The 144,179-nt window shown below is 36.0% G+C and overlaps 3 protein-coding genes across 11 annotated transcripts in view; 2 read left to right on the forward strand and 1 right to left on the reverse strand.

Annotated features, from left to right (window-relative positions):
* Positions 1 to 3,198: 3,198 nt before the first annotated feature.
* kcnip4a (potassium voltage-gated channel interacting protein 4a) lies at positions 3,199 to 118,311 on the forward strand. Of its 6 annotated transcripts, XM_047815544.1 has the most exons (9): positions 15,580 to 16,055; positions 16,640 to 16,779; positions 106,364 to 106,488; positions 114,619 to 114,688; positions 115,150 to 115,220; positions 116,420 to 116,527; positions 116,619 to 116,723; positions 116,888 to 116,950; positions 117,249 to 118,311. In XM_047815544.1, exons 2-9 carry the CDS (start codon positions 16,647 to 16,649, stop codon positions 117,294 to 117,296), a joined length of 723 nt encoding a protein of 240 aa, XP_047671500.1. In that variant the 5' UTR covers positions 15,580 to 16,055; positions 16,640 to 16,646; the 3' UTR covers positions 117,297 to 118,311. The 6 variants fall into 6 exon arrangements, with proteins under 6 accessions (XP_027025078.2, XP_047671500.1, XP_027025077.1 ...); XM_027169277.2 differs by lacking the exons at positions 15,580 to 16,055; positions 16,640 to 16,779 and adding an exon at positions 3,199 to 3,343; XM_027169276.2 differs by lacking the exons at positions 15,580 to 16,055; positions 16,640 to 16,779 and adding an exon at positions 37,826 to 38,295.
* A 1,305-nt stretch (positions 118,312 to 119,616) lies between these two features.
* Positions 119,617 to 135,790, reverse strand: sec24d (SEC24 homolog D, COPII coat complex component). Of its 2 annotated transcripts, XM_047815543.1 has the most exons (24): positions 135,641 to 135,790; positions 134,429 to 134,580; positions 133,763 to 133,865; positions 133,516 to 133,661; positions 133,142 to 133,414; positions 132,880 to 133,019; positions 132,124 to 132,235; positions 131,754 to 131,881; positions 130,792 to 130,930; positions 130,563 to 130,678; positions 128,676 to 128,800; positions 126,216 to 126,407; positions 125,785 to 125,878; positions 125,354 to 125,470; positions 125,092 to 125,262; positions 124,719 to 124,815; positions 124,433 to 124,578; positions 123,435 to 123,573; positions 123,091 to 123,209; positions 122,717 to 122,896; positions 121,689 to 121,880; positions 121,431 to 121,520; positions 121,075 to 121,199; positions 119,617 to 120,326 (listed from the first exon to the last, which is right to left on the reverse strand). In XM_047815543.1, the coding sequence occupies exons 2-24, from the start codon at positions 134,577 to 134,579 to the stop codon at positions 120,323 to 120,325; spliced, it is 3,099 nt and encodes a 1,032-aa protein (XP_047671499.1). In that variant the 5' UTR covers position 134,580; positions 135,641 to 135,790; the 3' UTR covers positions 119,617 to 120,322. The 2 variants fall into 2 exon arrangements, with proteins under 2 accessions (XP_047671499.1, XP_027025074.1); XM_027169273.2 differs by having other exon boundaries at positions 119,617 to 121,199.
* A 2,788-nt stretch (positions 135,791 to 138,578) lies between these two features.
* LOC113657414 (synaptopodin-2) overlaps positions 138,579 to 144,179 on the forward strand; it is a 20,168-nt gene continuing 14,567 nt past the window's right edge. For 2 of the 3 annotated variants that reach the window (XM_027169159.2, XM_027169160.2), the window contains exon 1: positions 138,580 to 138,734. In XM_027169159.2, coding sequence (XP_027024960.1) covers positions 138,636 to 138,734 — 99 coding nt within the window. In that variant the 5' untranslated portion in view covers positions 138,580 to 138,635. Of the gene's footprint in view, positions 138,735 to 144,179 lie in introns of all 3 variants that reach the window. The other variant, XM_027169158.2, reaches the window with a different exon arrangement.

Consider the following 144,179-nt stretch of genomic DNA (forward strand, 5'->3'; position numbering starts at 1 on the left):
AAGAGCAGTGTGTGACAGACAGCCCAGAAATCTCACAACTGGAAGACTTTTGTAAGGAAGAATGGGCGAAGATACCTCAAACAAGAATTGTCTCTTGGCTGGCTACAAAATGTGTTTACAAGCTGTAATACTTGCCAAAAAGGGCAGTACAAGGTATTAACTGTGCAGGGTGCCCAAACTTTTGCATATGCCATTTTTTTGTTTTCTGTTATTTTGAAAGTGTAAATGATGGAAATAAAATCTAACTTTTTTTGACAAATTATAAGAATGTTTAATCTGAAATTTGATGCCTTTTGGATATTTTTCCATCTTTTCTTGGCTTCTATGCACATTAATACAAATTTTTACCTGGGGTGCACAAAATTTCAAGCCCCACTGTATCTAGAATCTAGTCTAATTTACTAAATTTGAAAGAAAAGAAAAAAAGAAACACTTCAGTCAATTATTGTTCAAGAACATCTGTTCACATGAAACTTGGATGGGTTCAAAGAAAGGTGCCATGATCTAAGTTGTTTAACTATGGAGCTAAATGCATTAAGCATTGCTATTAAGAAAATATTTAAATCTATTGCCTTTAAACTTAAATAAATTCTATTGAGAAGGAACATTTTACAAATAAGAATTAGATATTATTAGCAAATTTTATCAGTATTTGATAAAATGACTATTTTTTAGTCTTTCAGTTCAGTTATGGGCCATTAGACCATTTTGTAGACTGGATTTTAACCCTTACTGTGCTGGTCCCAGGCTGTAGGCCATATGATTGACATCCCTGGACTATGAAGCACCTGTAAGTTTAAAACTCACCTTAAACTTTTTGACCAATTGATTTAAACTATTGCATGACTGCTAAAAATTTTATACTGAAAGTATTAATAAGCAGCTCATGTTCTTGTCATCTGCTGGAAGCAACTCTAGGAAGAAGTTGTTCATTTTCACTCTGCTATCGATTACAGGGACATTTCAGTCAGACAAAGATGTATTGCCAGGCTATCTATGAGATAAAAAAAAAACACTGAATAAGGGTTTGAATTGTGCATGGAAGATTTATGAATTGACTAGTGATGGGTGTGATCTTGTAATCATGCTGATATTCAAGTCGAAAGAATCAATCTGTTGCTTTACCTCATATGTCCTTTATATGCTTAGAATGGTCTAGATGCCCATTATATTTATCTGGGAATGAAGAAATGGCAGTAGTTTTTGATTGCAGCAAATGTTAACAAAATCTTGTTTAGATCTTGAGTACGTGTTTATGGTTTAAATATGGCCAGTGTTTCACTTCCTTACTCCATCAATTTTTTATTACTTTTCCCTTCATGTGTACTTAACACATTATGGGTGCTGGCAGAGAAGCGATGATTTTGCATATTTCAGCACTCAGCAAATGTGGATGTAAGAGGCAGTGGTGCAAAGACGTGTCTCAGAAAGAAAGTGTGATATTTTCCATAAAGTCCTCCATCTGTGCCTGGAAGAAATAGTTTTGTTCAAGTTTAGAAAAGAACAAAGAGTTTCTGTGCAGCAGCCTAATTGGGCATAAAACAATGACTGCAATTTTATAAACATAAAGGATCTATAAGAAAAGAATTATTAAAATAAATAAATAAATAAAAAATCATGTTTATTTAAAAACTTCCCAATAAGTCCTACAGGGATTGTTTTACTCATTATGTTCATTTTACTCATTTTACACAGCTGTGATTTAGGACTAGCTCTTCAGACGACCAGTGAAAAAGACAAGGTTAAGTTCACATCCTTTTTTTTTTTAACTTGCCTCTAATGAAACTTAAATTTGGTTTACTACACATTGTTTTTAAAATGTAAGTGTATTTTAAATAGGAAAAAAAAACATTTTTCATGATTACATTTGTCTCCTCACAGAACTTGATAAGCATCTTTTTTCAGTCTCTTTTTGTTCTGCATAACTTGGCAATAACTGGCAACTGGAACTATATACTGTATGTAGTGTGACTGGACATTACATGAATATGTTGCATGAATCAGATTTTGGCTACATAGGCTTCTCACTGTTAATAGCTCAGACACTAAGGTAATATCCTGATTTTCTATTTAAGGGTCTCCGAATTAAATCATTTTATTTAAATTTTTATTTGTTTTACGTCACTTCTCGTTAGATGTTCTATTTAATTTTAGTTGTTGCTGCAATGTGCTTTATCTCAGCTTACCACAAAACTTTCAGCCTTCAAACAATTTCCTGAAGGAGAACACAACTGCACCATCTGGCAGATTTCGAGTGTTGGGTCATTCTCTCATTCTCTGTCTCTTTCATTTCCCTGTGCAGCTTCTCTATGTGCCAGAACAATGCTGTATATTGTAGAACAAAGTTAAAAGGCAGTATCTCTCGAGAAAGAAGAATCAATATTGGCATCATTTGCTAATTATAACTACAGTCTGAATAGGAGATCTTTCAATGGTGCTACTGAGCCATTACACTCAGAGCTGATTATTTATATTTGTTTGAATGTGCCAAGAAGGCATGCTGGGCCCCAGGAATAACAATGTTTTTTAATGTTAATAGCTTAGACAAGCAGTTATAAATATGCCATTTGCTTTAAGGAATAGGCATACCATAGACTAACAGTGTTTATTAAGTACTCGCTGATCACTTTATTAGGAACAATTATACACACACTCATTTATACATCTAATATCCTATATAATTAGTTGGATATTATATTGTGGCAGGATTGTTGATGACTGATAGGCTGGTTTAAACATTTTTATATAACTGATCTGATGCCTTGTTGTGTGTATTTTGACCAAATCTCTTCAGTATTACTTGAACTATAGAGCAGTTGAGAAAATTGTTCCTTAGGGGTTCTTCGGCTAGTTGATGGCTCCAGGGTTCTAAGGATGTTCTCCACACAACTAGAACTTATTTATAGTAAGTATTCTCATAAAGCAGACATTAACTACCAACATAATGGGCAGCTGCATAAGGGACCATGATTATGTAAACAGTTTTTTGGTATGGAGACCAAGAATTCGACAAAAAGTTGGACTTTGTCGAAAACCTGGACACACCAAATGTGTGTATTTTTCACCAATAAATACGAAGCGAGAAAATTGGTTTAGCATTTGCTAAGTAGTGACGCGCGCGCGCGACGCTGGATTACTGTGATTACTGTAGTGGCGACGCGCGCGCGCGTTCAGCATCATTCAGCAGAAGTTGGAGCGGTTTTCAGAGCAACAGTGCGCGCGCATCTTTAATGTAGCTTCAATACAACGACAACGTCGCTGCACATCATGGATGCAAATATATCCGAGAGCAGCAATCGTGCTCGGCGAGACACAGCGAGTTCAACCAGTGGTAGGAACAAAGGTGCATGAAAACCTTTACCAGTGCACGGGTGTATATGGTGTAAAGTTAAATGTGGACCTGCATGTGGTGTAGTCATGCTTGTACTTTTGCCTTCTGACTCATGTTTAAGTATGGACGTATAGCATGGAGTAAGACAGATGCTGTGCACTTTTAAGACAAACAGTCTAGAACTGTATCTTTCATTTTCTCTGGTGATGGTAATCTTTATTATACACCTGGCAACCTTTATTAAATACATGGCAACCTTTAGTATATACCTTGTAACTTTTATTATATACCTGGCAACCTTTATTATATATCTGGAAACCTTTATTATATACATGGCAACCTTTATTATATATGTTACACCATGAAATGCATGTTAAATATACATTTACACACAATTTTATGTAAAAGATACCCACTATATGTAGAGAACCCCAGTGACAAGGAACAGTACAATGTAGTACCTGTATCTCATAGTGCAGCTTTTCTGTTTAGTTTTGTTTAAAGCTTTAATTGACCTGTATAGACACTTTATATTCCTGGCAGAATTACCACAGCAATGTCACAACAGTTCAGCTTCTCACTTCCACTCTAGTGTCAAATGAACTCCTATCCATATTGTGCTGAACGTTGTATCTACTTAGTCTTGACATCAAAAACATCATGCCTGGAAAATTACAGAAACTGAATATTTTTTAAAAGAAATAGAACATTTTCCTCCGACATGAATTTGAAATTTGATCAAGATTGCTATCTGCTTTGACATTCCTGAATGAATCCTTGATTTTCTCACGCTGCATGAGCAAACATTCACATTTAGATGTTACAACAGCATTTGAAAATGTGGAAGTATCAGCCGTATTAATAAGAGTGTGTCATGCAGTGCATACGTCCTAGTTTACTTCAAGAAGTACTGTGGACAGTTAAGAGCTACTGAGTGGCTCAGCTTATCTGATATATTACGCCAGTGTTTTGTTTTTTCTGTTTGTACCATTTGGCATTCCGCAAAATGATGTTATTAGAGTCAAACACATTGCATAATGCTCAAAAAGCAGTTCAATTCTCATACCTCTGCTATAGTTAACCTTCTGCTGTGCAGTAATGTTTGCACTGTAATAAAAGTCATAATTGGATATACATATAAAACTCAATTCTCATGTAATTAATTAATATAAACATTGTTTTTTTTTTTACTAGAAGTGGTTGTTTCTAGTTCTTTCTCTCCAGCAGAGAGAAATACTGGAAAATCCTGGACAATTTGCTGCATTTAATGCTATATGGGTGGTAAAAAATAACTGTACTAATGCCACCACTGCTTATTTTCCTCCTTCTTTAATGTGAGCATTTGTATTGGACTCCCATACAATCCACCATAAAAGCCCTAGGAATGAATGTCTTCCATTACATGCTTCATGTGGACTCCAGTAATGTATTAGAAGAGTGTAATATAGTAGTAGTGTGAAGGAAAAGACTGTTAGGACTTAATATGTAATATAATAATTTTGTCTGTGATTATGGATATATTAAAGAACCTAAGCTTTACATATGAAAAAATATAAAGCTGGAAGTTTGTATATGGCTTGACTTTAATGAAAGTCAGCACTGAATTTTCAGATTTTTAAAATCTAAAAGTCAGAAAAAAGCAGATAAATCACAACATTTCAAGGCTTCACACGGAATATCAATGTTTACTGTAAAAAAGCTGTAATTAGAGACTAACTTACTGTGTTTTTTCCCAAATTGAATCAAACTGTTTTTTGACCTTTGTTCTGTAAATGTGAATAAATTCTCTGATAAATAAAAGCTTAGACTAAGTAGTGAGGTTTTACATCAAGTGCTTTCTCAGTCCCTAAAGACGTTAGATTGACGTCCATTAAGAGAACTGGATTGTGCTTCTACCTGTAGATTTTATACAATGATTCAGTACAATTTATACCCTAGAAGTGGGTGCAGAGCTCAAAATATGTTGATCCTGTTGATTGTGAGCTTCTCTTGCAGCGAGCTGAGTCCCCATGTTGTCATTTTATCCTCATGAGTCTTAATATGCAACGAAAGGTTGTATTCTAATGAGTTGCTCTTACAGTATCACAGCATTTACTGAAGCTGTGCTGTGTTTTCTTCCAAAACAGTGGTGAATACCTTGCCCTGAATCTGTCATAAAATGAAGCTTTATGTCAGTTTGGGAAGATGAATCTTACACTTCTGAATTTTGCATCAGTGTTGTGAAATCTACAAAGTCTACACAAAGGAATACAATCATACAAATCAATTTGAAACTTCATTCGTGTTGAATCATACTGCCATGCTTGAAATGGAAACGAGGCTAAAGCTTGGGACCCAGAGAATGCAGCGGTAAACCATTATGGAATACGAGCCTGTTAGTTAGTATAGTGTTTGGGAACTGAGAACTATAGTACACATAGATGATCAAACAAACCCAATGATTATGGGATAAAAGTATGCTGACAGCTAATTAATCACTCCCAGAAGTGCTTACTGACCCTCCTATTCCAGATTTAGTAACCTTTACTGTTAACCTCCACTCTTCTGAGAAGGCTTCTGGGGACTTGTGTTCATTCAGCCACAAGACCATTTGTCAGGTCAGGCATCAATGAGCCTGGGGCTCAGTCAGTGCTCCAGATTTGCTCAAAGGTGTTCAGTGGGATTGAGGTCATAGTTTTGAACAGGACACTTCAATTATAACCTTGCTACACCATGTTTTTGTACAAAAACTTTGCTTTATTTAGCTCTGCTAAATAAATAAAGGGATAATCCAATGAAGGGAAATCTTAGGGACATTTTAGACAATGATGTACTTTAAACATACTCTTGTCCTTAGTGATAGTAATTTAGTAGCTCTGTAATCACAAACACAATATTAATTATCATAGAAAATTACCCTTGGTTTAAGCTTTGGATTTCTGACATTAATTGCCTTAATCAGTAACTTTTCCTTCTCAGGCTTTCTCTGATAAGGTTTGTTTGGTTTGTGGCCAATTGTTGTGTCTTTGCTTGTCATGTGCTGGCCTAGTAAGCATCTGCTAATATGGCTGCTTGGTGTCGGATCTATGCCAGGCGAGATGGGTGGTGGGACAGGAGAGATTCAGAAATAAACTTCCATGCAGTAACCAACAGAAGGCGTTTGTTTATGTTTCCCTTGCGCCAAAATGAGAGTGGACATGCTTTCGTGTTTAGAATCTCCTGCCAGGCTTGTTTATACCGTGTACTCACTCCCTCATTGATGATTCAGTTTTCATGCCAGCTAGTACAGATTTACTGCCAGAAAATATCCTCCATTATTTATTCTGAGCATCACTTTAAACTGCATCTCTTTGACTTTCTGGGGAATTGTAAACTTGTTTACATTTGTGTGTAAGATTGATATCATGTAATTGAATAGCTTATTTTCTGTGGTTTGTCCTTAAAGGATTTCTAGTTTAAAACTGGTTTTGGTTTTGAGTGTACCTGGCTTACTATGATATAATAAATGTTTGTTATTTAACTGAAGCTGTATAGTACACAACTCATTATATCAGAATGTGTGTACAGACTACAGTTAAATAAAAGATGTGATAAAATCAAAGACCAAACAACTGCAGAAGATAAAAGCCACTGATGCAATCGTCTGTCATCTGAGCATAGTTCTTATTCAGTAGTTATCCTGTTCAGCACTGAATCATGTCACAGTCCAAAGAATCTAAAAGCACTCATACATATGCAGTGGAATAATAGAAATGCATTGACTACATAGCAAACTGATGTGGTTTGAAAGTAAGGGTTCAAACTTGCAGTACTAGGACTGCAATTACTGTCTACTGGATATTGGGTACTGAGGTTACTGTGTATTTAATGGACAGAAAATTCTGCGTAATAAGATGTTCATGAGCGTCTGTGAGTTGCCCTGACAGTCTTGTAATAATAATTGACAGTAAGTGCTCTGTTGAGGGTGTCAGGATGAATTTTGTGGGAATTATTTATGCATGTTTCATCAACTGTCTCAAATACATTAACATGAGGTTCAGAAGAGATCTGACTGCATGGTGATTGATGGGCAATCTGATGAAAGAAAGAGATAGTGTGATAGTGTAAGCAATGCAAAGAGGAGTGTGAGAGATTGTTATATAGTACAGTGGGTTTGGAAAGTATTCAGAGCTCAACAGTTTTGCAAAGGTGTACACACACTTTTATTTTAATTTCATTTGAAATATGTCCATCAATCTAGACATAATATTCCATAACAACAAAGTGGGCAGGGATTTACTGAAAATCTACTTCAGTAAGATTAGTACCATTAACAGTAGTACCTTCTGTGTTAATTACAACTTTGGGTCTTCTAGGGCAAGTCTCTGCAAGTTGAGAATACCTGAATTTGGGCAATTTTTCCCATTCATTCTTTATATGCTCAGTCATTAGCCAGTGACATAGGTGCTGGTGAGTTTCTGTGTATTTTTGTAGGCCTATTTCAAACCTGGTTATATTGGGTGAGTGTGAGTCATCAGGGGCAACTGCTTGTTTTTCTGTGCGTATATATTTATTGCTCTGTGTTTTGGCTAGTGTCACACAATCTAGCGCTTGCCTTATGTGTTTGCCAGGATATACAGTAGAGGTAAATGCACAGATATTCAAATAGAAGCACACACATCAGAAGTGACCAGACATTATTTTGTATGTTACACTGCAGTTTAGCTAGCTAGTTCTGATTATTTCAAACGAACATCAGATTTTTAAGTGCATGGAAGCATCTCTGATGTGGAAAGATAAGAGCCAACACAAGAGTGTTCTCAGTACTCGGTAAGTGGCAATCACACTTATGTGCACTGTTAGTTTTAACATTTTATTTGAAAGCTTTTGTAATTTTAAGGAAAAGTAGCATGTTATTATGTTCTCCGAGCTGTAGCCACTTGGAAGGTCATCACTTGTGTCATTACTATCAGCATACTTCTTGGTGCACATTAAAAAAGCATGGAGTAGCACGATTTTTTTCCAGACTTTTACATCCAGGAGCTTAAATCTTCAATAAATCGATCATGCAAATTGCCTGGAAAACCGGTGTAGTTTAGCCCAATCTGTGCTGTACCTGCTGTAATTGCGTGTTAGACTGACATCCAGTGGCTGAACTTTTTACACGCTAGCTCAAAGAATTGCAGACATGCTTCCACTGCAACTCCTACAGACAGAACTGTCATTGTTTAGTTCTAAGTCTTACAGTAGTATCTATATAGTCTTGATATCTATATAGAGTATAAAAAATAGCCTCCTGTAATGCACAGTGTTGTGAGATTGTCGTAACACAAAAAAAAAATCAGATGAAGGAGATTAAGAGGAACAGTTCATGAACATAATAAGCTATAAAGAACACATTTGTTCATAACTCTCCTTTGCTCACATCACATAACATCGCAAAAAACATTAAAGGTTACACTGTACAATGTACCATCTCATGCTCATCATTTACTGGTATATTTATACGGATAATATGACAGTGAACAAAAAGAGTGTATAGGACTTTGTGTTCCAAATCTTTAGAATGCTGTAAGATTTTTTTATTAAGCATTTAATTTGCATTAAGGTTTTTTCTTCCCTGTAACTAAAAGTCCCAAACATGATATACGATTGCAGTGTCTCTGTGCACAAGATGAGGTTTTTGTGGAAGAATGTGAGTAGCCTGAACAGAACCCTGATCTCACCCCTACTAACTGAACTGGAACACTGCACCCCATGTTAAGGCTATTAAAAAAGGTTATATTTGATAGCTGAAGCTTAATGTAACAGCAAATGAGGACAAAATCTTAAATATGTTAAAAAATGAAAAAATATGCTATCTTTTTAAATATGGATATTAATATTCTCTTAACCTGGGACTTGTTGCTTTTATAGCCACATCCATTTGTGTAAAGCATTCATTCATTCATTCATTCATTCATTCATTCATCTATCTCAGGCGTCATCGGGCATCAAGGCAGGATACACCCTGGACGGAGTGCCAACCCATTGCAGGCCAGGTCACACACACACACACACACACACACACACACACACACACACACACACACACACACACACACACACACACACACACACACACACTCTCTCTCTCTCTCTCTCATTCACACACACACACACACTACGGACAATTTTCCAGAGATGCCAATCGACCTACCATGCATGTCTTTGGGCCGGGGGAGGAAACCGGAGTACCTGGAGGAAACCCCCGAGGCATGCAAACTCCACACACACAAGGCGGGAATAACCAGATACATGATAATTATATTATTTACAGAAAGTAGTGTTTGTTGCCTCACAGCTTCAGAGTTCAGGGTTTGATCATGAGCTCAAGTTACTGTATGTGTGGAGTTTATGTGGGTTTTCTCTAAGTTCTCTAAGTGGATTTTCCCAACTTGTGCTGAATGTTTCTGGGACTTTATCACTAAAAAAAGTTGAATGAATGAATAAACTCCCAGGAGTTCATTTTTATGATATATTACAGTAGATGACTTTTGTAATTAAATTATAATAATAATTATTATTGAATTATAATAATAAAAACAACAACAACAACAATAATAATAATAGTTTATTATTTATTTATTTCAATTTTTTTATTATTTAATTATAATTACTTTTCTATTTTTGCACTTTTTTATATTTTAATAATTGTATACTTACTATATATTATTCAATATTTCTTTTCAATTCCAATGTGTTGCTGTTGAACAGAAAAATAATTGTAATATTGGTAACTGTGATTGTTCTATTTGAACAGCACCTTACTTGTGTGTAAAAGTTATCCGTTGCACGTCCTCCCAAACTGCTCAACTCGGGTGTGTTTTTACAATAATAAATGTTTAATTATGTGGATTATGCATCTGTCACTATGTGTTCTCTCTTCAACACCATCTGGTATCGTAGACCATAGTCATATACAATCAAGACTACATCCTGTAGGTATTTAGAATGATCATGACATTCATTGCCTTTTTAAGAGTGAAAGTTTTAAGCAACTGATAAGTTTAAACAACTGATTTATTAAACATGTACTGGTGCTGTAAATCTGTAATATTTAGCCTACAAACTAAGTTTCCCAGAGAGTTGAGTTCAGCCCTGTACATGACTGACCCCAGGTCCACCAAGCTGCCACTGCTGGGCCCCTGAGCAAGGCCCTTATCCCTCAGTTGCTCAGTTGTGTCACTCTGGATAAGGGTGTCTGCTAAATGCCGTAAATGTAAATGACACCAGACATAAGTCATAGTGTAATAATGGTTGTAATTTCATTATTTTTTTTTGTAACCAGGTAATGTTGGTATTACAAGAAAAGTAATGTGCCATGATGAAACTTCCTGTGTGGAGACCAAACCCCTCCTGTGAAATGACTGATAAAATCTGATGTTGTGATATAGTCACATTCACTATATAGAGTTAAGTTTTTTTAATTTGATGAAAATAAAGAAGCACTCAGATTACAAAATGAAATGATTTACATAGACATTAATTGAACACTTCAGAATTTCAGTCAGTGGCAATACAACAAACACCTATATTTAGATAGATACTATTTAATAATAAAGGGATCAATCAACATCTGGACCGTTCTGTATCTCGGGCTGATGTATGTTTATATTCTCATTTTCTATAGAAGCGAAATCTGAATTAAAATTAGGTCGCTTATTTGGGACAAGAAACCGATTCATTTTTAAAATAAAATGTAATGATATTATGCCTATGCCAGCGTAGCTGCAACTCATGTCACATGGCGTTATGTAATAAGTAAGCGTTTTTACTTTATTTTATTTGTTAACTTTATTTTATTTCACTTTATTACCTTTATTATGAATTAGAACACAGTCTTTATATTAATGCTTTAAGAAAAAAAAATGTTTGGGGTTGCTATGGGGAGCTTTGTTCTTTCTTGGGGATGCTGAAGCACCTGCTAGCCCTTCTCTGGTGCCACCTATTGTCACGATCAGCGCACCACACGCACCGCCGGAGCACCAGCACAGTGAAGCGTCTCCTGAGTTCTAACTCTGTTCCAGACTACACTCCCCAGCATCCTTCACTTACACTGCACCGCCACCTGTTCCTCATTTCATCTCTCTACTTAAACTGCTCATGAACTTGACTCCAGTGCGAAGTCTCGATTTGTCTGACGATCATTCTGAGCGTTTCCATGGTTTCTGTATTTCTGATCTCGACCCTGTTTCCTCTCTGCGACTTTCTCCTTGCTTGCTGCCTGTCTCGACCTTCTGCCCGTCCCTCGTTTCCGATCTCTGCTTATCCTCTGACACCTGTGTTTGCCGGCTTTGACTTGATCTGTCTGACGTTGTGTATTTGCTGTAATAAACGCTGCAAATGGATCCTCAGCCTTACGCCTCCTCATCACACCTATAAGATAAGATAAGATAAGATATACCTTTATGTATGTAAATATAAAATGTGAATAAATAAAACAGAATGAATTACCTCTGTTTTGATATTCACATCTTTTAAATATATGAAGCTTAATGATTCGATGTCTTAGGGTTAAGATTTTACTTTAATAATTTCTTTGCTATGAAAAAGTGTTTGTTTATTTGTTTGTTTGTTAGGTTGTTTTTAGTAAAAAAGCACTGATATGCAGCAATACGTAGATCTTCATGCCATATTTAGCATTTTAGCGATTTGAATGATTTACAAATAAAATGAATTAAGCATGCATTTATTCCAACAGAAACTAATTAACAGTTTCTTACCGGGTTGAAATTAAAGCACCTGGAGTGGTTTTGGTGTGAAAGCATTAGTTTAGACTCATTTTAATGCTATTAGCTGGTGGGTTAATGGAAGCCAAGTGTCACTGGAAGTCACAGTGTTAATAGCTGACCTGTGTTTGGCCTGCAATCAAAGCACTCCAGCTCACTCCATCACAGCAGAACCTATCGAATAACTGTCTTGGAACTAACTGTCGTGACTTCATAAGACCAGATGGGTAGAGCTCTTTGCCAGTGACCCACATTAACTTTCACTTCTGAGACATTGAACATTGGGACAAAGCCTCAAAAATGGACTATAAATCTAATCGTCAGCTAATGTATGTAGATCATCTAAATTTATAGACAAAAAAGGTACTGTCTTATGTCTGGCTTCCCATTTTGTGGGATTTTTAACAGGCTCTAAGTATGATAAACTAACCTAACCCTGTCACACCATGTTACACTTATTGGCCTCCCTCAAATTCTGTTATGAACAAAATGTGTCTTGAATTTTTCTATTTTTTCATCAACAAGTTCACCAGAGTGTTTAGAAACTTGTATGCAATCATCCTTGTATGCAAATTTGTATGCAATCAACTTGATGTCTTATAGGGCTATAAATAAGAGGCATTTATACTTTATCATAAACTTCACATAAGACTAAAGCATATTTATAAATCAGGCAATAGCTATATATATATATATATATATATATATATATATATATATATATATATATATATATATATATATATATATATATATATTAGTCTTATGGTTGAAACTGACCATGACAATAACCTGGAAAGTTTAAAACAAACAGTGTTATGATTATGAATGGTGTTATGAATATTTGTCCATGATAACGCACAGTGAGGCAAGCTAGTGCCTGTGTTTGCTTACATTATAGCAGCTATATTCAGTTACACAATCGCCAGCCTCTCCTGTTCTCTTCTCTTGCTCTTTGAATCTCGAAAGTCCTGAAGACTCTTGTGTTGCGTAACTTACTGACTGTTAGAAACTTAATAAATTCACATTCTAATTTTTTTTAATTGGAACTTTTTGTGGTATAAGTCTCAATGACCTATGTTGTACAAAATAATACTATCACACCTCTATATGAAGGCTAAGATAAATATACTTCACTTTACAAATATTGTGAAAACGTGTGTGTATAATTCGGTTGGTTTCAGGCCCTAATTGATGTTCTGTCTTTTGTAGTCTGGCATTTACTTAATTCATTTTTGGTTTCATTTGAAAGACACGTGCCACTTTTATGTTTGGGGCAGAAACTTTCTACAGTGGGGGGGGGGGGGAGGGACATTTATTTTGACAGTAGGGCATCTGCATGTTTTGTTGGATCTCATTTGCAGTTGTTTTTGAGTTTTCTGCCTATCTAGATCCAGCAGAAGACTTGATATTGGTGTTTCTGCTTGGACTTTTCAGCACGGATAGCACCGTGGATTATTTCTTTGTATTTTTGGTAATTTTAGGGACTTCAGGAGTAAAGCATTCATTTTTCTGATTTAATTGCAGTATTAAAACATTTTGTATGTTTATCTGCTTATATCTGTCTTCTATTTCTTTCAGAACTTTAGGCAGCTTCTTTTATATTCAATCCTGCATCGATGGTCTGGTTTAATAAAGTTGCCAGTTTGTGTTACAATAATATTTTTTTCTTGTTTATTGTTTATAGGAGTTTTACTGATTACTCTGCATGCTATGTAGGGCTCTTAAGAGTTACATCTTTTCTCAAAGCACTCATCAGGAACATACAGTATTAATGAGGATGGACCCATAGTGCACAGTGGGAAATAATTTGGGGATCAGTATTCGTTTATATATTATGGTAATATTATTGTGTTGAGGCCATACTATGATGTCTATTACCACAGATTATACTATAAAGCAGCCCTAAGTCATATCTGAGCAAACTATTTCTTATCAAATATTCATGGAGGCCGAATCAGATTTATTTTAGATTATGTTTGTTGATCTAGTTTAATTAGAATTTATGCATTTGATATTGTAGATGCAGTGTGTGGAATAGCACAAGTTTTCAAATGTCTCTGAATCTGAATCTTGGTCTATAGCTTGGTTGAGTGTATTTTAGCTGTTTTATGATGGACTCCAGTATATCATATCAGATCAACTTGGGTTTATTTTTATCTTTTGAGTTACAGCTGAATCTTCTGAAGTCTTCCTAGATTGGCTCACTAGTTGGTAGATTTAAGCCTGCTTGTATACAGTAAGTACGATGTAAAGGGGGCGAACATCTTCGTCTTACCCTGTACACCGTGCCTGTGCGGAAATTTATCAAAACTTTAAGTGAGCGTGAATAAGGCAGTTGGTCTATTGTGTCATCAGAGCTCAGGCAACATATGAAATGAATATGTATGTGTATAGACAAGACCAGATTTATACATATGTGTATGAGTACTGGTGTCCATTATGCAAAATCTAATCTTCAGAACTCTTTTGTGTGTGTATTGACTGTTTGTGTGTATTGATTAATATAAATGAGAGCAGTGTTCAGCTAGAGATCAATACCTTTCTGTAATTAAAGTGGTGTGCGTGTGTGTGTAATGTAGCCACAGTTTCAAACAGAAGGATTTGTTTTTTTGTCACCTTTTGAACAGAGGCATTTGGTAAAGCTGTGAGGCTGTAGAGAAACAGGAGTAGAGTGGATATATAAATCTACACGCAGCGGTTTGTATATCCTTAAGGCAAAATGAACACATTTAATTTCCTCAACAGGAAATGATATTACAAACTAGTCAAACAGTGTAGTTTTTGCTCTTCTCAGCAATTTTTTTTTATTAATATAATTAAATGTTATTAAACTATTTTGTGTTTTCTGTGTATTGATAGATGTTATTTTAAGTGTCTTTCTCTAGATTTGTTTGTCTGTTAGGTGGCTATCACTGAGGACTGAAGAGTTGTTTATTTTGCTAGGCTTTGTCAGTGTTGTCATTTGAAAACCATTATTCATTCATTTTCCTAAGACTTCACTTATCAACAAGTTGCTTCTACCCACAGAACCGTTGCTCAATTTGTTTCTGTATTGTAGCATTTTGAGTAAATTTACAAGAAATTGTTGGTTGTGAGAATTTCAGGAGATCAGCAGTTATAGAAATACTTAAAGAAGCCCATCTGGCAGTAATAACCATGCCACTGTCAGAAATGACTCGGATCACATTTTATCCTCATGCTGATTGATGATATAAACATTACCCAAAGCTGCTGGCAGATAGCTGCATGATGACATCCAATGCACTGCTGACAAACGATTAGCTGATTAGAAAATGACAATGAGGTGTACAGGTGTTCCTAATAAACTGGCCGGTATGTGTATGTTCTATTTCTAACTAAATAATCACTTTTTTTTATTTACTTTTTTTTTCTATTTACATTCTGTTTTCATTCAGCATTTCAGGCTCAGATTGCAATGTAGCTGTGTGATTTTAATTGGGGTAGAAGGGTAGGTGGGGGCTTAGTGTTGCTAATTATGGCAGCAGAGCAGTAGGGGAGTGTGAGCCTCTGTGTGTGTTGGGGGAGATGCAGAGTGAAAATGTGGGTAGTTGGAGTTTATTAAGTCCCTTTTATGTGCAAGTACATGTATGTGCACATGTCAGAGGCAGAGAGATAAATATGTATGTGTGATCATGCAGTCTATATATGTTCATGCAGTTCTTCACTAGGTAACAGTGGTGACAGGCACGGATGTTAATAGATCCCACTGCTCTCTCTGGGACCTTAATGATGATGATGATGATGATGATGCACTGCTTGCAGTTCTCTCCAGTGAGAGAGGGAAAGGAGTTGAGTCCATTGGCTGCAGATCTGGTCACAAGGAACCACTCTCATTCTCCTGCGCTCTTACTGACACTCATATTTCACTCGCTTTGACGAAAGGGAAAGGAGTTTGCAGTGAGTTGAGTGAAACCTGAGTATTGTGTTGTTAGCAGTGGAAGATAAAGCCACACATTTCATCCAACAGTAAGGTAAGGGCATGGTCTAGCTACATTGAAACACATATTTATTGTTTTTCACATGTATGTATAACCATCTAATGTTCACATTGAAATATCACAAACATTTCACTGATATTTTAGTGCAGTATTCAGAGTTTGCAATAACAAATGTCATTTCCTATCAAATACGCCATACATGCTGTGTTTATCAGTCGTATAACAGTTCCTAAAATATAGCCATAATGTTTAATTGTATGATTTTATATATTTATTAATTCAATTAAGATTTATTTTACACTTTAAGTTTAGAATCAGGATTTTTTTTCTAAACAAAGCATTCTAGGTCTGTTTGAATTGTTCAGAGCTAGGGCAAGCTCTTGGAGTGTTGAATGATTTAACTGAGCTACTAAGCAGAGAGACACTTTTAGGTTAGGGCAAACAATCCCCAAGAGAACAACAGACTTGTAGCCCAGAAAAGAATATGCCCTTTACAATAAGTTTTTTTTTTTTTTTTTTAAATAAATATGAATATATTCCTTAGTGTTAACATTAAAAAAGGTCAAACTTTAATATAACACTTTTTCTTTATATTAACACTGAGTGTATTTAAACAGTCTGATCATGTCTACACCAGCCAAGAGAAGCCAGTGGAAAGAGGAGCTATTTCCCAGGAACCATAGACTTCCTAAGAAAGTACTGCTGAACTGCTGTCTGGTGAGACGTATCATCTCCTGGGTCCAGCCTGTAAAAAAAGGTAAATATTTGTGGTGAAGTATAGTGACGGTTGTCCTCGTGTACTTCTGAAAGAATGAGTGAACTTCCAGCGATGACCAGCTTTGCTACACACTACACTGAATCTACACTAAACTAAAATTTGGTTTGACTCCCAAACCGAGACGTTAAACCCTTTAAAACATCAGCTTTCATTCAATTTCCTTGACAAAGAAATATATCTTTACATTATGACAACTGATCAGTATGATATTAGTAGCTCTGTAATAAGACTTCTGTATATAATTGCCTATATGAATTTATTTCCTTTAATATTACATCAGAATTGTCTACACTATGTAATTACTTATCCTGTAAAGTTGCCTTTAGAAAACTGAGCTTAGTGTTTAATTGCCCAAAACTATTCTTTGTTATTTAAGAAATCATCAATAATTGTTGATATAATGAAGTGTATTGTGAGGTATTTTTGTAAACAGTTTTTTAAGGAGTCTCCGGTGTCGGCATTATGTAACCTTCGGCAGAGTACTGTTTTATTTTCTTTCTTGAATTCTTGGTAACATTACATGCTGTGTGGTTTTCGCTTGTTTGTTTTTGTCTTATTAACTTCAAGAGAGAGGGGAAAAGCGAGCCTGGTGAAATAGCACATATAAAATATAACACATTTAACAAACTGGCTGAAGGGATTAAAAGCCTGTACACATACACACAATGATGCTGATATAATATTGAGCTTTATGTGTTCATGTATGATTCTGTGAGTGAAGTAAATCAGTATGGTCTGTATGTGCAGTGACAGCTGTAATAAACCATGGCAGTGGGTGGGATCTTGCAGGACACTGGTTGTAAATTTATCATTTCCCATTTGTTAAATGAGTTAGAACGAGGCACAATCCATTAGCCAGATAGCAGAATGTGGAAAGCTGTGAATATATTGTATTTATGGCAGATTCCTTAAGGAGGATTAGAGAAATGAACAGTTGCGTATTAGAATAAAATTCCATAACCCAACAATGTACATTTGACCCTAGGTTTGTTTCAAACTAGGTTTGACCCTAGAAAGTACAACAATTGATGAGAACAATTAGCTGTATTATGGTTTTTTTTTTTGGGTACTACAAAGTTTTGGGAGGAGACATGACAAAAATATCATATGATGCATAATACAAAAAACATTTCTACTATACATGACTTGTATCACCATATATTATTTTAGCTAAATAACTGTTGGCTTAAAAAATGTTACACTTGAATTTGATTTGACTTTATTTAATGTCTACAAAACCTCCTTAAAAAAAAGTTTCCCCATATGTGAAGTAAGATATGAGGGTTGTGTTTGTGCTGCATATATATAGGTGTGAAAAAACAGCTGGTCCTTGTGTCAGGTGCTGTTAAAGCAGATAACAATGAGTTTGTTTTTGCTTTTCCTGACAGAACTAGCATTCCAAAAGGGAAAGTTTGTAATATGTATGTGTATAAAGATTGATGTTGCTACTGTAATACTAGGCATCTGAGAATGTTAGCATATCTCTATAGACCATAACATTCTGTAGTTTTAAACCAGAGTATTTCTAACAAACCTGCATTAATGCTGACACGGTATCGATCTGTTCATTGTGCCGTGTGTTTCTGAATTTATGCTGCCTTCAGTAAAGCAAATGACTTTGTGCATTCACTGGTGTGACCATTGTAGTAAAACAAATGATGATGAGCTTGAGTTTGCTTGACCCTGGTTGCTAATGAACGTTTCTCATTTGTTCGATTTGATAACTGAACCTTTAAATCAAACAGCTTTTGTTTTTGTTGAATATTACACTTGGGTATTAATCTAGAAGTATTTCAAATCCACAGACTTGCTATTTCTTCATCAAGGGAAACACGGCTGTACACCTTACTATTGCACCAACTTGGGAAGAGCCTGAGGGCATTCTGTCACGTTTCTCTTCTCTGCTCACCATTGATGGATGTTTTTCTTTCATTTGCTTGGTGTCAATGATGGCGAATCTATAACAATCCTGAAATTTTGTCTTTTTAGTACTGAGAGAGAGGCTAAGAGGTGAGAACTATCATAATGAAAGTGTTTTTTAATAAATAGATAAATATTTGGGAATTTTCTCTGGTATAAGAAAAATTCAATTCTTTGGCATGTGCTGTCAATAGAAGAACCTATTCTTTATTTAATTATTATTATTAAATAATAATACCTTGATACATGGATTTATCTTATTTGAGCATTACATGTTTTATATGTACAGTGCACATATAAAACTGTACATATAAACTGCACATAAACTGCACATATAAGAACAGCAGATGCAAATGCATGTCAGTTTATAATAAGTAAATGTCAGTATATAAGGTACAACTTCAGCAGACTAACCAAAAATACATCAAGTTAAAATCGTAGTCAGGACAAGCAAAGGTTGGTTGATTGTCTAAATGTATAAAAAGGGCAAGACAGAAAGCATTGTAAGAAAAATAGGAACAAAGTCTAGATCAAACAGCCAGGCTCGCTAACGTCACAGACACGAAGACCTGAACGATTACTTTGCAAAGTACAAACTGAAACAGAGGCTTTAAACACTTCTAAACTGAACCGAGTAATTAAAAGACGGGTGAAAACAATCAGAAGTGAGGTGTGGGGAAAGTGAGTCTGTGGCCTCCATGGATATGAGAATATAGACAAATGTACACTGGACACAAGACTTTAGCATTTGTGTTTGAATGACTGAAACATATGACCTAAACTCTGAACTATTACTAGTATAAGTGAATCAGGAACTAATTTTCTGAAATGTTTACTTTATTGAGAAATTTTAGAAATGCATTTATTATACGGAATGAATATAGATCTCATCGAACTGGGAAAGGCCAAAGTTTAGCTGGCAATTTTAATAAACAACAGATTTACATTTTCCAGTTAACACTAACCTTTGTGAGGTTTTTTTTTACTTGTAGGCTTAATTGGGTTTACTTGCCAGGTGCTAGAAGGAGAGCAAGCAGTTTTAATTCCACAAGATTTATGTTTCATTTATTTGCCATTCAGTATCATTGCCTTTTCTCGTGGTAATTTAATAAAACACAAGAATCGTCAAATGTTCATGAACCTTTGTCTGGCATCGTTTTGGTTTATAGTATTTGTAGTTTTACTTGAATACTATCTCATACCATATTATATTTTCTTTATAAAATTTCATCAAAGGAAAATTGAAGTGCTATCTAATGATAGGTCAGTAAGACATAAAGGCCTTGCTCAAGGGTCCAATCACAAACACATCATACCTAGCAAACTACTAAGCAAGCAGGATTGCTTAATCATGCCTCATTTAGATTTAACATTTAGTTCTTTATGTCCGAGTACTACACAGAACAACAACCAAACCTGTTCACTGATCATGATGCCCTGAACTCACCAGACGAGGGTGCTGTTTCTCTATGCATTAAAGACTCACTGACTTTAAACTTAAGACTTGCTAGGTAAAATTTGACATATACTATTATACATAAATATTATACTGTCTTTTTTTCACCTGAACCTGCTGCATTTATGGAATTTTACTGTGAAGCCAGAGGTTTGTTGATTGGGATAAAAACTAGTTTACAAAGTCCATAAGTAAGTAACCATTCAGTAAATTTTGTATATTGTGTATACCTAAGTGATTTATATAGTGGTCTGTAGTGGAAAGGAATACATGTTACATTTAAAATGTAGAAACATTATTTTAACCTTATGGATTCTCCACAGATTCATACAGATTTAAACATCAACATTCTGCTGAGAATTAGAAGCACCTTGCTATTAGTCTTTAGCCCCCGGCCCCATCTCCAAGGCCTGTACTGTTGATTAATGGCCTCTGTGTACAGATTACACTCACCAGGCCAGAATGAATAAATGATGATGGCATGAATATGGAGATATCAGTGACAGCCTTGATGTCATTTGGCCCCACCGACTAGAATGGAATAAATATTGCTGTATTTAAAAGGCAAGACTGTACATTAGTATCGTGTGCAGTAAATACCAAATCAATGTATTATTCATCCGAAAGTTTTCTCATGTTGAAAAAATGGCAAATTAATATTAGATCTAAAGAAGTCTACAAAGGATAAATACAAATATTTTATTTTAGAAGTCATTGCCACTGGTAGGCCAGCTTTTCTAAAGACCATTTTCCATCTTTGTTCCTCCCAGTATAACCCACGACAAGCCCATAGTTTCCTCCACAAACACCTTTTCTCAGCTCCCTCATGGATGTCATAGAGGTGTCTGTCCAGCCCATTAAGATCTTGTGTAGCGCAGGGAACATACTGCCCTTGTGTCCCTTAGTGTCTTTTATCAAGTATACTCTCTGACGTTTATCTTAATAATTGCTCTGTTTTATAAAATTCTTACTCTATTTTTGTATCTAGCTTCTGTATCATTTTGTTTAAGTAATCATCTTCCTTCTCTGCTTAATCTAGTGACTCCAAAACTTTACTGTGACTCTGTCACTCATCTATACACATGTATGTCTCTATCACATGTTAACAGTCCGGTTGGGAGTCAGCTGATCTCTTCCTTCTCCCACTCACTTTTTCACCTCTATCTTTCCCACACATCTATCTTTTACCCTTTCAGTTTCCTCAAATTCCAAATCTCCTTTTATTTCATTTCTCCTTTCATTTCCACAACTCTATTTACTACTGGAAACTGACCACTTGGGGGTGCTTATGGAGGACATATATCCTATATTTTTTCATGCTCTTATAATAATTTCCTTACCTTTTTTCTCCATGAATTTTCGTTTCCTTTTAAGCAGCTTACACTCTGCTTCTATTTCCTCACACAATGCCACCTCTCATTTTTCTCTTTCTGGCCATTTTTTGCTCATGTTTTTGGTACATTTTTTTCTTGGGCCCTTATTGTTGGCTTACAGGATAGGTGACACTCACCAATATTAGGGATGTTCTCACCAGCCTTCTTAGTGTAGTGTTCATCCACTGGGTCTAATTCTTCCTCAGCTGTCCCTCTTTTTATATCAATAGGTATTCTAAAAAGATCTGTAGACGATGTTCTAACACTTGTCCTCTGTTTTTTTCTTACTTTCCAGTTACTGTCCTTACTGGCCACTCCTTTTCAACTCGTCTTAAGTTTGGTATCTTTATGTACAAACAGCTTGTTTCTCTTTTTCTCAGATAGTGGATAGTGGCTAACACGGCTTTGCAAATTTCATACTGGATTTTGTGAATATATTTATTTTGCATACTTAGCTATTTTTGAGTCTGCATAGTCATTTAAATTTGTACTTAAATTCTAGTATACATTCTTTTTTTTTCCAAGTATGCATATAGGCATGCTTATTTTATATACAGTCATGGCCAAAGGTATTGCAAGCATGTGATGCTTTTTTAAACTTACCTGGGGCACGTAACAGGTGTGGGCAATATAAAAGTCACACCTGAAAGCAGATAAAAAAAGAAATTGACACAGTCTTTGCATTGTGTGTCTGTGTGTGAAACACTAAGCATGGAGAACAGAAAGAGTAGGAGAAGAGAACTATCTGAGGACTTGAGAGCCAAAATTGTGGAAAAATCATCAATCTCAAGGTTACAAGTCTATCTCCAAAGATTTAGATGTTCCTTTGTCCACAATGCGCAACATGATCAAGAAGTTTGCAACCCATGGCATTGTACTAATCCCCTGGACATGGACGGATGAGAAAAATTAATGAAAGGTTGCAATGCAGGATAGTCCGAATGGTGAATAAGCAGCCCCAAACAAGTTCTAAAGAAATGTACGATTTGCCAAAATGTACGGGAGTAAGCCAAAATCCAAATGAGACCAAGATAGAACTTTTTGGTAAAGCACATCATTCTACTGTTTACCGAAAACAGAATGAAAAGAACACAATACCTACAGTCAAATACTGTATGGAGGAGGTTCAAAGATGTTCTGGGGTTGTTTTGGTGCTTCTGGCACTGGGTGCCTAGATTGTTTGCAAGGTATAATGAAATCGGAGGATTGCCAAAGGATTTTGGGTCACAATGTAGGGCCCAGTGTCAGAAAGCATGGGTCTTCCAGCAGGACAATGACCCCAAACATACTTCAAAACGCACCCAGAAATGGATGGCAACAAAGCACTGGAGAGTTCTGAAGTGGCCAGCAATGAGTCCAGATCTAAATCTCATTGAACACCTGTGGAGAGATCTTAAAATTGCATTTGGGAAAAGGTGCCCTTCCAGCATAAGAGACCTGGAACAGCTTGCAAAGAAAGATTGGTCCAAAATTCCGGGTGAGAGGTTTAAGAAGCTTATTGATGGTTATAGGAAGCGATTGATTTCAGTTATCTTTTCCTATGGGTGAGCCACTAAATATTAAGTTAAGGGTGCCAATAATTTTGTCCGGCCCATTTTTGGAGTTTTATGAAATTGTCAAATTTTGCGGTTTCCTCTTTTTTTTGTATTTTGTTTCAATACACACAAAGGAAATAAACAAGTGTATAGCAAAATGTGTAATTGCAATACTTTTCTGTGAGAAATACCAAATTTTCTGGAAAAAATCTCAGGGGTGCCAACACTTTTGGCCATGACTATATGTGTGTATATTATATTTGTAGGTCGATTCAACAACTTGAACATTTTTTTCATGTTCCTCAAATCATTCCTGAACAATTTGTGCAGTGTGGCAAGGTGCATTATCATGTGGTAAGAGACCACTAGCATTAGGGAATACGGTTGCCATGAAGGGGTGTACTTGGTCTGCAACATTGTTTAAGTAAGTGTCAAAGTAAAACCAACGGAGAACGGGAAACCATGGTTTCCCAGCTCATCACTGTGCCTCCATGTGCTTGTGTTCTTTCCATAGACCATCCTGGTGCCATCTTGTACCCAGGTAACTAACGTACATGCCCTTTGTAGACACTTAAACTCAGATGAACTGTGTGTTCTGACACTTTTCTATCAAAGCAAGCATTATTTTTTTCAGCAATTTGTGCTACATTAGCTCTTCTTTGGGATCATCCAACTGCCGCCTAATATATTCTCTTTGACAGGTGCCATTGTAACTAGATAATCAATACGCTTTACAAGTGGTCTTAATGTCATGGTGTCATGAATGAAGCCCCTGCAGCATCCTCCGATCACCACCAGAGGGAACAGTCTCCTGAGTATTAGTAGCTTCTGGACTACACTTCCCATAAACCCTCACTGGGTCTGATTGCACCACCACCTGTTCTCAATCAGCCACTGACTATATAAACAGACTTGAACCTGGCTTCTGCGCGAAGTCTCGATTTGCCTTGGCTATCATTCTGAGCGTTTCCTGTTTTGTATTTCCCGGTTATTACTTTGTTTGTATTTCTGCCTTACGATTCTCTGCCGCCTGCCCTGTCCCTTTGCTTGTTGTATTGACCATGATTTCTGTCTACTCTGTATTGTTGTGTTTGCCTACGTCGACCTTTGCCTGTTGTACTATGAGCAAATGGATCCTCAGCCTTATGACGCCTCATTACACATGACTTATGGGTGCATTTTTTATTATTTTTATTTTTATTTTTTTTTGTGTGTAATATTTAAGATTGGTCTCAAATTGTCAGCCCAAATGAAACACACTTTTCATCCATCTTTACCATTAATTCTCTTAGGTCAAATTTACTACACACACACACAGTGCGAAATGTCAGAACGCAAGTCACTTTCCTCTTTCAGGTAACCTACTTTACCCATATTTTCGTATTCCGCTGGTGGCCTAGCAATCTATAAATAGTGGCAGATTAATACAGGGTACAGTGAAAACCTGGCCATTTTCAGTGAGTGCAGGCAGACATGATTCTACATACACACCAGTGCCTGACCAGATTTTTTATTGCAGTATTGTCACTCATTTATTGAAGCCACAGTGATGATAAACATTACATGAACCTCATAACATGGAAAGAGCTTCAAAAACCTGGACATTCATTCATAAGAAAGTTTCCTGCGTCTTCCGTGCCGCATCCAGCATGCTTTTATAGCGTGGACCTAATCAGCTTTCTGACATAAAAAAAACCTAATATAGATGCATATAGACTTTTTTTTTTTTAATCTTAAAATTGAGTGTAAAAATTTGTGAGCCAAAAACTAAACATTTTCCACCTGATCCACCTAAAAGTTTTTAAAACTTTGTTGTAAACAACATTTGCATGTAGTGACACTCATAAAAGTAGGTAAAAGTTACAGCTGGGAGCACAAAATGAACAACCAGGGTAAAAGCTGAAAGACAGAAGGGCAAGTTATTTTAATTTGCTTCTATGCCCATAAAAATATTTAATAAGACCCAACAGCTGAGGCATTTGTTTATGCTTTACGGCTACGCATAGACAGACGGGCAAATCCTCCATTTATACGTCAGCAGTTCTTTAGGCATAATTGAATGTATCAATTTATTTATCATAATTTCTGGGTTTCGTGATGCCTCATATTCTTTTTAGTTATGTTATTTAATTCATTCAAATAATATAAAACACTAGTTTTTATTAATAGTACTTTTATAAGCCACAATGGAGAAGATACATCCGCAAAATGCTCTATATTTAATTCGAAATAAATAATTAATAATAATTAATTATAAATTAAATAAATAATAAATAATTAATAATAACCTTGAAAGTATATATTGCATGTATAAAAGTACAGTAATCCATGTACATTATATGATTTGATGTGAAGTGAAGGTTTATTTTGTGTAAATTAACATGCAGGAGCACAGGATTTTCAGAATAAACAGGATTTTCATCATTTCTTGTCTAAGAACTTACATGAATAAATTACAAATAAAATTTTGAGCTTGATAAATGAGATTTAGTGTGTTGAAATTATTGTCTGGTTACTCAGGAGGTATTACTGTATGACTCACCCATAGAGTGTCTAAAATGTCATCTGATTTGATGTTACAACATCAGGAAGTTTTTTTCCTGCTGTGAGAGCTTTAATTTGTTACACTTTAATATCACACTATGAACTGACAGTTTAAATAACAGCCCGTTAAACCCAGGAGGCCCCGTAGTTAAGATCTTTTAATTAAGAGAAGTTAAATGGAGGTGACTTTATCGCGTTTGGCAGAGGTTATTTGTGCCAGGCCATTTTACATAAAAGTAGTGAAAAGGGATTTTATGTAATGAATAAACAAAATATGAAATACGTGACATTTTGTATGTGGTGTATTAAACTGGCAGAATTTTCAAATATCACGATATGTCGTATTGTCACTTATGACACATGTGGCTTCAGGTACCTGAAGTGAAGTGTTCTGTGAAATGAAGTGAAGTCGAGCATCTCGCCGATTACCTGTCAGCTTCTGCTTGTTTTATAATGAATGTTGATTTTGATGTTGATGTTGATGTTTTATAATGAAATATGATTTGAGTCTTTTACATCGTTTCTGTAATCTATGTAGTAAACCTCAGGGCACTATGTAAGGCCTCAAAAATTCATGAAAACCTTCTTGTCTTTAAATTGTTACAGTTTAAGGTGTAAGATATTCACTGATGTTTCCATGCATGAATGCAGTAATACAGAAGCATATGCTATTATGCACTGAACATCCTGGCAAGCATGCTAGAGTTAGGACAGACTGTTAATGAATAATTAATAAGACAGCTTGTTTACCTTTGATTACTCTGCACCATCAACACTTAAGACGTAGAACGAAAGTGTTTAGAAGATTAATGACGATTGTTCACTGTAGTAGTCTGCATAGTTTTCTGACCGATTGTTAGAGATGTTTTCCATGTGTTGTTTCTGCCTTCTTAATGTATGTAATAAAATATGACACAACGTGCTGTTGTGAAAAAAATAATAGATTTTTTTGTTGATGTTGTCCAGTAGCCAGTGGTGTAGTCTAGTTTTTTGTAGTGAGTATACTGTGTTTTTTTTTTTTTTTTCCCTTAAGTTATGCTTTCCAAAAAAAAGTACTTTTTCTTGGTCATTTGTCAACTACCCATATAACATTTAAGGATTAATGTAATCAGACAGTTGGCAGCACCCATTGACTTTCACAGTAGGAAAAAATATAGACTATGAAAGTCACTGGGTGCTGCCAACTGTCTGATTACCAACATTTTTCAAAATATCATATTTTGTGTTAAACAGAAGAAAGAAATTCATACAGTTTTGGAACAAATTGAGGGTGAGGAAATAACACAATTTTCATTTTTGGGTGCACTATACCTTTAAGAGCTACATTTAGCCTTAAATATTATATGAATATGGGACCTGGAGCACAGGTTTTATCAGCTGTCAATTTCCAATGTACATTTAAGAGTGAACAATAAACACTTGTTCAGTTCTATCACCAACACTCTTTCATTGCAGAATATTATGAACTGAATGAGCTGCTAGTTTACAAAGCTTTCCAAATACATTTGTACTCGTAGTGTGAGTCTGCTTTCGTTTCATATCTTCTTTTACATTAGTTAGTTAATTTCAAATTTGCACCAAAAAAGACCGCCAAGCAACTGATTTTCCTCCTTGGTAGGTGACGTCAGATCAGGTCACAGGCCACGGAAGCCCTAATAATCCAAAAACGTTAGTGATTCGCAATCGCAACCACAGTCTGTGTTCGCAACACAGAGCAGGGTGAATTTATGAATGAAAGTTCTGTCACAAAACGATATTGTTACGTATCCTCACACTTTTTAAGTGGGTATACAGAAATCCTTGGCCTTTCCTAGTGGGTATACGGCGTATACCTGCGTATCACGTAGACTACACCAGTGGCAATAACAGAGTTTTATTCCTGTTACACTAGCACACTTTGTGAAACATGCACAAAACAAATGAGTTTGTACATAAGCTATAACAATCTCTTCCTCATCAGAATCTTTTTTCATACAAATACATGTCAAAAATTCCCAAGCAATGTAGCAGGATGAATTTTTTTGTGGCAACAAACTGGAACAGCTTTAGCTCTGATTGTTAGAAAGCACCAACAGACTTGTCCCCTTCCATAAACATGAAACTTTTCCTTATAGTGAATAATATTCTCCTGTTAATGTTTCTATAAAAGGAGAATATTATTCACTATAAGAAAAAGTTTCATGTTTAATTTTTTCAGCTGCCAAATGCCGTATAACTGAGAGTCTGTTTTGAGGATCCGCTCAGTGAGCTGGAGACATGGACAGGTACTGTGTGTACACAGGGAATATTGTGGATGGATCCAAAGGGAGTTGTCTCTTACCAAGCTTGACACAATCTCTAATAGTATTTTCAAGCCAGTGTCTGTACAGTTTTCCTCCAGAATACTGGATGTGTACTATGGTATATTTCCTTGACAGCAGAATGTGATGTGTCTTCTTTGAGGTGTTAAAGGGATTTGTGGGATTAGATTTTGATGGTGTTTGTAGAGGTCATCTCCTTTCTACAGGAATGACAAAGCCGTAGCAAGCAAGCTGTCAAGTATTCGATAAGTCATGATGAATGTCATACCGAAGATAGCATTAAGGTGTCATCTCATGACTAAAATCTAATGCCGTTTTCATACAATCATGAATAAAGTCTGGTATAGTGTATAGAGAATTGGACTGAATTCAAAATGAATCACAGTCTGGCTTTAATCCAGATGCTTTCTTGATTTAAAAATTTTCCAAAGCTTTTATATACTGTGAATGACTGTCTTTAATTAAAATCAGTCATAATGCATGGACCTGATAACTGGAGTTACAGCTGATTCCGTGTCTTGCTATCTGTAAGTGCGGGTGATTGTTTAGATTTCTAAGACAGAATGGCTCTGGTGTTTAGGTTGAGGTTAGAGTCTGGTTTGAGAGAATGTAGGTCGAGACACAACTCCAATCCTTCTGCAAAGCTTCAGCTAAACAAATCAGGCCATGGAAAAACTATGTCTACACCACATGGTCCTTTTATAAGCACTGTTTTTGCAGATATTTCCATTTATACTGTTTTAGCATCAGAGAGAAAACCAGCTTCACGAGGTGTGTCTTTACTAAACCTCAGATAAGAACACATGAGCAGACACCGATGAATCTTAGCATATTTATCATCCTTGGAAACAATGGGTGACCTTAAAAAGTGTTTTCATGCTCCATGATATATCATCTCCCACTGTAGAAAATGTTGTTCTTTCCCCTTTTTATCAGACTGTAATAAAACAGTCTGGAACAGACTCATTTACGTCACTGCTGAGCAGACCAGCATTGAAGAGGAATATCTGCAGACTGCCTCCAGTCCATTTTGAAAGAGTCGCTTAGATATGAATGAGCCGAGTAGCAGCCAATCCATAATATGTTTTACTACATTTATAATCCATTTATAATATCTGTAAGTATTGGTCAAATAAAAGGTAGTTTGTGAAAAAAAACCTAGCCAAAGTGTTTTGGCAGAATGCACAATTTGGGAAAATTAAGCTATATGATCCAAACATATGTGCACTCTTGACCATCACATACATGTGAGGTCATTCATATTTAAGATAATTAGTGAGGTCAGGCATTGATGTCAGGTGGGGAAGCCTAGGGTACAGCTACATTCCAGATCATCCTAAATGTTTGGGACGAGGTCAGGGTTCTGTGCAGGCCACTCCAACCTGGGCAAACCATGTCTTGACCTTGATTTGTCAACTTGACCATTGTCAAACACAATTGGGCCTCTTAATTCCAGTGAATCTTAATACTACAGCATGCAAACACATTCAATGCAGTTGTGTGCTTCCAACAGTATGGTAACTGTATGTGGAAGACCCTCATTTTGGGTGTGTTGGTCAGGCATCACCAAACTGTTGGTTATGTAGTGTAGTTGTCAAAATATGAATGGGGAAAAAATAATGCATCGTTAATGCTTTGTAAGTAAGAACATAATGTTCTCCCTCAAATTTCTTCAAAGGCAAACTTGCTTGTCTCTTTCACATCCTTGCAGTCTGCTGCTCATGTAAAACCCTAGGGCAGATGAAGACATTTGGTAGAAAACAAGAACTGTCTGTCTGTCTGTCTGTCTGTCTGTCTATCTATGGCAAACATTAAGACGATGCATTAATTGATATCCCACATTCAATTTTGTCTATACAATTTGCATGTTAGTACATTTGTACATTTCTTTTCTGTCAAGCTATCTGAGATAAAGGTGATGGTATAATTTGATGTTCACACATATTACCCTTTCTCTGTACAGATTATTACAATCCCTAAGGCAAACATCATGCAAAGGTAATTAAATGTGCTTTATCACCAGCCACTTGAACTGTGTTATTAAAAGTGCTATGTTCTGGGTCCTGTCGTATATCCAGTTTTAATCATAACCAGATCCCTGACCAAGACAAACACTGCAGGCTGCCAAGAGCAGTGGCATTTTATTCAATGTTAACAAATCCATCACAGCTCATTTTCAATAGATTTGCCATCCTTGCATCAGTCATAAACATTTCACATTCACAACACGAACAGACAGTCGTACATTTATAATGATATTTTATGAGTCTTTTGGAAGCAGTCTATGGAATATTTGCATAATTAATTCAATTCAAGAAGCTTTTTGTTTTGTCATTTCAAGTGAAAATGATACAGATTATTGTTTGTTTAATATTTAAGAAAAATAAGCCTTTGTGTTTTTTATATTTTTAATAACGATGGACAATGTTCTGTGTGTGTGTGTGTGTGTATATATATATATATATATATATATATATATATATATATATATATATAGTAACTAAAGCACTACTTATAATGTGTTTTATGAATATTATTTTCTGTAAAATAAAATTAAAAAAAATACTTTCACTGTCTATATCTTTTTAAAATAGATTTTTTTACTCTTTATTTATTTTACTCTTTATTTATTTTACTGTAGGCCTTCTTTTCCATTGGTTTGTAATTTCCCCAGAAGTATCTGCATACCAATACATTACATTAGAATGGCTTTCCGAGTGTGCGGCTAAGCTGCACCGGTACCTAGAAGGTCATTCTTTTAGCAATGTCATTGTATTTACAGCTTTAATTCCCATCGCTGTCAACATGCGGTAACATCTTCATTGCTGTGACGACAGACTCATTTTGAGAACTGAGACATGATCTGTGCCAGAGTGCTAAGGATAGCTCCTAAACACTGGGGCCATCCCTTGGGCTTCTATTCCCAGTCAGATGATAAAACGGTAACCTGTAATGCTGATGCTTGCACATGTACGGCCAGAAGTATGAGCAGGCAGTGAGAGAGGTGTTATATTTTCTGGCACTACTGCATGTTCAAGCAACATTATTTTACGTTAAAGTGCGTGTTCAATGGTTTTGCCACTAACAACGAATTATCTCCTAGTCTCCTTATTTCGTTATTTATTGTGGAGCATGTTAATGGCATGTTTTTCTTTACTGATAAAAACCTGCAGTGGGCTGTTATGGGCTGAGAAATACTTTATGCTGAACACAAGTGCACTGATTCATCAAGTTGCATGTAAAGGAGCACAGAAAATGCCACGAATAATCATGATTTGAATGCAATTGATGAAACATCAGTAAATGCACAATTTAGCCTTGTATACATCTAACTGACATAACATACAGTACTTCCTAATTTATACAGGATTTGTGAGCCAATATAAAGAAAGCATTCAAGAGTGCTCTAGTTATCCATGATACAAAGACGGATGTACACGGAAAAGGGGGTGAAGTACTTGTTAGTGACGCCGAGGAAGAAATGTTTGGATGTTTATGTGGTACTAAATGCACTAAATGGGAAAAATCTGACTGCAATAAAATATAAAACCGCTGTTATATTTTTGTTAAGCTAACGATAGATCAGTACTTTTTTTTGCTTGAAGTCCTTTGTTTTTTTTCCAGGATTAATAATAATATGAAGGTCTCAGTAGAACAATTATGGAAATGTGCTTTGTTATTATGAATTATGTTTACGGCTGAAATCAGGTAGAAAATGGAACCACTTTTCTAACCTCATCAGGAGATGGTTATATGGTAACGTTATATTATTATTCATTTTAGAACTCGGCTACTCGGAAGTCAGATTTAATTAAAGTATTATTTATAAGTAAATTGGAGCCAAGTTTCCATCCTTAGTAAATAAACAAATCCTTATATGTAAAGCATAAAGCTGAAAAACATTATTCAGACATGTTAAAGCAGGCTACCAAAATGTTTATTGCATGTTTTATTGCTGATATGAAATCGTGTAATAACTGCATAAAACACTTAAATGTGTAATTTGCCTTGCCAGTAAGACCAAAAATCCCAGTTCCATAATATTTATTATTTATTATCAGATTATGACTGTACTCAATTTAGATTGAAAAACAAAACCCTGCTGTACGTTAGGATTCTATTCTATTTTCTATTTCTCTCTTCCAGTTTTCTTGCCTTTGTTACTACAGCTGCTGGTAAATGAAATTCACAGGTTAACAAACCAAACCCTATCCTTTATAGATAATGTGTCCAATTTTGAGAATACTGTGATAGATTTGGATTGATGAGTGCACTTTTCCAGTGTGGGAAACTGTATTTAATATCTTTCTTTGGCCAGAGGGGAAGGAGAGAAGAGAGTGTTTGGTTTAAGCAGAATACAGAGCTGCACTACCTCAAGGGATGATGGATAGATAAGTCAAAGTCATTATCATTCTTCATAGCCTTAAGGTCCTTGTTTCTCTCTCGCTCTCTCTCTCTCTTGCTCTCTCTCTCTCTCTCTCTCTCTCTCTCTCTCTCTCTCTCTCTCTCTCACACACACACACACACACACACACACACACACACACACACACACACACACACACACACACACACACACACACAGTCAGTTCACATGCCTTCATTGACACTCTCGATTTTGTATGCCATAGCTTATAATGCATTTCAATGATTCTTCTTTATAATGCACTCAATCACACAAATATAAGTTTATGCTTAATTACAAAAATCTGTCAGTTCAGGTTTAGGTTGATTTCTAATAAAATAACAAGACACAAGCATCTCTCAAAATTCTCATTAATTGACTTGAACCTTGAATATCTGACTTAAGTCTTTCTTTAGGTTTACAGATGTTGCAGATGTAGACTCTAGGGTTGGGTTTTTCATCTGCGCATCATGGGAAGCCTGGAGCCTTTCCCAGAGGACTCGGGGCATAAGGGGGACCCCTGGGACTGGGTGGCATCCCATTGCAGAGCAAAATCGCACACCTATTCACAAACTGTTAACCATTTCTAGATGCATTCAGCTTTCTTCACATGTCTGGACTAGGGAAGAAACTGGATATGTAATTAAACAACACATCACACACCTCCATGTATCAGAATAATAGCAAAGAATTTCAAGGGAGGCTCCTGCATATGATTTTAGTCCAAAAACTAATGATGGATGCATTTGACTTTCACATGGTTCTGCCCATGCTGTGGGATTTCATTGGGTTTATAGTAAACAGCTGGAGGCCAGGCTAATTTTTGGCCACTGATGACGCTCTGTGAAGTCTGGCAGACACTGAGCATTTAGCCTCAGGGAAGTTCTTGCCCAGCTGTGCTTTAGCTAAAGCTATAAAAAGTCTGGCATCAGCTGTGGTGACACTAAGCAGTCTATGATGCAGATTAAACTTCTGACCTATTTTAACTTAAGTATTGCATTCTGAGGAAAAAAAAAGTTGTTCCTAGTGAAATAAAACAGAAATCCTTATTATTATTAAGTGTTGTGTTTTGTTCATGTTTCTACACAGACACTAGTGATCTCTAGGACATGAAACTGATTAATAATATTTTTCTTCACTGTTAAACTCTAATCATAGGTTGTTGTCACACCTTGAACCTGACCTTTTCTAAAATCAAATCATGTTTATAGGAGGTGGGTGATGAACACTGTGCTCAGGTTCCAGTTCAAACAAACAGAAACCACCGCTGCATTTCTCCAATATCTCAAATGTTATCCCAATAAGATATATGGCTTTGTCATTGCAAGTTACAGTACACCTAAGATAGCGTAGTTTGAACCAGCTGCCTTCCTGGTTTCTGTGTGATCAGCGTCGAGCTTGTATAATTTGTATAAATAAATTAGAGCTGTGATTTAGAGAAATTGGTGCAGGAATAGCACAAATAATGAGGAGTCAATCATTTGTTCAACTGTGCTTCAATTTTCTCTTCAGCCATGCAATATAAGGGTTGTGTGGTAGGAGAGAAATATGGATTTGTCAGCTATCCAAGCTTTATTGCTTTTGTAAAATAATTGTGTTTTGCTGTCCTGGTATTTTTTTGGTAGCTGTCTCCAGTTATCCATGGTTTGGTAGCTAAGTGTGTTGTGATTATACACAGAAGAGTTAATCTGAGCACTCTCTCCTATCTTTAGCACTATGGGATGTGAACTGAAATTTGCATGCAATATGAAAAAGGAAACTTTAGCTAATCGTTAAGTGATCGATAGCTAAGGACAGGACTGAGGCCTTTTGCTGTATGTCAACTATATTATATGTAGTCTCTGTTTATGTATAATAGGTCTCTTTGGAATGTATTCTACAATTTTTCTGCAATCTCTGAGCTGTTTTAGTTCACAGCTAAAATGGGACAAAACTGTAATGTGATTTTGCCAACACATGGTAAATGTTAATATTTCATAGTACTTTATGCATTATTTAATGTATTCGAACAAATAACATATATTTTCTTTTCCTTTTACACATCTGTATTGCCTTTCTGCTATAAATATCACTCGCTGCGCCCTGTAATTTATTTAAAAATCTCTAGGTCACAGCTTTATATGCTGTCGTTGGATCTCCGTATCTGTGGTTTACATGCTATTGCTGTGCCAGTGGCCAGATGGGTCAGGGTGTGCGGATGTGGGATGCAGGACGTGGCTTTAATATTTCAGCACAAGGCTCATGCAGAGGGCTTTGCTGCCGCTCATTACCTCAAGGCTAGAGTAAAAACTAGGCCAGGAAAGCAGGATACCTGAAATCATACCTAGATGCCAGCAATCCAAGTGCTCCATTTTAAAGACATCTAGAGTAGAAAAGGTGGCATGTGCTGGGTATTGATCAGATCATCTACACAGGTATCTGTACGTGTCAATAGTATGCACAAAGTCAAAAATGCTGAAATGTCTAATGACTCAGGCAGTGTATATAAAGCATCTGAATTATCTTGAGCAGGAATTTGATTTAAATGTTCTAAATATGGTTGATATTTTGGGGGGTTTTACTCCATAAAGTGCTGAAATGGCATTATGTTTCACATACATCATGCTTTGTGTGTGTGTGTGTGTGTGTGTGTGTGAGAGAGAGAGAGACCCAGCAAAAGATGAGCCATTACATTGATGTACGAGTTTTTTCTGCTGCCGTGTAGCGATTTGGTGCAAACGGGGAAGTCGTTCTTGTCAGTTCTTGTTTTTGAGCGATAAATGCTTGACTTGTATGCTGAGTTAGGAAATTACAATATGCCCATGAATTGCATTCTTCAGGCCTCAGAGGTTAATGAAACATTATATCGTGCATTCATTATAGCTTGTGAATGTTCCTACAGTATACACACTATGAATCAGAACACGTCTAGGGGATGTTCTCTAATTTCTTTTCTATTGTGAATGAATGAATGAATGAATTGTTATATGTACTCATTATTTTAGAGTTAGATTTGAGTTAGAGTGCCATATTCTGCTTTGTTTTTTGACCAATTGGAGTGTGACATATGTTTTGTTTCCTCCATCAACCGGAATCAGTATAAATTCTGAGGCTTTCTCTGTATGAGAATCAAGGCTTTCGGTGATGTGTTTGTTTTTTGTATTTCACAGAATATTACTTGACATAACTTGACATTGGTATGTCAAACATTCATCTGAGATTGAATGGTAAACTGTTCAGCTGGCCTGGGAGCTGATGCTGTGTATACGTTTCTCTGTAGGACTCAAGTCTATTTATGGCAAAGAAAACTTTTCCTCTTTCCAGAAAACTGGATGAAGAAACAGGCTGGGATCTAAATCCTCAAGAAAAAAAAAAGCTCTTTGTTTTGAGAGCTCTTCTTGAAATCAGAAAGGACCCGCTGTATTCAGGATCCCTTTCTACATAGAACACAAAGCATCTCATTTCATAGCTGAGTGATTTCTCGGTGTACTCATGCCATGATGAACGGGACTGGCTACTTGTATTTGAATAGAAACACATTAATGTTACAATCAGTGGAAAAGGCTGTGGTTTTGTCAGACCGGAGATCAGAAAGTGTCTGCGGGGTTGATGTAATTGAAGTTAATGACAGCACTCATGGAGAGAATGGCTGATGATAATTGACATCGTGATGAGTAGTGATGTAGGCGATGCACCACTGTCTTTTAAAGAGGTAATACATAATATGAAATGCTCCACACTGTCCATCATTATCAAGTTTGACCTTGGGTACTTTTTACTATTTTAGTCATCGTTTGTTGCACTGTGTGACTTCTGTCTTTTTCTCACATGCTTTGATTCAGTTCAATTCAGTTTATTTGTATCGCACTTTTAACAATGGATATTGTCTCAAAGCAGCTTTACAGAAGTACAGAAACAGAATGAAATTCTCAAAGTTTCATTTTAAGTTACTATTTATCTCTACCATCTATCAGCAAGGGAAAAACTCCCTGAATGGATGGATATGAGGAAGAAACCCTGAGAGGAACCAGGCTCAGAAGAGAAGCTGTTCTCATTTGGGTGACACTGGACAGTTAATAATGTAAATGGTCTTCCTCTTCCATCTCCTCTTATTCACCATCCTTCCCATTTGTATTCCTACTCCCTCTGTTTCTCTATCCTGTGGAACTCTGTTGCTTTGAGGATTATGGTATTGATTGTGGAGATGAAACATTTGCCAGGTGCAAGTGGTTCAAATCCAGTCGATTTCCATTAGAGCAAGTTGTTTATAAATTTTAAGAAGGAAGGAAAATAGATTTAACCATTAAATTGGGGTTTAACCCCCAGATTGAAATATCAAGCTCAAGCTACTGAAGACAACTTTGTATCACAGAAGTCACTGGATTCAACACTTCAGCATGAGTCTTGGAGTAACATCTGATGTCCAGCTAGCACTCGTACACCGCACTATAGTGATCTGCTCACTCTGCAGGTTTATGTGTAAATAACTTCAAGAAGATCAGATTATTTGTACACAAATCCAGGCACATGGTGTCTCATATCTCTGCTTTTCAGTCTACCAGCTTGTACTGTTGTTCTTTTCTTCAGTGTTACATCAGGGATGGACTGGTGGCCCATACAGAGTGAATCCTTCCACTTTACACATAATGTTACTGGGATAAGCTCTGGAGCCATCATGACCCTTACAGAATAAAGTGATCAGTGAACATGAATGAATGAATATTACACATCTCTTGCCTAGAAATGGATGTCCTTTAGTGAAAAACATGTTGATGAACAAAATCTGGTGATACCAGACACTTGATTTAGACATTTCACCAGAGGTTTTAATGGACTGAAATGGCTTTGCATTCTTCCACACAACAACCTATGGCCAAAGAATCAGCTCTTATTAAAGCAGCTAAACAGTAATGCTGCTAACCATTTGACTGTGCGTGTGTGTGTGTGTGTGTGTGTGTGTGTGGTCACTTTTATTACTATGTTAACTTTGATCTTATTGAACAAATTCAGTTTGGTAGCATTTGATTTTATATATTTGATTTGTATGACATGTAAAGTAAGAAACCTTTCAAACAAAGCCTTATCCAGAGTGACTTACATTTTATCTCATTTTTATACAACGAGCAATTGAGGGTTAAGGGCCTTGCTCAGGGGCCAAGCATTGGCAGCCTTGTGGACGTAGGAATCGAACTCACCACCTTCCGATTAGTAGCCCAACACCTTAACCACTAGGCTGCCACATCCCTATTATTATGTTTCTCAATACCTCCTGTTAGATCTTTGGTTCTTCTTTGTTAACACAATTGCTTGCTTCTTGTCAGCTCGCTCAGTCCTGCAGATCAGCATTGACGTTCTGTAAGAACAGCTCCATTATCACCTGTCATTGCTGATTCATGAGCTTTGATACTTTACCAAGTGCCACTATTTCTCTCCCTCCACCCCTCTGCACTCCTGCTCCTCCCTCCCACCCTCTCCCTCCACTCCGAGGCCGTGCCGGTCCCTCCTCCTCAGCAGTGGTCAGGGGGAGGCTGAACGCACCACAGATGGTTCTGAGCCACATGAGCAGTCAGACTACTACGAAAGTGTGTATGTGTATGTGAGAGAAAGGGGGTGTGAGAGCTTTGAGCACGAGGTGTGAAAGCGCAGCGACAGCTGCGAGAACCGAGGCTACTGCTGGCTCAGAGACAGACACAGCTCTGAAGGAGAGAAGGAAGGAGAACTCGGAACCTCTGGGAAATATTTATGAGAGGAGAGGCAGTGCCGTTCAGTGCCGTATGAGCGTGCCACCTCCTGTACAACTCAAGGTGTACACGCTGGGATCACAGCTGCAGGAGGGGAAAAGTTTTTTTTACACAGAACCTATATATATAAAAAAAATAGCAAGCAACATCTTCAGTGATGAGCTGCAGGAAAAGATGCAAAAGGGAGATCCTAAAGTTTGCTGGGTACCTCTTCAGGTTCATCACTGGCACGCTTAACACAGGTAAAGTTTGGAGAAGTTCTTTTACTGATAGAAGTTTATACCACATACACTTGCTTATTGCAGTGCTTACTTTTGTGCGAATATCTGTACATGTCAATGACACTGTAAATATATATATATATATACATGTGTGTGTGTGTATGTGTGTTAAATTCAGCTGCACTGTGAATGAATGCATTGTGTGCATGTCATAAGCTCGTACAATGCACACAATGCACATTTGAGTCTGCAGAGTCAAATCTGATTCTGACCTTGTTCATCACTGAGCCCTTCCATCATAATTGCTTTAATTAGGTCAGTGAATGACTTTGATTGAATTATGATGAGGTAAACAATCTTGCATCATCATGTGCTGAATACAAACTAAACCTCTGAAGACAAACATATTGCAGTAACCTTACTGGGAGTCCTCCACTTCTTGAAGCATTTCATTATTGGTTATTATATCGCTGTCATTCATTATCAACCTTTTCACTGTGATGTACTGTGAATGTTAAAACATACTCTGTGATTTATTGGAAATTTTCATCCAGGGTTTGAGAAGTGTATCATTTTTCAGAAATGTATGTTCTTGTTGTAAATTCATGAAATAAATCACTGACCATGCAGTGACCATGTTGACCTTGACAGATGGCTTGTATTATAATAACTCAAGTATAGCATTCAATTCACGAGGAACTGATAAATTATGATAGATTGTGTATCTCTAAAGATAACTCATGTTTATACCTGAATCTTCGCAAATGGTAGAAACTTGTGCTTGTTGTAAGGGAAGGTGGTCAATAGGCTACATCAAAATGCTCTGTTGGGCAGCATTAACTTTGCACTACCTCAGTGACTGGAGTGGAAATGAGAATATGAAATGAAATTAGTTTTGGCTATATTCTATTGAATTTCTGAAGGTTAGAGCCACAACAGGATCTATTTCAGGATAATGTGACAGAAAATCTTATTAGAACTTGCATGTCTGTGTTCTTTGTCTCTCCCTCTTTTGCAATCAATATTGCAGTGGTTTATTTGGCAACTGCTACCATGGTTGTATGTACAGTGCTAGTTGATGCATTGCAGCAAAGAGGTTTGCTTAAGGTATGACTTACAAACCTCTTGGTGTCTGTGCTTTTACATTCTTTATTGATGTTTTTTATTCTATGGAGAGTGTATCAAATGGTTGAGTGTATACTGTAGGTGTGTGTGTGTGCGTGCGAGTGCGTGTGTGCTAGACGATGGGAATTTCTCAAATATTATCTTGAATGGATAATGTTTGTGTTACTGTAAACACATCATACGAATTAATGCACTTCACTGGTTATGTCTCTTAATGCTGAACCTGTAATGTGTAAAACAATGAGGAACCGAAATGGTTCTCCTTTAGAACATGGCTTAGTATGAATGAATGCTGTAGAATTGTGTTTGGGCCTCATAGGTCAGTTGAGTTTAGTCAGTTTACAAGTTTCTTTTTGACTTTGCAAAAACAGAAATTCAACTTAAAGCCCTTTAAGCACGCTGAATATTCAGGATTGGATTATGCAGGGGTCATTAACTGGCACATCCAGCAAATTATTTCAACCTAAGCACTCAAAGTAGCAGAACTACTATAATTCATTAACCTAATTAAAAAAACAACCATGAACTAGCTTTCTGTAGCAGATTTATTTTTACACATGTTTGTTTCATTTGCATTCTCTGGAATGATTAATGATGTAACTGCAGGAAAACAATGATTAAAGACTCATGGACAGAGAAGTATGTATTTCCTTTCTGCTTGGCATCTTATTTATAGCCATGAGCTAATCAGTCATGGTTAAGCATTAAGGTAACTGTTGTCATCCTTCAGTCGTGTTAGTTGCTTTTCTGAGGTTTTATAAGCAAGTTGTAGCTATGTAGATTAGACCTTCACAAATGTCAACTCCAATAGTCATATGCTGGATTTGTTTCACTGTAAGATGCTATGATATTACTGTTTATGGACAGTTAGAGGAAATATATTTGTTTATAACTGCTGCCATTATCTGTACTATCCTTGCCAAATGTAATGTAATTGATACAGGGTATAAAATGTATCACTGTCTGATTTAGCTGCTTATCCACTGCAGGTTTCTGGTTTGTCATTGGCAACCAGCAGGTATCAATAATAAATAAGTAGCACTGGAATGACTAGCTGTAGTGCTGTTTGGACAAAGCCCAAAGATTATTTTATCGCTGAATCACTGAAAGGGTACGTTTGTTATTGATAGCCACATTTCCCTAGAGCCAGTAAAGCTAAGCTAACATTGCCTTGAGCATTAAACTGATGCATTACCAATCTGATACTTCTGCAAACAGAAACAATATCTAACATTAGATGAATAAACTAAAAGCATTTCTTTCTGCATTGTACTGTGTCGGAGAGCACAAGGTCAGCTGAAGTAAACTTACTGAACAAAACAAAACAATCCATACTGAAAGCTTTTTGTCATGATTTTTGTTTAACAGTAGATATGAATAACTTGTGTTGTTTTTTTCTAGCACAGTAGCTTCTCTGTAGTGTATTCGGTCGTCTTTTCCTAGTAAAACACCACACAGTTGCAAATAATTGAAAAACGTGAATTTGTATGTGTTTTGTTTGTTATTTTTCCTGTAAAAAAATAAACTATGAAAGAAATTGTCATTTTTAATAATGGCTGTATTAATATTTACTATATTTTTCTGTTTAAATTCCCCCAGAGTGTCTAGCAATGGAGATGTTTTTTTTTTTTTTTTGTGCTTTCAGAAGAGGCTCTAATATGAAAATATTTTTATAATGACATTATAGACACTAAACTGCATCTTTTTGGATGATTGACTTAAAGCAATTCCTTTGGATGTTTTAACATGAGACTGACTGTGTGATTTGTTGGCATGCATAAAAATAAATGTGCACGGCTGAAAATAAAAGATATGTAAAAGCAATGCTTCAATAGATGTTTAATGACCATCATTTCTATGTAATTGTACAGTATGTCTTGTATACATTGTAATATGTTTTGCGGGGAGTTAACTTGTTTAGGTTCGGTCGTCTACAATGCCCTTGTAGACTCTGCGTTGTCACACATCTTAAATGTTTTTAGGGCAAAAGGTCAAAATACTTGGCAAACATTCTGGAATATTGTCTGTCTTTTGTCTTCCAGTGAAAAGAAATAAAAATGGACTAAATGTAACACTGTGCATAAACAGCCCGAAAACTTTCCATCGCAATGCAGGCTTTCTGTTTCTCTCCATTTCTGATTTGAAGCTCCACTGCCAGTAAACCTGTCCAATTGTTTGTGAAGCAAATCTTTCATATACATAGTGATTAGTTAACAGCTTAGTGGATAGTTGTCAATAGGAAATCGATCATGATTTGAATTTGCTTTTCAATGCAGTTGTCTGTAGCCTGAGATATGATTTAGTTTGTCAATACTCTTACTCTCAAAACCAATATCCTAATACAACAACAGAGATAATTGAGAAAGGGGTTTGCTAGTCTCTCAGGTTTTCAATACCCAGTAGCGCCTTCAGGTAATTGGTGACAGAATGTGTTACCAGAGTGCACATTTAACAGCTAAGCAGTTTTACAGTCTTCACATGAACACAGTATTTGCTTTATACTGTTAATATTTAAGGGCATGCTCGTGCCTTTGCATTTAAAATTATATGTATTTGTATAAATGTTTTTCAGTCATTGTTTTCTCATTGTTTTCGCAGTATGTCCTCTTTATTATTGGACTAATAGTCTCACTTTATTGGTGTATGTTTTTGCATGTGTGCCCACATATTAGTACTTCTGTAGGTCCTTCTGGGAAATAAATATACAGCCTAAGCATGAGCAAGGCTTCTTTTCTTTTTTGCAATTGTGCTTGATGTGTACAACTAATATCTGCTTTGAGATTCCGTATGTCCATTAAAACATAATAATACTAAAAATGTAATGTATTAAATGATTGCAACAGCAGAGAGAGGAGAGCTGAATTTGCTGATGGAATTGCTTAGCTAAAGTTAAAATACACAAAATGGATGGGATTAAATAAAAAAACTAAATAGATTATCTAGCAAAACACATGTAGTAGTTTTAGTTAGTTAGCTAGAAAAATGTTAGTCACAAAATGTATTCTATGCAGTCCTCTAAACCATGTGATGGTAAACAAGAGGCTCAGCACAAGCCATATTACTAGCATAGCCACTACTAGCAATAACAATTCTGATTAACAAATCCTTTTTTCAGCAGCATTAATAGTTTTGAACTAGTGTGATTTGAACAGCAGAAAATTGCCCTCTGGTTGATGTGTGATGTTTTTGCTGCAGGGCTAACTTGGACTTTTCAGTGGTTATGCATTTTGTTAGTGGCTGTTTGTCTGTGGTGAAAGCTAATGTTCCTCTTTATTGTTTATTGATTCATTCCTGTATGACACTGTGATCTATTTGATAAAAAAAATAGTCTGTGCATGAAGCCTACCCTTAAAATCTAAATATGATTAGGGTAAAGGTGCAGGCATTCATCTATGTCTCTCTAAAGAAGTTTTTAAAGCAACCATATTAAACTATATATTTTATAATGTAGAAAAACAAGCTTGGTGGCATTCATGGGGTGGACAAAGTGAGTAACATAGGTCAGTGGAACTGTTTGCAGTGTTTATGTGAACCCTGAGACACAAGTCATCTCAGTTTCTGCTCTTTGGTTTCCTCACTGTTATAGCAAGGTCATGTTGCAGTTGTTCTCAGCGGAGACTTTGTACTACAAAGTCGACAAACATCCTGAGAATCCACTGTAAAGATATATCTCAATTTTCAACAAGTAGAAAATATCCAAGTCCAAATGTAGACCTTGTAAGTTGGACTCATTATAGCCTCATAGAGGCAACTGACTGGTCTGCAGACAAGTCTAAAATCAGGATAAGGTGTGTATCCTAAGTATACTAAGGAGTCTGAACATAGAAGAATATATGATCTTACATTTCAGCATTTGCCCTTATCCAAAGAGACTTTTTATCTAATTTTATACAACTAAGCAATTCTGGTTCACTGGGTCACAGACTAATAATAGCATCAGTCTAAAACACTATTGGGAGGTAATACAAGAAAAGCACACAGATATTTTTGTGGTCTGATTCTGAATGTCTAATCTTTACACACACACACACAACAGGTTAAGCAGCTGTATACAACATTGCTATATCATATTCCTAAAGTAAGCCTTCCCACTTTCTCAATGTCTGACAGGCTTTGGCTAACGCTTAAAAAGAATGCAGGTAACAGATCTCATCAGAAGTAAATGTGTTTTATAAGAATCAGGGCTTGGCCATGCCACATCATAAGAAATCTGTACAGTGTAGATCATTGCATTTGTAATCTGTCACAAGATCTAGTACACCCATTATGGCACAACAGTAAAATATATCTAAAACAGATGGTATCATGTGAAACACCTTAACCTTTACCTGTGGGCTCTGTGGCAACTGAGTGCCTGCAGCATCCAGAGACATGCCTGTAACCTTTTCTACATGCTACACCAACTGAGGGATAATGCTTCAGCTCCTTGTCAATGCCTCATTGTGTTACACGACTATTGTGTCACTCTGACTGGCTGGCATTCTTCTTGATTGCCAACCGGATTGATGCCAAATAACTGCCATGTTTAGTAACAATAGAGGCAGAGAAGTCTGGAAAACTGAAATCCTTCCCGTTCACTAAAACGCAGGTTTCTCTTTTGGTTAAGAATTGCTAATGACTCACCTGAGGTAAAGGAACTGGAGCCTAGTGGTTGTTTGTCTTCTTTCCAGTATGCTGTCAACAATAGATTTGCACTTAAGATGTTATCTTAATCATAGCACATTAGCATACATGGGTTAATTCTGATTCTTAATAGATATCATTCAGACAAATTTGTTTCGGGATAATTAATTACTTGTGGATAATATGAAACTAATGACGATATTATGTCCTCCTCAGTGTTTTGAAAAGTCATTACATGTTACACTGTGCATGCTTTAGACAGAGACGTTGTTTTGTTTTGATTTTTCTACATGAAATACATAATATATCCAAACGTATGTGGGCCCGACCATCATAACCGTATGTGGTTCTTCCCCAAACTGTTACCCCAGAAAAACACAGAATTGTATAGGATGACTTTGTATGCTGTAGCTTTACAGTTTCCCTTCTGTGGATTTAAATAGGGAAGCACAAATCATGGGTGGTCAAACTTAGATATAAAGTATATCTGCTAATATACAATCAGTATCACACAAAATAACACCCAGGGGAGTAGAGTATATGATGAACACTATAAATGTAATGGATAAATTATAATATTTATTTATAGCAAAAAAATAAACATTGACCAACAATATTTATGCTGCAGTTTCCATGATATTATCTAAATTCATCTCATATTGCTGAAAGTAAATATCTTTTCGAACTCTTGGTGATTAAATATGTTACATGGCAGTATGCTGTCATATCAGGTACTCTTGCTGTCTCATAGCTCCAGCATCCCTAGTTTGATCATGAACAGTCTACAGAGTTCAGATATTTTACCACAAAACTATTATCCTTCCCAATAATCTTATTGTGGACATTGTCTTTGTGATTTTTATAAGTAATGTGCTGAAAATAACATTGGAGCTAAACTGAAAAAAAAAAATCCGGGCTTTCTAGGATGTGTTACAACATTGGCTGCAAGGAATTCATCTGAGTCTTGATTGTGACCTTGGGGAGTCAGTACTCTAATTGTTGTTGTTTTTTTCACTTCCATTTGATTCAGTTCAGCTTTCAGTCAGCAAGTTCTACTTCTGTCTCTCTTAATTTTCCCATTTGCCTAATTGGCACTAATGTTTGAAAATGAGCATCTCCGCGATATAGGAAATGCATGGTGTATTTTTAGAAGTGCTCGGGTTGCAGTGTCTGTGTGGTTGTGGAGCTCTTTATGTGAACTCCTCGAATACATATTTAAAATCCCATAAAATTGTATTACAAATGATTAACTGTGTAATAACAGTAAAAGTGAGCTGAAAAGTTCATTTCGATTAGAGCAAAGTCCACAGGTATTTATTTTTAGCCATGAGGTACATAAAAATGTATAATCATATTCATCCATTAGTGCTTTTTTCCTGACTGGTTACACTGTGTTAAAATGTTAGCTACCACTTTGTTCTAGTTGTATTTATATGCAGATATATTTAAGTTGTTTACTAGTTTTCATACTGTTTACCATCTCCTATCATCACTGTAATGTTTCACAGCATTGTCTAGGCTATATAACCCCTGGGTGGGGGTGGGTTTAGAGGAGGATCAACAGGCCCCACTTGGAAAACCATAGATTGATAATCAGAGAAACAAAGAAATTTTTTGAAAAGAAAACTTTTTGTGGATGCATGTTTAATTAAGACTTTTATATATAATGAAGGTCGATATTTGACTATGAAGAAGAAATTCAGTTCCAAGCAGCTGACACTATTTTATACTTTTATAATTGAGCAGCCTAGAACTTTTAGAAGTCACTCCTGGAAGTGTAGCTTATATTTGTTACATAAAGAATACTGCAGCAATGCTTTAATCCATAAAGACAAGCATCAATCCATATTGTTTAATAATTAATATCCTTTCCTGTATTGCCCACAAAGCTGTGGTTTCTTTCTCTGAGGCTTTATAAAATACTGAGAGAGAGAGAGAGAGAGAGAGAGAGAGAGAGAGAGAGAGAGAGAGAGAGAGAGAGAGTGTTTTGCAGCTTCTGTATTTCTTATCAATGAAGGTGATATTTTGATAATAATATTGATGATATTTTGGCTGCTATATGTGATCATGTGTTCAGCAGATGTTCCACAAACTAAAACATTAAACACAAAATTTTTGAACAATGAATATCCATGTCGGGCTTAATGTAAAACAGTTTCTTGAAGTTGTGTTCTGATTGTTTAAAATCCTGTGGAGATTTTTATTGGCATAACTGTGGTGCTGGTTACTGCACTACAGGAATCATTTAAAAGATCTATTCTTTTTCAATTGAATGAAATGAGAACACAGTTATTATACTTCAGTCTGATGTACCCTTTGGTCACATATTGAGGAGTATCGATGTGTCCGTTCTGGTGATACTGAGAATCTGCTGCCTTTATATTTGTAAAAACTGTAGAAAGACATAAATGATGTGTTTTTACTAATCCTGTATTAAAGGTTTTGTAGAAAGACATAAATGATGTGTTTTTACTAATCCTGTATTAAAGGTTTTTATTAATCCTAACACAAGAATCTTTATTACTGTAGAATGCTTTTCATGGAAGTATAGAATATGAAATGAAGATCATTTGATTACTAAAATCATTTGATTGACAGATGAGCCCAAACATAATTGTTATTTTTGTGGATAGAAAATTTTGCTTTTTTTATTTGCATTGAAAAAACAAGCCCATCTCTGGTCTTTACTGGTTAATTCAAAACAGCGGAGTTTAGCATGGCGATCATGTCTATTCTTGACTTAACTGGTGATCATTGATTAAATATCGTATGCCACTCTGTGTTAGAAACTGTAGTTTGTTGTTGGTATAATATCCATTCATAACACATTTCATTGTAAGTAAATGTCTTGATAAGGAACCTTTTTTACTTCTTTTAAAATCCCTTTTAAAATCCGGAGTAACAGACGTAGTGTAAATGTAAATGCTTTTTTTTTTTTGCACAAGAAATCGATCAGAATATATATCAGTTAGACAGATGTTTAAAAAAAAAATCTGCTTAAATAATGGATTGCAAATAAATGGACAAGCACTAAACTAGCGCTTGTTTTTTTTTTTTTGTTGTTCTACATTGAGGTGTATATATAAGTCAGGTATATTTATACAGTATATGAGTCGTATTTCCCTTCTACTATTAAGGAATCACAAATGAATTAGCTATGTAAAATTTTAGACATACATTAACATCCTATATTCTCCATGTTGTGATAAAACCCTGCCTACACTCACACACACACAATCACAGCATAGGGTTATGACAAAGGACTTCCCTTCATAAATAGAGATCAATGGAACAAGCATCATTACATGGGGCCCAAATCCTTGGTGACTTTGTTGACGTTAACATGGCACTCTTGGGCTCCTGAACCTGTCCTGCTTTATAACATTGATTAAATGCTGCTATTATTTGGCAGACTTGCTTGAATGCTTCTTAACGATCACTGCTATAGATGACAGATGCAACAGCCCATAAAGAGTGCAGCATCAGTGTTTCCTCACTTCACGCTATAGCTTGCTGTCAAAATGTTCAGCTTTTAATTAAAATGTTGTTGTTTCGTGTTGGTAAGCAATACAGTTGTAGTGCCTGCATCAATTTTATTTTGTTATTTACTTAAGGGAAGTTTAACATAGAAGGTGATTTAACAAATATATGAACAAATACATTAAGTAAAAATTAAAGCATTTATATGGTCCATTGTCTTTCTTTTTTTTTTTTTTTTTTACACCCATTACACCCACAACATCTATAAATACAATATATGTATTCTGGAAATTGTTGATTTTTAGTCATTCATAGTAATACATCATGGCTACATAAGCCATCCAACAGAAATAATGACAAACATTTGTATGATTTGTATAATTTTAAAGCCTTATCGCAAAAGATCTAAGCTGAAATAAACACTGCCTCTGTCAGGTGTTTGATGTGATGTTCACAATTCACATAATTCAAGTGACAGATTTTGGTTAACAGTAACATTTTTTGGACTGAGTTACTTTACACACATCTCTACCGGCTTTGTAGCTCAGTGACCATCTGTTTGTTTATGCCTATTTCTGCCCACAATACATTTTGAATATAAATTATTATGGCAAAGATATAATAAAATCTGGTGTATTGCCAATTACATTTCTCTAAGGGATGTTGACAGTTAAGTATCTAATGCTAATGATCTGTGTTTACAACTAATAAGTTTCATCACTACTAATTAAGTATCATTTGTTTTAGAGCTAGAAGCTTTTTCCAGGGTGATTCCAGAAGAGAGACTGTTGCAATGCTATGCCACATTAAAGCCCTGAGTACTTTCCAGTTTGTATGCTTTGTAAGAGTTTGTTTCAATATTCAGCAGAATTGACAATTTCCTGTTTTCCAATTTAGTATCATGGCAAAGTAAAATGCATGTGTTCTGGATCATCACCTCTTGCAGCTCTGAAAAGATCATGTACCTCTGGCTAATTCACATTCTGCTGCACTGCTGACTTACTCAAGCTGTAGCTGGAGGTTGAGATATTACAATCAGAGGCATAATAGTGCAGTAGATTCGTAGAAGAACATTATTTCACTGTGAGTGACATTTGAGACACAAAGTGGCAGGGAATGTTACTGTGAAAAGTATTATTCAGTAGCAAACATCTACTACTACTACTACTAATAGTAATAATAATAATTTTACTGTAGCTATTATATCACAACAAAAGCAGCTTTACTGAACATTGATAGTATTAATTAAGCATCACATTTGACCTATAGCTTTTAGATACAGTACTGTTTGTCTGTGTTTATCAGTGCAATGGGTCCATGTGATGAAATGTCATACTTTTTTGTGTTAAATTCCCTGTAGATCAGCCATGTCTGAAATATCCAAACAGCCTGTACACTACAAGCACCGATACCTGAAGCTATTGACCTGCATCTTCATGATTTTATGCAGTGTACTGGAGCCACATGATTGGCTGAATAAATAACTGCATGAATGTCATTAATAAAGTGGACCGTGATTGTATAACAGTAACATGTTAATGTATGTAGCGCTGCTGTGCAACACATTCCGAGTCTGAACCCTACACGTAATGGGACCAGGTGAAATTGTTTATTTCATGTGTAATGAAGGGGTGAATTTGAAGTGAAAAATGAAACTACGCTGATGATCAGGAGCATCAAATCAGGGTCTTGTTCCATGGCTAGAAAAATTCCATTAAGGAGAAAAACTGCATTAGGAGTAACAGCAATAGCTGTAAATGCATTAGTCATTAAGGCACAAAGCCCAGCCTGGCAGCAGGTACAGAACAGCAGGGAATACATTAACACTGTCAATTTCAGAGAGTGAGAACTTTAGAAATAGCATAAGACTGATCTTCACCACAGGAATCAAAATAGAGGAATTCTTTTTTGCTGCTGATGAACAATACGTCTTTGTTATGAGGATGTGCTGAATTGGCATTGGCAGCACTTGGTGTGTCGGATACTTTTTGTTTCTAGAAAAAAATTCTAGGTACATACTTTCTCATTACAAATTTCTTATTCATATTGTAGCGAGTAATAATTACGAGGCGTCATTTGGGTTGCTAACCCCTGAAAATGACTAGTATCCGTTAAAGAGTTCAGACATTATTCCTTTCTCCTGAACCTGTATTTTTTTCTAGAAGGAACATCAGACAACAAACTGGAACTGAAGTTTCAAGAATCTTTACTGTCAATTTACTGACACTGTGAGGTCGGTTTAATGTTAAACATCCTGTGATTTTAAGAAATTAAAAACTGAATCAAGCTACAATGTGAAAGATAGAATGTATAGAACTACATTGTACAGAAATACGCTGCGTTTTGCGTGTACATTGTCATGGTTTGCCTTTTAATTCACTTACAAACTTATTTAAGTATATAGTTTATATGTATATAAAATGTGTAAATATAGTTTATGTTCTCCTTTAAGCTTTCCCGTGTTAAGATGTTTTTTGTTTTGTTTCATATCATAAGCAGCAACCATTACATTAGAAATGTATATGCAGAGTTGGGAGTTCTTTATGTTGGCAATCAAGTAGACTTCAGATTTATTTTTAACTCATATCAACACACCAAATGGGGAAAATAACAAATTGCCCAATACATGCTTTTAATGTCGTTAAGCAACTGAGTACCACTAGGGGAAACATTACTAAGCAAATTACCAGCAATAAATACCAATAACAGCACTGACTCTACTCTGTTTATTCAATATGTTGTATGGAGCCAAACCTTAATTCAAGGTTTCTTTTTGTGACTAGATTTTATTACAGTAAGTTACCACATTGATTGAGTTTCAGATGAGCCTATTGTTCTCCAGTTCCTAAACCACTTAATGCCAATGGCTTGGATTTGATCAGAGAACAGATGCAGAATGACTCAGAGGTGCTAACTCTTAGCCCCAACCTCACTGTAACTGTACAGGCATGAATCAATGCTGTACTGTGTACACCAGCTATTTTGCATAGAACAATTGTATTTGTGGATTGGATCACAATGATTATTTGCTGTAAAATGAAAGAGTTCACTATAGTCTGTCCACATTAACTGCATGAATATTAACTTCCAAATATTTCATTCATCTTAAATTTCTTTTATGTATGTTGTAGCTGATGGCCGTTCAGTCCGATAACTCTGTCCATTTCCTCAACATTTATAGCTCCACTGTTTTATTTCCAAGGCTGCACAGTTAATGGATTCTCACATTGCCAGAGAGCACCAAAAAAAATGAGAAATCATATAGCCCAAGGTTAGTCGAGGTCATATTTTAAAGCGTCAATAAAACTACATTGCTGCATTCTCTTATGATGTTTTATCTTTAAGCTGTCAAAAATGTTCCATATATATATATATATGGGCGCAGGCAAGAGCATCATATTCGTTTATACACGTGAGATGAATGGTCATGTAGAGAAAAATTCTGAGGGCTCCTAAGCTCTATAACTTATTTGTCAGATACTGAACGAGCAGAAGGTGTAGAATTAATTTACTCTTGTCATTAATTCCCATAGCAACATGAAATGTATACATGAATGGAATACTGTTATACTGTATACACAATTCATCTTGTGCTGTCTTACTTTTCAGGTCCACCGTCTTAGTATCGTTTACATGTATTGATTGTTTTTCAAAATAATCAAATTTCAAGCTGGTGTAGAAGGTGTCCATTTTGTTGCCATTAAACCCAATAGATAACAATCCAAAATGTATGCATATAAGAAATACTGTGATACTGTAGACACAATTCATCTTGTTGTCTTGATTTATTTTTCAGGTCCAGTGTCTTTGTATTGGTTACACTTACTGATTGTTATTGAAAAGAAACACATTTGTTGGCTAAACATATTATAATATGTCATAATATGTCATAATGCAAATAAACCAGAGCATTAGCACAATAAAAATCTTTCTGATCTGCTTTCTTTCCCTTTAGGTCAAACTTCTGAAACATTTAATCTCTAGTTATGTTGAAAACAACCGCATGTATCCTGATCATGAATCAAATTTGTCTTTAAATGTTTAACAAGTCTATCTGCATTAAGCTGGCATGCTAATCTGATTCTATTTTTCACTGAAAGCTGATCAAGCTTCAGCAATCAATACTTTACAACAAATATGGTAAAATCAATACAGCAAATTAATTAGAAGGAGCTAAAGGCATATATGCGTATTTATAAATGCCAACGTTTAATCATGTGTACTATAAAAGAATCGGTAAGAGATTTGTCCATTTTTAATGTAATACTTAAAGCTACACTTTAAAGCTAAGCTTAAGTGGGCCCAGGCGAGCCAAGAGTTGTAAACAAAAGCTGTAAAATGATATTTGTTAAATACTGTATATGGTATTTATGGTATAGCACTTTAATTTTATTATTAATTAAATTTAATTATCTAATAATATGTAAGTATATAACATGCCTTATTAGATTTATTTATTCATCAATAACTAATTTGATAGCATCTGTAGGAGTTGCATGGCTGTGTGACATAGCTACTGGGTCCATGTTGAAACTGGGACATTGGGAGGAGAGCTAGCACACTAAGTGCTCAGTTACAGGGTTGAAAGACATGCAGATGTATTGGTTACAGTTTGTAAGTCATCTCTAGGGGAAAGGGTTTCCCTCGGGCACATGAGCTGGGCTATAAATAGGTAAGCAGACCAGCCGGTCAGACCTCACCATAGGTTGACTGTGAAATTTGTGCTAGTGTACCTGATATACCTGATTAACCATCTGATTGATGGCTGTTCTCTAGTATGTGCTTGAAAGGAGTCTTTGTTGATGTTCTGATCTTGTACTTATCATGCCCATATTTGTTGACTGACAAAAAAAAAAAAACGATGTGTGAATCATTTATCAATATTCAAATACTAACCAAGCTGCCCAACATATAAAACACTATTTAACACATCGAAATGAAAGCATTCATTTTTAAATAATTTTGAATAGCAGTTCTCTGTCAAGGAACTACTAACAATAAATATTTTTATTGATGCATCATTCCAGATTCTTATATTACCAAGAATACAAATGAATCTAAGAAAAAGACAGAGGCAAATGAAATGCAATGTTCCACTCCTTTTAAGCCTCCGCTATCCCAGTTAAGGGACGTCGTAATGCTAGAGTATACAAAAACAGTCTATATAATTTTGTGCTCTCAACATTTTGGTAGCAATATTGGGGAAGATGTGACAGCCCGATGTCCAGATATAAACGTTTCCCCATACAGTGGATGTATTTATTTACAGCACTAGCGCAGGTGATTAAGCCTAATCTACAAGTGAGCTGAACAAATATACTGATGTACCGTAGTAGACGGCAGTTACAAATAATACAGCGTCTCAAGAAGATATTTGAAAATGTACTTTAACTAATATAAAGTACTGTTTTTAGTAATATAATATTATTATACAGAGCAATAGTTTATCAAACTGATATTTCAGTACTGTTTAAACTGTAAAAACTTTGTGCGAGTAGAAGACAGGAAATACAGTAAATAAAGAAATTTAGTAAACTTTTAGTAGAATTTTTGCTTTAGTAGATCTTGCTTAGCGTCATAGATAGATGGATAGATAGATAAATAAATAATGCAAAAAAGAGCCTAATGCATGGTGTTAGCCAGTCACAGAAATTGTATTCAAGAAACTGTCTAAATTGGACATTTTTTGGTTTCCATAGGCACAGCTATGTCAGAAGGAGTAAAAGAAAGATGGCTGTATGTGTGAAGGGTTTTGTGAAGCACAGTGACAGCTCTGGTGAGAATCACTGGAATTATGACTGCTGTGAAAAATAAACAGATTCTTCACGTTGTTTTAGAAAACATCCAAAACTTTCTTTTACACTTTCTAAGTGTAACCCAGAACTATTTTAATTGTGAATTCTAACTCTGTTAAAAAAACAACAACACTGCACTAATGATTCCTATTGTAAACATGCACATGTTTTTCCTTCATGTAAATGTTTTTCAAATGTGGCCACTGAACCCTGGACAAATGACATATTTTACTGATATTGATGAACCTTTGTATTAAACACTCGATCATTTCTCTGCAAATATTAATGCACATTTGCTGTATATTTACAATTTCCATTTACTGTATATTGCATTTGATGTATATTTACAGTTTATTATTCATTTAATAAAAAAAAATGAAATAGTAATTGTGTCATTGTGTGCAAAAGTTTAGACACCCTAATGTAGATATCATAAACCTTGCAAGCTTTTTTGTTAACTTGCTCCCATTACACCTGGACATATTAGACTGTAAGGGTCATTCCAAAAGCTAAAAATTGTCATACTTCAGCTTTGGTTTAGATTATTTTTCTGTTGTAGAAGCTGAACTGTTTACTTTATTGTTTTGACTGAAATCCATACTTGTATCTACACGTGCAGTCTTTCCTGAGCCACTGGCTGCCACATAAACCAAACCAAATCTCAAACCATAATAGATTAACCCAATGGTTCATGTACACAAGCTGTTATTTTCATCAAATGCTGCTTTTTTCCTTCAAACATTTGGTGACTATGTAGAAAATGGGTCATGGCACTTAACCAGATTACAACAAATGTTAACTTTTCTGATAAAGTTCACAGATAAAGTTTTCTTTGTGATGTCTCTTCCATGGAGATGCTGCAAATTAGAACAAGGCTCTTAGTGTCGTATTTGCTTTGTCTTTCTTCCCAGTCTATAGACAGTTTTATATATAAAGTTCTTGCCTTGACATTCACAGTTTCTCTTAACTGCTCTTTCTTAATAATATTTCAGACAGTGGGATTTGTGACCTGGAAGCACTTTGCAATTTCTTAAGCCTTTGTCTGCTTTACAGTCATCATACATGTCAAATACAGTATATTTACAGGCGTTTGTAAGGCACAAGCCATAGTGACTAAACATGCCACTCAAATGGGACTGACTGAAATTTGAAAGATTTTTTTATATTCCTTTTTGATCTGATTCAGTTTGTCATTGTTAAAAATCAAGGATCCCGGCTTAATCTGACCTCAAAATAAAAACATTGATTGTGCATAATTGGCTAAAGAATGACTATAAGAAGAGTGTGAATCTTGTGATAATATATGGAAACGGGATTAGTTCAATGTGTAACACAACAATGGGTGATTAACATGTTTTAAACCCAGTCAATTTTGACAGACAACACCAACCATGGATGCCTGATTTGAACACACCTCAGTGTTTAGGTATCTGGTTAGACAAAACACACACACAATTCTTTGTGTAGTAACAGCTGATGCTATAAGGAGCCTTTTCCCATATATGTGTTGACTTAACCTCATCCTAGAGGTATATCATAAACCTTCATACACTTTATTTTCAGTGTTCTTGTTATTGTTTAGCTTTTGGCATAAAATATCAACATATTGCCGTGGAGTATAAACCTTTACCAGTATAAAATAACTTGCCTATAGGTAGATCCTGTCTGGTGGGCTTTGACTTAATGTAAAAAGAAAGTTCTTTTTAAATCCTAATGCTTCAGAGACACTGTGTCCAAGAGAACTGGAAACTAATCAAAGTGCTTGCAAGTTCCTTGCTGATTCAGTTAAAATCCATTACAGTCAGGCAGAGATATTAGTCTTTGACACCTTTTATTTGATTAAACTGAAATCATCTACATTTTCTTGCTCACCACTAGATATTAAATTTCACTGCTTTACTTTGATTTCAGCAAGGACCAAGGGCTTTGTAATAAAATATATTTCCCAGAGACAGATTGTTGGCAAAACCACCTGTCACAACGATTCCGAGGTCTGTCTGTGATGAAATGTTTTGCTTTAGAATAAAGTATTATGGGAAGTCTGCTACAAGGTGATGCAGTGCCATGTGACAGAATTTCTCAAACACTGAAAAAAAACCCTGTCTTATACTGCCCCTTTGTGGTAACTTAAAATAACTTTCTGCACTGTTATTGACATGGCATATTTTCCAGTGTTACCTATAAATGACAACAAGTACTGACCATGTGATAAACTCGTATTCACATATTATTTCTCTTCTGAAATTGTGCAGAAATTGTACTAGGTATCTCTATTACTGTATTACTATATTGTAACATCTCTGATATAGATAGATAGATAGATAGAGAGAGAGAGATGGATATATAGATAGATAGAGAGAGACAGGCAGACAGACAGAGAGAAGAGACAGACAGACAGACAGACAGACAGACAGACAGACAGATAGATAGACTAGTGTCAGTCCTTATGGTGCATAAAATGCTAAAAAAAAATAATAATAAAGTATCCACGTAAATATAAAAGAGTATAAACATTAACATGTGACCTGATAAAATATTTAATTGAAGTAATAATCATCTGAGATAGTGCAATTAACATATTGCACATAAACATTCATTCATTTATTCATTCATTTTCTACCGCTTATCCGAACTCTCGGGTCACAGGGAGCCAGTGCTTATCTCAGGCGTCATACATCCTGGAGGGAGTTTGCACATAAACGGTGTATTATAAATGTAACTCGAACAATTAAAGTTATGTTTAAATAATATTAAGGAATCGCACATCCAATGTCTTGTGGTTGAGTATAAATAAATACGAGGTAGGAGTCAATGAAACATGTATACGTGAGTGTGTGTAGTGTAATCAGTTCCATGTGTTCAGTAATATAGTAATATACTTACCTTAAACTGTTCCTGGCCCTGTTTTGGTCAAGATGACTCATGTAGATATTTAGTAAAGGTTTCATTTCTAATTTTAGAATTCTAATTCTAATCTTAGATGAATTTCTGTAATGAATATAACCAAGGGGGGCACAGTGGCTTAGTGGTTAACATGTTGCCTCACACCTCCAGGGTTGGGGGTTCGATTCCCACCTCCGCCTTGTGTGTGTGGAGTTTGCATGTTCTCCCCATGCTTCGGGGGTTTCCTCCGGGTACTCCGGTTTCCTCCCCCGGTTCAAAGACATGCATGGTAGGTTGATTGGCATCTCTGGAAAATTGTCCATAGTGTGTGAGTGAATGAGAGTGTGTGTGCCCTGCGATGGTTTGGCACTCCGTCCAGGGTGTATCCTGTCTTGATGCCTGATGACGCCTGAGCACAGGCTCCCGGTGACCCGAGTAGTTCGGATAAGCGGTAGAAAATGAATGAATATAAACAATTACAGAGAGGATCTCATTCACTCATTCATTCTGATATCCACTTTATCCTGGTCAGTGGTACTGTGGATCTGAAGCCTATGCCATGAGCACTAGGCAGGAGGCAGGAATACAGTATAGCTTGGATAAGATGCCAGTCCATCTCAGTACAGAGATTTTGTTCTTGGTATTTTGTGAAGTAACAAGATGAATGAAGATTACGGTTATAAGATTAAGGTTGGGCCGAAGTTAGCCTACAGTACTTACTTTGACGTATAATTTGTACTCCGCTCATGTGATTAAGAGTAAATGAAAAGCGCTAAAACTTAACCGCAATGTTTCTGGTTTGTACAATTCTTCAAATATTTTATTCACATTCTGTGTACACTTCTACAATCAGTATTGTATCACATTTCATTATCTAGCATAAAGTTCTCATTTCCACCAACATTACATTTTTGCAACGTTTATTTCATCATTTTGAATGTTTATCAATCTAAACAATGAATTTTCGATGCTGAGCTTTCTCTGATGCAGTTTATCTGAATATTTTACACAGTGAATTGTAACAGTTTTAGTTTACTTTACTATTATTTGAGATCCAAAGAAGCCATTTACACAGCTATTTAATATAGCCTCCTCTAACATCCATCAGGACGTCCTGCTGCTTTCTTCTGTTTACTTGGGAACAGATCCAGTTAGTGACTCTAATGAACACGTTAGTTTTAGTTGTCTACATACACTTGGAATTTCAGGACATTAAAAGAAAAAGCAGACCAAAAAAAAAGTGTAATCCTTTCAATTTATTGCAAGACATCTAATTCTTTCTTTTTTCTTTTATTTATTTATTTATTTGTTTATTTATTTTTATTGTCTGGTATTATCACCATTCTTTGCCAAAACATTTTTTCTTTAATTGAAGGAAAGAGCTGATTGTATATGAGATTAGATAGTTCTAATCCCAAAGTGCACACTGCAAACTCTGGGTCTGCAGTAACATAGAGTTCACTTCAGTACAGAGCATTTTGATGCACTATATAGCCAAAATTCTGTTGCACTGTAAACACCTGATCATCACACCATTACTGAGTCGTCTCCAGACTCCAAGCAAGCTGAAGGATCATATTCAACTGGATTTATACTTTATTCAAATTCAGCATTTATGGATCTCCACCAGTTGATTTGCCTGCTTAAGGTTACGATAAACACGATGGAATAATTGTAGTATGATTTAATTTTGATTGTCATCCTTTCCAAGTAGTTATGTAATTAGCGATTTTTTTTCCGTTTTTTTTTTTGTTTGTTTTTTTCTCACACACTAGACTGGACAAGGCAATGACTATCATACAAAGAAATGCAGCAAAGTAAAATATACTTCATATCCTACACACAGTTTGTGTGTTTATAGTTTATAGCTTATTCTACATACTTTTGTAACACGCTCACAGAGGTTTAAACCATTTTAAGCCACCCACTTTCTTACCCTATTTGTCGCTTTTTTCCTTGTCAAATATGGGACTAAACCCTGACTTACCTTGATAAAATGCTATGCTCAAGAAATTGCTTATAAATCTAACTCACAGAGTGACAGCAGAGAGTGAGACCCTGTTATTGAAAGCCAGGCAGTTTTTTTTAACTTCATGACCAGCATAAATTGTACATAAGTCAAAGGGAAAGCAAAAACAAGGATGTTTTTTACCTTTTTATTAACCTTGGACATTTTAGCTCTATGACCTGATTGAAGAGTAGTGCTGGTCATTTCATACTGAATTCAAAGCTCAGAAACTGAAAGCATCATCTTGTGAAAATATCAGGTCAGAAACACGACACTGAAATGACTTGAGATAAGGAAAAAAGATGGAGATGTATTTATGATTATATATATATACACACATCTGATATGTGTGAGGCTGTGTGGTTGAGCTGTGTGTGAAACCCTACTGTATTTAGCCTTGTCATATTCCTACCATCATTATCCCAACAAAGTGAAGACTGATTACAGCTGTAGCAGGAACCTGGGTAAAAGAGGACCTTTTCCATTCTGTGCTTTTGTACTGAGGTTCCTGGGAATAATTGCCCAGTGACTAACCCTTCTCAAGAGTTTATTTAGATTCCAGAAAAACTGCAACTATGCTTAATTTGCCACTTAAGTCACTGCTTCTGTTGTCTGCTGTGTGGGTGAAAGAGTGTAGTGTAATTATTTCGTATGTGTGTTAGAGAGAGGAAGCAGACTGTGTGAAGTTCACGAGCTCACCTACAATTAAATGAAGCTCATTTTAACCTCAGAGAGGTCCAGATTTTCGTTTATTTTCATCTGTTTATAATTTAAGACATTCATCGTTGTATTACATTCAACCTGTAGTGTTCTTAGAGATCACAGAAAGGTTCCATTGAAGTATTTCATTTCCTTTTGGCTTTTCTGTGAACACAATCTACACAATCACAGTTCTGACATCGTACCTTCTTTGTAGTCATCTCAATCCTGCATCTCATTCTATATTCCTTCTAAGCTACCTGAACTTATGCATGCTCCCTTGTGATTGCACGATTGTAATTACTACCACTAAGGCATTCATGATTAGGATTAAACAACATAAAGCATAGTGCTGTATTCATCTTTTTAGTTTAGATCCAAGTGATTTTCTTATTCTTACGCCATCTCTGATGCATAACACAGCTTTCTCACATTTCTGTCAAGGATAAATCTGCTAAGCAGATTTGTAAATGAAGGTTGCTGACAAAGATTAAAGTTAAATAGTGCTGATTTAAATGACACCTCTCAGTTGTCTGAAATCATCTTTACTAGTTTACTGGAATGATACGTATATGATATGAGTAGTCATAGACAGTTTAAAAGCAGCCCATATGCTTGTTGCTATCAAATCTCTATCATGCTGCCCGCCCTCTTTTTTTGCCCTCCGTCCCTCCCCTCTTTCCCTTTCCTCTTGTGAAGCGTCTGTTAGAGTGGAGATGCACAGTTGGAGGTAGCAGAATGCGCATACAGCTCATTTATCTAGTTACTCAACTGAGGCAAAGTTAACAACGTCTTTTGAGAAAACTGATCATCATCTTGCCAAAGTTTCGAGAGGACCAGATCCATCTTAGCGTCCACGCCAGAGTGTCGTACTGAGTGAGGAGGCGGGAGTGAAGACTCGGTCAGATCAGTCTCTTGAAAAGTGTGAGAAGTGCAGGGATCTCTGAGGGGAGAAGGGATACACACTGTTTCAAGACGCCTAAAACACTCAGCAAAATAAATTCAGAGGAATTTTAACAGAGACCTTAACACACAGAGAGAGAGAGAGAGAGAGAGAGACGTTGCAGCATGGGTGCACTAATGGTCATTTTCTCTGTAAACCAGAAGCAAAGAAGAAAAAGGAAAGGTAGGTTATTTAATGGGGTTTCGTAACATGATGGAGTGTGGCATGGATGAAACCACAATGTTAACTACTATATTTTAATACTTATGCTTAATATCGATATATATGATTTTTTTTAACTAGTCGATTATTAATAATGCTTTTTTTAGGATCATTCTGAAATTAACAAAGGTGTTCATGGGGAGTCACAAAGGTGGGAAAGAATAACAGCTAGAAGACTAGTTTATTTAGCACTTATTTGTTATATAATAAGTAGCTACTTTATTATTACTTTTTTGTTTTATGAAGCTAACATTAGACTGATGAAAATGTCCAGATCAGCTGATGTTACACCAATTATTATTTTATTACAGAAATAATATTGTCTTGTTCACTGTGTTGATCATCATTAAGAGCTGTGCCTATATGGAAAGTTATATTTAGTGTCTCATTTCTAACCTATATTTTATGGATGTTTTGTGGAACAGGTCGAGAGTAAAATGAATGGGTGAGCTCGGTCGCTCTCGCAGGCAATAGATCACAGAGCAGACAGAGTCTTTGCATTGTAAGCAGAAATGAGGGGAACCCAGTTTCCAGACGCTGTAGTGCTCATGCGGTTGTAACTATGTTTACTTGAACACTTTCTGGCTTGCTGTCACCAAAACATTGTTCATGTCAAGAACAGAAGAAGTGTGTCAAAGTATGGGTATGTGTGTTAGAATACCTGGGATCTGTACAGACTGGTTCAGTTTGTTGTACCTTGATACTCTGGACTAATTGTCTAAAGACTTAAAACATTAACAATCTTAACCGTTTTTCTATACAGTCATCTGTCTCTTGCTTTAATTCAACTATTTAAATATGATCAAATATAAAAATGATAATTGGTGTTTGATAACTTTATAAAAACATGTAAATAGTACAGCTTCATGGCAAATGCCAGCTATTTATTAATGCACTTTCTGTCGTTTATGAAATAACAATTAATTCATGAGAGCTCTGCAAAAGATAATCTAGCAATTCCTTGTTTCGTACTTTATCCTTGATTTGTATATTTTAAAATATTTTATTTCATATCCTTCAAGTAAGGCAGGCCAATCAAAAGCATGTGTTTATAAAAATAAACTCTTCTGTCAAAATATCTTTCACTAGACACCAAAATGTAAAATAAATACGAGGGACCGGAGATACGTCTATAGACAATACGAGGCTGTATTTTCTTATTTAGATCTTATATCCTGGTATCTAATTCACTCCTGATAGGTAAGGCTCTAAAATATTGTTCCTGGGTGTAACGTGACCCAGTATAAAATATTGTATATTTCATTCACTGTGGTGGTCCAGATTCATAGATTATGCAAAAAGATATTGGAAGTTTCCACAGATAAAGCCTTAAAATATAAATTGAACTAATTAATCTTTTAGTAAGGCTTACATGGAAAAGTAGGGCTTACATGAAAACTTTTTTATTATTACATTTTAAACGAATGTACAAAATCTTTTTAGTCAGTTCACATGAGGAAAACATGGGAACGTATTATGTGGTAGCCTAGTGGTTAAGGTGTTGGGCTACCGATTCATACGTCCACCAAGCTGCCACTGCTGGGCCCTTGAGCAAGGCCCTTAAAATGAGATTTTATAAAAAAAAAAAGTAAGTCACTCTGGATAAGGGCGTCTGCTAAATGCTAAAAAGTTATCAGTACTACTTCATGGCCACTGATACCTTAAATGAATCCAGGAGAAACATCTCATCTTTCCAAATCTTTCACAATACATTATCCTTAAAGCTAAAAAACAAAAAAATACTGAAAAACATTCTCCCATTCTCTATGTAATCGATAAAATGTTTGTGAACACTCTGACTTAAAATAGTATTTATATTAATATATAAATTAATTAATATATATTTATATATATAAATTAATATATAATTTATATTAATATATAAAAATAAATGAATACATTTTAGCTACATATTTACATGAATCTAGTACAATTTATTTCTTTAGTTTTTGGTTGGTGTAAAGAGTGAGACAGTATATTTTGACCTTGTATGGACATTTATTTTTTCTTTGAAACAGAGAATTATAAAATGAAACAGAACCCTGTGAGTGTATCCAGGCCTTTGATGAATATTGTGTACTTGTCTTCAAAAACACTGAACATGATGTTTTGCTGCCACTCAGATGGCGGTACTGCTTTCCTCTCACCCACCTACACAGTGCCTTCTGAAGAGCTCCTGTGTTTCAGTGGTGCCTCTTATGAAGCAGAATTATGCTGGCATAATGCATACAGGCAAACACATGATGCATTTTGAAGAACACTACAGGGACTATAGTCCTACTCTAGTTACTGAGAGCTCTTAAGCACTTAGCTGTGTCGTGTCTCACTTTACATTTCCACGTCAATTCTTCAGCTTCAATCTTAACCAAAAGTGACTAAGCAGGTGGGAGGAGCACACATTGTGTATTTGTACAGTAGTAGCAGAAGGCACATGGCACTCGTGTGTCAGGGCCACTCGCATTCCTCTTGCCGTGTCCTCTAATTGAATTTGTTTCCTTGGTCACCCACTGACTGGCCTTTGCTGCTGGCTCCAGTTCCGCCCTGGTCCTTCTGGTGTTTACACTGATAAACAGGGCAAACAGAACACACACGATCCCCTGTGCCCACTGCAGGGAGAGCAGCTGTCACTCAGTGTAGGGTAGTGACTGCACACTTCTTTATACAGGCTCTCACCAGCAACAGTGTGTAGATCATCTGAAGTGAGGTTATGAAACCCACTTTATCTTGTTTAGACAGTCATATTGTAAAGCCCGGCTTATGTATGCTAACATATTAATGGATGCATTTTTAAAAACAAAGAACTGACAACATTTTTAGTGTTATTATTGCACCTAATGGTCAAAATTGGCATAAATGAAACAGCATTAAAGGTGGGGTCTCCATTGTTTGAGAAATGCTTCAGAAAACTGAGCCGCGAAAACAAAAACAAAACAAACGTGTAGCCAATGAGCAGAAAGGGGCGGGTCTTGTCAATATGTGCAGAGTGAGTGTTCAGTGCGCATGTGTGACATTAGCAGAAAGTGGTTTTAGCAGTGACATGGAGGATAAAAACAAAGAAAGAAAGCGAAGAAAGGCAAGAAGTAGGACGTGTTAATATAGGATCAGCTTTCCAGCGCTGGAGAGAACTGAAGGAGCGGGAAGTTGGCCGCATATTCACAGATTAGAGTTTCCCGAGTCAATGACTCCTGAGCTAAATGCTGTTTTGTTTTGTTTCACAGAACTAATATATGCCGTCCTTTGCATGATTATGCTTGTGTGTCATTTTTGCTTGTTTGTTTATCTGTAATCGTATAATGTAATGTAATGTAATCGTGTAAATGTAATCTTCAGCTATGATAAAGACACATATCTTTCCATTAGTTGCCTGGGTTACGTATGTATGTGTGGGCCGAGCTATCAATACAGGGGTGGGACCCATTTGGATTAGGGGTGTGTTTGTTTTGGTGATTTCAAATGTCAACATTGGCTTTCAAACAACAGAGACCCGACCTTTAATTGCTAATAGAGGCCTATAGAAGCAGCAAAGGCAGCAACGTGCACCACGCTCAGTCTGTGAACACTGACCAGAAACAGTGGAGAGGAAAGTTGATCCCAGGATTGTGTTTTTATGCCAAGTTGGACTCATTTAAAAACACTCTGTGGTTAGCAAGATAGCATATTTTTCAGTAAACAAAAGTGTAAGTAGAGACAGTGTGACTATGATGTACAAAACCATTTTTTATATTGAGATAGGAGACATATCAAGACCAGGTTTTTTAGAATTTTTAGACATTGAGAACAAAGACAAAAGATTTTCCATATCTTGAGTATATAATTCAAGGTTCTGTACTATTACTTGGTTTCTTCTCACATTCTACACGTAATGGAGATAAAGCCAGAGACGTATTTCAGTGCAAATGGAACAAAAAACAGTGGAATATAGCAGGAAAATGCAGCAAGCAATAGACTTCAGGGACAAGACTGTTGCTGGCAAAGCAACAAACATGACATGATAACAAAGGCTAGATAAAGATACAGGAACCTAAATAGTGTGTCTAATGAAATAACCCAAAAAAGGTGAGAATAAACAAGGTGGGAAACTAGGATAAACGTTAGGTAAGTTTGCCCGCTGGTGGTCTCGGGATTGTCCGTTGTGGGTCTGAGGTTAGATATGTTGTGATAGATGTGTTGTGATCAGGTGACACTCCAATGGATTTGAGCTAAAATTAAATGTGTTGCATAAACCTATAGAGTCCATGCTAGTGCGAGTGCTCACTGTCATTAAAGAAAAAAGAGGACATCAAAAGGGGCTGTCAGTATTATCATTTGTAAAGTAAATTGTTAACTGAGATTAGAAAAGAATAAATGCAAAATAAAAGAATTTTCACTAGTTCACTCAGATCTTTGGACTCAAGTCTATATTGAAAATATAGAAGTGGAGTTTTATGAAGTAGGTTCTGTATATACTAAAGATGTATATGTGCATTATTGCGTGTCTCTCTTTTCCAATGCCTGGAGATTTTGCTGAAATCTGGTTAATGATATTAGCCTTCTACGTGTGCCTCACCCAGTGTAACAGTCTCTCAGCTTAATGAAAAAAAAAACTTGTTTCCGCTATGTCATTGTTAATGTTCTTCTGCTCCACCAAAATCTAAGGTTATGAACTGCTGCTGGGAATAAACGTCTACAAATAAAATGAAATATGGCTACAGCTGTTACAGTACAAACATGCCTACTGTATGACAATATAATATTATTCTTGTGATAAATTACATCAAAATATGCTTTTTGGAGAATATTGCTATTGTTACACAACGTTGGTAAGAAGAAGCATTTTTGATTCAATAGTTTTGGAAAAGTGAAAAAAATAATAGTATTATGCAGAAAGAAATATTTTTTAAAAAACTTCCAAAGCATCATTCATTCTGTGATTGCTGCACAAGTTGCTGTGGTTAAAATAACGTTTCTGGAAGACATGTTTAATACCAATGTGTCTTTTACTGGTCTGTGTACAGTGTGGCCCCACTTCTATTAAGACCTGACTGGTGTTGTTCTTCAGAGGTGGTGGTTGTTGTTCTGCCAGGTTCTCTTACCACACAGAACCTCTGAGTGACCTCAGCTTCTTAGACAGTTCTCACTGACTAAAGCCCTTCCTCATTCTTTTTCACTGAGCACGGTCTAAAGCTGGCTCTTGATGATTTGATCCTGTTACACGTTGTCCGACAATTCATTTGCCCTCTTAGCTTGTGTCACATCCCTAGCTAGTCTAGTGTTGGGGGAACGAGTAACAATAAAAATGGTGTGATGTGTGGAGGCAGAAAGGTTCAATTCCTAACCCCAAGGCTTTTAACAAAGACTAAAGGCAAGTCAATATTAAAAAAAAACTTCTTTTGTCCAAATGTGGGAGGATTTCAATGCTTCAAGAGGCAGTAAGGCCAAAATAACAAACATAAACCCTCTAACTTTTAGTAAGAAACTAGACTACAAAAGAAAAAACTTACAATAATAAGCTAACTCCCAAACTAGCTTAAACAAGAGAAAACAACATATGAAAGAAAATGGCACCCACCTCTCTACAAATCCCTTCCCAAAGAATTAACATAAACTTAATAGGTAAAGAAATACCAAAAGTATATACACAAGAGTTAACTTACAAAGAAAATCAGTTTTCTTATAGTAGGCAACCTGTACAACAAGATGGTTAACATAAGAACAGTTGGGAGAAACTCAAACAACCACTTTTAGGGTTGTAGGAAAGACACAACACACACTGCTCTGTGCAATGGTGAGGCTTAAATCTCCACAGCTTCCTCTTCTCCTCCAATCACATCAGCTCACCAATCATTGGCGTCAGGTAAACTATTACTTCCTGCTTGTGGGAAAAAGAGAGAGAGGAAAAACAGGAAAGAGAGAGAAATAGGGAGAAAGGGGAACTAAAAAACATATGTCCTTGGATGGAACAGCTTGTATCAGGTGTTCAACATTGTATTTACAGAGGTGACCATTTCACTTTCATGAGTCACTGCAAAGGTCTTCATATGTGATATATTGGTTGGTTACATTTTTAATACATTTAAAAAAATACATAAGGCAGTATCTTAACCAAGTAAGGAAAAAGCATACTTTTTGCTTTCATCGGGAACTGTGGCTGAGGAGCAGGTAAACCCTGTGATGAACACTGCACCCTCTGACTGGTCACCAGTACATTGCAGGTCACCATGTTCACATTCAATCCAAATTTCACTCACATCTAGGGGCAATTTAGACTCAACAACCCACCTACCATTAGGAAACTGAATCATCTCTGAAATTATGACCATATCATCCAGCTATTGTGCAGAATGACCATATCATCCAGCTATTGTGCAGAATGACCATATCATCCAGCTATTGTGCAAAATGCCCCATATTAATACAAGAAAAAACCCTTCCTTGTGCTTCTTCAGAGAGATGACAGAGATGAAACTGAATTACTACTGCATGGCTCCTATCTGAACAAACAATCTATCTTTTAACAGTGTCAAAATCTCACATTATTCCTGAAGAGTAAGATTCCTGTTTATATTCCTGTGCTGAAACTCTCTCAAACAAGCATTCGCAGGAAAATAGCATCTCTCCTACCCAAACCTTTTTTTTTTTAATAATTCAGCGTGTTTTATTAGTCATGTGTTTTCATTTACGTTGTTAATATATTGTGTGTCTCCATTCCAGTGAAAGAGTCCATAGGCTGTTATACAGTGTAGGAAGTACAGTATAAGAAGTATGCAGTATTAATGTAAAAACTACAGTATAAAGTATGCAGTGCTCTTATTGAGCCTTATTGTCCAGTTGAGGGCAGCAGAACTATGTCTAGCCACACAAGTTCCTTAAGGTTTGCTGAGATGAGACGCTTAATGCGTAATGAGTTTTGATGAAAGTATATGTATAGAAATTACCTTTTTTTTTTTTACATTTACTCAACAAGCCACTATTAATCAAATATGGATTTACATAAGACTTATTTGTTGAACAAAAAAAAACCCCATGCATTTATTATATTTGTTAGGCTGTAAGGAACATAAACACAGCAGCGGATATTAATTAACTTTAGCACCAGTAACTCCATGTGATTACTGAGACATTTATCAGGTATGAAGCATTCAGTGGTAATTCAGCTACACACTGAAGGCGGAATAATTACAGTAGCTCTATTTATTGAAATGGTTGTGTTGTGATTTAAATCAAAACAAAGACTATAAAAGAAGTTGATGTTGTTTTGCATTTATTCTTGACACCTCGGTTCATTGCAGAATATTAAGAGATGAACATTAAAATCTTTATTTACGATTAGTCACTATTTCCTATACTGTATTCAATAGAAAATGGTGAATACAAGGCACAACAAGAAAAGCCAAAAAAGTTATACATTTAACCCAATCAACATTTAACCACATCCAGATTATATTATTTTGCTTCGCATGCAAAAAACAAAACAAAAAAAACATTCTTGCATGGCCTTCATTTGCATATTAAATCTGGTAGCCATTGTAATATTATGATTTAAAAACAATCATCTCACTCTCATGTTCAATACTAGAAATAAGCTTTTTTAACATCATTATTTATTAAATTATGCAATCAAATCAAGTCACAAGCAGCATAACGCACGTGGAGGAAAACACTATCTGTTCTCTTCCACATGCACCCATGTTATTCATGGCTGTTATCATTGTGATTGACAGGAGAAGGAGAGTATACCATTTTTCAACTCTTGTTTGCAAGGGTTTCTTCCAGCTTGTCAGGTTTCCTTCCTTGGTGGATTGGCTAAAGTAACTGATGGATGGATGGATTGATGGATGGATGGATGGATGGATGGATGGATGGATGGATGGATGGATATTCAGTGACTGAGATTAGACATTCTGTTGCTATGAATATATAGTCATTGCTATGTAAGGTTATGGTTACTGCATTTATAATAGTTATCCTTATTAATATAAAACAAATAATGTATATTTGCAACTGTAACAAAATATCTGATTGAAATCATAATATTCAGTATAGTATCTGGTAGATTTGTGATGGGGACAAAATTTGTTCAAATATACACAAGCACATACATCATATTTTGCTAAGATGAGTATTGGCTCTGATAAGAAAAGTACAAGATGCAGACCTGTTACTTAACCATCATTTCATCATTGGCTCAGTGAATTGTGAGATTTTTTGAAATGCTACTCAAAGTATGGTTGTTTTTCACTAATAGGGGAACAAACTGTGGCAAAAATGCTACACTTGTGGGTATCGTGATTATGGAGCTATCTGTTACAGTTTTATTTGTGGCAGCTGGGCTCACTCTAAATATAGATAAGGACCCTGATGGCAGGCTTTGTGTAGCTGCATGGTGCAATCACTCACGACATAACAGTGTGTGTTTGTGTACTTGTACATGTTGGGTTCTTTTCATACTTGTGTAAAGTGATGATAAAATGTGAACAATCACGTCAAGACATTGTGTATAGGATAAAGAGTTTATTTCTTCATACAGTGAACTACATTGTGTCTTTAGAACTGTGGCCAGTTGCACAAAAATGTTCTTCTGAGTAAAAAAAAAAACTGTGCTGAGCATGAACTTGTTTATGACTCTAAAACCATAGAGAGGATAATTGAATACAATGGGAGCACTTAATGATAGCAATCAAAACCCAGGTCATTCCCAATTGCACATGATTGGTGAGAGAAATTGCAGGGGGATAAAAGTGTGGAAAAAGCAGCATTGTGAATATATCATTTAATAGAAGCTCTGCACGGTAAAAAGATTTTCCCCCTTAAAAGTTGCATATCACAAACTCGTTAAATTCACAATTATTAATTGTGCTAATGATAAAGCGATCTGTAAATAATCAACAAACCATTCAAAACAAGTTATAAAGATGAACCAAGGGAATGTGTTCTGCTTTTGAACCATCCTTATCAGACTGAAGGATATTTAATGGTGGGTAATTTTAGCTCTCAGTGTCACATAAACCCCCCTTTTTTGGGTAAGTCATGGTGACCCCCAGAGCCTGAAGGGTGCTTTCTTTTCCTTGATGCTTGTGAAGTAAAAAGAGCATTTGATTTGTAGCTAATATAAGTTTCACATTTTAATTTGCTTTTCTGTCAAAGGTAGCTCTCGTAGTATCAAGAGCATCCTTCTTCTGCTACTCAGAAATGCTCCTATCGCTTAGTATTCACAACCTTTTTGTTACAGGAAGAGATTAAATAATCATGTCTGACAGCTTGACCTTGAGGCAATCAGGTAAGGTTGCTGCTGATTTAATTGCATTAATCCAGCTTTATTAGCAGAGGAATCAACGGACTGTTGCCGTAATCAAATCCAGCAGAATAGCATGATTATATCAGCACTGAAGAAGAATGAGCTGTCCTTTTAACTTTTGCCCCAACCTTCTAAGAGAGACTTGAACACATGTTTAATGCAAGACAAAAGTGTCCAGTTTGCTACACTGCCTTTAAAAATGTGTTTTACTCTCATTTTTGTTTTTAGCTTCATGTTTAAATACACAACTGTTGCACTCCATATTACTTTGTGATTCCCACAAGAATGCTGAATAATAGTGAGATTGGCATGAAGTGTAGTACAATATTTTGGGAACAGCCATCATGTCTAGCATGGATCCTTACTGTATTTGTTTCAGGACCTTGTTTCCTTGGTAACAGATGCTCGATGTGACAGCGTCCTGAGGTGTGTAGAGCTTCAGAGCTATACACCCTGTGTATTGTCTGACACCAGGTCTCAGGAGATGGACTGAAGAATTATCGTGTTCTCTGTGTGTCCGTTGGCAAAAGATAAACTCTCCAGAAACATCTACTTTATTGTGGAATATTACACAGGGAGGGGAAAAATAGTCTTTCATCCTTTTGTTCATTTCCTCCTACCTAATACCTGTCTAAAGATCCCTTATCACTTTCTCTCATCCCCTTTAGCTTTATCTATTTAGTCTTTGTCTTCTCCATCACTCCACCTTGCCCTCCCTGCTCCTTTTCCAGCTCTGCCCCTCCCCATCTCTCCTCCTCTCCTCCTTTTCTCCTCTCCTCTGTATTCACTGAGGATGTGAAGAGACAGAGTCTCTACATGTAGTTCACAGCAGAGTGTTCTGTGTCCATAGCTGTGCTCACAACATGACATGACTCAGTCAGCACCATGAACTTGGAGGGGTTGGAGATGATCGCTGTGCTGGTGGTCGTTGTTCTCTTTGTAAAGGTTCTGGAACAGTTTGGACTTTTAGAGGCAAGCTACGATGGTAAGCAAAAAAAAAAGTGGCAAAGGGTCTTGGTTTTTGCTAATGTGATTACTATTCACACTTTGAAGTAAGTGTTTAGTTCTGTTTCCTTTCTGTAGCTTTACTAATAGTTAGAAATGACAGCTGTGCAAAGTGAAGTCAATTTAACATACAGATGAACAGAGTCAACAGGTGTGTCTTAGACTCTTAAAGCTTCTTGTTTGTTTTGTTTTCATCTCATTGATTAAGATCAAAGATGTAAATGTTTCTGGCATCAGTTTTTTTTATTTTATTTGAATGACATACTGTTTGCTTGAAATTATAACACGCGTCTAATGTGGTATTGTTGTATAATAAGTACTAATTGTATTATATGCTTTTGTAACCATATGATCAAAACTGGAAAAATTGCAAACGTTCTCAGAGAAAACATTTGGCACCAAAAACACTTGTGTTTCAGTTCTATGTAATTGTGGAATTGTAGTATTTTTTGGTGTTAGTTGTGTTGTTAAAAGATAATAAGGGTAAATGGCAGCTGTTTCTGTACTATCATACTGTACTATAGTTTGGTAATTAACTATCAAGAAAAACCACAGAGTAAAGGAAAGTTCTTCTGTACTGCAGCTTTGTATCAGCTTTTCTTTGTCATAAATGTCTTGTTTGCAGTTGGGCATAAGCATCTCTGCTTCTTTAAATTGTGCACAAGCTGTTTTGTGCGAAAGAATACTGCAATCACAGCAAGGAAGTTCTTATTTTGAATGTGTGAATCGCTCATTCTGCAACCACATGGCTACCTGTTATGTATAACCTGTTATGTTGAACAGTCTCCGACAACATGCTGCTTAAAAACAGGACTGTTGGGTTTGTTAATGTTGTCTTAGGATTTCTATATTTAGAGTTTATATACAGCAAACATGTCTCTCTGTTATATATGTTATCTACAGGCTAGTTAGGCTCTGTGTCTTTTTGCTAGATGTAAAAGTAATACAAATAATGAAATGAAAAAAAAAACGGTTAAAAATTCTAAAATTACAAAACACTCACCAGATATTTAACAATCCAGCTACAAACGAACACAATTGTTTCTAATTTCAGCAAAACCTTCTCAAAAAGTTCTCAAACAACCAACATAGGTTAAAAGGGACAATGTCCTGAGATGTGAAGTTGTGTTTATAAATACCATAAAATTAGTTTGAATTTGACCTGTGTAATGTAAACCAATTAGAAAAAGATCCTTAAAAAACAATTGGGGATTGGGCTGGGATAAAAAAGTGATAAAAATTATCGTTGATTCCTCCCGAATGTGTAAGATATTCAATTCTTACACTGTTAAAATCTTGTTTATCTTGTATCTATTTGAGATCTATTTATCTTAAAACGACTTGCTTGGAGCTTTGAGTATCTTGTAATCTGTATTTGTATCACGTTTTCATATATATATGAAATATATATATTAGGTTTTGACTAGGTATTTAATTATGGAACATACATGTTCAGATCAATCTCACACAACATGGATTGCTGTGCTCTGAATATTCTGTCTGGACTATACAGAATATGGTGTGTAATAAACTGATCAACCATAATATTAAAACCACATGGCTAATATTGTGTAGCTCTGACACTGCTATGTTAGCCTTGTGTGTTCTGATATCTTTCTATTATAGCCAACTTTACCTTTTTCCGCTACATCAGCTGACCATGAGCATTGGTGATCCTTATTAACATTATCTCACAGAAGTGAGTACACCCCTCACATTTTTGTAAATATTTTATTATATCTTTTCATGTGACAACACTGAAGAAATGACACGTCGCTACAATATAAATTAGTGAGTGTACAGCTTGTATAACAGTGTAAATTTACTGTCTCCTAAAATTAATCCAACGTACAGCCATTAATGTCTAAACCGCTGGCCACAAAAGTGAGTACACCCCTAAGTGAAAATGTCCAAATTGCCAATGTCCAATTAGCCATTTTCTCTCCCCAGTGTCATGTGACTCGTTAGTGTTACAAGGTCTCAGGTGTGAATGGGGAGTAGGTGTGTTAAATTTGGTTTTATCACTCTTACTCTCTCATACTGGTCACTGGAAGTCAACATGGCCCTCGTGGTGAAAAACTCTCTTAGGATCTGAAAAAAGAATTGCTGCTGACATAAAAAGGTGTAGCCAACAGCCTGAAAGTGAGCTGCAGCACAGTGGCCGAGACCATACATATGTGTGTCTTGCCTACGGTCAATGGTGGTGGGAGTGTCATGGTCTGGAGCTGCATGATAGCTGCCAGCACTGAGGAGCTACAGTTCATTTGGGCAATCATGAATGCCAACATGTACTGAGACATACTGAAGCAGAGCATGATCCCCTCCCTCTGGAGACTGGGACGCAGAGCAGTATTCCAATATGATAACGACCCCAAACACACCTCCAAGACAACCACTGCCTTGCTACAGTAAAAAAGCTGAGGGTTAACCTTCTTAGGCATGTTAAGGCAGATGGCCGCACAAAATATTGACACTTTGGGCCCAATTTGGACATTTTCACTTAGGGGTGTACTCAATTTTGTGGTTTAGATATTAATGGCTGTGTGTAATTATGCTGAGGGGACAGTAAATTTGCACTGTTATACAACCTGTACACTCGCTACTGTACATTGTAGCAACGTGCCATTTCTTCAGTGCTGTCACATGAAAATATATAATAAAATATTTACAAAAATGTGAGTGGTGTAATATATATGTATATGTGTGTGTGTGTGTTATTTGAAGAAGACACACTTCAAAAAGGCATCAAGGTACTATAACTGGTCACAGTCCTGAAAACACATGAAAAGAAACAAGAATCAATGTACAGTAGACTTGCTAGCAAACATCCAATTCCTGTTATGGAGAACATTATATCTAGTTTAAACTTTACTAAGCTTTTCTTTTTTAATCAGAACTTAGGTTGACAGAATAATGGTTGAAATAATCAATAGAAAGTGTAGCCATATGGGACTCATAATTACTTCAGGTAAATGTATTTAGCACCTTGTTGTACAGTAACATTAATACTGGATGTTTAACTGTTACTTTATTATTGTCACAGCAGCTGTTTTGTACAGTTCAGTAGAAAGTCTGAAGTTCCCTACAGCCAAACCTGTTCAGCTCATGAAGGACTTTGTAAGAAACTGTGTGCTGTCATACTGTAGAGGAAATTGAAAATCTCGAAAAAGGCTTACTTTTTTCTAAGAATTTTGTCTCTATGGGACATCTTTGTATATAACTGTGTTCTTGTCATTGATCCTCACAGCTTTTTTAAATTTTATTTTAATCTTTTAGTTCACTACTTGAATTACTTGAAATAACCAACGTGCAATTTTAGTGCAGAATAACAGGCCATGTGCCAGACTGGTGTGGAGTTGATATAGTCCAGTGCCAGTTTAATTAAGCAGGGATATACAGAGGATGATGAATCGACTAGGCATTTACATGCACAGACCGGTCAATTTTTAAAATGGGTAATTTCTTTTCTTTCCTTTTTTTCTTCTTATCTCTGTAACCATTAATGCTTCAATACATTACACTTTAAAATGATTAGTTTGCCAAGTTCCATTAGCATAATCCTACCATGAATCAAAGTAGGTCAATTCAATCTTCTTTAATTGGAATAAAGTAATCTAGACGCTTAACTTTGATAAGGTATTTAATTATGGAGCATACATGTTCAGATCTATCTCAAACAACATGGATTGTTGTGCTCTGAATATTCTGTCTGGACTATACAGAATATGGTGTATAATAAACTGATCAGCCATAATATTAAATCCACATGGCTAATATTGTGTACACTGTAGCCCTGTACAGCCCTGTACACTGCTATGTTTTGTGTGTTCTGATATCTTTCTATTATAGACAACTTTACCTTTTCCAGCTACAGCAGCTGACCATGAGCATTGGTGATCCTTAGGTACCCGGGGTCCTTTCACCAGTTCACCAGTTGTTTAGGGATTAATTACTGCATGCCAGGAACACTCCAGAAGACCTGCTGTTTTGGAGATGCTCTGACCCAAGTCGTCTATCGCACTTTAGTCATGGTCAAAGTCACTCAGATCCTTACGCTTGCATTTTTCCCACTTACAACACCTCAGCTTTTAGAACTGACTGTTCACGTTCTGCTTAATATATCCAACCCCATGACAGGTACGGCTGTAATAAAATAATCAATGTTATTCAAGTCACCTGACAATGGGTTTTAATGTTATGGCTGATCAGTAAAATACAGATGAAATGACCCCTTTATTACAACAGCAATTAGCACAGTCAGTTTTTTTTTACTATATTTTATTTAGTTATGTATTTTTAGTTTTGTTTTTTAATTAGATTCTGATCGATATGTCAGTCTAGTGCTTTAAGGTTTAAGGACTATATATTGTGTAGTATGTGACTCGCTCCAATGTGTGAGACACTTCATTTGCAGAAGTATCATGGCATTTATATGAAGATGCTATAATGATCTGGTGACCGGATGAGACAAGGTAATTACACTAATTCGTTTAGCTATGCATCTAAAAAAGAAGCGTAAGGCTCCTACAGTGTGCACTAATATATATATATTCCTTTAGAAAAACTTTAGGAATATCTTAAAGAGAAATTTTGGTTCTTCGTTGCTCTTGTTTATTGTTGATAAAAATAGCCACTGTGTTGAAATGGCTCTCTTCACTCTGATGGCGCTCTCCGGAGGAGTGACACTGAGTGACGGCAGTGTCACCAAAACACTGCTGATATGACAGGTGATGAGATGAGGACGGAGATGAGCCTTTAAACATGGCCCTTGCTTTCAGTCCATTGGCTCTGTGGGATATTTGTAGAAGCTTTGGTAGTGGTATAGATGACCAGTTACATTTTTTTTAAGTTTATTTATTGTTTTAACATATTCATAATTTAAATGAGTCTAGTTTTTGAATAAGGCCCACATCATTGAAAGTTATTTTAACAAGTTTTAAGAGCAGAACATTGACCCTGTATGAAAACTTTCTGAATGTCCAAGTGACAAACTGCTTATGAATAAGTAGCAATAGCCGGATGTAGCAGGTGGTGGGATTTGTGATGCAGATGGAGAAATTACACTTAATATTTTGTGGCATCTTGTCACATTTCTTATTACTTAATCAGAAAATATTTTATTTGACTATAATGATACAACAGTGATCTTCTGAGAAGCATGCATGTTCTGGATGTTCTGGTAATGTTGGTTCTGGTCTATATGATTGTTTAAATACATCTTTTGTTCTTTTTATTCTCTATGATTGGTACAATGGCGCAGTGGTGGCTCAAGTGGTTAAAGCTCTGGGTTGTTGACCAGTGGACCATGGTTCAAGACCCAGCACCGCCAAGCTGCTACTGTTGGGCCCTTGAGCAAGGCCTTTAACCCTCCGTGCGCCAGGGGCACTGTATCATAGCTGCCCCTGTGCTCCAACCCCAACCTTTTCAGTTGGGATATGAGAAGAAATTAATTCCACTGTGCAACGATGTATATGTGGCGATGATAAAGCCCCCAATTCATTCATTCATTCAATTATGATTACAATCCCACCTGTGCTGTAAACTTTAATCACAAATGCAACATTGCTCAATACAAAACCATTTCACCCTTGATTGGGTGAAATTTATCATATTATTTAAGAAACCTTATTGAGTTTTGATAACAGTCAGAGCACTTCAGTCACACAACCATATCTATCATTTGGTCCAGGAGGCATGTTATTTCAACTTGACATGATAAGATTCTCCAGAAAAATAGAAAATCAAAGAGGTGTTGCTTTGTGTGTGAATCAGAGTGAAACCAAAAATAAGATCACAGTCACCAATCAGTCTCTTGTCAGGCTACTGGGTAACCATCTGCTGTTCATTCACATATTGTGTAGGTCAAGACTGACACTTCTTCATGCATGCATACTACAGATTTTCCACACACAGTAGGTAGGGACACTAAGCCAATCCAAACCAAAGCTATAAATGACTGAAACTGGGAGATGTTTTGGATCCAGCAAGCAGGTTTAAGCACTGTACATGCTGGGGGAAAGATACGTTTCAGTAGCAGATCTGTCGGAAATTTATAAATAAATATCCAAAAATAAGTATTTTACTGTCAGGATCATTGTCACATTGTAGACAACTAATAATAGTTTTTATTATTAACGCAGTGCTCCCTTATGGCCACTTGGTGGTTTTATCCATATAAATTTTCAGTGCAATGAATGATCTGGTAAATATACTAAATATTGTATAAAACTCGTTTCAATTTAAATATTAATATACTTTAATATTGATATATTAATATTAAATAATTAATATTAATATTATATGCAATATTTAAATGTGTTTGTATTAATCCTCAATGAGCAAGCCTGAGGTGACTAAGGAGACCGTGAACAAGGAAAAACTCCCTTAGATGGTAAAGGAAGAAACCTGGAGAGGAACCAGACTCAAAAGGGAACCTCATCCTCATTTGGGTGACACTGGAGGGTGTGATTATAAATATACAATCTGACAGTTGTGTGTTGATGAGGAGGTTGTTGTCCTCAAACAACACACATAGATGGCATCTCCTCTTTGACCGTGCGAAATCCACATGAAGCGGAATCCAACTGGAGCTGGAACATCTACTACTACTACTACTGACTATGCAGTGAATATAATTTTCTTTATAGATCTAATACATATGAGCATCATATTTATTACAAAACTAAAATAAATAAATAAATAAATCTGTTTATCTGTATAAATCATTATAAAACATGATTGTACCTGCTATATATGCAGCATTCATGCAGCTCTGTATCACACATGACATGACATGCAGCTCTGTATCACACATGACATGTAAACCCCTCATTACATGGTGAAAATAGAATTAAGCTGCGTTATCTTGTAAGCCCATTAGATGGAGCTACAGTAAAATGTAACCAGTGTTTTTTGTTACACAAACCTAATGAAAACATAGTAGTTTAATACAGATAAATGAATATATGAAAATCTAGAATCTAGTTCTCCAGATACAATTTATCAGCACAGTTTATTGACAATTTATCAGAACATTTGTTTTTTCTTACACACACACACACACACACACACACACACACACACACACACACACGTTGATTTTTTTTTTGAAGAAACCCATTTTGTAGAATTTCACACATGATATTCAGTGATGCATGAGGACGACGACAAAAAAAAGATACTTATGCTTATTCAATTCATAGAATTATAAAGATCGATAATTGATTCACAAGAAATTTCATATGCTATTGATTAAGACAGCTAATTCATTTTACCACTGCTTTGTCATTATAATGGATTTACTCATGAAAAAACAATGCAGACCATTTTCATAAATCATGCTAATTTTCTAGGATTTATGTTTGAGAAAAAGCAGCTCATATTCATGTTTTATTTGTTCCTTACAGATTTGCATTCGTCATTTATGAGCGTGCACTTTGAGACATAAACCTAATTAAGTGTGTAGGCAGCTAATAATGTTTTACAATTTATTATCATGTGCACACGTATAACATTAAGTGAAATGACAGACTTTTGCCTGTTATTAAATTCTGCTGGAGTATGCAGTCTTTCTCCAAACAGTAATTTCTACTTTGTCATCCATCTTGTTGTCCCAGTGAGCTTCTGCATTCTGCAGATATCATTTGCTTATCCATATACGGTAGGATGTAGCTCCTCTACAATTTCTTTAATGCTGTTTGTGAAGACTTTCCTAATGGAAAAATCATGCTGTATTTGTGCATTGTGTTAACACCATACTTTTTCCTCACTCTCTTTTTTCCTTTCTGTTAATAAGACATTTTACAAAGAAACTGGAAAGACTTTGCTATTTTAATCTTTTATGTAACTTGACACTGAAGAATTTTGTCATATATACATTATAGCACAGTGTAATTCTTTCATCATATACCCAAAATTGGAGGTCAGACATGATACAGTGGCAGCTTGACAGAGCTGGGGATAGAACCCCAATCTTCCCATCAGCAACCCAGAGCCTTACCCACTTGAGCCACCAATTGAGCCTCCACTGCCCTTTTGCAGTTCACTAATATTAATCCTGGTGGGCACGGTGGCTTAGTGGTTAGTACGTTTGCCTCACACCTCCAGGGTTGGGGGTTCGATTCCCGCCTTGTGTGTTCGGAGTTTGCATGTTCTCCCCGTGCCTCGGGGGTTTCCTCCAGGTACTCTGGTTTCCTCCCCCAGTCCAAAGACATGCATGGTAGGTTGATTGGCATCTCTGGAAAATTGTCTGTAGTGTGTGAGTGAATGGGAGTGTGTGTGTGTGTGTGTGTGTGTGTGCCCTGCGATGGGTTGGGTTAGGGTTAGGCTTTGATGATGCCTTAGATAGGCACAGGCTCCCCGTGACCCGAGAAGTTCGGATAAGCGGTAGAAATCGAATGAATGAATGAATGAATGAATGATATTAATCCAATACCGCCAACATATCAACAGATAACATAAGTAATTAAAAAAGCTCATGTACAGCATCTGCCATGCAGCACTTTCAAAAGTCACTACTTCAGAAATCCTAAAATAATGTTAACCTGAGATTTGACCATAGTTTTAAAGAAAATGGATCAACAACTTCTGACCAATCAGAATTGAGCATTCAACCGGGATCAGGTACTTCATCTTCTTTTGCACCGGTTTAATATTGCAGTCCAGACATTTCAGAATTTGTTCGTTTCACATTTCATTAGGTTTATTCTTTTTAACACAAATATAGCTTTTAAAAAAAACCATAACATTCTCTAAGGGGATAGGATTTATCCAGGAATATTTTTGAGAGGTGTGAATCCTAACAAAGAAGAAAATTCTTGCTGTACCAACATAGCTGCCTTGATAGATGACCTAATAATACTCTCAGCAAATAGACTGTCACTGTTTCTTTAAAAAGTAATCTAAACTTGTGCAGATGCTGTAAAACCCATGAATGGACATCAATATTGGGCTTTAGTGGAATGCATGACTGCGTTTAGGGCTACACAGCGTAGTAAACAGTTTAGTCTCTAATCTGTTGTCCAGGTGATTAAAGTCTAATAAGCTTACTCTGAGTAAAGTGTGTAAGTTCTCGAGTTCCCCCAAACTAATCTCTATCAGCCATGCAAACATTAAGGTATGTCCATGTGATTGTTGGTGGAATTCTTTACCGATTTTGAAGATGGAGCATGTCATATGATTTTTTGTTGATTAAGGACTATTATCTTTGTCAGTAAGTCAATATTTTTGCACATTTACAAAATTCAGGGTACATGCTGATCATAAACATGACAACAAAACCACAATTCAATACAACACCTACACAAACTTGCATTATTAGAATTTGTATTTCACAAATTTGCTGGACATTTATTCATCTTGAGTAATCTAATGTTCTAGTCGGGACCACAGAGAATCCAAAGCCTGTGTCGGGGATGTGTTTGTCAAGCTCTTCCAACTAAACCTTGTTCCATTGGTTTAAAGAAACACCATCTCCTGATGAAACAATCACAACAGCTAAACTATGTGGAAGTGTGTGCTTGAAGAGTCTCAGGTTGATTAGAAAGTTACAACAGTTCTGAGCACATAGGGAGCACAGTTTCACTCCAGGTGAGATATAAAGGCAGCCAGGACAGACTTTATCATGCTTCCTTGTTATTATGTGTATTTAGCACATGCTTTCTTCTGTCTCTGTTGTTCTTATGAACCGTGCATAGCAACTTCTTTTCTTTATATATTACTAGATCTGGGGCTCACTATTTTTTATTATATTCACAAATCTAAAGAATCTTATGCACTCCCACAACAATGTTTTTGAGGTTGCATTTTATTGCTAAGTATTTTTGCTCTAACAGGACTTTTTTTTTTTTGGATATCACTGTAACCAGTATTAGAAAAATACTGTAGACAATCTCAATAATAGTACAGTACATTTACTATATTGGTGGAATCACAACTACTGAAATTATGACTCAAATCAAGATCTGGAAAATAGACATGGCTTATAAAAGTAGATAATAATTATATAATAAATAATAAATATTCATTTCTGATATTTCTTTAAAGACGTTTCATATTTTAAAGTTTAACCCTCTTAAACTGTATGACTATTATATGTCTGATTATCGTATTTTTAACATATTTGCGCATTGTATCATTGAACTAGGCCTCCTTTAATTTATTATAATGAAACGCATGGGGCACAATTTGAAGCGTTTTTTTTTCTTTTTCTTTTTTTTTTTGTCTAATAAAATAATAAAACCTACAGCCCACCCCAATGAAATTTAATTGCTCAAACTGGAACTCCATTAAACTGGACAGTTCAAAAGAATTAGGTCAGTATATTGAATTGAACTTCCATCTATTACTCTACAGTTGTAGTGTAATACGTTGTGCTGACTTTACATTTATATCAGCTGCTTCTGTGGCTCAGCTCAAACTAGAAGAAATCAAACGCAGTTAAACCATAAGGTTGTGGCTGGCTGCATAGTCTTAATGTTCGTAATCTTAATATGTTAAAATTTGGGGATTTTGGAATTGTTCCAATCGGTGAAATGCTGAAATTAAAGTCAAATGTCTGACTAACGTCAGTAGCTTCTATCCTGATTGAAGTCAAGGCATCGTGCTTGAGGCATACAAATAAGTAATAAGAAGAAGGAGTAGACTTGTTCGGGTGGAGGAAACTTATCGACATTCAGACATGGTATTGAGTTCCACATGTTTTTTAATCTTAAAGCTCAATGAAGCAGTTCTTCTGTATGAATGGCTTTTGCGATAGTGCTAGCCATGCTGAGTGGTTCGTGTTCTTGCAGCAGTTATTCTGAATAATGTTTCAAGCTCTTGTCAACACCTCTATCAGCTGCAGGCTGTTGAATGTTTTAGCACATTTTGTTGTAAGGACACCCCATTGCCTCCTTTTGCCTTTTAACTCTCACTACTTTTATTCAGCTCTTGCCCCACAGAGATGATTTAGTTGAACACATAACTGTGCTGGAGTGCAATTCATTTCCCACAACAGTCAAATTCATAACAGATTACTCCATTATGAAATAGTTGTTCAAGGTCCTTCTGAATAAAGTTAAGCCCCAGCTCTAATAGGGTTGTCCTCAGATTGTTGATTGATGCGTGTAATGTAGCCTGAACATTGCTAATCATGGAGGCTTGTTGTGTTGCTGATGCCTGTAACCTTGCTTAGTGACATAGATACAAAGGCTCACTTGAACACTTGTCTAGCGTTTGTGGGTGTATTGAAAATGGCCAGGCTATTGATCCAGCATGACTGATTGGTGTTGTGACGGTCAGGTGAACACAGCAGTTATTTTTGTATATGATTGTACGTGCATGTCTGCCATTATGGTTGTTTAGTCTGTCTGATTAAAGCATCGCAGTGCTGCACATTGACTGGTGCTTGCAAAAATGCATTGTGTTTGGTTTTCTAAATGTTTGTTCAATTATCATTTTTACACAAAAAGAGTAAAGATTTTTCTGTCCTTAGGACATATAAGAGAATACAGAGTTCACATTTATACCAACAATAATTTAAACATTCCACACATAACCAAACTAGACAAATTTTGTATGTAAATATATTCAATATCTAAAATAAAAAAAATCTAAATGATATCAGCTCAAACTTTCTCCCTTTCTGAATTGACATTGATGTTTAATGTTGTAGAACACACATGAAACAAATTAGTCCTGTCTAACACTCTAAATCCCGCATAATGACATATTTCTGAATTTATTCTGAATGTCAGAAATTGTCCAGTTTTACCCATTTTTCTTAGTATCTGCTTTAACTCTCCAGGTCGTATGCTACTTTCATTAATATGGTATTGAGACCGAGTGGATCAGTGCAAAACTATTTCAAACTAGTTTTCTGTTCATGCCTTATGTTGTGGTTTGTTGTATCTTTGCATTTCATTGTTAACATTTTTGGATGTCTGTGTAAATAAAAAGTCTTCTATAAGAGGTCTGTTTTTTACAGTAGACAAAATGCTACACAATAAAATGCAACATGGTTTATTTGACGTGACAAAAAAAAACGAATGAATTAATAAAATAATAATCAGAGTAATATATTATTTTTAATATATAAGTTATACTTATAAGTTTCCAGAACTGTATAGAATACTTATAGTCCGTCTCTCTCTCTCTCTCTCTCTCTCTCTCTCTCTCTCTCTCTCTCTCTCTCTCTCTCTCTCTCTCTCTCTCTCTGCAAGCCTTTATATCATCCATATTTCATTTCTATCTTATATCTGGCCTCTCTCATACACAACTGACAATTAATATGCATTTTATCTCACTTACATGAACACTGAATATGTTTCAATATTCAGAGGAATTTTGTCAGAAAGCTCAGCTTTCAATCAGAGATCTCCCCAGAGTCTGCCTGCTGCAAATCAGTTGAACCGAGACGCACGGTTGCTGATTCAGTGTGCTGATTGTTAATCACATATTCAGCAGGTGTGTTGGAGGTATTAGTGATGTGTGTGCGATTAGTTCCTCATACACAGCAGGCACAAATCTTGATACGCTGCCTCTCTAAAAATCTCTGGTATTCTTTGCTATTTCAGCCATTTTTCTTCCATGTCTCATTTGTTCCACATGCCTGCTTTTTATGAAGAGCACAAAGACAGTCTCCCTCGGCTGTCCTGCTGAGACAGATAGAGAAACATGTCTTTGTTATCAAGCCCTGTCTCCTGCTCTCCAGAACCAGGACAATGTTGAAGCTTTAGTTTGTTCACTTCGTCATCCTACCGAGAGCAAAACATCAAGTGCAAGTGCAGACTAAAAGAGTTGAACTAATAATAATAGCACAAATATTTATCTCTACAGAAGCACTACAGAAATGAGAAGGGGTTGTTCATATGATGCTTTTCATAATGTCACAAAGCAGCGATACAGACATCTGGATATAAAATCTTTAATTTACATTTATCCATTAATCCATAATGAGCAAGCCACAGGCAATGCTGGCAAAGAAAAACACCCTGAGGTTACAAGAGAAAGAAACCTTGAGAGGAACCAGACTCAAAAGGGAACCATCCCTTTTTTTGGGTGACATCGGATACACTGCAGTTATAAATCATTACTTTTCTATATCTGTAGACTATAAAGTGTAGGTGTGTAAAAAAGAACTTAAATATGGGTATCATTAGAATTATAGCTTTAAGTTTCAAGTAGCAAACTGTCCAAACATTGAAACTATGAGTATAAATTGTACGTGTCATTAGAAATTGCTGTCTTTAGGAGACCCGGAGAAGAAGAACATTCACAGCTATATGCTATGCTTATAAAAAACAATTTTTCAAGAGAACATATGTGAGTGTGTGTGTGTGTGTGTGTGTGTGTGTGAGAGAGAGAGAGAGAGAGAGAGAGAGAGAGAGAGAGAGAGAGAGAGAGAGAGAGAGATGTCTCTCTCTCTTTTGCTCCACATTGTGTATGCAGCTCTGGTCGGGGCAGCCACAGATCATAGACTTTAATTGCTCGCATTTCATGCCAGGTGCTTTTATAAATATGACAGGCTAATTTTAATGTTTCCCAAATACTGGAGACTTCATCCTATTTGCATAGAATAACAGGTATTACTGAGTGGCATGTAATTAGTCCCATAAGACTGCCCAACTGGTCTGCTCACAGCTTAATGACCCTATTATAGATTCTCTTTCATGTCATGTAGCTGTCATCAATATGATGAATGATGTTTTTGTGGCACAGCAGTTTCTCATTTTAGAAAGGTACCAGTTTAGAGCATGACACTAAACAGCTGGGTGCTTTTAATGAATTTTCAATGGTATAATTTGGAAGTATGGTGTGGAAAAAGATTAAACTAAACTGCGCTTGTTAGTGAAAGTCCTAATCCTGACAGTCCAGATTAAAAAAAAGTACTTAAATGCATTTATTTGGAATTTATTTGGAATAAGTTTGGTGAAGTTTAAGTGCCAGGTTTTGCTATATGCTCTCAGGAGGGGTTTCTTTATTGTAACACTTCCAAACAACTGGTTCTGAAAGTTTATATTAGCAAGTGTGAAACATAACAACCACAAAAATAAAATAAAATAACATAAAATAAAATAAAAACTTTTCAAAAAATTATGATTGTACTATTTTTCCTGCCTTTACTGTGATCCTCACTGTGTGCATGTGGATGTGATGTCTGGTAAATTTCCAATATTTTCAGACATGAAACTTTTGGTTTGGCCCAACTTGTGTTTAATGGAAGGGATTCTGTATTTTATATCTGTTACCGTCTGTCAATAAAATAAAAATTTATTGATTTTATTTTTTTACATGTACTCAGCATCATATACAGTACCTCATGAAAAGCAAATGAAAAAAGAAGTGCCTTGAGCTTTCCTGTTCCTTGGTTGCCTTGATGTGTTACTGGTGTGATTGTAAGTAAGACAGTTACCAATAGACCTAGAATTCTAAACGTGATGAAGTAAATGTGAGCAATAAAGTCTACTTTACCGTAGCATACTTTTAGATAGTAGTCAGTGAGTTTTATCACTGAGGAGGAAAGAAGATCGTGTGAGAAACTTTGTTCCATTTCATCTGAAAATTTAAATTGCTGGAGCATTCTGAGGTAAGATTTTCTGCTCAGTCAAGCCAGCATTACTGCTACAGATGCTACCAGATGCTCTTCCTAAAGCCTGCACTGCCTTAGAAGTAAGATCACAGCTACAATGTGAGGCCGCTGAATCACTGTGTCACCCTTGAGTTTAGATATTTCCCCTTCCCTTTTAATCAAATGGATTTTAGTGCATAGGGTTTAGTAGATTTTGCAGTTGATTGTGTGATCAAAAATGGATTACATGGTATGATTACTATTCCCTCCTATCTTTATCTATATTAAGCTGTAGGTGATATAGCACAAAGCTTTCTTCCTCCTACCAACCTCTTTGGAGTAAGTACTAAAAGAATCGCCAAGGATTGAGTTCAACTACCATGGAACTCTTAAAGTCTTCTGAAATCTAAACATCACTTCCTTTAGCATTATTAATTAGAAAACAACTTTTTAAACCCGTGATGTATCATGTGCAAGGACAGGACAGTTTTCCGTTGCCACTCCATGTGACATTTTAGATAAGACCTCTAAGACATTTCCTGACAGGTTTAAGACCTGTAGAAAGTCTGATGCATGAAAAGCTTTAGTTTGAGTTGGACAGAATCTAGAGGTGTCGTGTATTACAAAAAATATGTTGTAAAAGGTATTTAAGAGAATTCTTTCTGTCTACAGATTATTCAGTTCAGAGCTACAGAGTTTCATTTGATCTACAAGCTGTCCCAAAAGTCTCAATACATACTGTACAGGGAAATTTACATTTTTTAGCAAAATGTCTACCAAACCAAACTGTCTACCATAAGTAGTTTAAATGTAATATTTTTTCAGATAGCATTTAAGAATACCTTTGATGTCTTAGATTGCATGTGATGGTCAGGTGTCTACATACTTTTGGCTGTATAATGTAGATTAGAGACAGCTTATTTATTCTGTATAGTTAATTACTGTGCCATACCATGTGATACATTATTTATTTTCAAAATTTGTAATTATATATTAAAGCCTATGCAATTTCTGCACTTGGAACAGAAAACACATACACATACACATACCCATATACACATACACACACACTTATATACACTTACATACACATACACATTCACACACAACTAATACAAAACTGCAAATCTATATGACCAGAAGGGGGCAGTAGTTAAGTGTTCTAGGAAATGGTCAATGGCTATTGATGGGTATTAGCTTCTGAGGCAACCACAATGAAATCATTGGTTTTAAAGTAAATGAATCTATATCTCCATATAACTTGATTTTGTATACAAAATTCAAACAACTAAGATTTGGGTTAGGCAAACAAGGCATAGATTATTCTCAAAAGCTCAAATCAATAGTCTCAAATCATAGATAGATAGATAGATAGATAGATAGATAGATAGATAGATAGATAGATAGATAGATAGATAGATATACATGCTGTACTGCAATGTACTGCAAAACTTTTCTATTGAAATAACAGAAAAGAGTGCATCATACCTTTGGTACATGCTAACCAGATCAGGATTGCCTGTGCGACTGCACTGTTCCCTCTTGTAGTCTTCTACTTTCCTCGCTTCCTCCCTCTGTCCCTCCCTCTCTCTTTCTCTCTCTCTCCTCTCTTTCGCTCCCAACCCTCCCTTTGCTGAGACTAAACGCCTGAGTACAGTCTCTCAAATAAGAGCACAGTACAACTAACACAGCAGAGTGGGTCAAACTCTCCTCTCCTCTTCTCCCCTGTTTCTTGTGCCTTTTCTATCCGGTGTCATCTCGAGCACTCTCCCCTGGCCACGCAGACTGGATTTGGGACAGGAGCTGGGTGGCACACGTGGGTGCCTTGGGGTACAGGGCCCATGCCAGTCTGTGGAGGAGGGCACATGGGCTTTGGGTAACTGGAGCGCAGAGGTGGAGGAGCCAGGGGGCTGGCATGAGTCAGGGCAGGGTACCATGCTGGGCACGGCATGGGAGACAGAGGGGCTGCAGACGCTGGGCATCGTGGTGATCGTGTGCACCTCACTCAAGCTGCTGCACCTGCTTGGTCTCATCAGCTTCTCTGAGGGTAAGCGTAGATATGAGTTCAGACACTGGAGCAGTGTTTACTTAGTGTACACGGAGATTAATAAAAGAAAAATAAGTGTTCTTTTTTTTTCAACGTAATAGAAGTTGTGTGCTGAATATGTGTTTGAAAAGAGATTTGTCTCTTTGCGTATTTACATTTTTTCATGTCTCTGTGGATGAGGCAAAGATGAGAGATAGAATAAAAGGAAAGGCCGATTTAAAAGAAAAACTTTTGGCAAGCAGGTGACAAGGAGAAGGTCCATATTTAGACAAGCATTTCAAGAGCTCTAATTTATATTGTTTACTTTAAAGCGTATGTAAGTGTAGTGAACCATGTTGTGAACTAACATTATCAAATGTAATGAATATTATAGTGTAAATAGAACGTTTGACATCATATGGTAGGTCGAGTAGAGCAGGTTTTTTCCCTTAATCACGCTGTGAAATATCTGACAGCCTGTGAAATGACAGAAACTTCTGACATTCAGATTTTGAGGTTTTAGTCATATTGGTTTGGTAACTCAGTTTAATTCAAACCAATTATAAAAGGTTCTTAACTGTTGATTGTTGGTGTTATTTAACCTTCTACAGAATATTACATCAGGTTATCAATGTAATCATGGTAAGTAATTAAACAGCATTTTAACCTGGTTAATACACAGAATCCTTTTTATGACCGAATGCAATTCTAAAACATAGAAGTCTGAGGTCTAAAGCACTGTGTTTATCTGTTCAGCTTCGTGTAAGACTGATTATGCTATTTAATGCATTATGCATGTTCTAAAACTACCGTAAATCTCTTTCTGACTCGTGCGCGTTATGGTGTTTGTCTATGTTGTATTGAAATGCTGCTTAAAGAGAAGTACACTGCCAGATTTGATCCTGTCTCATAGCTGTAGTGTTTTGTTTAAATGGCTCATTTAACACAATTACACAGCAAGGCCAGTGATTCAGGGGATGCTTTTAACCTCCTGCCTGAAACTGTGAGACAGTGCTATTTGCTCCCTCGGTTGGGCTTCATCTTTCACACTCTGTCTCATCAAATACTGCATTTTCCTCCTGTGGAAAGCTAGAGACTAGAAATTCAAGTTTCTCATCATTTCAGCATTCATTATTTTTTTTAAATGTATTAGACATGCTTAAGCTCCTTTTATATATTGTATAATTTTGGTGAAATGATTTTGGTGCATTATATATACCATATGTGCTGTAATTACGGTCAAGGCAAATGCGTCACTATCTTTAAACCTGTTGAACCCAACTTTTATCACCGGTTTACAAAAGCACCATCGGGACCAGAAAGGTATTTGAATAGTTAGGACTGACTGCAAAAAGTAACAGTATATGGAAAGAGATGGTTATGAATCTCAATGAACTGTTCCTTTTTTATTTCTTTCCTCTTTTTCATAAAACTCATTCCCAGTGATGAACGTTTCTTGCATATCAGTAGACAGCAAGGCCAGAGCTTGCCAAGATGAGCCAAAGCTCAGCCGCCAGCTGTCAAGCAGAGCTGTTTGTGTCCTCAGTTAGGCTTAATCTTTTTGCATACGGAACATTTCCATTTTTACTTTCTCTTCACTTACCTACAGTACTGACTTTGTCTGTATCTATGAAGGTTGTTAACTTCACTTTGGAAATTGAAACACAGAACCTGAAAAATTCATTTCTTATATCGAGCAATTAGCAGTCTCAATATTCTTCTGTCTATTGTGAGTGTTTTTAGTTAAAGATGCCAACATCCTGTTATTCATATAGAAAGATGGTTTGTCTGACTAACAGCAGTAGGTCAGATACCTGATTTATTCAGAGAGAACAACGGATCTTTCGAGACGGATCACTGGAACTATGATTTTTATACTGGTGCTTTTGGCCTTGCAACTGTAATATTTTTTGTTTTTTGTTTTTTAGAAAAAATCCGGGTCATACTGTAGTATGTAGTATGTACACACTACAGAAACAAGATCAAATAAAAAGAACAAAACCAAAATAAATCCTAATGATCCTGTAGCATAGAACTTGAGGCCAGGTTAATATTTTACAGATTTTTGTCCATCCAGTAATAGCACTAGTACCAGACTAGAACAAAACAAAATTCTGAGCAGAACCTTGAATGTATTCATTGGTTGAGATGAATGCTTTAGAGCGCATCTGAGTGGAAAGCTATAGACAGATCATTTCACCTTTGAAAGGAGACAGTTAAGAGAGTTGTTAGGAAGAGCAGAAAGAAGAATCTATAGATATCTGACTTAAATGAAGCGTATATTGTGCCACATTGGATTTTAATTCATAGGGAGATCAATAGAGAGTACTGCAAGGTGCTCATAAAATACGTTAGCTCTCGATTGTTCTCTTTCCTTGAAAAAGCTTAAATATTGAATATCGTCTAGCCACTAAGATTGTAATGCTAGACAGAGGGTTTGTATTTTACCTAAACAGAAGCAAGTGTTTTTATCCCAAAGGTCTCTGACTGCACTTTGACAGTGCACCTTGCAGCCTATGATGGCGTAGAGGTTCACTTTTTTTTAGTCACTTGGTTATAGATATTGATTTGAGAAAATAAGGACTGTAATATGTCTCAGTTTAGGAAAAAAAATTAAACATTAAGGGATGTTTAGATATATTGTTAATTAAATGTGAACATCCTGTAGTTAGGATCATTTCTTTGTTTGACTGATTGTTGTTGTTTTTTCACTTTATAGTTCAATTACTAATCTAGTCGGAGTTAGATTACTGCACATGGAAATCCGATAATGAAGAATGTTAATAAAATATCAGCTACTGTAATACAAAAGCTGTACCAAATAAAAAACAAGTGTAATAAGCTGCAATTCAAAATCTTAGACAAGAACATGCCATTTACTGTACCATGAGCAAAACCAGTTACATTTGTGAGCAGACTTGAACTTTGAAATGTAAGAAATTATTTGGTCTGTATGGCAAGGAATGTTTATACTAACGAAAGAAAATTGAATTGAAAATTCAAAACTTCCACAAATTAATAAAACAGAATTGAATATTTAAGTCATTATTAACCAGTCTAATGTATCACTGAGAGGACATTATGGATGTTATTATGCCTATTTGATTTATGTGTGGCCCAGCATAGTAGATCTCAACAGAGCCATTGTCTCATAGCCCTCAATGAAACTGCGAGGTGAGGACTAATTGGTGTGTCAGTGAAGATAAATATTGCCTAGCTCAACAGAGCACTTGTGCGTACACACACACACACACACACACACACACACACACACACACACACACACACACACACACACACACACACACACACACACACACACACACACACACACACACACACACAGAGGATGCTTATGTCAGATTAACATTGGCGCCGGCCATTAGCAAATGGAGCATTGCATGCATGAAGGCCACAGAACCCATTCTCCTGGCCTTTGTCTGAGACACGTCCTTGCACAAGATTCACGAGTCTCTGACAGCACCTTTGAGTCTGAACTGTACACTAAAGGGCCACAGGGGATGAGTTATGATAATGGCCTGTCAGAAGCTTATATGCCTGAGAGAACCTTTTCTTCACCTTATTCATATTGTTTTATTTTTCCTATTTTTTTAAATAGACTGAGTAGGTAGATTATTAGCAGATACACAGTTTGTTTAAAAAAATGGGTTTTATTGCAACATCTTGTGACCTTTAGGGTTTCAGTGAAACCTGGATGAACAAGATTACTTTTCAAAATTTAAATGATCTGCCTGACAATCTAAAAAGTCTGCACTCATAATGGTGAGACCCAAATAAGTAGTGACAGCAAAGGGTTCTCTATCACAATATCTACAGAGAAAGGATCACACTTCTAATATCACTTTAACACTTACCTTAGGAAACTTGGAAACTATGAAGAACCTCAGATGTTTCACAGAGAGTAGGACAAAAATTAACCTTAATTTGTTTGCAATATATGTGCCCTGTGTTACGGTTTTTGGATGCTGATGGTTCAGTCCGACTTCATTGAATCCATTTTTTGCATTTTTTGTTTAAGCATTACTTACTTAATAGAAATTATTGCTGGGCAATATAATAATCATAGTTATTTTGCTCTGGACAGCACAATAATTGTACTGTAAAAGCAACTAGACAGATATTCAATGACTACAACAAAATATTTAGTAGCTACAGTTATAGGAATATAAGTCAAGATTCTGCTGCTAAGGATCCTGTGCTCTCAGTGCCGTGGCCTGGGTTCCATTACTGGGCAGGGAACCAACCCAGCCACTGGGGGTTGAACAAGCCAGTGCACTCTCTGAGCTGGTCCCAAAGCCTGGATAAAAATTGACGGGTTGTGTCAGGAAGGGCATGTGGCATAAAACCTGTGCTAAATCAAATATGCAGATCATATAATCCACTGTGGTGACCCCTAACAGGAGCAGCTGAACAGAACAACAACTCAAAACCTAAATATAAGCAATAAGCAATTTAGATCCATCTTTAGAATTCAGAGTAATCCAGCAATTCAGAATCAGAATTGATTAAAAAAACAGAAATCTTGGATCGTGATTAAAATGTTATTAATTTTGCAGCACTAATTGAAATAAAGACTTGATTTGTCACTGGTTTCATAGTCATTGTTTCCACCCGAGAGCCCCCGGGGGAAGGAGGGGCTTAATATGCAAATCAGATTCATAAATCTTGAATGTATCTACACGTGCAGCATACCAAAAGAATGGAAAGAAACTCAACTAATTGACTAGAAACACTATTTTCACTTAAATAAAGCATAATTCCAACACAAAGAACACAGAAGAGTGTGCCTCTACAAAAACCTCTCTCTAATATCTGTGATACACAATAGATAAATCAAATTTAACACAATACTGTCTAAAATTGTAATATTTCTTCAGGTCGAAATTTCATTTATTTATTTTTGCTGTGCTCCTTACTCTGATCTAGTCATATGTACTTATTTTAACACTTCTGCAGCAATCTCACATGTGTTTTTTTTTTTTTAATTATTTCCAGAGTTATTCAAATACACCTTGAGAAACCTCAGATATTACAGAAGAACACCAACATGTGCCATCAGGAGAGTCCGCTACAAAATCCTTCAAAAATACCTCTCTATAATATCTCTGATACACAATAGATAAATCAGTCTTGAAACAGTTAATGGGAATTAACTGAGAAGTTACTGTATAAAATAGATTTTTGGAGTTTTTAGGCTTCGTTATCAATGATTACATAGGGATATTCTCTATGGAATTGGAAAATTTTGGTAGGGGAATTCAAATATTCAAATATAAATCATAGGTTTTTTTGTTTGTTTGTTTGTTTTTTGTTTTTAAATATATTCAACTAAAATAGAGTATGTCATTTAAAAAAAAAAACAGGCAGAAAAATAGGCCTAGGGTTGAATAGGTATACAAAGGAGTTTTCCTCATAGCCTTTTAGTACCACAGAAACTTTATATTATAGACACATGTCTGTGGTAAATTACATCCTAGCAATTGAGCATTGTTATGATCTTGAAGAAAGTTGTTGTGGAAAAATCAAAATGAAACTCTTACAAGTATTTATCAACCATGTGTATGAGTGATTTAGTAATTTAGAGTAATTTAGTATTAGTGAGCAATAACACATGCTCATTTCTATGCATAGAGTGTTATTCGTCAAGTTCTTTTTTTGTGTGAGGATGGATTTAAATTTAGATGCATATGCAAAAATCTCCAGTGGTACTGTAGAAAAGCAAAACAGCAGATAAACTGATTATGAGGAGCTCTAATTCGAATTAATCCCACTTAATAACATCAGCATAATCGACAAAGCAGTTGCTAGCTGTGGTGTTGACATTGAGGTGTAGATAGGGGACACACGTAATGGAAAGTAAAATCTGTACATCCAAAATCAGCACATCTAAAGACTGATAGGGATGCTGCAGATAATGACTGATACCGTTTTACTTGAAGATTTGGTCCACACAGCTGTGCTCAGGGAACTCTGAGACTGATGACTGGCTCATCAGTTTGATTTTGTTTGACCAGTGCAATTTTTGTTGATCTGTGCCAGCAGCTTGCCCCATTTTTGGAGGACAACAAAACACATAGGAAAAGACAAACATGGTTATTAGTGAATAGTGCATTTTAGTGAATATTTTGCATATATGTTAACATATAAAGTCTCTCAGGTTTCATGAATAAAGCCTGAAGTCATGATTCAGTTAATGTACAGATTGTTTGTGATGTTTGTTGTTGAATAAATCATGCATTATGCAGAGCATGGCACTTACTGTACATTATAGAGCAGTATACAGTTATTTCATTAAAACAATTAAGAAAGATTAGGGTTTTTCCCAAGTGTATTAGCCAGGTGGGATTTGATCTCACAACCTTAATCAGAAGTCCAATAGTTGAAGTGAGATTCCACTTACCCCATGAAAGTCTTTAGTTTTGAATTCATTTTTGTGACACAGTATCTTTGTTGTTCAACATGCTCCATGTTGTTTTCCACGAGTATACTATGTTATTTTTTAGATTAAAGAAAGATTGACTGAAAACCTTTACATCCGTAACACAGCACCGTAATTAGTATGAGAGCCAAGCAACTACACTTATGTGTAAATGTATGTTATTGTTGCTTTTTTTTGCACACAGCACGAAGGACAATTTGTTTTCAGCTGCTTTTTCTAATCTTTGATTCAAGCTTAGGGGTTTTAGACATTTGGTAAAAGACTGACATGGCCTTTCCAGTTTAGTTTCTGTTCTTCCCCTCAGGTGGATTTAGTTATAATCAGACAGACCGTAGAAGGTTGACCCAAACATATGTGGAAGCTTAAGTGAGGACTGCCTCAATCCATTAGAATTATGTGGACTTAATGGATGCTAATGGCTGTCCACTCTGAGAAATGAACATTAAGCACAGTTTCTCAGCGGCTAGATTCAAGTGAACTGAAAGACATTCTCATCAGTTTTACTGAGGTGTGCAGCAAAGATACACAATGCTATGGAGCCCTACATCTTATTTCTGAGTATCAATCCAGATTAAAGGGAAGATACAATACATGTGGACTGTGACACAAGTTGGATTTAGGGGTGCTCAGATTAATCTAACCTGAAGCACAATTTTCACTAATTTTATTCGTAATGCATTTTAATTTAGCAATCCCTACATTTGCAAACCATAGGCTAAAAACCTTCAGCAAAAAGCATTCAGACGATAGATGGTACAACAGCAAATCTGATTGCTTTAAATGCCAGATATGTCATAGCTTACGCTTGATGTCTAAACAACAAAAAGGGCTCCATTTTGTTGAGCAACATGGCTCAAAATGAAAGGATTTTACTCTATGTGGATTAATCCTTTGTTAGACAGCATACATCCTTGCACCATTTCAATATGACTGGCTTTGACACAAGATTCTGTAACCCCTGGTATCTTCTGCAACATATATTTAAAGATGGGATGCTAAGGAGTCTTTCAAGATTGGAGCCTAGGGGACAAATTTTAAATTTTTCATCAAAACAGTCTGCTTAGAACATTCACCGTTAGCATTAATCTCTAGTTTCATTTCAGAGCCAAAAGTGGAATAGCACGTCCCCAGAAATCCTCTGTGATTCGCAAAAAGTGTAGGCTGAAGGTGTGCTTATAGATTATATGTTAGCTAATAGTTCATCATTCAGAATGATCAGTTTTGAATTATATTTTGTTCACGCGTTATAGTTCTAAATGACATTATTTAGAGTTCTTCTTATTTAGGATATTTGGAGTGTTTATTATGTCTGGCCCTCAGTGAATTTGTCTCATCTCCATTTAAATTTCCTTGATAATTGCATATCTAATTTTAGCCCAGTTTTCTACCGCACTGGGTTTTTCAAAGCTCAGCTTCCTTATCTTAAAGAGCCAGTGTGTTATCTTTATGTGCTGATTCTTGTTTGCGGCTTTATTATTCAAAGGAACTTTGCATTTTATATTCTAAAGTGATATTTGAGATACAGGATTAAAAGATAAATCTTATCATGTCAAGTGACTCCAAATGATTTTTAACAATGTGCACAATTTATGTGATTGGGAACAACTTTAAGAACTTTTCAAGTACTTTTTGAAATACTTGAAGTCAGTAACTGATGCGTCTTTCTGTGAGAACAAAAGGCTCAAACTATGTTTAGCCGATCTCTAACTAAAATCCCACTATTTATACTCATATTTTATGTGTGATTCTAGATTCTGTCATGCATATCATCAGTTCTAATGATGTTACTGTTATGGAAGCCATAAGAATAAAATAGAGCTTTATGTGAAGGCTAGCACAGAAGTGAATTTTGTTTGAGACAACATACAGTATAGGGCCCTACATCTACGTTCCTTTGGTTTAAAACAGCCTTTGCTTATATTCAAAATTCATGTAAGGGATACTATTATAACAAGCTTGTTAGATTTAGATAGTATTTTCAAATTAAATAGAACTTAAATAAAATGCAAGTTTAGTCATGGTTCATCATTTTCTTGTCTGTGAACTAACGCCTAAGCTATGGCAAATTCTATAAGTCAAGGGCTCACAGATGAACACTTCTATGTATATTTTACAGCCCCATTTAAGGCTTTTACTCTGGGTTGCTCAGGATGTTACAAATCCAGGTAGGTGGATGCCAGTGCAGGCTTTCTTCTTCTTTTTTTTCTAAACAAAGTGCAGATTAAACAAAAATAATCCCAGCGAGGTTTAAAAGGCTTAAAAAAAACAAGAAAGGATATAAACCAAGGCTCTAAATGGGAGTGCACAACAGGAGGTAACTACTCACACAACCACAACCTATAAAACAAACAGCGAGCAACAAAACACAGAACTTATATAGAGGAACTAATCAAGGGATACACAAGACAGGTGTGTACATGAAATCAGTTAAACAACCGAGGATGACATTAAAACTTTGATTACAGGTATGTATGTGTGTGTGTTTGTGTGTTTTGTCACTCGTAGTTAACATTTGGGAAACGCAAGATACCTCTTGGGTTTGGTGACCATCTGTGCTTTATTAATGTTTGGCTTTTGGCAGCTCCCTTCTGTCACTCATCTCTAATTTAAAGTCTGCCCTCTACACACGCAGAGAATACACATGTGCAAACATGCAGTGTGGCTAACTAACATTATGAGAAATGTAAATCATTCTGCATGCCTTCTTCTGGGCCATCCATTTACCTATACAACTGAGTTTTCACTTGAGGCATTCTCTCATTTAATTTGTTTAATTTCATTTGATTTAATGTAAGCATTAGGTCCTTTTCTTGACAGGCTTTACATTATATGTTTATTATATGTTATATCTGGCACAGGAAGCTGGGTGAACGATTTTCTGCACTCTTGACCTAGCACGAAATGAGTTTTAGTGTGTGTATGTCTTTGGAGATTTACTATGTGTGTGTGTCTTTGCTGGTCCATCTCTAAGCTGAACAGATGTGATCCTGGGTTTTTAATTTTTGAACAACTGCACAATTTGTCAATTAGCAGTGAAATTCTTTGTCATTTTCCAAAGTCCAGCTGGAGGTGTACGGACCATGTGTGTTACTTATCAGACACCTTGTTTTATGATTCTTTTTTTCTCATTTATGCCAATTAAAGAGTTGGAAGGTTCTATGTACAGCCAAACCCTGAGCAGGAAATATACAGTGCAGTTGCTCTTTTATTAACTGTGAGAAAGAGCATGTTGTATACAGTATACATCTTTGATGGCTATTTGCAGTAAAGAAACCAAAATTAGAGACATCAAAACTTTTGTGAGGAAAATCACCTTATAGAAATAGAGAGAATTCGTTTAGCTATTTTGCTGTGGCAATTCCATAAGCAAGGCTTGAACTGGAATTTGGAAGTCGACATCCTAAATATCAGTGAAAAAAAGTGTACAGTACAAGTGATACTCATTGAATGACAGTAAGCTTTGTTTCCTACAGTTATACTTTCCAATAGTTAAATATGGTGTACATGGCCACAGTAAGAGGGGTTTATATTGTTTCATCCTTCCTGCAGTGCTTATGAAGTACTTTTACATCATGCTTGGTCGTAGCTTTTTAAAAGCCCACTGGTTTTTTTGAATTGTGGCTCACCAGGGCATGTGTTCTAACTGTTTCTGCTGTTGACGCCATGGGCAGTTGGTTATGTCTGAGAACAGATCATAAATTAGTCTGTTCTAACAGGCAGGGACCTTTGTGAAGCATTAAAGTTTGTAAATCACACAGGACAAAGTAATGGAGACCTAAGAGTGTGGATGCATCATTGGCCCAGAGTATGTACATAATATATGTGAAAGAGCACTGAGAAATCTGATGGATGCCAGCAGGAAATGGAAAGTTATAAATCCACTCAGAACTCGGAGAAGTGCAAGAAAATGAAACTATCCAGACTCATAAATACAGCATATATTGTAGCTGACTTAAGATTGTATTATATAATTACAGAGCTTCATTTTGACTGATTTTACAAAGGCTATGGTCTTTCACACTGATCATGTTTAAACCAGACATTACATGGCAATCGCAGGGTTTTAATTTCAAACTAAGGTGCTAACCCTGCCTGGTAAACTTATCATTTAGAGAAAGAGAGAGAGAGAGACAGAGAGAGACACAGAGAGACACACAGAGAGAGAGAGTTATTTATGGGTTATAGATGTCGAACACATTTAGCTTTCTAAAGAAAATGAAATTGTTATAGGTTTCACATGCATAAGATCCTTTAAGGTTTTCCAGGTGCAACAAACCGAAGAACCCTTTCGGGTGTTTGATGAAGTAGGAAGAAATATAACTGCATCATAATGCAGTTCTTCAAATGATATGGCACAGTGTGATTTGTTCAACAGCCATCTAGGCCTAATAATAATCATGATCAGTGTTCTGAAGAAAACTGCTGCTCTGTACAGAGTCTATGTTAAAGTGCAAACCCAGCACCTGAAATCAGCACAACCTCCATCGAGTGGAGAATTGATTCGGTGCAATATAAAATGAAAAATGTACACAGTTTGATTTGTACACAATATTTTGTATATTATCTAAAGATAATGTGTGCCTTCATTCTGTAAAACAGTGGTTTCACCAATTAATTACTAAAGCCTCAACTGTGTAATGTCTAATAAGTTGAGAGATATCTGTACAAGGACAGTTAATAAAAACTAAAAGATTCTTTATAGGCTTAGGTTTTGTGCATATGGCTTTCCATCTTCTATTCAGATCAACAGATTTTCAGTAAGATTCAAACCCAGGGACTCAGTTGGCTATTGGGAAACACAGATTTTTATTTATTTATTTATTTATTTAGTCCAACAAGCATTTCCTGATTGATAGAGGTGTATGTTTGGAAACACTATAATTAACAGAGTTACAGGTATCAATGGTCTTAGTCAAGTCTTAGCCTCCTGACAAGAGTGAAACAGGTTTTTGGGCCTTAATCTTTATAAGAATCCCAGGATGGCTTGCTGTATAATCAATCTGTAGTTCCAGTAATATTGGTTTAAGTTCAGGTACTTCATATTGTGTGTTTTCCCTTCTTTAAAAAAATGACTTCCATACATCCCTTTTATATGGTAAGATGTAAAAGTAGAAACCTGGCAACAAACCTCACAACATGAGGCGCTCATGCATCATGGCAATCTGTTTACTGTTGATTGCTTATGTAGTCTATAAATCTGTTATCACACCTATTCATCTCAGCAAATTTTGTGTAAGAGATTAGACTACATGGAAGCTGAAGTAATAAATGGGCAAAAGCCAGTCACAGTTTTGTGGAGGTTAAAACTTACACATTTCTTCAGAATGTTAAATATTCTTTTAAGTTTCAATCATACCAGATTGCATGTATGTGCAGGGAAAAACTTAAAAAGGAACAGTAAAGTAGTTACTAGTTATTCCTGTCATTGTATGAATTTAAAACTCAGATTGTTTACTACTGCCATTGTATGAATATAAATACTTCATATACATAATAGATGTGATTGTTGTGTTCACCCCAAATATTTATTCCTTTGGCTGTGAAATGTTCATAGTCTCGAATTCCATTTCCTACTTTAAAATCACTGTTCTAGGCAGTGGTGGCCTTTATGTGGTGAAGGTGAAAGATCAGGTTTGAGTCATGTACTGACATTTCTATCTAGACATTATGAATTCTGACAAAATTTAGCAAGGCTTCTTCACAGAATGGCAAAAGTACGTCATGAGCACGTCAAGCCGTCTCTTGTTTATTTGTTGTATTGAATGATGTCAGGCATGTCTTTCTTGTTAGATGAAATATTCATTAAGACATCACGTTTCCCTAATCATGAACAGGTTTATACAATTCAGTTTGTGTTGCTTGAACATGTCCCTGTCCATTCTTTATATGATCAAGGGGAATTCAGAGTGTGCATGAGTATGCATGATTTAAAACCTGCTGCATGTAGGTCAATATATGTACATATATTCTGTCTGGTGAGTAAGATTTGTTTAAAATAAACTATAGTTTTAATCATCTACACTAATATAAAACATTTATTTTAATATTACAACAGAGAAACTGAAAAAAAAACGTTTTTTTATTTTTTCAGAGATTTCTGTTGTAGGTGTTTTCACAACATTTCGACAAACATTTATTGTAGAGTTTGTTTCTTAACACTAAATTAAACCAGGATATATCAACTCTCAATGTCAGTTAACACTAATTTTGCACCTACTTCAATTTCCTCTACTCTGGCCCAATGTCAATTCCATCCAGCAAATCAAATCAGGAGGTATTCCAAGTTCAACCTGCATTCATGCCAAATAATGATCTGAGCAATCTCCAATTATCTGCTGTTTAAACAATTACACATAGCTGCCAAAATAGTTTATAATCTTTTCAGCTCGGACATCTAGTCATCACAGTGTTTTTTTTTACTTTGCTATCTGTGTTGCTCTAATAATTGAGCAGGTGTGAGGTGATGGATTTATAGCTGTGGAGGAAAGCTCATAGTCTTATGCCCACTCTGTCTTTAAAACCATACAGTGGGATTTTCAGCAGTGCTTCAGGGTCATGTAAAGCTTTACCATCCCACTTGCACAGGCAAACGTTAAAAGAGATATGCACTTCATAGTGTAGGCCAAAAAAAAGAAGTGGAGAAAGAAATTGAAAAGAAACAAAACGGAAACCTTATATAAAACTGCCTATACGGAGCATTCGTCCATTGCATTGGAGAAATTCAGGCATTCTCTAAATTCTCTATACACTAAAGACATGTGAGATCATAAGATCAGTATGAGACAATATATCAGAATTTCAGCATTCATTTCCTGATATTTACATCTAGATGTGTTAAACAACTTAGAACACCACACTATTTGTTTGAACCCACTCAAGTTCCAGTTGCTCAAATATGTTGGTACACGTGACATACAGGTTTTTCTTGTTGCCTTGGTGTGTCCTCTTAGATTGTATTTTTGAACAATTAATAAATCTGAATATGTACTCTTGGTTTGGTCTCTGGGTTTTCCCTGTGAAGACTGCGTTTGTTGTTAAAATCTATAAACATGAACACCAGAGAGCTGTGTATGGGGAAAAATCAAACCATTCTAAAGCTGGAAAAAGAGTGGAAATCACATTGGGTAAAGTGAATACAACAATTTGGAATGTCCTGAAAAAAGAAAGAATCCGCTGGTGTATTAACTCCCAGACATCGAAAATGCAGATCAATTAAACCAGCAGCAGAAATTTTGTAAGAGCTATGCAGAAAAACGAAACAAATCAATGACATCACCAACAGCCTCCACATGGCAGGGTGATGGTATTACACCCACCATGGGAATAAGACTATAAGAGCAAAATATTAACACCACACCACAAGAGGCAAGCCCTACATTAGAAGTAAGAATCTGAAGGCTAGATTAAAATAAGGAAAGAAATACAGAGAAATACTGTACTTCTGGAACCACTACCAAAGTGATGGAAAGAAAAGATCTGCTCATGATCCTAAACTTAGAAGCCCAATCTTCAAACATAGTGGATATTATGGCTCGGGATTGCATTTTTGCTACTCGAACAAGCTCACTAATCCAAAGTTTTCATTTTGCTAGCAGCAGAATAAGTTCAAAAGTAAGTTAAAAGACAAATGTGTCCAATCTATTTGGGAGGCACTTCATCATGCAGGAAGACAATGGCACAAAGCACTAGACACTGCCAGCATAACAAAGGATTTCATTGGGGAAAAAATGGAAGGGTTTTAGACTGGCCAAGTCAATCTCTAGACCTTTACCCAAATGAGCAACATTTGACCTTTTGAAGAGGAGACTTAAGGGAACAACCCCGTCCGTCACCCCAAACAAAACAAACATAGAAGCAGTGGTCCAAGCCTGGAAAAGCACGGCTAAAGAGGAATGTAACAGCTTCGTGATGTCAGAGAGTCACCATCTTGATGCAGTTATTTGAAACAAGGAATATGCCACAAATTTATTTTATTTTCTTTCATTTACTTCAAGAATATCCTCTGTTACCCTAAATATTTTGCCACCAAAGGTTCTAAATATTAAATATTAAATATAAACAGAATATTAAAAAATATTAAAATATTAAAATTTAAAATATTTTTTAAACAGAATATTGTTTAACAGATCTGGATGTAAATATCGGGAAATTTAAGCAAATATTTTGTTGTCATCATCTCCTATTCTTTTTTTAATCTTAAACCCAAATGTATTTAATGTAAAACCAAAAAAATTCTTTCGTATGGGAATACAGAATTCCATTTCAAATAGATAATATAACACCCTTGTTAAGATTTCTAATTGTTTTTGTGATGTACCTGTAAAATAAATAAATAAATAGATAGATAGATAGATAGATAGATAGATAGATAGATAGATAGATAGATAGATAGATAGATAGATAGATAGATAATAATAATAATAATAATAATAATAATAATAATAATAATAATAATAATAAACTAAAAAAATAATGTCTTTTACCATCATCTATGTGAAATTACATAACATACTGTTGCACATAATATACATGACATGAATAACATAGAAAATCTAAGTGGGAAAAACAAGCAGAAACATTATCTAGAAAAATAAGGAAAATGTTACATTAACCTGATTGCATAAGTGTGTACACCCTTTAACACACCTAATTACTGTAGAAATGTGGCTCATGCAATTCAATTATTTTAGATCTCCAAGAACACAATGTTTCTCCCAAAGTTTTACCAGGAATGTTTCCAAGAGACCAACCACAATATTAGAGGATCTACAGGAATATCTGACAAGAACTGATTACTCTCTGAATGTGACAATAATCTCTCATATTCTTCAGTGTCTTGGCTACACTCAACTATACATGTCTTCACTTGTCAACTCCATGACCCCAAACCATGTGGCAGAATGTGTTATAGTCAGATTAAAACCCATTCCGAAAACTTCTTCAGCCAGAACTCTGACTTTTATCAATAAGAGGGACTAGTACTACAAACATCAGTCGTTTTAACAAAAAACCTTCAAGTTTCTGCTAGTAAACTGAAAAAGAAAAAAGAATTTACCCTTTCAGCCTGAAAATGACCCAAAGCATACATCCAAATCAACAAAGTAATGTCTTAATCAAAAGAAAATCAATGTTTTTGAAAGACCTAGCCAGAGCTCAGACCTGAATCCAACTAAAAATCTGTGACCTGAAGCAGGCTGTGCACAGGAAATGCCCTTAAAATGTGAAGGACTTAGAATGTTTTTGCCAGATAGAGTAGGAAAATATTTCCAAGTCAAGATGCCATGCTGAGAGACTCAAAAAGACCGAGTGATGTAATAATATCAAAAGGTGTTTCAACAAAGTACTGTATTTGTATAAGTGTGCACATTTATTCAAATAAGTTAGTGTCATCCCTACAAACGTGCATGTGTGTGTATGCATATATATGTATATAAAAACTGTTCTGATTAGAGTGAATTCTCTTTGCCAGTCATTCATCAATGAATCATTAACTATGACTGATTCACACTCAGTGGGAACCTGTCATTCCAGATCCACCTGTCATGCATGTTTCATGTCTTGTTGCTAACCATGCTGATGAACCTGGTGTATCTTCTAGGTTTGTTCTGTCTTCAGAGAGGTGGCAGGAGTGGAGTCGGAGCACGTCTCCGCAAGCTCTTCCTCTGCTCCTCTGCCACAAAGCCGTCTCTCACTATGCAAAGCAAGTTCTCTGAGCTCACATCTCCTCTCACTGCACTCACTTCTGTTGGATTTATCGGTCTCTATTTTTATCTGTCACTCGCTCAAATTTAAGTATTCTCTCCATCACTGTTTCTCCCTGTTTGTGTATCTGATATACCATGGTTGTGTTATATTTTAGAGTTAGTATTCTGATCTTATCATACAGACAGCTGCTCTGTTCGATGCCAGGCCTTATTTTTCAACAGTCTAGAGATAGTGGACTTGACAACGAAAGGATATTATTTGTTTTCATGTTTGCCTTCTATCTAGAAATTTTTTTTACCCTTTAATCAAGTGCTTTAACCCATGAACTTCGCAAACCCTCAGATCCCAACAGCTGGTCCAGAGATTCCTCATTATTCGCTCTCACTGCAAACCTTTTCTATTATTTTCCTGGTAGCATTACAAAATGACCACTATCACCTTCTAAAAACTAAGATGCAACTTTAAAGGAAAAATCCACTTTGTATAAGATTTTGAATGGACTTTTTTTAATCTGCATATTGGTCTATTGTCTTGTAATTAACAGTTTCATACATAACTACTATACCTTTCAACTGCTTGCTTACAGTAGTGCCAGTGGGATTTAGCCCTTGCTGTAAGGTCGTAATTAGCATTAACAGCTTAATTGCTATTAATAATAATTAAAGCTTGCATGTAGATTTTAAACAAATTTAGTCACAGTAAAGTTACTGTTCTGTAAAGTTAAATTAAGTGAGAACAAAATAATGAGAACAATTATTTAACTATTAGAACAATTTTACATAAATTTAGAAGAATCATGAATCGAGAATCATTTTTACCTCTTGCATTCTATACTAAGTTGGTTGACTCACTTGCTGTATTTGAAATATAATATGGAATAGCGTGGTCTTCTGAGTCATACTGCTGTACGTGTGAGAGACCTCACTACCATGGTGACATGTTTCATGGTTCAGTGCCTCTTATCAGCACAAAAGCCCAGGACTATCAGGTCTGATAACAGCTGAAGAGAGTTGGCTGTTTGCACTGAACTCATTTTAGCTTTATCAGGTGTCTAATGGGATGTGAAGCAGTAAGAGGGAAGATATGTTTTGATCATTGACCAGAAAGGACATTTTCACCCACCGATATACTTTGTGTCAAATGCATAATAACCACTCATATTTGCTTACAACCAATTCATGTAATAATTATTCATATCATTATACTTATGTTTGTATTCATAACTTTTTATTTGTATATAATTATTACATATTCACTGTATAAAATGTCACTCGGAGGCGGATTAATTTTTCTAAAAAGAAAATGTGGTGTAAAGCACAACCAGCTTCAAAGAACTGGAATAATTGACTAATTAACTAATCCCTAAATACATAGATTGGCTGAATTTATGCATCAGTGGATGTAAGATGCTGAATATCAAGCCAAAGCTTTGAAGAATGACTATTCATATATAATAGTGTCTGATTGCTTACTGACATAAGAGACATTAAAATTCTGAAACGACTCATTGATTTCATTTGGTTTATTCATAATGTTTCACTTTTTGCAGTTTGGCATCGTTTAACTATAGATGGTTTACCTATAGACAGTGCCAGTGGTAGAACAGTGGTTATGGTATTAGCCTGCTGCTCAAAGGGTTCTGTGTTCAAATCCCCAAGTGGCTAGCTGCTACTCCTGGGCCCTTGAGAAAGGCCCTCAAGTGCTCATTTGCATAAATAAGATGTATGTAAGTCGTTTTATATAAGAGGGTCCGCCAAATGATGTAAATTGGATGCATGCATTAGGTTTGAGGTCATGTGAGTAAAAAATAAAAGAAAATGTTTTTCTTTTGTGCTGGGTTAAGCAGGTGATACAGTATGTGGGTCAGAAGAAAAAGAAAGAGGCTTCCAATAGTGTTCAGTAAATCTCCATTCAAAAAGTGTAACTTTCTAACAAAAACCTTTTATAATTGTGTTACTTCATAATGACATTCCCCATGGACAGAAATGCATTGTCAGCATGAAGCCAGCAGATGTGCACAAAAGCTTTCAGTAGCTAAAAAAAAATGATTAAAAAAGATAAATGTATTGCATTTCTGGAACTTTCCAGTGGTTTATTCATATTGCAAGGAATCTCATTTGAACTATGTTAAAGGTGTGATATAAAACATGTGGGTTACGGATTTATGGATTCATTCATACGTTCATTTATTCATCTTCCTTCTCCTAATCAGGATCACTTTGTTTATATTTTGTGAAACATGAACCCATTACCTTTTTAGACAATATCATGGATGGATACAAACAAAAGTAATTGCTGGAGAAGGCGAGATTGTTCAAATGTAGAGTGACACAATCTGCATCTGTTTAGTGCTTTAAATATTGATATTTGTATCAGAATTCTATCTGAATTCATCCCAAAGTGGGCATGGACTAAAGAAATGTCAATTGTTTTCTGCCACAATATTTTTAATGACCTTCGTTGTGTATAAATAAACTGGTAGTGACTTTAACCTACAGGTAGAATGAATAAAGATTACTAAAGATAAATGAAAAATGAATATTGGGCCTGCTCTACAAATCTGTATTTGTAGCTGTTTAGGATGATCTGTTTACTGTAATCTGTTATATTAACAGATTATTAACCTTTATATTAACCCTTTGTTCTATGTTTATGTTCTGTAAAGCTGCTTTGAGACAATGTCAATTGTAAAAAGCGCAAATAAACTTGAATTGAAATAGTGCATTTGTATCTGGTTATATCCCCAGTCAAGAGTATCTGCAGGAGCTGGCAGGGGTCTGAATGTGTTGGTGGGGTTAAGAGTGGGATTTAAAAACAGTCTCACAGACAATGTTACCATCATTACAGCTTAGCGCACAAACAACAAACATGCTTGCTTCGGAGTTAAGGACAAGGCTGAATGACAGGTTTCTAAAATTGCCTATAATACACTGTGGCAAAAGAAAAAAAATTGTTAAAGATTGCTATCCTAAGTGTGTAATCTAGTGAACCAATGTAAATGTATTCTGTATTCAATGACACAATGAGACTTCAAAGCACTTTTGTATGTTGCTTTGGAAAAGGGCGTCTGCCAAATGCCGTAAATGTAATGAATGAATTAGAGATGTGTGTCTACTTGTTTATCATGTGCATACAGTATATGGCAACAGCAGCTATGATCAGTTAAAAGTCTCAGCTTTTAAACTAGAGATCCTTCTGCAATCTTTTAAAACAATACTTTTTTGCAGATGTGATGTTATCCAGAGAAAAGCCTAAGTTAGATTGATGTATATGTATATTTGTGTCTTCCACAGACAGTACCGAGGATGAGTTGGAGCTGTCAGCCGTGCGCCATCGGCCCGAAGGCCTGGAGCAGCTGGAGGCTCAGACCCGATTTTCTCGCAAAGAGCTACAGATTCTCTACCGCGGCTTCAAAAACGTGAGCTAGAACTTCATCTTTAAATTAAACATGTCTTAAGGATTGATTGACATTACTAAGTGATGTAAATATAGCATGCCAGGAACTGAACTGAACACAGTCATACTCATTGGGAAGGATGCCTTAGTCTCTGATCACCATGACTCTAGACAGTCACGGGTGTTTGTCAGTGCATGACTACAGTGCTTGTGCCTGTTATGTACTGAGCAACAGTTCTAAAAGATGCAGTGATTGGATTCATGCCTCTCTGAGAAAGCTCATGTTTGCCCTCACCTTCCCTAGCTGGTGTCTGTCATGTAATATGGAACAGCTAGCTAGCATGGTGCAATGATTTTAGGGGAAAATGGGGTTAAAAAAAATCACCCTTGGTCCCCATACTGTCTGATCTTACAATGTACAAACATTCTTCAGCAAGATTTACAACACAGAAAAAAATAATGACAGTATTAATATCAATATTAAATATCACCAGCATTAGTTAGACACATGCAATCTGCACAATCGGCATAGCAGAAGTACAAGAAGAAGCTCAGCTATAAGACTCCAAAGACCATTTAAACACCTAAACAAAACACAATTCTTACACCAAGAAGCTAAATGAATATAAGAATGAGTTATAGATAGATATAAGAATGAGCACTCTGGGACCAAATCTCACAGAAACAGTAAAAAAAGAATAAAATTTTTTTTTATTAACCACTAATATACTGGTAATGTGGTAATATATACATAATATACATAATATAAACTGGTAATATATAAACGTATTCTAAGTACCAAATTCAATTCAAATATGGCTTATATGTAGTTTTTGAGATATTCTCATTTAACATTGAGCATGTTGTTTTCAAGCAGAGGCTCAGAAATAAGCCTAGGGTTGAACAGGTTAAAATAAATATTTAAGGTAAATTTATCTTACAGTAATTAGGGAAATCTTAGAAAATTTGAATCAGATATTAAGATTGTACGATACACAGGTGAGAAAGGAGAGGCCAGATAGAACCATAGAAAATACATTTGAATTAGCTTAAATTTATAAAAAGTAAAATCTGATATCTTTACTTAGACATAATCAAGTTGAAAATCTAAAATCTTATATTTCAAAACAGCAAGAATAACCTTATAATACAAAGCTCATGAGATCTTGAGAAAACCTTGAAGTGGAGGCTGAGGATTCTGTACCAGCAATCTGTCCACCATCTCTCGTGGACACCATTGTAAAGGATAAATTATTGCACCCTATCCTGAGGTCATACCTTTGACCAAAAGCATACTGTACACAGTGTCTGTTCACCAAATGTCTGCTAGTAATAAGTAGCAATTTAGGTTGCTTTTAATCATTATCCTTTTGCCTAAAATGTACATCAGATTTCCTGTAATTACTGTCAATGGTTCACTCCTAGCATTTTGTAAAACAATTGTACTAAAAGTGCTAAAAGCCTCTGCCTTTTTTACTAAAGCAGTTCATCCGGCGCCAGTCTCACTCATTCTAAGTGATCTGGTGGTCTTTCTCATGTCTGCAGATGGGTTTTTAGATAGAACATGTTTCAATTTCAGTCTTTATCTGGCTTTCAACCAGAGCACAAAGGCGGAAATCAAGTAAAGTTCATCCTCTCTAAAGTAGGAGACCTGTATATACTGTAGCCACACTTTTAAAAACAGTTATAGTCAGGACAGTTGGCCTTGCATCCTGAACATCCCTAGATTGAAATCAATAAGTTCTGCTCTGTGTGTTAATGAAATGCCCTTTTAAATATCAGTCAATACATTTTCTCTCTTATAATAGCAAACCTCAGCCTTGAAAGAGAAATGTAAAATTCTTGTACCCATTCGTCATAATGTGTCCAACAATAAGCTGCTTTTAATTTTATGAAAGCGCATGAACATGACTTGTCTAAACTACTATGGTATTCATGGGACATAATTGCACTGTAAACGGGTCACAAGTGAAATCTGTAATTAAAAGCCTACTAAAGTGTAGCACGAAAGTAAATAGCAAAGTAACAGCGGAAGAAATGTGCCTAAGCTAGTTTTATTATTAAAGCTTTTATTTTTTTCCTAAATTATTCTTCTAAATTCTTCCTTAAATTATTAACATAAAATATATAGTCTCAAATAGTTTAGTTCTGATATTGATGTCTACAAACTGAAAAAAAAAAAAACATTTAAAGTTTCACGGTGTATGTCACCTATGTTGTATTTGTCTTCTGAGTACTATACATTTATAACAGCGCCTTCTGTCATTGTGTTAAAAGATGGACAGAAATAAAATTTTAGACTGCTTAGACCACATATTATATTGTACCTGTGAAGTCTTGTGAATGGACTGAGAATGGCTTTGCCCATTATCAAGCAAATATTGCTCCAAGTGTGTTCTGTCTTTCCCCTAATATATAATGATATAACTGAGGTAGCAATGTCCTGAAGCCTCGCTTGGACTGAATGAAGCACTGTTTTGGACATTTTCTCATAGCGACAATAAAAGACAAATTCAGGGTTTGTTATATTCATTCAAGCCATGTCAGGACATTGTTTTTCTCAGCTGTATTATTCCCACAAATTTTATACCAAACACTGAAGCATTTTCCCTTATATCATTTGTGTTATACCGTGCTATTCTATAGATATGATATAAATATCTATAAAACACTCAAACATGACTTCAATTCACAGCTCATCCCTATTACTATTTAAGCTAATTATTGAATGACAAGACAGAAAAACACATTTAATTACACTCTGCTTATTTATAAAGTGTAATGAACCGTATGTTGCTCCTCCAGGCTAAATGATGTTAATAGAACTTTTGACTTGTCAAGAGTCAAAGACTGTGATGGCATAGTGAGAGAAGCAGTGGCTCTTTAAATGGTAATTGCAATCCTGTGTGCAAAACAGGCGATGGATGACAGCTACACCAAATACATTATGCCTGTTTAATTACACAGAGCTTAGTCCAACAGCAAAGAACCTGTTCAGTCTCAGACACAGTCTGTGTGCCATTCAATTAGATACCAAAAACTGCTGCTGTCTTTATTTACCTGGCAAACCACAAGCCAATTACAATACACTGGTTTTAAAAAGTTTTAACATTGGTGAAAATAAATGTTTAGGGCATAATAATACTTGATGGCATAACGAGCAATGGTGCGTAGATTATGACTGCAGATTACATTAGGGATGCAATACTTACAAAATAACCCAGGGACAGGTTTATACTGTGGGTTATATTACAAGGAACATTTGGCACTGAATCTGCAACAGATTTGGTTCGCACATGTTTAAATACAAAAAAGTCATATTGTGTACGTAATGAATGCAGCAATCATTTGGCAACAATAGATCCTTTATTTAATGTAGTTATATTACCTTTTATTGTAGGTATTCATTTCCTTTCCCAATAACTCACTATGTCTTACATTTTTATTAGTATTTTAATAAAATCTTGAAATTAGAATATATCTGCACATGCAAAATATTAGTCTACGGATGCTTGCGTCTTTCACACGAGTATTAATAAACATGCATTGTCTGGTTTTGGGATTTTTGCCTTCGAGAGAATTTCTGTTAAAAAAGTGCACAAAACTGGGCAGTGACTTTACAAATAAATGAGATTAGTATCTACAATATGAATGAGTTTTTTGGGGAAAAAGTCTGTTAGTATGTCCCAAATGCAGGTACTTGCAGAAGATACATGAAGAAAAGTTTACCACGTACACCAAGTATACCAAGTATTAATAATGAGAAGGTTAAAGCCTTAATATTTTAAAAGGATCTGATCAAGTTTCTTAAATGATGACTTTACTTCAGTGAGGTTGGCTTCATAATAAATTTTCACTGTAGCTCAGATTCTAAAAGCATTTAAATAGCACATTTATGAAAAAAAAACTTTAATAGACATTTTGTGAACAGGTCACGTACTGTACATGAGTGCACTTTTACATTCATATTGTATTTTGGACAGTTTTATTCAGAATTCATGCATTACTTACTTTACCTTTGTTTTGTTTAATCCACCCTTTGTTGTTGTTGTTGTTGTTGTTGTTTTTTGTTTAAGACATGCCATTTTTGTGTCCTCCTTTATTTATTGATCCAGCTGTACATAGGTACACTATGTTAAGTGGGACTGTACAGTAGGTACAATTGAAATGTCCCTGTAGTAACACACACACACACACACACACACACACACACACACACACACACACACACACACACATGCACACAACGTATAAACAGCAAGGCTATTTTAAATTATCGTAAATGCATGAATAATAAAGAATATAATATAATAAGTGTTTTATATACAATAAATCTTCATTCATTAAGGCTACAACAGTGTTCACTACGAGAGTCTGTTGTGCATGCCTGTATGATTTAGGCTCAGTTACAGAGAGGAAGCATATGAAAGATGAAAACTATTCTTTATGAGATTATACTGTGTAGTGGCCATATCAGATTAATGGAGGAAGAATGTATTTTTCTAGAATCTTCAAAAAATTTTAGTTTTTTTAATTGTAATATCAAATGATCCACTAGTTGTGCTAAATGCTAAACCAGCAGTGTATTCTCATAAGTAAGCACACAGGTATTATATATTGTACATTATTATCTACAGAACCACTGTACTTGTATTTGCTATTAGACTCGTGATTTCCCAGCTGGTCCATAGTGGATAATGAATTGGAGCTTCTAACTGTTGTTAGTGCTTCAGCCTAATAATGGAGAGACTAATGCATGAGCAAAGTCTGTCCCAGATGTGCAATTAGAAAGACTGTTTCAGATCTTTTTTTTTTTTATGTTCATAAAACAGACAGTTGAAAAGATGTGTCTAAAATGTAAGAGCGTAATGTGCTTTGATTGATTTGCTCCCTGGTGGTATTTAGAGACAGAGACCAATGTGAAGTAACTTACTTGGATAAAACCATGAAGCACTCAGTTTGTAAGAAGTGAATTTGCTGAAGAATAAGTGCATATGGATCATTATACAGTATGTGTCTCACATTGCAATAGGTGAAATTTATTCTAACCCTGGGTCATCACCAGGTCCAGACTTACCTTACACACTATTATAACTATGACTATCTTATATTCAGTTTATCAGTTTATTATGGTTACTAAATAATACTATTTAATGTATTTAATTTTAATGTAATCTGCTTAGACCAATTGGGGTTATGCTAGAATTATATATATATATATATATATATATATATATATATATATATATATATATATATATATATATATATATATATACACAGTACTGTGCAAAAGTTTTAAGCAAGTGTGAAAAAATGCTGTAGACAAAGAATGCTTTCAAAAATGGAAGTGTTAAACTTGAAACTAAAGTTTTCATAAATGAACAAAATGCAGTGAATGAACAAAAGAGAAATCTAAATCAAATCAATATTTGGTGAGACCAACCTTTGCCTTCAAAACAGCAGCAATTCATCTAGGTACACTTGCACACAGTTTTTGAAGGAACTCGGATGGTAGGTTGTTCCAAACATTTTGGAGAACTAACCACAGATCTGTGGATGTAGACTTTTTCACATCCTTCTGTCTCTTCATGTAATCCCAGACACACTGGAGATCAGGGCTCTGTGGGGGGCCATGCCATCACTTCATGCTGGTTTGAAGGCAAAAGGTAGTAACCTTTGATTTAGATTTTTCTTTTGTTTGCTCACTTTGCATTTTGTAAATTGACAGAAATAAAAAACTAAACATTATTTAAACTAAAACTTTTCCCAGTGTGTGTATATATATATATATATATAAAATTGTATTATGTTATTACCAATCTTTTACCATATTCTGTTATTATGCATGCATATTATTATGCACTATGTTTACAAGTGATGACATCACAGCTCGACATATAATCTCATTTTTGCTAACATTTACATGCATTAAAATAGTCTACTAACAAATATATCAGAATTAAAAAAGAAAGTAGCATTCAACAGAATAGTAGTGACTTTGGGCTGTTTTGACAAAACATGGTAATATTCCGCTTTAACATTAGACTTGTTTATCTGATCTATTAAATTTGAATATGGGACCAAATTATCATTCCTCACTCCTCACTGTTTGTAACTACAAAACTTCCTCACAGTGTTGCAGCTGTAAACTTTTCTTATTTCTGTAGTTACTGAATAATTCATAGTAATCACTGAATAATATGAATAATAACCTAAGACTTTAAAATATTAAGCTAGAATCATGTTGCATAATACATTTATTTTTATAACTCAGAACAATAGCATTTATGAATAAACTTATGAATAAATCCTGGATAGCATTTCCAGCAAAGTCATATAGTGACATGAAGAATTTGCAATAAAATACGCCATGATAGAGCACTTCTCACTTCTGCTCTCCTTCTTGGCTGTGTACACGTCTAACTACATGAGCAGCAGTGAGTCCTGATCTCCTTCACATCTGTTCACATGCCATGGTATATTACAGAGATATGGAGAGCTATTCACTTAACAGCTTGTTATCATCATCAGAGCTACACGTGTCCTGTCCTTGAGAGCTGGGGATAACTTCTTCTCATTTGTCTCAGTAAATGTTATATCGCTTTATATAATCATTCTATATTGTTTTATATAATATACCTTGTTTTGTAGAATGTCATGGGGCTCCCTAGTGTCCAATAGCTCTCAGACAGACTACATTCACAAGCATTATTGTACTGTTTTATATATACATTTCTCACCAGTCATCAATGATATTTAATATTTATCTCTTGGGCTTTGTCTACACTTAGTAGTTTTCTGTTCACTGTATAGTGAGAGACACTGGTCACTCAGCTCTTTCCCTATCATGTCAGTTCCTTCCTCCTGCTAATTATTTGTTGAGTTGTTTGCTATTGACATACTATGAACTTTTTATGCTGTTCATTCACATATACTGTACTGTACGTGGTATGATGTGGGTAGTTTCTCCTCCACACTATTGTCTTTACAGTTAGGGTAGATTACTCCCATAATTTCCTCTATACCAAAAGGTTATGAACAAATTGATTAACATGTTACTTCCAGGAAAGGATCCCTAGAAAGTAGGAATGTACAGGTTTTAGAATCATTAAGCCACCTTCATCTGTTGGAGGTGCTAGTATTGTTGATTGCAGGTCATTTAAATGCTTCCACTCCATTTGGAAACCATTGGGAATCCATGTCTTAGGCTATATACTGTAGGTTTGGTTCTCTTAGTTCCAGTGAAAGGAAAGTGTAAAGCTACAGAATACAGACAATCAGATCAGTTACAGTATGTGCTTTCAGTGGTGAGGCAACACTTTGGGAAAGTGTGATTTAAACGTGTCCACATACTTTTGGCCATATAGTGTATTTATGTAGGTGATTTTGTTACAAAGATCTTGGCATGCATGTTACGTTCAACAAAGGTATCCAGCTTTAGGGTAACTCTTACTGTGCATACCACCTCTAAGGTTTATCTAACCGCAGTTAGAAACAATATTATTTCATTCACACACAATTGTGTTTATAATGAATATATATTATAATTAGTGTTTTGGTTGTATTCTCTTACTGTATGTATTCTCAATACAAAAATAAATCAAGTGAACACTGACCTCAGCTAAATCCCAGCATTTTCTCACGGCATGCTCGGGTTTTTTCTGGCTTTTTTATTTTATTTTTTTTTTATTAATGACGCTGTAGTGACACTGCCTTATCTTTTAAGCACTTAGTTCAATTCCATTTGAGAGCTCTTGCTATAAATCAGGGTGAGCCTTCCTATTCATTTTGGCTGCTGAATCAGCTGCAGTGATACAGTGAAGAATAATCAACTCTCACAACAAAGAGAATGATGAATAAAGCCTCTCAGCATGAATGGTTTATTTGGACTTTAAGAGAACAGCTATTTGGTATGAGATACTGTTATCTCATACATGATGTTTACATCATATAAAAGCGCTTAGTGCTTATTACTTCACATTTCTGCCAAGTGAAATAAATTTTAGCTCTAAGAAATAGGCTCATGGTATAGTTTATACAACACACAATCTACATTGTGTAAATATTTCTTAGGAGTGGCACAAGAACATTTTGCTAAAGGTTGCATTTTGCATAGTAGATGGTACAATAATGATTTTCTTTCTTATAGGAATGTCCAAGTGGTGTGGTCAATGAAGACACATTTAAGGACATTTACGCACAGTTCTTTCCACAAGGAGGTCAGTATATCTGTGGATATTACCTTCTGTAAATAATTTAATCAGCGTGGTCCAGTGTAGCAACTGATCCTGTCAGTATTGTAATGTGTAACTTGTGTGAAAGCTATTCATGGAAATAAGCAGTTTTATAAGTTTTCCTGTATAAGCCTGTAAGTGTAAACTAAGTTTTATCCATGGATCCCAAACAGAGAACTAAGAACTTCAAGTCAATCTTTGAAGATGACTTCACTACTGTATAAGAATGAATTAGTATTCTATGTGAGGAATAATCACAAAAACACATAAAAGTGCCGAGTCTGATTGTGTTGAATGCAGAAATAAAGCTGTCAGTATTAAACTAGCTTACAGACAGTTTTTAGGAAGAAAGATTATTTGGAAACTATATTTTTGTCAGGAGGGGGATATAAAATGACAGAAAATGTAGTAAAAGTTTAAATTACAGTCCTTTGTTTCTGTTTCAGATGCATCCACATATGCACATTTTCTTTTCAACGCATTTGACACAGACCACAACGGTGCAGTGAGTTTTGAAGTAAGACATTTTGCATTTCAAGCTTACATGCTGTATGTGGACAGCCTTCTAACAAATACTAATCATCTCTTGTTCTAACACTGGTCTTGTGAATGTAAGGTTCCTGTTCATAGTTTGCTGTAAAAATGTATTGATCGCATTTGAATGCATTGTCTCTTTCCACATATAATAAAATTCATCTGTTAGCAAACTGCATGGCCTACAGTATGTCAGCAGTGAAACTGTAAGCAGCATCGTAAATGAATGAAAGTTAGTTTTGAATATTAATTAGAATCAGCTTTATGAGCTTCTTCTTCGCAAACGTTGTGAGCCTGGTATTGGTTGTCACAGCCTGGTATTAATAATTTTTATTTAAAAAAAAGGAAATGCTTTACATTCTTCATGTTGTGTAAAATGTAGCTTGGTGAGTTGTGTGTGTTAAGCAAGGTAAAAAGAAATGACGGCAAATGACGTGATATCAGCACTTACCATTGTGTTTTATTTGCCAAAACTAATATACTTTTAATATATTATTAAATAACGTTATTACTGTAGTTATATTTAATGTTGTGGAACGTTCAATCATTTAAACGTCCATAATCTTATTTATTTGTGTAATCTATCTGTAATATCACACTCCATAGTAATGTTTAATGGCTCATATGAAAACAGACACCCGGAGCATTAAGAATTTGTATTTTTCATAAGTCTCTCTTTTTTTTTTTTACTTAGCTTACTAGTTTTAAATGTTATCATTTTATTGTGGCAATTGTGTACGGTGTTATACTATTAAAAAGCTTTAGTTGGACTGTCGGATTTATCTGCCAAGGTTATTGTGGAGAAGTGTGAATTGCTTGTCAACAGTGGACTCACACGTCTGCACTTTACCATCGACCAGCTCACCAGCAGCTACACACACTACTCTAGACACAGAAACCCAACAGCATCCTGATTAATCTAAGAACATACTTGTGGTGATAAAATTATTCCTTTGGTCATATCGATTGAATATGTCTGATTAGTCCATTACCGTTCCCTGTATAAATTGCAAGTTCCTGTATCAATTACTAAAGTAATTAATGATAACATTTCATTTAATTTGCAGCCAGAAATATGTATCAACCTTCTGACCAATCAGATTCAACAGCACCGTGGTACAATTACGCTTAAGAGACTATATTGTTGGACGAATACGTTGTTTGTGCTTGACCTGTTTGCAGGATTTTGTTATGGGCCTGTCTATATTGCTCCGAGGCACGGTTCAGGAGAAACTCAACTGGGCATTTAACCTGTATGATATTAACAAAGATGGATATATAACAAAAGAGGTATTACAAGTTCTTCAGCAGCCAAACATAACATGAACAATAAAAGGATGTAAATGTATTCAATGAAAAGCAATTCCTTTGTGTATCACAGGAAATGTTAGATATCATGAAAGCCATTTATGACATGATGGGCAAGTGGACGTATCCTATTCTTAAAGAGGAAACTCCAAGACAACACGTGGAGATATTTTTCCAGGTGAGACGTCTTCTAAACACTACATTACTATTAACCTTCAATCCTGTTATTCAATCATTTTACAGCTTTTTAATTCTCTTTATTTGCATGAGTTTATTTTGTCTTGGATGATAAATGAAATGTTTTGTAATTTTATTTATTTATTTTGTCTGGCTTTTTAACAGAAAATGGACAAAAATAAGGACGGTGTGGTCACCATAGACGAGTTTATAGACTGCTGCGAAAATGTAAGACTGGTTTTTCATTTAAACATAAGTTCCCAGTGCATAGATACACTTAAGTGTCATTAAAATAGTTAGGAGGATCATTTTCTCAGCATGACTAAAGGAGAGTCAGACATAGGAATGACTATTGGAAAGATGAAAAATTCCCTCAGGTATACACGTCATCTACTCAAATTGGAAAATAATAATAATAATAATAATAATAATAATAATAATAATAATAATAATAATAAATTACTGAGACCAAGCTATTTAATGATTAACATAAAATGACTCGCTTGCGTTCGTGTGTTCTCTGCAGGATGAAAACATCATGAGATCGATGCAGCTTTTTGAAAATGTCATTTAAAAGCCGAGTGGACGTCATACCTCCGGTGGCTAGTCGACTCATGCAAGCACCTTTCTGCTCCACATGTGCCGATATCATTAAGAGAAATGTATTTGAATGGAAGGCAAACCCAAGAAACCCAGAAAAAAACAACACCTTTTTGAGTTCAAGCTACATTTCTGTTCATTTCATTACAGCTCTTGTTTAGAAGTCATCATTTTAATTAACAGCAGTTGCCATTTGAAAGGTTTTTGTGCATGGAGTATAATGAACTCACCTATATAGGAGGATATGCTGGGATGGATTACTTTTAATCTTTCAGCCATGTTCCATTAAATGTTAGCAGTAATAGTTTAACAAAATGAAAATATCGTTTTCATTACCTCTAACAGCAGTAGCATTTATTTCTGCCCATAATGTTCTGAGAAAGACTGGGAACATTAGCAACAGTCAGTTTTAACTATGTACTGCGGAGAGCATGTTTTATACACAGTGCATGTGGAATCAGTTACAGGATGTACTGTAAATCTGCAAATAAGATCCCCAACAGATATCTTCATCCTTAATTTAGTTGTTATATTTTGTCAAAAGCATTTAAACTTTTTTCCAAATGCACAGACATTTTGATTACAGATAGTTCTTAAGAGTTTTAGTCCAAAGTCAGATATCTAGAAATCTTTTTTCATATGATAAATCCATTTTTTTCTATTTTAAGTGTATATGAAATAACTGAATATCGAAATAATCGAATAATAACTGAATTTGCCAACTGCATCATAGAGTCATAGCAAATATACTCACTTAAGTCAATATTTTTAGATTTACGTCTTGAGAAACTACAGTACTGTTCTTAAAACAATGGTATTGCAGATTGTTTTTATTTACTAAGACTCTAAAATTGTAGCAGGTATAGACTGTTTCACAGTATTTGATTTGATTCATGATTGTGTGTGTGTGTGTGTGTGTGTGTGTGTGTGTGTGTGTGTGTGTGTGTGTGTGTGTGTGTGTGTGTGTGTGTGTGTGTGTGTGTGTGCGCGCCAAGAACATAACATCCAAAGTCAGAGGAGAGGAACTAATTTGTGCAAATTCAGTATCTTTAATTTGGACTTTTAAGGTTTTTTTGTTCTATTTCTAGCCAGTTCTGTCATAGGAACAATGAGCACTGCTGCTTTTCATTGCATTCAGAGAATCCTTTCATATTTTCCTTTTTATGTCAGTCCAAAGCAGTCACTCCTTTTTCCCCCTCAGACGTTTTTTCTCCCTCCTGTTTTCCGCCATTAAAACTGATTAGCCCCTGCTGGCTGAATCAAAGATGTAGGTAGAGCTGTGACTTGCTACAGTACAGACAGAACAGTGAGCATGCTGGGTAGCAGATGTATGTTTTCTGGCCCATAGCAACATCTAAAAGCCCTTGTCTAAAGGCATAATTTCCAACTGCCATGAAATGCACCTACCAGCAGCAATATTCTTCACTGCAGATTCTGGTTTATTTAAGCTGATTTGTGGGAGAAAATGCTATTTTATGTTAGAAATTGTTTCCAGATCTAATACTGTGAACATGAAATGTAGAAAAAATATACACTTTGTAGTTATACTTTTTTATATTGATTCACAGAGCATGTTTTTCCTAAATCTGCTAATGGCAATGACAATTTAATATTAAACAATAACCTTTATTATAGGTCAGTTATTGTCTTCTCAAGGTAAAAAGTCAATACAACTATATTTTTTCAAGTAACATTAAATGAAAAGTCCACAATATGTGGAACAGATGTTGTATTTACATTAACATGCTGCCACCTAGTGGAAATTTGGTATATGTGCAGGACCAAAATCATACATTAATTGACAAGCCTGTTTAGTTTTGGTATTTATTCACATTCTCTGTAATGTGTTTACAATCAAACATCAATTCCAGCTGTTTTTGGAAACATGTCATACGCTGTAGAACCTTTGCATCCAGATGTTAAGCGTTAAAAATGCAGTAGAATTGCCGGGGGAAGAACCGGCAGCTGCATGTTAAACGAATGCTTCACCGTGTTAGAGACAGTTGATAAGGGATAGTACTGAGTAACGCAGCTCTAGAGCTCTCTGTGCATATCACACCTCCCAATGCTACTAGAAGACAGAGGCATTAGGTGGCGCTGATTCAATAAACAGCTCTGAATGTACTGCCTGCTTGTGTTTTGTCTGTTGATCTGTTTGTGCCGGGAAAAAAAGCCAACTCGTGTGATATTTTTGGGAGTCTGATACTTAAGTCAGCCACGCAGAATGTCTTTAATGGAGCTATTAAAAGTAGGTTATTTTTAACAGTCACACAAATGAAAACCATTCACAGTGATCCGTTCAAAAGACCATTTTTAATCAAAAGGTTTTATACTAGACATTTATAAACTGGAATGTATATGGCGCAGCATCCTTATCTCAGCACATTCATCTACTCGTCTACTCCCACACTGTAGGCTAGTGTAAGCAGTTACATGGACCTCTCTAAATGGGTTACCTGAGCTATGTTTACATAGAAGCCATAATCTTTCAAATATATCACAGAAGTAATAAAATATACTGCTTCTGGTGATGTACCAGTAAAAATAATATTAAGGTATAGTGAATATGAAGAACTTGATAAGATTTTGTGTGAGCATGGAAAGCCCATCATTAAAAGATGCCTTAAATTGTATGTGATTTGTTTCTGGAACTATACAGTCAACACTCAAAACACTCATGAATGACACTGGAATGACCAACACAAAAGTACCACCGGATTAGGAGGTACACATGAAACAATTATGAGTTTTGAATAAATATTGCTTGAAATAACTGCAGTTTAATAAATCTGATTTAATGTTTCTTATACTTCTAAAGGTATCCAATGATTTAATCTATTAATTTAATAGACAGTTTTTCCCATCAGCTTAAGCATTACAAGCAAAAAGGCCTGATTTCATGAGAGTGGTTTTTTTTTAATACTAATTAAAAGATTTTTCCTCATTCTTTGGTAATGATGAGATGTTTTTTTCAATTTTAGAATCCTTTCCTTTACTCTGTCATCTAAAAAAAAAAGATGTTATATATCAGGAGACATTAATACATAGCATTACATACAAGTGAGCCAAGCTTAACCCCCAACTACAATTCTGAGTAAAACTGAAAATAAAAACATTTGTGAAATCCCGATGGAGTTGCACAGTCATTCAAAGGCAGCTCTGGAAATTGCGAGAAGTTCTTTGTGTGTAGAGTCTTGCACACATTTTTTTTATACGCTGACCAACCACTTTATTAGGAACACCATACTAATCCTTATTAAACCCCAGGACCCCCTCTCTCTCTCCCCTGCTCTCTGAACAACATCCATTCTTCTTATGGCATGGATTCCAGTTGTTGTTGGAAACATTCCTTTGAGATTCTGGTCCATGTTGACATGACTGCATAACACAATTTTTTGTGATTTCTCAGCTGCATATTTGTGCATGGAATCTCCCATTTCCTCACATCCTGAAGATGCACCACATCTATCAAATTCGGATCCAGTGACAGTGGAAGCCGTTGAAGTACACTGAACTCATGTTAATATTCATGGAACCGGTTTTGAGATGAAATGTGCACCGTGACATCGCTCCTCAACATGGTGGATGTAGCCATTATAAAAAAGGTAAATTATGGCAATAAAGCGAGGCACAAGTTCAGCAACTGCTATTAAAGGGTTATTAAAGTAATGATTGAGCAGGTGTACAAATGTTCCTAATAAAGGAGCTGGTGATTATATATGAGTCTGTGTGTATGTTAGGACAGGACCTGCCTTATCTCACGATGAACAGAGCATAAGAATTCCAAGTATGAATTTCCTCCATGAAGGCCTTTATCTTCCACAAGGAGCTGGCGGAAGAGCATCTCTGGTCTGTCTTTCTGCTTCACAACCACCATCTACAAAAACAAAATACTGCTTAAGATCTACTGGAACAAAGACCTGAAAGCATCCCACATGGATCCTTCTAGTTCTGGTCAATTTAATTTGATAAAATGCTTTAAAACATATAAGATTTACTTGGTCAACCATATAATAATTTGCAGAATGTGTTTCAAGAGACAGTAGCGTTGCTTATTTGATCTTGAAACACAGTGTATCTACATGTCCAAATAGCTAAAGAACTGTACCTTCATGGACTTGCACCTCTGCTGGGAGATGGAAAGAATGATGGCGTGAAGCTTCCTAGAGTGAGCGTTGTCTAATTCTGTCAATGTAATCTGCAGATGCATATTAGTATTAATATCAGTCAGCAGGCCAGCTTTAGAGAAATATTTCTATTCTTAGATGTTAAATTCTTGGAAAAGTATTTCAAATGAAACCAAAATCATTGATAACAATAAACATTGATTGTATGTGATTTCGTATTTGATGCTGGTGTATCTGACCGTGTCTGAACTGAGGTGGGCCATGGAGGGCACATTGAAGAAGTTCTGGATGAACTCAGGAGGGCAGGCCTGGCCCAGCCACAGGAAAATAGACTGGCCGTTCTCCAGTAAAAATATACCGGCGTCACTCAAGCGCTCCTCGGTGCAGCGCACTGCTCTCGGAATCGAATCACTTGCCATGTCCATGGTGTGCTGACAGAGACAGAGTTGGAGCTCATGACCAAAGTCGTGCATAAAAATGATTTAATAGTAACTTTACTTTTAGTAAATTGAGTTGAAAAGTATTCACAAATATAACCTGATACTCTATGTGTTGTTTTTGATTTAACTGATGAAAAATGGCCTTTTAACACAGCCTTACACTTTCTGCTTTGAACTGTAAGCAGTACTGCATTATTGCTAGTACAGACAGTCCAAGTAAACTATATTATTAATGGTGCTTTACTTTTAATGGTGCAGTTCATAACACAGAAATCCAGTCTAAGACTAGTGAGTTAGGTGTCTGCTGTGAGGAGGTGAATTGGCTTTGAGCCAGCTGCAGGAAGTAGATGTGACTATAAATTTGACCAATGAGACGCAGACTGAGACAAAAGTCAGAGAAATGAAAGGTGGTCTAAATATTTGGGCCAAGGAATAAAAACATTTATTTAGTCCCAGCTTTGCGTTCTCTCTTACTGCACAATTTATACGATTTCTAATTTATAGGTCATAAATAAAGCAGTGGAAAAAAATGTTGGTTTACTTTTTCCCCCATTCTCAGAAGTTATAAAGACTAATATATCAAAAAGATTCATTAGTAAGATTTCTAGCCTTTTATGTGCTTTTGTATTTTTGTTCCTTTGTTCATTAACTTATGCGCACAAACCGAATCACCATGAACTGTAAACGGTGTTGTGGTTTGGACAAATGGACTAATCGTTGAAATCAGCCTAATTGTTTTCCAACAGCTGATGAAACAGCATCAATTATATGGTATGCATTTGAACTTTAGTTCTCTGTTTCTGCTTTTCATCTTTACGTGTTCTCACCACTGGGACGAGCTGTGGGTATAGCAGGACCTGGCTCTCCTCTACTCCCATGGACATGACGTTGAGTCTATAGAAAGCCCTGTCATCTGTAGAGAGTTCAGTGCTTCCCACCAGAACTGGAGTCTTCATCAGGCTGTTCATGTACACCGGGAACACCTTCATAGCATCAGGCAGGATCAGCTGCACATGATGACATTATAAGGAAAAGAAAGAGTCAGCTAATATAAAAAAGTCAAAGATAAGCTTAGAATCATATACAGCATTGATAAAAAAGTTAATACCAACAAATAATAATTCAACTTAAGTGAATTATATAAACAAATGTGAGGCCCAAAATGATGTTTGTCTCGTTTCTCTAAGATTGAGATTCAGACCTGACTTGCAGCAGAAGGTGTAGCACAGTTCTTTCTATAGCAGGCCAGCATATGGGCTGTCTGCCTCACCAGGATCTCCCTCACTGTCCGCACAGGCTGGCTTAGAATAGCGTGGTAGGCTTGACAACAAAATATAGACACATATTGTGAATACATAAAAACATATAAAAATGTAGTGTCGATCTAATGCACTGTACAGCATTGATTTACTGGTAATATTTAAGACTGACATTTCATGAGCCTATTCCACTTTACTGTTTAGTCTAGTACTGGGCTAAGAAAAATGGCTCTAGGTTTAGGAAGTTTAAACAATTCTGACTCAGAAATCAGACGTCATGTTTTACCTGATTTGGCAAAGAAGTTGATTAGCGCGTCAGTCTCACAGCTCTTGTAGAGCTCAGATAGCTGAGAGCTGCAGTTCAGACCGATGTTGTGAACACGCAGCCGTCTCTGACCACCGATGGAGGTGTACAAGACAGCACACTAAAAAAAGCAAGACAGGCACACATACTGTAGTAGGGCAGAGCTGGCAAAACAGTAACAAAACAGATGCTCAATTTCTACTCCGCTCTAGGATGAACAACAAGGTGGTTCAGTGTTGATTTTCCTAATATGCATATCAGTTTACAGTGTGTTTGTGTGGTGTTACAATCAACCCATGTGATGTTAGACAAAATACCTTCGCATTGTTGCACAGGACTGTAATTTAAGTCATCATTAAGTACAGTAACTATACTCAAACCAAAATTTTATTTACAGTATGTTATCTGGCTACGCTAAATCGCCCTTAGATGTGAATGAGTGTGTGAAGGAAGGTATGAATGTGTGTGCGCATGCTGCCCTGCAATGGACTGCCTTTTGTATTTCCACATTAAATCCTGGTGCCGGAACATTTCAACAAATCCTGGTACATTTTTTGTTGTAGCTATTGTTCATGTGATCAGATACAGAGTTTGGCAACAACTATTACTGGAATACTGGAGTACTGTGTCTGTGTTTTCCATTCTTCTCACAGTTCTCACTCATAGCAAAGCCAAAACTGTGCCAACTTACAATTCAAATGTGGCACACAGGTCACGTAGTTAAAATTCATTACTTTGTAAGCACTATTATTTACAGTTTCAAGAAATAAAAGAATGACTTACAGAGTTTCAAACTTTAGTGACATCAAATGAATTTTTACATGTGTACTGATACGGCTAATGATCTACAGTAGCATTCTGTTAGGAGCGAGAAAAAACCTGAAAGGCGAGGGGAAAAGATATTTTTGTTTGTAGGTCTGGTGTTCATTTGTGTGATAAAACAAAGGGGCTAGTGCTAGTGGTGTATGTGCTGCACTGACCTGTATAAGTGCCCCAGCCTCCTCACTGAGTGTGTCATCATGCTTGAACTCCACTGCAACTGCTTTGTCACAGTCCACTGCAGCCATCTCCACATCTGTAGTCGTGTTCATATAGATGGCACCAAAGAAGTCTGTGGCCCTGAAACCTAAAGCACAAACAGTATACACAGAGTCAGCTGTGAGATCATTACATCAAATGCGTCTTCCTTTGCTTGTAAGACACAAAGAGTGTTGCTTCTCTGAGTGACTAGTTTCTGCTTTTGTTGTCTGAGATCGCCAGCTTTACCTGTATTGGTTCGAACCCGCATGATGGCATCAAATCCGATGGTCTTCTCCACATCTCGTCTCAAATCACTGAGGAAATGCTGACCGTCTGTCTGAACCTGAAAGACAAAAGTGTTGAAGATCATCACAAGACGATGACATTTCACACAACATAACAATTCCGGTTTCCAGTCACAGAATGATTAACTGGAAATGGGAGCTCAGTGGTTAAGGTTTTGGATTACTAACTGGAAGGTTGTGAGTTCAAATCCCAGGCCGACTGATCTACTGTACCACTGCTAGGCACTTGAACAAGACTTAACTCTTATGTTAAATAGATGAGATACATTTCTCTGGATAGGGGTGTCTATGTTTGTGCATGTGTTACTACACACCTGGAAGTTGTTATACTTGTAAACAGAGCCACCAGTGTGTGTGGGAATGTCACCCATAGTGGCCAAGTCCACATACTGGTTAGGGAACAAGAAGAGGTCCACGCAACATCCCTGGCTCACACACTCTTTTGTCAGCTGCTCATACACACCACGCTGTGGCTGAAACAGGGTCTGCAAATGCACATACAGTATACACAAATTGAATTACAAAAATGCACAAAGTATTTTCTTTGATAAACAAAGAAATAAGTAATAGACCAACTTTTTCTTTCTCTGTGTTAACCAGCTTCCTGTCGTCCCTGTTCTTCAGCTTCCCAGGTGCCTCTGCAGTTGGGAGCGATGAATGGAAGATGAAGAGTTTTCCGCTGCATTCAGCAGCCTGGGGGCACAAGGGGTTTGGGCATGGTTAATGACTTACAGTTTAATGAATGAGTGGTTAATAAATAATTAATAATGCATCGTTCTTATGAAAGGCTATGAGTATTAATGGGTTATTTCAGCCTTTCGGACCTATAGAGCAGAACTTAGTAAATGGTTAGTAAAAAGATGCTGAGTTTTAAGACAAAATTTAAGTCACTTAGCTTAAGAAGAATAATGAACTAAATAGTCATAAACAATAAAGTGCCTTCTGAATTTTGAGTCCAGTACAGAGTCAGAGTAAACTAAATAAAAGTGTCCATATATTTGTTTTACCTTCATTGCTTCCACTCCAGCTTGTATAACTGGAGCAAAAACAGTTTCGCTCTCGTTTGACTCAGAAAACATGTCAGGGATCTGGCTCAACAGACTATGTTACCAATACAAGAAACAAACAAAAAAAAGAGATAATTAGTTTAATCCTTATAATCGTGTCACAAATTCTTAAAATTAATGTTTACCAAACTAGATTACAGTATTTTTGGGTTACATTCAAGTAACATGCTCAAGAAATCATAATGTTAATAATAAATAAAAACTTTTAAACATACTTGTAACTTTGAACAATGTTTTAAACTCATGGTGTCTTAAGTGTGTAACCTAGTGAGCCAGAATTAATGTACCCAATGTTAGAGATTTAAGCACTTATGTTCGTCGCTCTGGATAAGGGTGTCTGCCAAATTCTGTAAATGTAAATGTAAACATACTTGTTGATGACAGCTCGTGATTCCTGAAAGTTGACTAGGAATCCGTCCAGAAGAGGCACAAACATTTCTGCTACATCAGAGACCACCATCATCTGGGGCTGTGCTAGTGCACTCTTCACATTGTAGAAGTGCAAAATCTTGTGGTACGTGACAAAGCCCACTCTGATGGCTGAGCTCTCAGCTCCCTCTTCTCTAAAAATCAAGAACCAGGGAGCATTATTGTTATTCAGGATGAACATTGGGCAAATGTGGAGTTTACTACATATACCAGAATATAGACTCACAGAGCACTTTATTTGGAACACTATACTAATGCAGAGTTTGTTTAATTTATTAATTTATTTCTCTCTCTCTCAAAACATCCCAAAAGACGTTGGAACCATTCATTTGAGATTGTAGTCCAGGTGCACTTTCATGGTGTTCTACCATATTACAAAGGTGTACTGGATACAGATACAGGCCACTGGACACAGAAAGGACACAGAACTCATTGTTATTTTCATTTAACCAGTTTGAGATGACTGATGCTTTATGACATGGTTCATTATCATTCTGAAAGTAGCCATTAGAAGAGGAGCAAATTGTGGCCTTGAAGGGTTACACATGGTCAGCAACAATACACAAATAGGTTGTGGCATTCAAGCAATGATTTATTGGTATTAACATGCCCAAAGTGTGTCAAGAAAACTGGTTACGTGACAAGAAACTGGTTACAGAGACTGGTTACGTGAGCACAGTGTTTTTATAGTTTCAGAGCCACTTCCTCAACAAACATAATTGTGAAAACTGGTCATCAGGGCCAAAAATAATGTCCCAGTGCTTCAACAGCAAAAACATTCATGTGCAAGGACCATTAGGAGAAAAGCACCTCAAAGATATGTGCAGTGACAAAACGAGCTTGCTTATAGGTTTAAATACCTTGAGCCTATGAGGAAATGTGAATAATTGTGAATGAATTTTTGTGTAAAAATCGCAACTATAAAGAAAAAGAAGATTTTTTAAAAGCAATAAAAAAAGAAAGGGGGAAGGGAAAGCAATAAAAATCATTCTTATCACTTCAACCTTATCATATAGCTGACTGTGAAATAGTTACAGAGAGCAAAGGTCAAAGGTTCACACAAGCTCCAACTAGACAGAAAAAAATGGCACAGTGTTGCCTGCTTACAAAATTATGCTGAATAGACCTAGGAATTTAAGTTATTACTTTTTTTATTACAATTTTAGGCTATATTCCCTAATACACTCTAACACTATTAAATGCTGGAGAATTCTTCTGTGCACAAGACTGTATGTAATTCACAAATTGCTGAGAAAGAAACCACATAAGTGAAAGAGGTCTGTATCTGGGATTTGTAGACTACTCTTACTTAATTATGTAATGGTGTGCTGGTTTAAATAAAGCGGGGCCTACAGGAAACAACTCTGCCGTTATCCATTTAATGGACAGGATCAAAACAATGATGGGTGTTGATGAAAAATGAAGAACATTTCAAATTCTACTGTAACAGTGAACCAGGGTCAGCTACCGACTCCTTGGTCTTTGAATCCTCCTTACCAAGGGAGCTCACAGAGTGATAAGTTCAGCCATATAAAAAACGTTGGGTGTCCAATGTGTTTTTCATTAAATGCATGCACTCTATTGAGCAAAGCCAGAAACAGAGGGGAGAAATCAGTTTTAATACTGCAGGCTTATTCGGAGTGCACTTTCAGCATGCTTTGGAGGTGAGGTCAGTTTTCCAAACAAATACGGACATACCCACAGGGGCTGGTGGAGAAGGAGAGAGGAGTTTTGAAGGAGATGTACATGTAAAGTACTAGGTGGTAAATGAAGAGCTTGTCTTTTTCCATGCCAAAAGATTTGGTACATACAAAAGCATTGTGCTCCATGAAGATTTCAAAGATTTGGCCTTTCTCGATCGACCCCCTCAAAAGTCATGTAGGCAGAAATTTTCAAATGATGAGATACAGCAGTACTTGGCTTGGTGGTGTTTCGCTTTTCTTCACTCTCATTTTACTGACCATATTTGGCATGGAATTGGGGGCTTTTTTCGGGTGCAGTGAGCTGCTTTCTAAGCTGACAGAAGCTAAGACATGTATGACTTACACTTGAGATTTTCAGTCAAAACAGTCCTGATAAACATTTGCTGCCAAAATTTCATGCTCATACACAGCATTGCATTAACAATGCCAGCGTGGTGTTTCAGATCCCTAAAAGTTATGTTTGGGTAACAAACAAGCTTCAGTGGTGTAAATTAATCTAGAGTGCTTGAGTTTATGACAAAAACATGATGTGCAACCAATTCACTGCTTCTATTTGCTTCTTTACATAATGACATTTTCATTAATTATAGCCATAATTATGTTTAAAAATTCACTTTAACTGTTAGCTTTACTGGCAGTCATATGTCCGATTTGTTTTCGTCTTGAAGCAAATCAAATTAAAGTAGCATTTGAACTTACTTTGGAAGTCGTTCCAGCAGCGTCTTTAGTTCCTCACATATCAGTTTGACGAGTCCACTCTTTATGTTGTTGTACGACACATCAATCATAAAGATATAAGCAGGAGGACTGGGAGGCTTATTGTTCTGAGAAAAAGAATAAGAATAAATGACTTACCTTGGCTTAACTGTGTCAAATTATTGGTAAGAAAAACATCACTTATAGACACAAAGCATCTGTGTTTTGAAATAATTTCAGTGACAATTAAAGATAACACTGACAAATGTATTTACTAACTACATGTTAATGTGACTGACAATCCCATTGAAGCATCTTCATTCTGAAATATCTGTCAACTATAAAACAGCCCAAAAATTAACTCTTATGTACAATTTAATCATATCAACATCAATGTAACAATCATAGTTGATGCATCCATTGTCTGCTATACATTATTGTAAAATGTAGGGCTAAAGGTGCACTGGATTTCTTTCTGGGTACCAGTTGCTAAAAACACCAGATTTATAAATCAGTTATTGAATTAATAGCACTGTCTAATAAGTGAAGACAAACACAATCTGCTTAAAGTACTGACAAAACAAACAATTCTACTTTTTCTTGCCATTAAATTCACAATAAAAATGTTCCCAGTTTTTAGGTTCCAGTTAAAAATAAGCTGAGAAGATAGGCAATGGTTGGAGAGTAAAGGAATGAAAGTGCACAAAGGCAAAACATACTTTTTAAAGTCCTGGGTGTTCACCAACTCATTATAAAACACATTACCTTCAAACAGAGAAATGTAATACTTTTGCTATTCTCCCTAGGAGCGGGTGTCCTCTAAAAATGACAGTAAGAGCACAGTGTACGGTGTCGAAGGAGGTGAAAATGAACCCAAGCTCAACAGGAAAAGACTTGCAGAAATCACTTGTCTATACTTTACACATATAGAAGAAAACTACAGATCTCCCAAGGAAATACAACACATATGTAATTCAAATTCGGGATTAAACCTACTTGTTCTACAACAATGCTTGTTTTTTTCCCCCAGAAATACACAGCACTGTGTTTGGATTGGGGGGTTTGTTTGGATTGGATATACTTTATCTTGGATTGTGAATGAGAGATGACTATGTTTAGTACTGTACAGTATCATTAGTATCATTGTGTCTGTTTATAATGATGACCTACAGACTACAAGTTTAATGCAATGTATAATCCCAAAACATATGACTACATGTCTTGTGAATTTTGTTTCTTTCCCCTGTTCATTTTGCAAGTGAATGTGCTTCGGTTAACACTTTCAAAATTGCCAGTAGCACCGCAAAGATGAATAAAAGGGAAAAGTTTTAGTGATACTGTATAGGGCTATATTCTCTTGGGCAAGCCAAATAACCCAATTAAAGCATTCATTTCAAGAATTATTTATATGTATATTTACATGTATATTTATCACTGTATAAGGCCACTGTTTTACACACTATAATATGATATATTGTGATTTCTCTTCAAATGAGTTGTCTTTAGCCTGTAGCCTGCTGCAGTGTTTCAGCAACTGAGAAATGCAATGTGACTGCCAAGAAATAGTTCCATTAGAGGTTTCCTGGGGCATGAACCGCTGTACAGAAATAAACAATCCAAGCACTGCATTTGTTATCCACATAATATTAAAAGTATTCAATTCTACATTTAATGCTAAACGGCTAAGTAAGATCAACTTTACCATGCACAATTGTTGTAAATTGTTATACTGTTGCTTCAAATAGCATCAAATTAAATATTCACTTAAATACTCAAGAATTATTTCATTTTTAAATGCAAAGCATATTTTCCCCACAAATAAAACTTCAGTGCTTAAGGTATAATGTACAGTTTAGACGAAGATATAAATAGATGTAAATAGAGTAATACTTTGCAGTAATCCAGCGTAGCGAGGAACTCATAAGAACCCAGGGACAGCTCTGGTCTTTCATATGCATCCACTCTTCTGCCCATGTGATCCAGGTGCTGGAAATACTGGACAGGAACTAAGGAGGGATATAATTTGACTTCTTATTTTTCTTACTTCATGGAAAAATATTTTTGTTGGATTTGGATCTTGTTGAGTATTTGATCAGTAAAGTATGCCTGTGGTACTGACCCTCATTAACACAACTGCAGAAGCCACACTGATAGCGTCTTCCACCGTCGATGAAGAGCATGAAGGGACACATGTAGGCCTTACAGCGGTTACAGCGTATGGGTCCTGCCTCGCCATGATTTACTATGTATAGAGGAGTCTGACGTAAACAAATCAAGAGAAGACAAAGATGTTTATAAATCTGACCTGTAATACAAACCTTCAGGTGCTTAGGATTATAATACATAAAGAAATTACATATTTATGGTTCTTATAACTGATACATAAATCACTAGCTTAAAGAAACACACGCAGAACTAAGAGGAACTGTGTCTTCTCTGTGTAGTAATAGGAAGTGAAGTAATTATATCTTAAGCTAGTATGCTCTTCTGTTGTTCAGTTCTTAGTTTACAAGAACCGAGAGAAAAGGTTTCAGTGCAACTAAATACTCATGCGTTATATGATAAAACAATCTTAAAATTCATCATATTTGTAGTATGGCCAGTCAAACTTACCAGTCTGGCATTTTTTTTTTTTTTTACCTAAGCTGTTCTCTGGAGAATGAATTTAATCTAATTATCCTCCAGTGAAAGAATACATTAACATTACCTAAAAAGGAGCTGCAGCAGTAGTGCTGTCACAAACAAAAAGGTGACACTAACACAAGATTCCTGGACCACACAACACTCACAGACCTCAGCTATCATGAGATTAAATAAAACGGAATATCATTTGTCATATACAAGACACCATAATATAGTTGATGTAAAGGTATGATCTAGAACACAGCTATTACTGTATATGTACAATTACAAGTTACTTTATCATTTAACTTGAATGTTAACTCTTACCTTTATATTTAAAAGAGGAGTTACATTTATACGAATGCAAGTTATCAGTGACCCATATGCGCATCGATGTGTATTTACAAAACACATTTATGTAGAAGATAAGAGCCACTGACAAGGATCTAGCATACATACTTCATTTTTGGGCACTGTGGCAAAAGGTTTGATGATGGCTGCCAGAGGGACTTGCCATTGTTTGGCAAGGTCAGAGGTACAGGGAAATGAGTAGGTAGTACATCTGATGAACCTTGGGCTAGCATTTCCTGAAACAACAGTAAATCATTTGCATAAGAGTGAATGTTTTTATACTACTATAAGGTGATTTGTTTATTTATTTATTTATTGACTAATTTTCTGGTTCCACAATCAAGGTTTAATGCTGCTATTAGACCCTGGTTAGTTAATACAAGTGTAAGGAAAAGACCACAAAGCCCTTCAGTAAGTCATTCTGGAAAAAGGGCAAACATAGTAAATAAATGACAACATACTTCGTCACAGAACTCACCTTGATCCTGTACGGTGAAATTGGTTGTGACTAGGGGTGGCACTTGGCCCCTGAGATTGGTGGTGTAGATCTGACCACCTCTTTTAGCCTGGTCACTTTCAATCACTTGTATCTATACAGTGAAATGTAATGGCATTTTAAAAGAAACAGATCGCACACTGAATTTCAGATAACCTAAAAATGTATTTTACCTAATTTACTAAAACTATAAAGCGCATATCATTTTGCCACCATCATCAATGCAGAAGGGCATTAGTACCAATCTGTACTAATGTCAGGTGAGAAATGTTTACAATTATTAAATAACATATTAATAGTAAGACTTCTAGACAACAGAACAAAAGAGACTGAATAAATAAGCAATAGATTCCCCAATAATAGATCATTTGACTGAAAAACCTTTATGTTTAAATGAATAAAGCCAAAATTGACTATCAATTATCTAATATTATATCTATATTCTGTAATATATATATATATATATATATATATATATATATATATATATATATATATATATATATATATATATATATAGTAATACATGTTAATATGTAAGTACAGCTAGATTTTTTTATTAATCGTTATTATATTAACTTTTTAATATTTATATTTATAATAGAAATTATTAATCATTATAATGTTTAACAAAAGTTGGTACCTATAATGGTGATTATTGTCAAATTAGATCATTCTTCAGTATGTATTTGTTTACATGTTTTACAGTGTTTACTGTATAGTTTTATCAGTACTTACTGTGCTAGGTATGGAGTCTGGATCGAGTTTCTTCTGAGGGGGTCCGGACATGTTGGCAGGTCCTCCAGGGAAGCCTCCCTGAAAAGCGCCTTGCTGTGGTCCTGCCATCGGTGACCCTGGCATCTGTCCTCCATATAATCCTGTAGCCACAAAGACATGATGGGTACAAACTGCCTCACCTCAGTGTGTACATGATTTAGGAGTGAAGTTCATATCCATATTAAATTACTGTTTTGAAACAAAATGCCAAATCTCCCTTTACCTGGCTGCTGAGGAGGAAATCCCTGAGGTGCGGGTGGCTGTTGAAATCCTGCTCCACTCAGAGGAGGAGGGTGAGGCTGTGCATTATATAATCCCATTGGCTGTGGCCCTGTAGCACTGATGGGTGGACTTGCTGTCATTGGTGGACATGTACCCATCGAGAGAGGTTGAGTGCCTGGAGGAGACATGGTTGGATGTCCCATTGTGGGTGGTGGAGACATTTGGAAAGGCTGTGGTGTTGCTAAAGACTGGGGGGGTTGCACAGGGCTTTGGGCTAAATAGACCAATGAAAAGAGAACAAGTCAGAATACATAGCAGATTTAATAAGAATCACAACTTTATATTACAAAAGAGAACTGCTAAACCAGACTTAACCATATCCATCAATGCTCATAGCATTCATCTGATTAGTTATTTGCTGGGCTGAAGGAGCAGCTGGAGCCATGGTGTGGTATGGTCTTTGAGGGGGCTGTCCATAGGGAGACATGGCAGATGCAGAGGCTGCTGGAGGTGGAGGTAACCTAATAATATAAAAAGTGATGAAAATCAATTTAAACTGAACATTTTACAAAAATCACAAAATCTCAATTTTCATCTATCTTTTTTCGGCAAATAAAGTTACTTCTGTGGATGTGCGCCATTTTGTTGAATAGGGGATCCATATTGGCTAGACATCGGTGGTGGAGGCATCCCAGAAGGAGAGGAGGCAGCTGGTTTGAGAATACCTAAAACATAACATTTACTGGATTGTAATAAGCAGCTAGCAATCGGTGACTTGCTATTTGAACACAATTAAACAAGGCATAATATACACCAAAACAGAATAGAATAGAATACTTTACTATCATTGTACAGCTGCCCCATAAAATTAAGGGCTCTCTCATTTAAAAGGTCCTCACATTCACACACACACATACAATGTGAACAGATGATACAAAAAAGTAAATGTGACCAGATAACTAAAGATGTGAACAGATATAGTGTAGATGAGAAAAGATACAGTGTTGATGTAAACAGATAAGAATTAAAAACATATTTATATTGAAAAAACATAATAGAATATCACATTGTCTTTAATTGAAGCCATTAATATTGCACTTGCAGTTGTACAAGTACATAAAATCTGAACAAATGGCTCAAATTCCAAGTTCCAACTGCCTTTCAGAAATGTATAGATAATTACACAGTTTATATAAATAACATCACCAAAAGCCAGAAATCAGCAGAAGACTTGCAACAGTGAAACAAAAGTAAAAACAGACATTAAGTGCATGGAATTTTACCGTACCTGCTGGTTGTGCAGAAAAAGTCTGTGGTGGAGCTCCATAGTGTCCATAATGGGATTGTGGAGGAGGCGCCCCAAATGCGTTGGGGTATCCCCCCATTCCCGCCTGTGCCTGTGAGTACGGAGGTGTAGTAACATAACCCTGCTGGCTCATCCTGTTAGATGTGTTCATTCCACAAATAAAGAAAAACAACAACATGTACAGTTAATATAAACAAAGCTTTTAAAATACTTCCAAAACACCAAATATGTTAATGTCCTTATACAGCATTACCATTCACATTATGTCAACATTTATGTCTGATGATGGCCTCCCTAGGTTGTGTTGGTTAAATTGCTGTAGCTTAAGTAAATAACATGTTATTCAACCTGTCATCTGTAATATAAAATTGGTCTATGCCATATTCCAAGGTAACTCATGATCTTGTGTAATAATGAGATAATGAGAGTGTGTTGTGTGATAATGAGTGACAAAGCAGAGTGATCTCACTGTGTGTGTGTATGTGTGTGTGTTTGTGTGTGTGTGTGTGTGTGTGTGTGTGTGTGTGTGTGTGTGTGTGTGTGTGTGTGTGTCTGTCTGTCTGTCTGTCTGTCTGTCTGTCTGTCTGTCTGGAAACATATGTAAAATAAAAAATAAAAATAAAAAATAGAACCTAGAGTATATTATAAACTCTACATTGGCCTAAGCTAAAATAAAAACGCTTTAGTCTGAGAACTTTTAGTCTGAAGCCTTGGATTATATGATGATCCCCTGACCTGTGACCAGATGTTGAACCAGATGTTGAACATCTCAAACTGTTTGTCAAATAGGAGCCTAAGTAAAGTAGTAATGTGAAGAAATAGTCAATGATAGATCATGCACGTTGTGAGCAATGAGTGAGGAGCAGAGCTTCGTCTCTACACGCTGATGCCACGTCAAAGATGAGCGGTAAAGCAAATTTTACAAACAATAACAAGACGTGTTGTAAACACACCGGGGTTCATTCATTACACAGCAAACAGCATCAGTTTAGTCACCTAGATGTGAGGATGTTCATGCTTTATATAAACGCTGTTACATGTTAACTAACTAACTGACTAACTTTCATATTCGCTCACGCCTATTTAAACACGTGAAACAAACTCACATAACTCAACGTTATACTTAAGAGATATTCGAAGGACGTCTGAGATGTGTGTTCACTCGTATAAGTGAGAAATATAAAGTGAAATTACCTGTAAAGTCGAGATGACGCCGAACGTACAGACTGTTGACAGTATGCGCACGAGCCTATCGGGAGTGCCACGTCAAACTCCCGGCACCGGCCTCGGGCATTTGGCTTCTTCTGCGCATGCGCGGAGTAGTGGGAACCGCTACACGTCAGCAAGATGCACGGATACAGACGTGCGCAGAGAAATCCTCTGACTGTGTGTGTGTGTGTGTGTGTGTGTGTGTGTGTGTGTGTGTGTGTGTGTGTGTGTGTGTGTGTGTGTGTGTGTGTGTGTGTGTGTGTGTGTTCACTTAGGAAATATAAACGCTTTTCCTCTCCTATACATCACTGAAGCCTGGTCTCAGTCTCTATAAACACTAAGTATGGTAAACACAATCTTAACAAAAAACAAACAAAAAGAAATGATTTAATATAGTAAAACTCAGTCAACTAAATACATGAGCAAAAAGAAAGCACTGTCTGTCTATCTATCTATCTATCTATCTATCTATCTATCTATCTATCTATCTATCTATCTATCTATCTATCTATCTGTCTGTCTGTCTGTCTGTCTGTCTGTCTGTCTATCTTTCTCTCGCTCTCTCTCTATCTGTCTCTCTATCTCTCTCTCTCTATCTCGCTCTCTCTACCTATCTATCTACCTCTCTTTATATATAAAGAGAGAGAGAAAGAGAAAGATAAATAGATCGATCTACACTATATGTGTTCACATCTTTAGTTATTTGTTTATTATTTGTATCATCTGGACATGATAATTTAATACAAATCTATATTTGATGTTATGACTGTCTGAATTTGTGATTTATAATAAACTGTGTAATTATCTATACAATTCTGAAAGACAGTTGTAGCAACAACTTGGCATTTGGGCAATTTGTCCAGATTTTATGTACCTGTACAACTGCAGGGGGCACAGTGGCTTAGTGGTTAGCACGTTTGCCTCACACCTCCAGGGTTGGGGGTTTGATTACCACCTCCGACTTGTGTGAGTGGAGTTTGCATGTTCTCTCCATGCCTCGGGGGTTTCCTCCTGGTACTCCACTTTCCTCCCACAGTCCAAAGACATGCATGGTAGATTGATTGGCATCTCTGGAAAATTGTCCATAGTGTGTGAGTGTGTGAGTGTGTGAGTGAATGAGAGTGTGTGTGTGCCCTGCAATGGGTTGGCACTCCGTCCAGGGTGTATCCTGCCTTGATGCCCGATGACGCCGGAGATAGGCACAGGCTCCTTGTGACCCGAGAAGTTCGGATAAAGCAGTAGAAAATGAATGAATGAATGAATGAATGAATGAATGAATGAATGAATGAATGAATGAATGAATGAATGTACAACTGCAAGTGCAATATTAATGGCTTCAATTAGAGACAATGTGATATTCATTTCTTTTTAGTGTGATATTCTACTACTTTATTTATTTTAATATATGTAATGTACATGTAATGCTTACTTTGCATTCATCTTATTTTACACATTTTGTACAGTTGCTATTGTATATGTGTTTAAAATCGCATTTTGCCCCATCTGTGTAAATTTATATCAATTTACATAAACACTGTATCTTTTCTCATCTATACTATATCTGTTCAAATCTTTAGTTATCTGGTCACGTTTACGTTTTGTATCATCTGTTCACATTGTAAGTGTGTGTATGTGAGGACCTATTAAATGAGAGAGCCCTTAATTTTGTTGTGCAGCTGTACAATGATAGTAAAGTATTCTATTCTATTCTACTCTATTCTGTTTTGGTGTATATTGCCTTGTTTGATTATGTTCAAATAGCAAGTCATTGTCACCAATTGCTAGCTGCTTATTATAATTCAGTACATTTTATGTTTTAGGTATTCTCAAACCAGCTGCCTCCTCTCCTTCTGGGATGCCTCCACCACCGATGTCTAGCCAATATTCAACAAAATGGCGCACATCCACATAAGTAACTTTATGTGCTGGAAAAATCTGCTATTTATTCGGTCTTGTTCTCATGGCCCAATGCTCACCACAGCATTTCCAAATGTCTCCACAAACAAACAAAATTATATATATATATATATATATATATATATATATATATATATATATATATATATATATATATATATATATATATATTTGTGTGTGTGTGTGTGTGTGTGTGTGTGTGTGCTGTTGTGTCTGTTTTAAGATGTTAGCAACCAATCCTTTTAGTCTTGTAAGTTATTAGCTTAGAGTATTACACTGAGTGTTGCCAGTTCCCCAGTTGTTATTCTTTGGACCACTTTGGTCAGTACTAATGCATATCAGGAACACCCTCAAGGCCTGCTGTTTTGGAGATGCACTGATCTAGCCATCATTAGCAATCCTTGTGCTTGACAATTTTCCCAACTTACAACAAATGATCAACACATCCAGGTTCATAGGGTCCTAAACTTGGGTGACTGTTCGGTGTGTAGTATGTATTTATTTATTTAATTTTTTTACACATGTAAATGAGTGTGTAGATAGTGGACTTGAAAATGAGGATTTACAGTAGCTAATAATTAAATCTGTAGTAATAGACATCTAGATGTGATTCGATGTCTCTATAAAGCAGTACTGATCTTTGGTTCTCATTAAACAGTTGTTAGACACTTTAACTATAAACACTCTGAGTTAATTCAGAGTCGTAGTTGTTTTGCACAGTTCTTATTCTCATTTATAGTATTTGTACTATATACTTTATAAAAACTGTAATGAACTAACCTGCCGCTTTAGAGTTGTGTGCGCAACATGATGTGCGCTATGGAGCAGTAGTTTTGGTCTTGAAATGTTTAAGGCTGTTAAAGAGCATTTGTCGACTTTGGGGGGAGAGAAAGCTTTAACAATTCTCTCAAGCTCTAGCCTGAAAAGATCTAGAGATTCTGGGCAGGTCTCAGAGAAATGACGCTAAGCGGTGGGCTGGACGTGTTTTCTTCACCCATCTAAACCCTTGGACATATTCTCCCGAACACAGACTCAGAGTGGAGACAGACACGCGTGGTGCGGGATGAACGCGCAGGATTACGCATGCGTAACGGTGCGGGGTCGCGCGCCCTGGGGCTTCCAGCTGCGCCAAAAGACGCACAGACGTGTTCAGGTGCACCAGGTAAGATCCACTTTTTAACACACAGGGTCATGATATACTTGACTGACATCTTTATTATTCCGCATCTAATGGTTTGTTTAATATTTTGTGGACTGTTTCTGTTGGTAGTCTGAACACCAGTTTGATCTGAACACCGATTTTTTTTTGAAGCATGCTCCTATATGCAAATTAAAATTGAAACTTCAAAATTGAACTAGGAATTAGCATTATTTAGACGATTGTTTCCAAAGAGATAACTGCCTTCATCAAATAGCAGTGTTATTTTGGAGATGACACTAAATTCAGTATGCTGTTTATGAAGCAGTAACATTGCCAGTTTATACTGATTTATGGTGAGCTTAAATGTTAAACTACATTGATCAACCTATATATATGCATGGTCCTTATTTTAATAAGGCTTGAGCAAGCTTTCAATGTTCAAGTTATTAGAATAGCTTATGACATTAATATTACATGTCATCTTATGTGAGTAAATGGGAGCAGATTAAATAAGTGATGGCACCCTGCTAGTAGCCTCTCCTTCATCATAGTCAAGCAGGAGTCCTTATAAGGTAATAAACAGCTGCTAGTGGGTCAGTGTAGCATGTTACTTCTTACCAGTCCCATGGACATGATTAAAATCAAAACAAGTGAAAACTGTTTGTATTTGGGGCCCCATAACAGACATTGAAGGTTACTCAAGTGTTTACACAAGAGCATGTCTGTTATGTAAGAGGTTTTTGTTTATTTCTTTGTTTAAAATGCAGTCATAGAATTCAGTTACAAAATATATATTCCTGAGTCTTATCATTTAGGTTGTAAAACACTTTAAACCCTTGTAGATTCTTCATTTGTCCCTCTCGGAGAATCCTTAAGGGTTCAACCTACAACAGATTTTTAGTCTATCAGAGTAGATTTCCAACAATGGGGCTAAGAACCATAAAACATCCTACTAAAACTTAAAGAACCCTTTATTTCAGTGTTCTATGTATCCCCCAGAGAGACAACCTAACAACCATTAAATGTTCTCAGTTTTATAGTGTTGATTTGAATTTCACATCTATGACTACATGTGAAAAAATTCTTACATTGCAATCATGCTCTTGTGAAACACTAGAATTAGGGTGGTCACTTTTAAAACTTTTCAAACCTTTAAGGGCTTTAAGACAACCTAAGTTCTATGTAAAAGTGTTTAACAAAGTGCTTAAATATCAAGGAGCCTACAGAAAAACCTATATCCTCTATCTTTATCTATCCTCCGCTGTAATTTTTTTTAATAGTGACAAATGACAGTGAAGTCATTGGCCCTTGAACATTCTCTGTTGCAAACAGATGCTCATTCTTGCCAGGAAGCTTCAACTCTCATGTTAAAAATCCATGAACATTTTAATTATGCTACACTGATCAGACATTGCATTTAAACAGCTAAAAGACAGTTCTTGAAACTAAAGTTGAAGTTGTATGGTTAGGAATCAGCTACCCAAATACTGTTGCAGACCAAGTACACCCCTTCATGGCAAGGATATTTAATAATGGCAGTGTTCAAGACAAATAGTTCAAGGTGTTGAATTGGCCTCCAAATTCCCCAGATCTCAATCCAGTCTATGGGATGTAATGGACAAACAAGTCTGATCCATGGAGGCCCCACATCACAACATACAGGACTTAAAGGATCCACTGCTAACGTCTTGGTGCCAGATACCACAGCACACCTACAGAGGTCCTGTGGACTCCATGCCTTCTAAGGATCAGAGTTGTTTCTGTAGCAAAAAGGGGACCAACACAATATTAGTCTGTTAGTTTAATGTTATGGCTGATCGGTGTCTAAATTGCCCTCTCAGAGCTCTAGGACTGCTGGTTTATCCTGAACAAACACAGTTTACTGCTTTGTTGAGTTGGTACGATGTGAACTGACGTCGCATCTAGGTATTATTGCTACCTCACACCCAGTGTTCCTGGAATATGCTCTGGATCCCTGACCAGGATTAAGCGATTATGTTCATTTAATAAAAATTCAGAGAGTGTTGGCACTGTACTTTGATTCTCATGCTGAGAGCCAGAAGGCTTCCCATATTTTTTATTGGTGAGCAAAATTGAGTTTTTTTGTTTTTTTTTTACGAGGAACACTTTCTGTATCCTAAAGGTTTAGTCTAATAATCTGGGGTTGTTAAGTAAATTCTAGCTGCCTATTACAACCTATGTGGTTCCACATTGCCAGTGGTGTTCTGAGAGTGTTATCTTGCATAAAGATTGTGCCCAGCTGCCTTTAGCTTGTCAAAAGAATTTTACTTTTCAGAGATGTGCATTCCACTGAATTGGATGCTTGCCAAAGACAAATCAAAGCAGTCTTAAGGAAACAGTGTAAGACAGTATTGAATTTGAGTCTTTGTTCTATATTCACACTGAATATTCTAGTCTTTTCTGAAAGTCGTGTTCAGTATAAGAGACACGATGTTCAGGAAAGTGTTCTACAGTTCGTGTGTGGGTCTTACATGTGTCTGGGATGAGAACAATGCAGTATGATGTGGCTAGTTGGCCTTAGATCAATCTAATTTCTAACCAACTACAGGTCAGCCAAGTGGGAATCATTCCTCTGTATAAACCAAGGAAGGTATTTATAAAGTGAAATCATGGGTAAAATTAGATGTTTTATCTACAGTTTTCATCTTTTCAACTGTAAGTGTATTTATTTTAGTTGCTACAGCTGAGTGGGTAAATATTTGCCTACAGTCCTGCGAAGGGCTCAAGATGATAGAATGATGCCTCACACAGTTTTGTGGGGTTATTCTGTTCAACTAACATGCCATCTGGAAGACATAACTTTACCTGATTGAGGATTATCTAGGGAGGTGAAGGGCAAAAAGAAAAAAATAAATAGCACGAACAAGACAAATATTTTACATTGTAGATGTCGAATATGAAAGTGTTTTCATGCAGTTCCAAGTTTGTGTGTCTCTGTTCATACAGTATGTGCTTGGGTCCAACTGTGTGCGTGTGTGTGTGCGTGTGTGTGTGTGTGTGTGTGTGTGTGTGTGTGTGTGTGTGTGTGTGTGTGTGTGTGTGTGTGTGTGTGTGTGTAGGAGACAATTTTCCTAATAAGGAAGATTGTTTTCTTCCTTTGTCATCAGTCTTTTGGGGGAATTCTGGCATTGTCGTAAAAGTGGTGAAGTCATAACTCCTCAAATTCTTCAAGTTGCACAACACAAATGTAGCCTTTGAAAGAAGAACCTGCACCTGGAAAAGCAGACAGAGATCTCATGAAACCTAATATCAGTTTAACTGTGCATTCCAGAGATGATGTCATAACTGTCCCTGCTCGTTTATCATAATCTAGAGGTTCAGCCTGGCACTCACTTTTCATTACTGTACATAGAGTATACAGTGTGCATAGTCTGTTAATCTATTTCAGATTATACCAATACAATGTAATATATAACAAATTGTTTATTGGGCAAATTCTCTGACGATTGAACAGAATGTTATCCTGTCACTGGACACGTGGATAGATATCTGCTTTGTAGACAGAAACCCTGATGGAGGAACAGGGGTGGGTTAAATAGGGATGAAGACAGGTTCAGTATTTGTGCTTGATCCCAAACATCAGATGAACATCAGCTTCAACTTGTGACAAAAGATAGAGGGTGTCGCATTTGAGTTGTATACTATGTGTACTATCTGTAATACATTCTTGGAGGTGAATGATCATTTGCCAGACAGATGCAAGGCTTTTTTCATGTCTTCAAGAAAATATAAAACTTCAGAAAAACAGTACACTAGAAAACTAGATAACTAATCACTTCCCCACACCACAACACAACGCAACACAAACGTCAAGGAACTAAAGAGCAAACGAAACTTATAAATGGGAACTAATCAAGGGAAACACAAGACAGGTGTGTAATCAGTTAAGGCTGATTGAAATGCCTTGACATGATGGACATACTACCATCAACTAAAATTTTAGAGTAATCACATACAGTAAGTGGAAGCTGAGAGTATACAGCTTACAGTCTACTAGATCATTTTCAGTGGTTTCCACATACCTTTATTAAACTGGTCACAGGATGTGAGACATGGACAGAATAAATAATATTCATTAGATTAGCTAATTAACCAGGGTTGTCAGCTTTCAGCTAAGCATAAAATTGTCTTGTAAAATATCTTCAAGACCACAGCTGAAAGTACCCCAGCAAATTGCAACCCTGGCAGCCCTGTCACAACTGTGTTCATTACTCCATTTACAGTTAAAATTTTCAAGGGGTAGCATGTTTTCTGTCTTACTGATCCTCTAGCTCCTCTATTTCCCATTTTTGACTATTAGGTTTAAAAATAACTGTGGATTCTAACCAGGTAATACTCACTATTTGGACAACATCTAGAAGGGAAAGTAAATCAATGGAACATCAACTTACATATGTCATATAGCAACATTTTTAATTGTTGGTTACAAGAGGTAATTAAATTTTACATTTTGACAGAATTTAAAATGAAAACGTTATGAATACGTGAATGAGAACATTATGAAGATTATTATCAACAAATACTCGCTATACATTGTAGTCCGAACCTGCTCCCACCGATCAATGCTGTCTCTATGAATGTAAACTATTTATTTATTCATTTAGCTTTTGATTTAAGGTACAGTAACATGGTCAGAACATCACAATGTATTTCTCATAACCATTCATAAACATAATGCTTATAGAAAAATGTGCTGAATATTATGAATGGTGCTAATGTATATGATCGGAAGTTAAAGCATATGAAAGGTATGTAATTTAACTTCCTCAGTGACTGACCTCAATTTATCAAAGCTGGATTTTCTAAAACTGAAAACAGCTAATACTTAATACATAATTGGGTGCCTTGAGGCAAACACACATACACACACACACACACACACACACACACACACACACACACACACACACACACACACACACACACACACACACACACACACATACAGTTGTAAATCCATAATCAGTCTTACGCTACCATTAGACATCTGTTTATTTACCACTTATAGTATAACTATGCATACGCAGAGCATTAAAATGCTGAGGTGAGTTTAACTGTAGAAACTTTATTTGCCTGAGAATAGAGCGGTTAGTTTTTAACCTGCCCTGGGCCTGGAAGTTGTTAGTCAAAGAATTGCAAACATACACAGTCTAAAAACTGCCAAGAGAAACAGCTGTAAATGTGCTTTTCAGGTTCCTTCTTGTGTTTTTTGTTGACATGATTTTACTTTTTTTAATGAGCAAGTGTTTTATATGTTTTCCATGATATTTATAGTCTATATGTAATGGATCGACAGTTTGAGTCAAAATCCTTTAATAAAGTTGAGAGTTTTGAATTGTTACAGGTGATGAAACACCAGCTATACTTTTATTTGGCAGTAGACAGGTTTATGTTGTGTATACAGTAACATAACCATAAGCCTTTGGCTTTCTCCAGGTCTCCCTC

The sequence above is a fragment of the Tachysurus fulvidraco genome, chromosome 1 (genome assembly GCF_022655615.1).
Source record: "Tachysurus fulvidraco isolate hzauxx_2018 chromosome 1, HZAU_PFXX_2.0, whole genome shotgun sequence".
Classification (NCBI taxonomy): Eukaryota; Metazoa; Chordata; class Actinopteri; order Siluriformes; family Bagridae; genus Tachysurus; species Tachysurus fulvidraco.

Excerpts from the sequence above, each read along its gene's own strand:
- kcnip4a (XM_047815544.1), top strand. The coding sequence starts at position 16,647 with ATGTCTACACCAGCCAAGAGAAGCCAGTGGAAAGAGGAGCTATTTCCC. Across the intron at positions 16,780-106,363 it reads GGTCCAGCCTGTAAAAAAAG|ACAGTACCGAGGATGAGTTG; the intron begins GTAAATATTTGT and ends TGTCTTCCACAG. Across the intron at positions 116,951-117,248 it reads TTATAGACTGCTGCGAAAAT|GATGAAAACATCATGAGATC; the intron begins GTAAGACTGGTT and ends TGTTCTCTGCAG.
- sec24d (XM_027169273.2), bottom strand. The coding sequence starts at position 134,579 with ATGAGCCAGCAGGGTTATGTTACTACACCTCCGTACTCACAGGCACAG. Across the intron at positions 130,679-130,791 it reads CTGCAGTTGTGTTAATGAGG|TTCCTGTCCAGTATTTCCAG; the intron begins GTCAGTACCACA and ends ATCCCTCCTTAG. Across the intron at positions 123,210-123,434 it reads CAACTTCTTTGCCAAATCAG|CCTACCACGCTATTCTAAGC; the intron begins GTAAAACATGAC and ends TTTGTTGTCAAG.